This window comes from Triplophysa dalaica, chromosome 2, assembly GCF_015846415.1.
Source record: "Triplophysa dalaica isolate WHDGS20190420 chromosome 2, ASM1584641v1, whole genome shotgun sequence".
Lineage (NCBI taxonomy): Eukaryota > Metazoa > Chordata > Actinopteri > Cypriniformes > Nemacheilidae > Triplophysa > Triplophysa dalaica.
The window spans coordinates 4,642,066-4,760,112 of record NC_079543.1 but is presented as its reverse complement, the minus strand read 5'-3'; the positions used below and the strand labels follow the sequence as shown (position 1 = coordinate 4,760,112).

General features: G+C 38.5%; 8 protein-coding genes across 16 annotated transcripts; 3 read left to right on the top strand and 5 right to left on the bottom strand.

Moving 5' to 3' along the window:
* Window positions 1–1,158: 1,158 nt before the first annotated feature.
* Window positions 1,159–15,252, bottom strand: map2k7 (mitogen-activated protein kinase kinase 7). 2 transcript variants are annotated; one of them, XM_056772053.1, is made up of 12 exons: window positions 15,044–15,252; window positions 11,175–11,222; window positions 9,304–9,448; window positions 9,160–9,226; window positions 8,964–9,077; window positions 8,656–8,775; window positions 7,607–7,714; window positions 7,304–7,483; window positions 7,054–7,134; window positions 6,758–6,900; window positions 6,622–6,667; window positions 1,159–5,837 (listed from the first exon to the last, which is right to left on the bottom strand). In XM_056772053.1, exons 1-12 carry the CDS (start codon window positions 15,162–15,164, stop codon window positions 5,697–5,699), a joined length of 1,314 nt encoding a protein of 437 aa, XP_056628031.1. In that variant the 5' UTR covers window positions 15,165–15,252; the 3' UTR covers window positions 1,159–5,696. The 2 variants fall into 2 exon arrangements, with proteins under 2 accessions (XP_056628031.1, XP_056628036.1); XM_056772058.1 differs by lacking the exon at window positions 11,175–11,222 and having other exon boundaries at window positions 15,044–15,249.
* An 828-nt stretch (window positions 15,253–16,080) lies between these two features.
* pkn1a (protein kinase N1a) lies at window positions 16,081–48,051 on the bottom strand. 3 transcript variants are annotated; one of them, XM_056739653.1, is made up of 22 exons: window positions 47,077–48,051; window positions 28,540–28,840; window positions 27,079–27,227; window positions 26,883–27,003; window positions 24,246–24,391; window positions 23,953–24,166; window positions 23,672–23,866; window positions 23,444–23,553; window positions 23,182–23,325; window positions 22,453–22,528; window positions 22,156–22,285; window positions 21,993–22,080; window positions 21,274–21,356; window positions 21,041–21,116; window positions 20,876–20,967; window positions 20,597–20,773; window positions 20,427–20,489; window positions 20,241–20,317; window positions 20,006–20,148; window positions 19,823–19,930; window positions 19,640–19,720; window positions 16,081–19,518 (listed from the first exon to the last, which is right to left on the bottom strand). In XM_056739653.1, exons 1-22 carry the CDS (start codon window positions 47,095–47,097, stop codon window positions 19,315–19,317), a joined length of 2,799 nt encoding a protein of 932 aa, XP_056595631.1. In that variant the 5' UTR covers window positions 47,098–48,051; the 3' UTR covers window positions 16,081–19,314. The 3 variants fall into 3 exon arrangements, with proteins under 3 accessions (XP_056595631.1, XP_056595613.1, XP_056595622.1); XM_056739635.1 differs by lacking the exon at window positions 47,077–48,051 and adding an exon at window positions 34,012–34,266; XM_056739644.1 differs by lacking the exon at window positions 47,077–48,051 and adding an exon at window positions 34,012–34,266 and having other exon boundaries at window positions 27,079–27,224.
* A 206-nt stretch (window positions 48,052–48,257) lies between these two features.
* On the top strand, window positions 48,258–51,183 carry c2h19orf67 (chromosome 2 C19orf67 homolog). 2 transcript variants are annotated; one of them, XM_056739674.1, is made up of 8 exons: window positions 48,258–48,400; window positions 48,564–48,682; window positions 48,753–48,927; window positions 49,170–49,311; window positions 49,471–49,571; window positions 49,685–49,861; window positions 49,945–50,091; window positions 50,248–51,183. In XM_056739674.1, the coding sequence occupies exons 2-8, from the start codon at window positions 48,595–48,597 to the stop codon at window positions 50,390–50,392; spliced, it is 975 nt and encodes a 324-aa protein (XP_056595652.1). In that variant the 5' UTR covers window positions 48,258–48,400; window positions 48,564–48,594; the 3' UTR covers window positions 50,393–51,183. The 2 variants fall into 2 exon arrangements, with proteins under 2 accessions (XP_056595652.1, XP_056595643.1); XM_056739665.1 differs by having other exon boundaries at window positions 48,750–48,927.
* A 141-nt stretch (window positions 51,184–51,324) lies between these two features.
* Window positions 51,325–74,718, bottom strand: prr36a (proline rich 36a). 2 transcript variants are annotated; one of them, XM_056739613.1, is made up of 6 exons: window positions 74,410–74,718; window positions 63,229–63,925; window positions 62,606–62,678; window positions 59,267–59,418; window positions 56,506–59,163; window positions 51,325–54,257 (listed from the first exon to the last, which is right to left on the bottom strand). In XM_056739613.1, exons 2-6 carry the CDS (start codon window positions 63,812–63,814, stop codon window positions 53,215–53,217), a joined length of 4,512 nt encoding a protein of 1,503 aa, XP_056595591.1. In that variant the 5' UTR covers window positions 63,815–63,925; window positions 74,410–74,718; the 3' UTR covers window positions 51,325–53,214. The 2 variants fall into 2 exon arrangements, with proteins under 2 accessions (XP_056595591.1, XP_056595600.1); XM_056739622.1 differs by lacking the exon at window positions 51,325–54,257 and adding an exon at window positions 55,897–55,983.
* A 1,863-nt stretch (window positions 74,719–76,581) lies between these two features.
* Window positions 76,582–87,006, bottom strand: mcoln1a (mucolipin TRP cation channel 1a). The gene is made up of 15 exons (XM_056737820.1): window positions 86,783–87,006; window positions 84,054–84,295; window positions 83,565–83,729; window positions 83,281–83,437; window positions 82,835–82,913; window positions 82,664–82,760; window positions 82,102–82,201; window positions 81,861–81,967; window positions 81,626–81,775; window positions 81,274–81,375; window positions 80,219–80,341; window positions 79,971–80,087; window positions 79,801–79,890; window positions 79,231–79,361; window positions 76,582–77,971 (listed from the first exon to the last, which is right to left on the bottom strand). The coding sequence occupies exons 1-15, from the start codon at window positions 86,826–86,828 to the stop codon at window positions 77,935–77,937; spliced, it is 1,743 nt and encodes a 580-aa protein (XP_056593798.1). The 5' UTR covers window positions 86,829–87,006; the 3' UTR covers window positions 76,582–77,934.
* Window positions 87,007–93,602: 6,596 nt separating this feature from the next.
* Window positions 93,603–94,912, bottom strand: trappc5 (trafficking protein particle complex subunit 5). Its single transcript, XM_056737512.1, has 3 exons — window positions 94,848–94,912; window positions 94,296–94,626; window positions 93,603–94,214 (listed from the first exon to the last, which is right to left on the bottom strand). The coding sequence occupies exons 2-3, from the start codon at window positions 94,563–94,565 to the stop codon at window positions 93,918–93,920; spliced, it is 567 nt and encodes a 188-aa protein (XP_056593490.1). The 5' UTR covers window positions 94,566–94,626; window positions 94,848–94,912; the 3' UTR covers window positions 93,603–93,917.
* Window positions 94,913–95,041: 129 nt separating this feature from the next.
* Window positions 95,042–102,382, top strand: serhl (serine hydrolase like). Of its 2 annotated transcripts, none has more exons than XM_056737501.1 (13): window positions 95,042–95,175; window positions 95,439–95,524; window positions 95,797–95,934; window positions 96,048–96,161; window positions 96,266–96,307; window positions 96,778–96,797; window positions 96,872–96,946; window positions 97,024–97,133; window positions 100,136–100,215; window positions 100,323–100,357; window positions 100,793–100,869; window positions 100,998–101,073; window positions 101,385–102,382. In XM_056737501.1, the coding sequence occupies exons 2-13, from the start codon at window positions 95,452–95,454 to the stop codon at window positions 101,502–101,504; spliced, it is 960 nt and encodes a 319-aa protein (XP_056593479.1). In that variant the 5' UTR covers window positions 95,042–95,175; window positions 95,439–95,451; the 3' UTR covers window positions 101,505–102,382. The 2 variants fall into 2 exon arrangements, with proteins under 2 accessions (XP_056593479.1, XP_056593471.1); XM_056737493.1 differs by having other exon boundaries at window positions 95,435–95,524.
* A 4,242-nt stretch (window positions 102,383–106,624) lies between these two features.
* Window positions 106,625–116,358, top strand: LOC130410259 (neuronal-specific septin-3). 3 transcript variants are annotated; one of them, XM_056734847.1, is made up of 11 exons: window positions 106,625–107,023; window positions 107,351–108,921; window positions 111,896–112,135; window positions 112,217–112,345; window positions 113,171–113,252; window positions 113,589–113,726; window positions 114,154–114,271; window positions 114,415–114,510; window positions 114,645–114,741; window positions 114,912–114,963; window positions 115,043–116,358. In XM_056734847.1, the coding sequence occupies exons 1-11, from the start codon at window positions 106,635–106,637 to the stop codon at window positions 115,176–115,178; spliced, it is 3,048 nt and encodes a 1,015-aa protein (XP_056590825.1). In that variant the 5' UTR covers window positions 106,625–106,634; the 3' UTR covers window positions 115,179–116,358. The 3 variants fall into 3 exon arrangements, with proteins under 3 accessions (XP_056590825.1, XP_056590841.1, XP_056590833.1); XM_056734863.1 differs by lacking the exons at window positions 106,625–107,023; window positions 107,351–108,921 and adding an exon at window positions 110,571–110,631; XM_056734855.1 differs by lacking the exons at window positions 106,625–107,023; window positions 107,351–108,921 and adding an exon at window positions 111,161–111,342.
* The last annotated feature ends 1,689 nt before the right edge of the window (window positions 116,359–118,047 follow it).

Genomic DNA, 118,047 nt, shown 5'->3' with positions numbered 1-118,047 from the left:
AAAATAAACACACAATAAAATTCAACAAATGGTTTGTGTAGTACAAATATTATACGATAAAATGTTACAATATATAGTTTTTTATGTATAATATTATTAGCCACCAGCCAGACCGATAAACAAAGACCAGGCAAGAACAAAGTTTAAATGAAGTACACTAACTTATGTAGGCTTAGCACCCGTTTAACATTTGGCATTGGTATCTCAGCTTCCCAACACTCCTCTTTTGAGTGTAATTCATTGGCCAAAAATAAAGAAAACACAAAAACCTATTCAAATATCAAATTGACTGATGGAATTATTTAATTATTTACATTCCTTTAGTAATCGCAATACTTCCTTTGGCAATAATAGGTTGTGAAAATATATAATAATAATAATTGACTTTATAAAATTCTTTATAAAAAAGTTTTCAATTTATAGTAGTTGGCCAAAACAGTGTTTCAATATTTTTTCTTAAATGAATTTGTTCAACTTAAACCCTTATTTAACACTACTGGTTAACATTATTTCAATAATTTTATCTTAAATGCAAATACACTGTAAATAATACTTCATAACATTTTTGTAATCACGATGTGAAAGTGTGTAAAAAAACAAAAAAATCTAGTGCAAATATTAACGTAATTGTTTATTCTTATTATTATACTTTATTACTAGATTAAAAAGACAAGTAGACATCCCCTATTTATTTTCATGTAAACGTACATGTATTACTACAGCTATAGTTTATCTGCTTTAAATATTTACTTTATTAAAACATTACTAGATACTGACAAGAACTAGCGATAACACTTTAGTTTAGGGACCAATTCTCACTATTATTTAGCATGCCTATTGTTACCATATTGGCTGTTAATTATTACTTATAAAACACATATTCTGCATGACCACATTATACATCGCTAATCCTACCTAATACCTAAACCAAACAATTACTTTATGAACAATAAATAAGCGTCAAATTTTGAGTTATTGATGCAAAAGTCATAGTTAATGTTTTGTTAATAGCGAGAATTGTACCTAAAAACAAAGTGTGACCGAACTAGCAAAGGAGTTTGTTCTTGAATTGTCCTTAATTGTATTATCTCTGATATCATGAATGTTGATGTTTGAAAGTCAAAGAGCAGATGATAGTGGAAATAAACCACACAAACACATTTTTTTGCATTTTATTTGTTTTAGGTTTTTATGTTTTGAATTTTTCCCAAAAAAATCCTGAGGTATTCACAATATAATGGCATTTATTTTACTTAAAATAGAGAAAAAAATAAGGGGGTAAAACTGTGATGATAAAACTGTGATGGCTGTCTCTCAATACAACAGTTTGGGATACTTTTGTTCCAGGCCAAGAACCCAAAACAGAAAGGTAAATAAAAATAAATAAATAAAAAAAGATCAATATTCACCAAAGACACGTTGTACGTGATTGGCTGCTTGAGGTTAGGTCTTATTTTTTTACATACCACATCAAATATCTTTGTTAAAATCAAATTTCTTCCAGAAAAGAGTGAAAACGTTGCATCATAATATCTGTATTCTATAACGTCCGTATATTCGTATTGTCTGTTGTTGGCACGAAAGCATTTCTATTCAACATTACAATATATTTTCGAGCTGAGTAAAGAGGCCAACAACAACAACAGAGTACAGAAATAGCAGATCTAAACATTTCTAAACCAATCAAACAGATTTTGTGAATTACATGGTTCTAAATTCATCATCACGTCAAATAAAAAAAATACTAAAATAAAACCTCCAGTACAGCAGCAGCTACAAATAGTGAGATTTCCACAAAGACACATTCTAACCATACAGCAAAACAGCTCTGGGCGAAAAAGGGCAAAACTTACTACACAAACAAAAATAAATGTAAAATTCTGAAAAAATAAACATCAAAGCAATAAAGCGATTGCTTGGCTTCGACAGAAAAAGACACACCTTTGTAGCAAACGTCAACCGTCTCGCGATTTGTCCCACTCGTCTCTTTTTAATTTGGTGTAATCTTAACCCTGAAGAGTTATAACATTAAGAAGACAAAACAATAAGCTTTTGGTTTCCTAACAGGTGACGACGTAATATCTTGCTGGCTAAAACCACTCTTTTGTAAGATCAAACACAAATACAGAAAATATCAAAAGCTGACAAACGAATAAACATACAACAAAAATCAAACAAGTAGAATTTCTATAATGCATAAGCAGATCAAAACAAGGAGACCTAAAAAGGCAAAAGTGTGTCTTTTTCTAAAAACCATATTTTGGAAGAAAAAAAAACGTACAGAAAATATATTTTTTTTATACATGTAAAAATCATAAATAAAGATAAACGTTTACACGTCTCCCTCCCCCCAAACGAAGTGTAAAGATCAATGGCAGTTAAGACCATAACATGCAATTGATATACTTACAGCACTGGACAAACTATTCCCCAAACTACCAACCCCATCCCAGTACAATCCTTAAATATGTCAGCTCATTTTAGAAAACAACAAAGAAAACACTATCGATCAGAAATTCCCTCACACATCACAGAGACCAAAGAGACGCTCGGGCTTCTCTCCGTCTCTCCAGTAGTTGCGTGTATTTACAGGAAGTTCAAGGGAAAGGCGACCGGTTTTGTTCTGAGTGACTGCATAGTGAGTATTTGGTTTCCTTACAGGTGGGGCGTCCTTACGAGAATTCGAAAACAACTACAATTTTAATATTTAAAGACTGGATTTACCATCATATGACATGATGGAAGAGCACACTAGAAAAAAAGCAGTGATGCGCAACACACACACACACACACACATATAATAATTCTATGGCAACTACAGCCTTGCTTTACATCTCTGTACATGTTCGTTTGGTGCTGTGAGACAGAGTTTAGGATACATGTGATAAAAACCTCTAGTTATAAAAACACATAAGAGTGATGCTTCAAGTTAAAATAAGGGTTGAAAGCAAAAAAGTGCCAGAAAATGTCCATTAAAACCAAAGGGAGGTATGTGTTTATGTGTGTGTGTTGGCTTAACACAATGATAAGAGTGAAGATAAAGCATTAGATGTCATTTTGAGTTTTGATCAGAAGGGTGTGAGGTCTCACCCATCACAGGCCTGTACATACATTATATTCCCTGCATCCTCAGCACTACAATCCAGCATTTACAAACAACGTCACTGGTTACAATGTTTTATTGATGACACCTTTGATGCTGCAGCGAGATCTACAGAGAGAATGACGGACGGACAGACAGACAGGCAGGTATCACGATATCGGTGGTGAGTTTCAACAAGTTAACAAGAGATCGGAGTCACATTGATGGCAAGCCATGTTGTTACATCTACCCGTATTGCGTGTCTATGTTTAAGCATCTGAGAAAACAACATCATTCATTCTACCTCATGTCGTAAAACGGGAATATTTTTGTTGAGTATTTGGATAAATGTCTAAGTGATTTTGTGTCCATACAATTGATGTCATACAGGTTTTGATATGAGGGTGAGTAAATGATGAAAGATGTTGTGTTTTTAGGTGAACCGTCTCTTTAACACGAGCGGTGTAGTAATATGGTAAATACCTTTTTTTTACAAATCCGCATGTTCATCCTTTTACTTCCTGATCTTAAAAACCCAAATTCATCCACCGCAGGACAAACACAGGAGGACAATTACAACCATATGTGAGCATGCATGAGCTACAGTTAAATGGTGCAATAAAGACTGAACTCTAGCCCAAATATATATATAAATATTTCCAGTCGATGTGTATTTAATAAAAATGACCTGCAGTTGTCGTATTAGTTGTGAGCGGTGCAGCCCGTGACTTGACATTGTGAACTACAGATAGAAATAAATCTTAAGAAAACTTCCTCGCTTTCATTTCCCCATCGTATCGAGCGCTTGACATGTAACTGTTCATGTATTTGGTAACGTGTACACGTTGCAGTGTTTATGCATTTGGTTTAGGAAAAACAAGTCCTTTGGGGAATATAAAACTGACAGCAGCACCTAAAGTAAATAGTAGCAGCAATAAGATCATAAATAAATAATCATAAAAATAATAGCAGATAATACGCAGAAGATAACAAAAACAACTAACTAATTAATCCCTAAATAAAAACACACCATACATTGGTTCGATACCATTGAAAGCTTTTACGCAACATCCAGCTAGCTCGCAAACAGCAACTGATGATAACCTATACCTTACATCACCCGCACCAAAAACAAGTCGATACTTTTCATTTAGAGGACTTAACTGACGTCTTTCTCTCATACTTTCTGTGATCCACCTAGCCTTTCCACAAAACATCCTTACCCACAACCATTTTACACAACACAAAACTTCCCTCCTGAAAAACATACCATTACCCTCAGATTCTCTCTGTCCCACTCTCTCTCTCTCGATTCGGTCTTCTCACACAATCAGTGATTTGGCTTCTTAAAGCAGTGATTCTCAAGCTCTAGAGCTTTGGTTGTGAAAGTTGCCGAAAAACCTTCAGTGTGACCCACGAGCAAGTGCTGAGATACACTGAGAAGAGAGCAGTGCAGTGTCCAAAACAAAGTGTTAAAAAATAAACTTTGGTTTACGGGAACTCAAATGCATATGGAAACAGAATGAAATGTCGAGTAGATCAGATAGTTCTCAAAACAAGCAGTTTATCAATGAGGAAACACCCAAGAACGACTCTCTCTCCTTCTCTTCACGGAAAGCTGCTACGCTTGTCTCTTTCAATAGATAAATAAATGCGACTATGACATCTTTCAGCTTTTCTTCCGATACTCACAGATAAAACTCTTTACTTCTAACACCCAACCACCTAAGGTGTGCATCGTGAACATCTCGACTAATTTTTTTTTCTAGTGACAGACCAATATCTTGCCAAATAGCATGCCGATATTTACGGAGTCAATTTGCATAAGGTGAAAATACATATCGGTCAACCACTAGTTTTATTTTCATATGCAGTTTTCATCATCATTATTCTATACCAAATCTATTATAACAATCGAAACATCAGTTATTAAAAGTTTGACCTCTAAAATCTCTACTTATTAAGATCCTAGTCACTATTACTGAAATATTGGGTGACGCTCGATAGCACAGAAAATAACACTTCTACAAAACATATAACTGAGCCATACATCTTAAATTCTTTCTCTATTTGCATCATTTTGCAGAACGATAGAACCGATAAACCTAACACACCTACACACACACACTCACACCATTGCACAGTGTTGTATGACTACTCTGTTCAGTCCCTGAGTAAGGGGCTATGGAGAACGTGTTGATATTGAACGTGAGGAGAACGGATTTAGCTTAAGCAGATCCTCGGCGCAGACGTATATAAATCGTACTGTGTGCGGTGAGGAATACTTATCAGCAATTAAACAGTGTATAATGGTAAACGTTCATGTGTGTGTGTGCATGTCACAGTGAGAGTGTGTAACTGCGACCTGTAACGTTTCATCCTGTTTCAGGTGGATGAGGACGACAAAAGTAATTCAAATTGACATTGAACCTGCTCAGGATTGTCTGTCGATCGGTCAAACTCCCAAACGAACATTCTCTCTTTACAGCCATTTCGTCTTTTACAATCTGTGTTTCCACTGCTCCTTCCATTCCATAATTTACATTTAAAACCTGTCCGTCCGTCCTCTCCAAACCAAACTCTCCATATCACACGGTTCTCTCTCTCTGTCTGGCTACCTGCTGAAGAGAGAGTGAAGCTGGTGGTGACTGAAGCACTGACTGGTGCGCGGAGACTCTGTGCGGTCCATCACTGCCTGGAACCAGCCCGCCACGTCCACATCTGACACCTCGTAACGTCGAATAAAATTGTGTTCCTACAGAAAAAACAAGGCTATTATGTAGAGATGAACGAATACCGACAGCTGAGTGATATCTGCCGGTACTGATTCTGAAGATTAAATTCATATTTCTTTAATTTCTGATTATTATTAATTCATATAATGACTAGTAATATTGAACATCAAACTTGCGATGTTTCTTAACATTTCTATATAAAGAGCACAAATTCATTGCATTTTCCCTTCCTCTTTTCATTGATAGGGATATATCGACCATGATCATCGTCTGTTTTTAAAGTGTGAAGAATTGCTTATATAATTAAATTGCTTTTTATTTCATACTAAAGATGCACCGATATATCGGTGCACATCTACTATTACTTTTAAAGTACAGATTATACCGATATATCAGCCTGGCAGATTAATGAGCTGTTATTGCCCATTATATCGGCCAAGATTATCTTGTTTTTAAAGTGTGAATATGGTTTTTATAATTAAAATAATTAATATTTAATACTAAAGATGCACTGATATATCGGCCAATAATCAGTATCGCCTGATATATTGGTGCACATCTACTATTACTTTTAAAATACAGATTATGTTGATATATCGGCCTAGCAGATAAATGAGCTGTTATTGCCCATTATCCAAATGTAAATGCATTTAAAATATAAGTCAATATATTCATTTGTAATTATAGGCACTGGCACAGTAAATTGGTTTTCTCAATATCGGCATTAGGCATTACTTGACCTCCAAAGTACTTGACAATTATAAATTAGGGTAAAGTGGAAGTACACGAGATGTCGACACTTACTAGCAGTTTGTGGTATTTTGGCCTTTTTCTGTGATCCTTTGTGAGGCTGCAGAAACACAGAAGACTAGATATGTAAGTACACCATTTTAGTTTTGTATACTCGTTTAGCTTGTAAACTTTGCAAGTGTATGTGTACCAGTCTTTCACAAAGGACTGGAAGTCTAGAGAAAAGCCCATGCCAAGAGGAAGGACTGGTGGGTCCTCTTGAAGGACTTTGGTCAGGACTTCGAAGTCTGTCTTGCAGTTCTTATAAGGAAACTGTCCTGTGGCTAGCTCCACCTACAGGCGAGGAGGAGGAAATATGAGGCAGGTATCCCAAAGTATGTTGTCTTGAAATCCATCTCTTTAATTACATCAAAATTAGTCACATGCACATGAAATAAATATTGCGACCCTGGACGTAGGGTGTCAACAAAATAAAGGAGAACTCACCAGCGAAATGCCGAGACTCCAGACGTCAGCTCTGATGTCATAGTCTGGTTTACTAGGGTCTGGAGGGTCTATTCTCTCAGGCTGAGGAAGAAACAGGAAACAATGATGCAGATTGCCCCAAATTAGCCATGTCATCAAACAGGCACACACTGGGCAACAACTGATTATCCATGATGATTTATGCATAACTTTATTTCCAGAATGTAATAAGACTTTAAATCCTTAATGATCAATGTGCGTGTGTGCTTACCGCCATGTATGCGGCACATCCAGCACTGCGAGTCTTTGCTTTAGAATCCACCAAACGTCCGCTAATGCCGAAATCACACAGCTTGATTTGCCCTTTGTCATCCAACAAGATATTAGATGGCTTAACGTCTCGGTGAATCACACCGTGTTTCTCTTTCAGGTACAGCAGAGCTTTCACGATCTAAACACGAGGAAACACGACCAACATTATTTATGTGAGAATAAATCTGGCCACAAGCAATTGTTAGAAAGCAGATTCCATAATGAAACGGGTTGACACGATCAAGTTTAAAGTGAGTCTTACAGCTACGGTCATGTTTCCCAGAATGGCCTCTGGTATGGGCCCCTGGATCCTCTTCTTCAGCTTCTCTGCACACGTCCCCATTAGTTCCATGGCAATGAACACATCCGTCTACAGAACAAAAAACATCTTTCTTCATCAAATATCAGGCGTCCGATAAAAATTTGTTGCAATAGCCAACAGTATATTGCATGGGTTGAAATTATAGATTTTTCTTTTATGCCTAAACTCATTGGGATATTAAGTGAAGATCATGTTCCATGATGATATTGATATTGTAAATATATCAAAATGTTATTTTTGTGTGCCGATGCAGCAAAATCGCAAACAGAATGGACAAAAACACGCCTACGAACATCGCTGCCTGCTCATAAAATTCTGCGCCACTGATGGACAACTTTGACTGCGATTTTCTCAATATTATTTTTCAATGAAAAGCTTATTTATTCACCTTTCAGAAGGTGAACAAATTTCGAACATTTCGTTTTGTGGTCCTGGGAAACATTATTTAAACACAAACTTGTACAAACCCTACTTAAAGTGTTAGTTCACCCGAAAATTCTGTTATCATTTGCTCACGCACATGTCATTTCATACCTTCATACATTTTTTAGAAGAATTACAGCAATTTTCAATTCTGTGACATCATTGACTGCCATAGTAGGAAAAACTGAACGGTAGTCAAGGTGTGTGTTCCTAAATTCTTCCAAAGAAGGATCTCACTTTGTTTTCAAAACAACAACCAAATATACAATATTTTTGATGATGTCACAGAACTGAAAATTGCTAACATTCTTAAAAATAGCTTTCTTTGCATTTATAAGACATTTAAATAGGTGTGAAGCAACTTGAGGGTGAGTAAATGATGACAGAATATTTTTGGGGTGAACTGTCCCTTTAAAAGTAAAAAAGAGTCATCAGAATCAAATGAAACATAGTTATTAACTTTTTTAAGCTTTATGACAGATGATGCAACTAAACGAATACAATCTGTGATGCATCCTACCAGGAAAGTTGGACAAACCATTACAGTGTGTTTTTGTGAAGCTCACATTGGTGACTATAGCTCCGTAGCACTGAATGATGTATGGACAGTCATGACTCTTCAACACAACGTCCAGATCCATGAGGATCCTCTTATTCTCGTCTTTATTACCCGTCCTTCTCATTTGCTGTAGAGAAACATTACAGTGGAAGAAGAGAGACTTTCACTTACTACACGAACAGCAATGATTTAGATAGTTAACAATAACTACAACACAACTAAACGGCTCTTTTAAAAACAGTTTAACAGTTTCATTCATGAACGCACAGTAAACCCTTTGTCGTATGAATGATCTTTTTGCACGTTTGTACTCACCTTGACAGCGATGACATGAGCCGTCTTCTTAAAGCGAACTTTAAACACCTGTCCACATGTTCCACTGCCGATCTCGCCCTCACTGATCAGATCTGCCACTTCAGCTGGGTAACGCTGGATAACACACACACAGATACACAGGGTTTGACACGTTCCTCACATCTCCAGAATGGACAAAAAGAGGGCGGGGCCTTACCTGTCCGTCAATCTTCAGGTAACCGGTCTGCTTCATTATTTCCTGCAGCTTCTGGTCGATCTCAGCACTGAGGAGAAAAAGACACATTAAAACACACTTTTTCCTCATCGCATCACTCCTGCTGTGTGTGTGTGCGTGTCGTACTTTTCGAGGCTCTTCGGCAGGCAGTAGGGCGGGGTGGGAAGCGTGAGCATTTGCCGGGGTTTGTTTGGGTAAGAGGGGTGTTGGGGCGAGCTTTCCGTGGACGACGAGCGACTTCCTCCGTCGTTCACCAGCGGTAACTGCAGAGCTGTAGAGACAGAGCAAACATTACGGGATGATGGGAGTTACTGTCGGCTGACGGTCGACCGTGTTTTTAAGAGATCTTCCCTATGGTGCTTTCTGATTGGGTGCCGTTTTGGCATACAGATCCGGCATCCTTTTGGGGAAAAGTCGATGTTTGATACAACTGTACACATACTAGTTACGTAATCACATGAATCTTGTGTCCAGACCATCACATGCCAAGAACAGACACACGGAAATCACGAAACCAGCCATCAGAGTTAGTGTTAGCATTCCCAGCATGCACCGGTGCAGAGTCTGATAACAAGCAGAGGGTCACCGTAGGGTGACGTTTGACATTCACTCACCAAACCGTGCAACATTTTTTATATCGGCGCTAACAACAGTCGCTGGAGCACAGAACCAGGCAAGACCGTTTGTATAGAACATCGCTTTCCTTTGAACTATAGAGCCTGTAAATACTTTATCCAATAAAGAGGAGGATAATGGAAAATTAATACCATTCAACTTCGGATTCTTCCTCTGCTAAACCTGTTCATGGGAGAGATTGAGTTAGTTTGAGTTAGTCAGTAAGTTCAGGCCTTGTGTTCACACACACACACATATACAGCGTACGAAAACCTGCTGCGCTGTCGTCCACATCTGTGCAGAAGACAGAAACTAAGCTTTCTCCATCAAACAGACCAGAGAGAAGCAGAAGAGAAGAGGTGGCAGGCAAGTTAAAAAAAAAAACACAGGTACTGAGCGCAGAACATCCCGTTGAGTGTCCCCATAGCTTTGTGTATCGTAGCAATTGTTCGGGCCGTGCGGTTATAGCCACATCATGCACAATGTCTGATCTTCCAGCAAAATGAGTTAATCCTTCATACAGAATTTCACACAAACACAACACACACACACACACACACACACACACTCGATGCTCTGGAGAAGGGTCTGACAATGGTGAAAGTGAGAGAAAGAAAGATTGACTGAAGATGATTTCTTTATAATAAAAAATATATTGTCGTCTAACTGGAGATCAAATTAGAAGGTAACAAAGATTTTGTCTCTGTCTAGCAATGATATGTCCTCACCTGTATGACTTTTTCTTCTGCAGCACACAAACAATGATATTTTGAAGAATGTTGGTAAGCAAATAACACGGACCCCAATTGACTTCCATCATATGGACAAACCAACCACTGAAACATTTCTCAAAGTATCTTCTTTTGTGTTCCAGAGGAGAAAAAGGTCATATATAGGTTTTGAACAAACATGATGAGAGACTTTTCATTTTTTGAATGAATTATACTATTAAATGGCTTTAATGCAACTTAGTTAAACGCGAAGAAATGATGAGTGAGGTAATGAAAGGACGTGGGGTGATATGGGGCAAGGTTATTTTAGTTTACTCAAAGTTAAATCAAATGAAATATTGACCTTAAAATTATTGAAGAAACTTAACTTAACTTGCTAAATTTAAAGCAATAGAATTATAATAATAAATAAATAAAAGTTAAAATAAAAATGTATTAATGATATATTGCAACATTAAAAATAAACTAATAGATTATAATAATGACAAAAGCATATACCAAATTTACTAGAACTTTAACTGAAATTAACACAAAAAATAAAACTATAACAACTCTGATATGGGTGGTAGAATAGTTGACAGCAGAGAGAGAGAGAGAGAGAGAGAGAGAGAGAGAGAGAGAGGGTGCAGCATGATGTAGTGATGATGGTACCTGCGCGCTGGGAGGGGGCTGGAGCTGGACTTAGCTGGATCACGATGACTAGATACAGAGGAGAGAAAATACACACACACTCATTACTAAACCCGCCCAAACACACCTACAGGATTCACCGCTTCTATCCCTTTACCACTCCAACGTCACACACACACACACACAAACAGTCGACCTATACACCATTTAACATCATCATAATCTAGAATACTTCCCACCAGAACTCTGGAATATCCAGCTTGAAAACTGATAAACACAACCAAATTGCTTTCACTTCTTAAGTTTACACATTTAAAGGGCTATTTCAACTTTCAGGGAGGGTGACCTTCATGTCATTTTAAACCTATATGCCTTTGTTTCTACTGCACAACACAAAATTATATTCTTAAGAACGTCAGTAACCAAATAACATTGGCCCAGATTGACTTCCATGTATGGACACAGATCCACGGAGACATTTCTCAAAATATATTAAATTATTCCACGGGAATAAAAATAATAAAACCCATTATGAAAGGTACCCGTAGTTTGTGTAACCACAAATTCACAACTGTCTCACTACAGTAACCAAAATGAAACCGATGATGTTCGTATTAAATGCAAATGGTGCTCCATCCACCAATAAACCCCTTTAACTATAAACTATTCTATTCACTTTACTATAATGATTTGTTCAATAGGACCAAATACCTCTATGTAGAAATTAAAACTCAAACGTCCCGTGTGTTTTTGGGGATCTATTGATATAAATCAGAGCTGTACATAAACATTTTGCACGTAGCACTGGTGCTACAGAGGTTTAAAGTTTTGTAGTACAGGCCCAGGAGTTGGAGCACAAGTATAAAATGTCTCTTAAGATAGAAAAAATACACACATAAAAAATATTTATGTGTAGTTCATTACATAAATAGGCACGTAATGGACGAAGGACATTAAAGGAGCCATGAATTAAAAACACAATTTTAACCCGAGATTTTGTTATATAAGAGAGAATTGTATTCAAGCAAACATCCTGTAAGTGTCAGAACTGAAAACGCCCTTTTTACTGATCTACAACTGTTATTGACAACAGGCCCAGCAAATGGCAGATCTTGGAACGCACATATTGAACACTGCCTGCAAAGAAGAATATCAACAACTACTTCTCTAGCCCCGCCCACTGGTTCGTGCATGACTATTCTGAAGTAACAAAAGTTGAGCGGAACCAGATAGAGTAAACATGCCGTTAAGATCGCAAAATGTTGTGCAATCAGTGCCTGGTTGTGGAAGAACACAGTCAATACATAACCTTCCTTCGGATTCCGACATTAGTAATGTCAAATTTTTAAAGCAGTGCTGTCCTGTCAATATTGAAACCGATAGGAATGGCGCAGCAATCTTATGGGAGTAAAACATTTTTTTACTATGCGTCACTATTGCTTTGTTAGAGATCGCTTGATGTGCCCTGAGCACTATTCACACAAGATTAGTGTTACCTGAAGACCTCTAGACATTAGTATTAATTCCAGAGGTTGTCTGCGATCTTAAGACCGTGCGAATCGCCATCTCTTTCATTTGGTGGGCTCATATATCATTTTTAAAGGTTTTATCCAGTTTGCAAATAATTGGAGGCTGTTTTGAACTGTTTAGGTATTATTTTGTGTGTATTAGTGCTCGGTCATATCCATAAGTTACCGGCAGTCTCCCGTTTGTTTATTTATCATGGAAACTCTTGTAATATTTGAGACCTGCGATCGCAGTGATCTTTTGTCCGGTTTAAGATCACGGGTCGCAAATGCCCATTAAAACAGGCGTTTGTAGAGCCGGCTTCAAAACCCTGGTAGACAATAGCCTATTACTTGTTAATTTTGATGTTTTTTAATGTAAAAAAAATAAGTAGACCATAAGTAGACCTCATACGACAGTATAAAACAATAAAACATGCCCGGTCCATGAGACCTTTAATTAGGGCTGTCACGATAAACGGGTGACTTCACGGACACTACGTCCATATTTTATACAGTCTATGATTGGGACACAGCCAGAGAGTTCCACTAGTTGTTCGAACACAGAAACTGTTATAAGCACGGATGGTTAATATATTATATATATAATATTACTTTCGTAAATATAAATATATTCTAGTATTTATAGTTTATCAATTTACTGCTACAACTACCATTCATTTCTGTAAATATTATAATACAATACAGTGTTTTTAATCTGGATGTTCAAGTTAACCAGACTTTTTTTTTTACGGGTCATCGCAAATAGGGTGTGGTTGACCAAATCTTCTCTCTAACAGTGAAATGCTAATGAAATAAACTCTCAGAGCAGCTCTGGAGATGGAGTTCATGTGGGGAGTTATGTCCTCATACAGCGACGCAGACAAATGCACGAGCGTCACACGTGTGTAGTAATGCATTACACTGTGCTGCTCATTCACATTCACGCAAGATAAGCATATGACATATTTAATAAATCTGGACAGCGCTCCTCTATTCCTACCCAGATTTTACATCGCGGAAATCACAGGTCTCTAAATATGGAATCATTGCAGCAGGTAAACAAGTTTTAGGTGCATTAATTTAACACACAAACAAGCACAAACACACCACACACAAACAAACGGCTCGGTCTAAAACTGTATCGCACGTGTGCAACAATGGTCATTCTTAGCACAGACAGATTTTTAAATGCCCTGAAAATGTTATATACATAACTATGTCTTCAGAGTTCTATAAAGACCTTACATCATGAAGCGTTGTGTTTTAATTACCTTAGAATGAGCAATTTTTATCTCCGTACACTGCGGGTACCCTTACAAGGATGTTGTAACCATTTTGTTTCTACAGAAGCCTTAAACGGATAAAATACCGGACATCGCCCGTTTCATAAATATGTTATCTCCTTCAGCAAAGAAGCGATAACATGACAGCATCTTATTTATGTGTCAGCAACCGTAGTGCTTCAAAAGGGAGAGGTGGAGTGAGCCGTTGGTTGCAATTCGCAATCTCACCACTAGATGCCGCTAAATTTAATAAACCGGAGCTTCAAGTCACACAACAACAAAAACATTTATGATGTGAGAAAAATACAGACAACAGTCGATAAGAAGTAAAACATTCATTACAGAATGTTCATGAATAAAGGTAGTTATTGAAAACACATTCACATTCCTCTGTTCACGGTGTTTACTTTAGACACATTCAAATATGCCCACATACTCGTTATGGCCATATAACACTTTAGTTAAATGAGGGGACGGACCACCTTTAATAGGACCCCCCTTCACACCAATAATAAATCAGCTGCCAAGTCAAGACAATCCCATTACGAGCAAAAACTCCATCAGACCCATTCGAGATCCGAAGAGAAGCCAGAACCAGCATTACTACAATTCTAAAAAAAACTCCCATGACTGTTATGATCTGACAACACAATACAGCAACAACATATAAATGATGACGTTTCAACATAAAGACGAATAACGTGTGAGAAAAGACAGACATGGAAAGACCAAGACGTAGATATGTACACATATACCAAGAAAAAATATAAAACAAATAAATAAACGAAAAACAGACCGAGAGATCTGCGAGTATCGGGGCCTGCTAAACACCGCTAGCGTTAGCCGCCATGCTAACGCTAGAATGCCGACTGCCAGATGTTCCTAATATTTATTTATTTGAAATACCACCACAGTGGATTCAATTTTAACATCATTGGCGACAAAAGCTGGCGAACAGACACCGCTATACGTGTAACAGAGGCCCGCACGAGCAACGTTAAATGCGAGTTTAGTGTCAGGATTTGATCGGTCTGTTTGTTTATATCGTGTAAGCCTGCGATTCATCACCAATCGTCGCTTCAGTCGTGCGCACACTCACTTGGCCTCGGACGCGAGCGCTGCGGGCTCATGTCGATGGTCAGGTCGATCCGTTTGCGGGCTTCTTTATTTTCCTGCTTGAGTTTCTCCTCGATTCGGGAGAGTCTCTGCTCCAGCGACATCTTGAAAACTTCAGCAGCACCATCGAGCGCCGCCACCTACTGCCCTCTGGCGGCCACTGGGGGAGACAGCGACGCTCACTAGCAACACAGACCGGTTTCTTGCTAGTCGGGGACTAGCTGTAGTTTTATCACAAATACAATGGTTAACGGTGTTTAAATTTGTGGTAACTGTGGCTTTTTTTAATAATTAAAACACAAATTAATTTACTATAATATAACAGTTAAGGGCACTGCCCTCTAGCGGTTACTGAGGGGAAAACAGCGACGCTCACTAGCAACACAGACCGGTTACATGCTAGTCGGGGACTAGCTGTAGTTTTATCACAAATACAATGGTTAACGGTGTTTATATTTGTGGTTACTGTGGCTTTTTTAAATAATGAAAACACAAATTAATGTACTATAATATAACAGTTAAGGGCACTGCCCTCTAGCGGCTACTGAGGGGAAAACTGTCCCAAACATCTAAATAACATAGGAATTAATACATTTATTAAACAAGGACACTGGTTATTTTTAAAGGAATCATTTGTGATCATTGCTAGAATACGAAGAGTGAGACAAATTGTCTACTATACAATATATAATGCAGAAAGATCTGACAAGAGCATTTGCAAAAGGATAACACTTTTCTACGTTTTTTATGGCGTACACTTCTCCCCTGAGTTCAACACTATACCTACTTATGGAGACACTTTTTTCTTTATTTTGTTTTTTATTGATTCCTGAGGGAAAATGCTTAAAGTTCCCGTAATTGTAAGTGGCCCTCTAGCGGATATTGAGGGGAAAACAGCGCATCTCACTGCTCTCAGTCATTTGTGTGAAGATTTCTATGTTCATCAACTTAAGAGGTCTTTCAAAAAAACCTGAATACATTTTACCAACCTAGTTTAAAAAAAATGACACGAGTTCCCCATAATTTCATGGTATATTTTTTTCATTTCTAAAGGGTGTAGTCAAATAAACAATTCAGATGGACATACAAAACACAAACATACAGCCATTTCAACATTTTCATAAATACAAATCATGTATAGTTTTGATGTAAAATCTCACAGGACATTAGTCTGCTCTTTTCAGGAAAAGAAGGATAACATTTGGTTTGTTAAAGCTTGAATTTATTCCATTGAAAATGTCGTTTTGTGTGTAAATCAGGGGATGCAATTTTGCTACACAATTATTCACAGTGTAAGTGTGTAGTGTGTGTATTTAGCTTTTTTTTATCAATTTGTATGCGTTAGAAAACAATGTATGAGCTCCCTGAAACAGATACGGTACGACGGTCTGTTTCTGCCCGTGTGCGTCCTCATAATGAGAGGCTGTCCAAAAACAGTCCACTGAACTTCACAAACTAATGTTTTAAAGGCATAAAAAGATCTTTGAGGTAATAAAGGGTGTGAAAACACAAGCAGAGTACACTTCTTTACCGTAACAGTCACAAGTCGGTCATTCACGCTGTAACTACAATACACAACAGAAAGCAAATCTGATAACTAAAATTAAAATGAAATTAAAACATATAAAATAAAAACAACCCACAAACCATCTGCAGTTTGAGTTTTTTTAACAGGAAGTGGTTGTATACCCTTGTAACAAATGTCAAAAGCTTTGATAAAACAAGGGCAGTGAAACAATTCATCACAATTAATCGCATCCGAAATAAAAGTTTGTGTTTACATAATATGCATCTGTGTACTGTGCATATTAATATCAATAAATACATGTATACATATTTAAGAAAAATGTTAAAAATGAATAAACGTTTATATAATTTCAATTATTGCTAAATATAAACAAATATTCAAAATATTTTCTAAATATATACACATGTTAGTGTGTTTATGAATATAAAGTTAATATGCACAGTAAACAGACATATATTATGTAAACACAAACTTAAATTTCAGATGCAATTAGTCGCAATTAATCGTTTGACAGCACTTATAAAACCAAAATAAAACAATGATTGGACTTGGTAAAAACACTCGCGTACACACACCGAACACATTCCTCTTCTTTTGCTGCTCCTCACATTCATAAAACCAAACATTAGAATTTTATACATGAGGTCAGTCTGCATTATTCAAATGGTTATTTTTTTCACACGAGATGCAACAGTGATGCTGACTGACTGTATTGATGCGTTATTAAATTTCATGCTTAGTTCATCTCTTCTGTTGTTTGCCTGACTCACATCAGCAGGTTAAACAGAACAGGGTAGACAGGACCAACATTATTATAAGGCAGTTTAAACCAACCCAAGATAAGGTTCGATTGGTTTTCTTCAATTGTATAAAAGTAACCTCAAAGTGCACTTAACAGGGTGGAGACCAAAACTGGGTACTAGACTGCTCTCCTGAATTTCCCATATGCTAGATTTATATGTTACATGTCAAAGCGTTTAAGTTTGTGTTTTGTTGTAACAAACGCAAGACAAAAAGAGGAAGTCCTCAAACATCGAGCACTTCAAGTACACATTCATTACTGGTCAAGCATAAACCAAAGAGTCTCTTCACAGAGTTCCTTTAGGTCCAGGTCAGGCCAATGGAGGATATTCAGGCAGCAATGTTCCGTATGAGTTGACATTGCGAAGAAAGGACAGGCTGGATGGATCTATAGTTTTTGCCTGTTGGTTTCTAAGTGGTCAAAGATAACAGTGGTGTTAGAAAGAAAAAAAGAATTCAGGTATTTTTCCATGCGATGGAAGGAAATGAGATATTTACTTCTGTTTGCTGTGCCACTTCATTTATAAGATGGCACCTTCAAATCTAAAGGTCGAGTTCATCCCAAATTTGGTCATTATTTGTAATTCAAAGCCTGATGGATTGTCCTTGAGAACGAAATCAGATTATCTAAAGTGTTGTTATGGGTTTTCTGGATTGTGACCGCCTCTATTCAAGCTTCAAAAGGGACACAAAAGTATCAGTGTGACTCATGTTGTATATTTCAAATGTCCTGATGGCATACAAAGCTACAATATAATCCATTATTTGAAAAACTCTTGACATGTGTCTCTTTCTATTCCATTCCTGAACTCACACCGTGTCTAGGCTCTACACGATCGGTGCGACACGACACACGGCTTGTTCTAATGGGATTGTCGCATCACGCCGCATCCAGTGTGGACAAAATGTTCAATTATTATAGGATCTAATGCGTTCTATTGTCTTCTGTCGTGTCGCATCGCGCCGCTTCCGGTGTGGACACGGTGTTATAGACCACCTCGTCTATATTGTCTATACAAGATGTAAACACTGGTCCAGAAGCACTTCCGGTTTTAGGGTTTTTTTGCATTTAAATGTTCTGTCGGTTTCATTTTGTTCAAACGTTTGTATAATGGGGAAAAAGCCAAATACGGAAATTTTTGTAGACCAGCATTGATTACGTCTTCTGAAGTGGTTTACTTTTCAAAAATGTGCAAAGACCAAAACAACAGCGATATCCACAACACGAGAGGAATGAACGGCATTGTTTGTGTACACTTATGTCAAGACATTCTTGAATTAATAGTTGCAAAAAAAAAGAAATGGCATGAGGGGGAATAAATCATGACAAAATGTTCATTCTTTGGTAAATTGTTCCTTTAAACTACACGTCCACCCAACTATCTGCACAGTCGATCATTTTACGGTGCTTTAAAATTGTTGAGTTCTTTCGTGCAAATCCCTAAATTTGTATTCAGACAGCAAAACTGTATGGAAAGTTGATAAGAACAGAATATTTCCTGGCAAAGGCATTAGTCCGACTGGTATTAAGCACTTAACACCCTTTTCAACCCATAATCAAGATGTAAATGCATTGTCCCAATATGCTCTCGTCCCTTTTCAAAATTCACTGAGGTACTCTTTTGGTGACCTTCACATAATTTTTCATGAGACGTGATGTGCTTCTTGCAAAATCGGATGAACTCGAGACTGTGGATCTGTACGACACCTCAAGACGAACCCGTCAATTTACCCAGGGGTGTTCGAAATGCCTTTAAACCACCTGGCAACAAACAAACTTCAAACCTAATCTTACAATCCCCGTCTCGTTCTCTTTTCCACTCATCCATCACAGTGTTCACAGGTCCAGCGCTGAACTCAAACACCCAAAAGCCAAAATTGGCTGCGCGTCTTCATGAGCGTCTCTCAACGGCGCTATCACGTTCTCAGCAGAGGTCAGACACATAGTCGAAGTCGCGGAAGCTGTCCTGATCCTTTCGCGTAAGCACGCGGGGTTCCCGTGGCGGGGTGAGGGACGGCGCTTCTGCCGTGAATTCTTCGTCGAAGTTGCTGACGTCCTCTTTTCCTCTGATGGATGGAAGGAAGGGAGGAGGGAGTTGACGGAGGAGAAGAGCCTCCCAGTCCATGTTCTAAGGGAAAATACACGATCACATGTGAGAAGAATTTCCTTGGTTGTTATTGAGGGCGGAGCTTAATATAGAAAATGTGAAAATAATACAGAAAAACAAATTGAAGGAAGGTCTCTCTCACCCTAAAGAAAGGTTGTTTCTTTACATCCTCTGCGTCTTTCTCGCCAGAGCCCAATCGTCTTTCTGGATTTCTTCTTAGTAACTGTTCAAATACAACCAACGTGTATAAAGGACCACGACACGTCAATCATGCATGCTTTAATTGACACAATTTTGATCTGCTGTTGAGTAAGACATTATTTACCCTTCTCAAGATGCCAATGGCCTCTGACGAAAGGAATCGTGGATATCGAACTTCATCGTTCACTATGCTGTCAAAAACCTCCTCTTCATCATCACCTGGAAACGGTGACTGTAAAAAGATGATTGTTAAAAGAAATGCTAAATTGAATCCCGGTCATCTCAATGAGACCTCAACGTCTCTCACCTCTCCAACCAGCATCTCGTATATGAGCACTCCGAGCCCCCACCAATCCACCGCCCGCGTGTACGACGTATCTGTCAGAACCTCGGGAGCCAAAAACTCAGGGGTCCCACAGAACGTACTGGTCCGATCTCCAAATCCCATGCCTGAAGACCATAAAACATCATGTTTGACATCAGAGAGAGAGAGAGAGAGAGAGAGAGAGAGAGAGAGAAAGGTTGGTTCAAATAGTCATTACCTTCTTTGCACAATCCAAAGTCAGCGATCTTCACATAACCGTCTGTATCAAGCAGCAAATTGTCCAATTTCAGATCTCTGAAGGGGAAACAAGTTATTTTAGACATTTCTAATCAGGAAAAATTCAACGTTTAATCACACGTAATAAATTCGTTACACATATTTAGATCACGTGTACACAACTCACCGGTACACAATCTTGTGGTCGTGTAAAAACTGAAGTCCTAAAACCACACAAGCAGCATAAAACCTGAAATTAACACACGAAAATAAGTTAACGAAAAAAGTTCTTAGTTCTGATTGGTCAATCACTGTGCATGTATGTGAAACTGTCAATAATAAACACAGTTGGCATACACTGCGCGTGGCTCAGTGAAGACTTCTGCGTGTATGTGCATCATCAGATCGCCGCCAGCCGTGTACTCCATGACGAAACACACGTGCTCGGGAGTTTGGAAGCATGCAAACAGGTTGACGAGGAAGGGATGGCGCACGCTGTTCACCGCCTCGAAAATGCGCTTCTCGCACATCAAACTGACGGACACAGAGAAAACCAGTCTCAGTAGAATGACCTAAACAAGACTTATTTCGTTATTCTAATCTAGCTTTTATCTCCGTTAATAAATCATTTATTACCTTTCCACTTCATCTCTGGCCACAATATCTCCCTTCTTCAGGGCTTTGATGGCGTACATGTTCCCTGACTTCTTATTTTCAGCCAACAGCACCTGAAAAACACACGTGAGGTTATAGGATGAGGAAAAAGCAGGAGGGTTTAAAGACGAAGAAGCTCAAGCACACCTTTCCAAAATGACCTCTGCCCAGAACAGCGATTAACCGGAAGTCCTCTAGACTCAGGGGCGTGTTCTTCTGTTTACTGCACAAATACAAACACACAAATACATTAAAATACAATTAAGGTCCAGCTGCTTTTGGGCTGGCTTTTGAATAGGTGTGTTAGTAGCTTAGATGCTCTCTTACTCACGTACGGATCAAAGCATACGCCAAAAGTGTAAATGTAAACGTGTGAGTACCTGTTGAGCGATTGGGTTCTGTTTGGTCGATCAGGTGTGTTGAAGTCAGGAGGAGAGATGGGCTCAGTGACCGGCTGACGTTCCTGTGTCAAACAACAAAGAAAGCGGAGCTAGCTGATTTAGAAGCTAGAGAAACATGGTTGTGGATATAAGAACATGTGAGTCAAGCGGGGAGCGATGCGTCAACATTTCTCGAGGAGCGGAGAGCGCCTTTCTGAAAATTCTGATCAAATCGCTCGCTCCGTTCTCTTAATGATTTGCTTTTTTGCTGCTGGATTATTGTCCCATGTACAGTTCATGAGCATGAATGATAGCACAAAGGCAACGGCATGCGTGTCAACTACAAATCGTTTGCAGAGGTGTGTGTGTGACAAGAGGTTTGATGCAGTTAAAAAAATCAATTTTTATTTCTTTTAAGAAGACATTGTGTCACAATGTAACAGGTACTTTTCTGAAATAAAACCTGAATAAAGCTCAATGTCATATGCAGCCGAGGCCGACAAATGTGATCTACAGAGAACGCATGCAGCTGAGCATGATCTGAGCAGGATGTGGTTTACCGGTGAGCGTGAGCGTAATGTGTGCTGCGCTTTTGCATGGTCCGTTAATGACTGAGATAAGCACACGGTCATTGAGTGAAATATTGATACGCTCACATTCTCTAGTGGAGATACAGTCGAAAAGAAAGGGGTACATGAAGGTAAGAGAGAGTCTCTCACCGGAGTTTGTATATCGGACACGTCTCGTCGGATGTCCACCTTCGCTGGCGAGTCGTTGTCTAAACTCAACTTCTCCACGGATATCTCTCTATAACAGACACACAAACAATGATTTCAATGCTTTTTTTAATCTATGTAGGTATATCAATTGCGTGCGTTTTACCCCGTCTGTATGGCGTGTGCATGAGGGCTGTAGGTTCCCGTGTTGTTGACGGTCGGTATGGCATTCCTCAATAATCTCACCCACGTGCCGATATCAACATTCATCTGTCGAGCTCGCAGGAACGCTTTACCTGCAAAACAAGGTATTATCAAAACTATCCACTAGAGGGCGCTTCATTCATACTATAAAATGATAGACAATGGTCTTTTTTCTTTGGAAAAACAAATGTGTATTAATAATGCAATGGGGTCAGGTTTGATTTAACATTGAAGTTTATCAACACCTTCTGTCTCTTACCCTGTTGCTTGGAGAAGACTTTCTTCTGTCGTTTCAGTCGTGGGACTCTCTCGATCACAGGGTTAAAGAAGGTGACCTGATGTGACCAGACGGACAGCGTGTCACACAAACATTTCCATGATGGCCAGTGCTGACGGAGACCATATCTGGGTGTGTTTTTGTGTGTTTACAAAGCAAACATCTGCAAGCAGATGCCCTTATGTACGTGTGTGTGGATGTGCAGCCGCGGAAACGATTAAGAGACCATTTCAAATGTTCATTTCTAGATGTATTGTGGCTATTCCAGTCCAGTCTGTTGAACTTCAACCAAATCAAACCTCAGGAGTGACAAAGTCATCCAACAGCAATGTGAAAGACTGACAGCATAAAACACATGAAAAATGTGAGAAAAATCGAGGTTATAACAATTTTTTTCTCCTAAATATGTGTAGAAATATGACTGTTGTATTGCTTAAACGTGAATATGAACTTGTTTTCATTGCAGTATTTGAGGTCTGAAAAAATACAGAGCATCTTTTCTGTTATTTTCACATGTTTCCTTTTCTGTGAATAAATGCACATTTTTAATTGAAATTTAGGAGAAATATAGATATTAATTCACAGAATGAAATAAAAATGAGCAATTAACCTAAACACATACCTACAAATAGTAGATTCAAGAAAAACTGAAATAATTTCAAAATGGTCTCTTAATTATTTCGGCGGCTCTATGTGTGTACACGCATGTACCTCGGCCAACAGTAGCCCCTGTGGTTCTAGTTCTAGCTGAACTGTGTGTTTCTGGTTGTCCAGGAAGTCCTCTAGCTTGAGAAACTTCAGCGCGCACAGAGAGCGGTAGTCTCTCCAGTATACCGCCATCTCCATCTCTCTGGACTACACAACAGATACACAAACAACAAGTTTTTATTATATATACACGTTATATTATATTTTTTAACAAGTTTTAGTAAATTTTGTTACAACAATTATGCAGTCACTTTCTTCAACTCACTCTCTCCAGCTCGATGGTGAAGGCTTGATCCCAGCTCTGCTCTCCAACTGTCTTCCAAGCCGTCTGACCCACGACTGAGTTATCCATCTTCAGTACTGCGCTCACCTCCGCTGAGAACACACACACAACTGTTCAAATGCTCTGAATTCATCTGTTTATGAATCATCTGCTTTATTTCACACATCGCTGTTAAAACACATTGTCTGTTACAAACACACACACACTTACAGGAGAGTTCATCTTGTTTAGGCGGTGTTTTTCCACTAACGCTGCCGCTGCGACTGTATAGGCCTTTCCCGCTCCTCATGAAGGACCGCCCCTCTCCCGGACTGTAACAAGGCAACATGACCTGACTGCCGCGGACGCGGCCGGGAACCACCTCCAGCACACCCACGCAGCCCAGCAGGGTCACCTGAAGCGTGCCTGCACACGCAAAACCAGATGTTACATGATCATATCTGACAACCCTCGTTTTATCAAGTGAATCTGTAAATGATACGGTTGCACACCAGTTAGAGGAGAGGGTTTGGAGAGGGTGCTGTACTGGTTGTGCACGTAGGGGGCGCTGTGGCGCGAGCTGAATGCCGGCGAGGAGGCTAAAACCAGTTCCTCTCTAATCACGGAGGCTTTGGGATGATCCTCGGGAAGTTCGGCTAACCGCCGGTCCAGTGAATCTCTCAACAGATCCAACCTCTGGGACGACTCGCTCAAACGACACTGAGCCTGAGGCATTTAAAGAAAACAACTTTAATCGCAGTCTGTATGTGAGTTGAAGTATATAGGATATTGTTTGATCTCTGACCTCTGACATGGCCTTCTTGTCTTGTACTTTGCTGGCCCCCAGCAGTCTGAGGACATTTTTGGCGCCCTCGGCAACAGCGTGCTCCACGCGGTAATGGTGGCGGAGCTCCTCGATCCGTAGCTCCATGCCACAGGGGTCGGGCTTTCCTGAAGAGACAAGTGCAAACACACACAATAAGCTTTCGATTTCAGACGGAGAGTTACACAAGCTGTGACAGCAGCAAGGATTGAGGTCAGGGCTGCAATTAAACAGAATGAATCCTGTTGTTGAGTGAATTGCAGCGCTTCTTCCGAACCTTTCCCCAAGCATTTCTTTCAACGCTTATATTCGTCAGTATCACTGTTTGTTTAAATAGTGACTACGTGAAAATAATCTATGAAGTATTTTACAGAATCACAAACCACTGCATATAAAATAATTAAAGTCCCCATGAACCGGAAGTTGCGATCAGGTTTACTGTCATATTCTGATGCATTTCTGAGTAAAACGGAATTTGGAATTATACAAAATGTGGGCGTGACATGTCTTTCCTTGCGATTTGATTGGATGTATAAAATCAGCCGTTGCATTTTGAATTGGAACTGGGAGCAGACTGACAGTTGAAGGGGAGGAGTTAACAGATGCCCCGCCCAAGCCGTCAAACATACGTCATTTAAGATGGATAGTCATTACAGGACCGAAGTGCATTTCAGATTTTATGATTTTAGATTATGAGGGCACGTAAATTTTAAAAAGAGCATGACCCACATTGATAAGCTATTTACAATAAACACAGCAATATTTCAAGACAAAATAGGAATTGTTATTTTTAATTTCAATGGGACTTTAAAATAGCCACACATAACTTTTGCCACTCGCGACATACAATTGCTGGTCCTTAAACACTAATCTGTACAAGGGCTGAAGTGAAATGACGTCAAACAATTCCAGCAAACTCGTACCCGACAGCTAATAGAGGTAATAGAGTATTTTTACTCAAGTACAATTTCCAAGTATCTCTGACTAGTGTTAAATTTGGACAATTTTTACTTCACAACATAAAGCATATTACCCAACTTTTGATTCTACTACATTTAACACATATTCATAATTTGCTTCATAAACTTACTTTTACTTGAAAACTTAAGTATAAAAAGTATATATATATTTTTTTAATGTAATGTAGTGTAGTAAAGTATAATATTATGCTTTAGAATGTAGTCAAGTAAAATGTTTCCAAAGTAAAATCACTAATAAAGTACAGATAAATGTACTTGAGTAAATTACTACGACTATACCACTCATTTTGTATGTACTTGCCCGATAACTAAATTTTGTTCGTTTTCTAACAAAAAAATTGGATTTGACAGTAAATAGACCAATGTGGTCCACCTGATTGAATTCTAAACAAAAGAAAAACATGAATATTTCTCAACAAACCACAGCAGAAAAGGGATCTGAATCAACACCTAAATTTACAGAATTGTCAAGTTTGGGCCGGACCGTTCCTTTAAAAGGCCAAATCAGGTCATGTGCCTCTATTGGACATTAAAGAAGATGAGAGCTGATGCTGGATCACGCCAGCGGGCATTCATATGATAATTACAAATACTTATGCAAACCGAGGGATAAAAAACAACAACCGAGGTCCTCAGTGCTCCCAGCAACAGTTTTAGAAATAAGAGGATTACTTTGGATTATAAATGAAAGATTAAGATGCTTTTGGTGTTATGGGATTCTGTCAAACCATCAAAAAAATTGACATGCTGTTCCAGGTTTAATTTTTATTTGTTTGGATCAACTGCGCCATCAACAATGGCGCCATCAACGCCAACGCCATGGTTTTGAATTTAATGCACATACTCTTAAAAAATATAGCTTTAATGCACTGCAGGTTGCTTGTGGAGACTTTTGTGTCCTAATACGGTATAGTAGTGAATGCCAGTAACCCCTTGTAACATAATTTAGAGACAGACTCTAGTGTGTGTACGTGCACATCAAAGGTGTATGCCTGAGTGTGTGTTTATATATTGGGTTGTATGAAAGAATGCGTGTTGAATAATGAGCCTGTAATGTTTCTGTGTCATATGAAACCGTCTCTGGTCTACGTCTGAAAGATGATGTCAGTTTTAAAAGCACGCACAGATTAAAAGAGATGTGTGTTTTTGAGATTTGACACCATATCTTGCAACATTTCAAACTGTGTTCTTGAATATTGTTTACTTTTGACAAATTCCTTTTTAACTTGTAACAAATCCCCTTCAAGTAAAAAATGATATGGTGTGGAAGAACTGACTTAGGGAAAAGTGTCCAAAGTGTGTCATCCAGATATTGTTTGTGTTATAAATAACATAAATGCAGAGTTTCCGGGCATTAGACTTATTTGATGTATTGCTTTTCTTGTTAAAAACAGCTATTGAGCCATTTCTTAAGAATTTTGAACAACGTAGTGTTGTTTGTCAACTAATGTGATATGTTCGGGCTCATTGGTTGGTGTTTTTTTGGCTTGGGTGTGTCCCCCTCTACACACCCTGCAAACACACACCATTTGTCCTCTGGGAGCCGGTCGGTTATTGATCTGTTTATCTCTCCGCTTGTCTATGAAACTGGACTCTAAAAGCAATAACGCAGTGGACATGCGAGCACGCTCAGCCTTACCCTGTACATCATCATTGTGTTCGTTGGCCTGCATGGCTTTCCGGATCTGCATGCGGATGATGTCGATCTTGGTCTTGCTGTCTTGTAGCATCTGCTGAGCTGTCTGCATCATCTTCTTATCCTGTTTAATACACCACATCAGTTATTATACAGTAAATAGACAACTTTTGAGAACAGATCCTGTTTGTGGGCACACCTTGGTGGAGCCATTGGCGTAAATGGGGATCATGTTTTCAGCCCCCTGTTTGACTTTGAGCTCGATGTTTAGCTGCCTTTCCAACGCGCCGATTCTGTCCTTATGCGCCGATGACCTGCTCTCTGCGCCCGGAGACTGCGGGGCATCTTCTGGAAGAGGTTAAAGGTTATAATAACATCTCCCTATGGGCAGAAATGCCCCTTTTAGTGCTGACTTGAGATCAGACGTGAGATCAGATCAGAACTATTACCCGTGTAAATATGCGTTAACAATTTTTATATAGGGATTTAAGAATGAGACTTACAAAATGTGAAAACCAAGACATGCATAATTAATATTTCAGTCATCAATAATTTATATCGGAGCCTTTAAACGTAAATGTTCATGTTGGGTTAAAATATTTATGTATATTGGAATAATGGATTTGTATCCGCTATATGGATCCGTAAATCAGAAGTGCTCTAAAATCTTCAGCTCGATCAATAGTTTTGTGCAAGCTTGTTTAAAAGCTATTAAGATCCCATTAATACACTTCAAACCAATGGAAATACTCATGAAACGAAAACAAAATTCCATGTAAATTGCTTGTAAAAGCATTTTTACATGAATTGTAAGAAAGTTGCATTTAATTATATGATTCAAAATAGTTTTGTGCATATTTTGCTCACTTATCAGTTTCTAAAGTACCTGTGAACCGGAAGTTTTAACTTCCGTATTCTATCACATTTCCGAGCGAAATGGAATTTCGAATGAGAACGAATAGTGGGCGTGGCTAGTTTTTTATCTGCGATTTGATTGGATGTATTAAAACAGCCGTTGCATTTTGAAATGGAACTGGGAGCAGACTGACAGTTGAAGGGGATCCGCCCAAACTGTCTTACCTTCAAAATGAAAATGCATTCATCATTTACTTCACCTCTTGTCATTTCAAACCTGTATGACTATCTTTCTTCTTCAGAACACAAAAGGAGATTTTTTGGAAAATGTTGGTAACAGAAGAGCACAGCCCCCCCATCCACTTCTATTGTAACCAATGCAAGTGAATGGGGGGCTGTTAACAACATCCTTCAAACAATCTTCTTTCATGTTCTGTAGAAAATAGAAAGTCAAACAGGTAAGAGATGATAAGAGTGTGAGTAAATGATGACATCATTTTCATTTTGAAAGTGAGCTACTCCTTTAAGATGGATAGTCACGAGGGGGCGGAAGTGCATTTTCAGATGAATGATAGGATTATGAATGAACATGATTTTCAAAAGAGAATGAGCTGTAAGCTATACAATAAAAGCTGCAATATTTCATTAATAAATAGGAATTGTCATTTTTAATTTCACTGGGACTTTAAGACACCCAGTTTATGTGATCACAAAGTGGAATCAACCACTCAAAGGTTCACTTCTTGAATGAAATAAAAAAAGTTTTTACTATGACATCACAAATGCACAGTCTCCACCCCCTCACCGCGTGAATCGTCGGTCCCTTTGACGACGATGTGAGCGTCCAGTTCCTGGAGCTGAGCATGGAGCAAGTCCAGCCGTCGATTGGAGCTCCGTAACTGACTCTCCACCTGCTGAGCATTACGCTTATCCGTATTGGCTCGGCGGAGGTTCTCCGCTCCCTCTTTAATCTTCAGCTCCTTTCGGATTTCGCGACGGATTCGCTCCCTCTGTTCGTCCAAGCGCTGCTGAACGCTTGAGTCGGAGAAATCAGAATTGTGGTCCAAGCCCAGCTGCTCTAGAACAGACAACCCGCCGGGATCACTCTGCAAAAATAAAGATGAAACTGTGATGAAGAAAGTCTCCCGTTTCCATTTGGGCAAATTAACTAAATTCATACTGTAATCATTTTGCCAAATAGCGAGTTATGAAGTGGTGTATAATAAACATTTAACAACTGATATTTCAGAAGCCTAAATATGAAGGAATAATCACATCAAAACCGCAGCTCTCACGTCATTATGTCGCATTTATAGTATACCGTCAATAAAAAAATCACTTAATACAATAACAATAACCAAAGACACCTTATGAACATAATCAGGTGATAAAGATCCAGCCTAGACTCAACCAGACATATAAATGTTGTTAACATAGAAGTCACTTTTTTACAAAACCAAGAGTTGTCAATTTATGAAATGTGAAATGACCAACAGTGTGTCATTTTGGCGTTGGGTGAATTTAAAACCCAAATGATACCACAAATAATAACCCAGAGGTGCAATAAAAACAATAATAACAGGGCATAACAGGAAAATGTGCATAGACTTTGTTCCTGTGAATAAATTATGAATCATTTTCACTGAAAATACATTTGTCCAGCATACTGTTTTTTTACAAAATTCAATGATTCAATATCATTAATAATGTACATATTGCTAATCAAACCTCAACTTTATTTCCAGTTGGATGGAAAAAAATCCTTAGCACCTTGAACCCCCCAAAAAATACTATTTTTGAGTTAAGCGCACATGAACATCACCAAAGAAGTAATTATGAGTTGGGAACTATAAAGTAGTAATTATGTGTTTCTCCAAGAATTTTCAAGTTGGGGGCATTTCTGTGAGAAATATGGGTAAAGCCATATTTGTGACATTTATTTCGTTGATGTTGTGTGACTGCATTCGCACTTTGTCAATATTATCTTGAACCTGATGTCGTAATTAAGAGTTTTCGACTTGAACCTTCACAAAAGAACCTGAATGCACTGGAGTCAAATCTTTGTTTTTATCCGTCAGACAATACGTAAAGTTTACATAAAGAAAAAAAACATCCATTTGCTTTCCCTAAAATTCTGATAGCTTGATAACATGATTCATCCCACAAAAACATTCTGAAAAGTACATCAACGATTTAAATAACTCTCTCGCTCTCACAGAAAGCGTCAGGCTACACATTAACATCGGATTCCAGACATTCGGGGTCACTTTCCCTATTGTTTTCCATCCTGCTGGTCATGACTTCCACATCAGGATACTATTTGCTGCGTCAAAGATCAGTAACAATCACCCGGCCTACCAAAAACAAATTACCACGAAACATTTGCACTTCATTTCAATGCATCGGTTCTGATTAGTTTTGGAACACAAATAAACAACAATGCAGTTGAGATCCAACAGTTCAACGTTTTCACTTAAATGTGTATTGACACATATGTGCCAAAACAAAATAAAGCTTTTTGAAGGTCACAACCTTCAATTAAAACCTACGTGAAGAATTCTGAATGTCGGGATCAGAGAGATTTTCAATGCATGCAACAAGGCGAATACAAAGCGACAGTGTCATACAAAAATATCATATTAAACATGAACCGGACGGAAATCTTACTAGGAACTGACACCGTTTAAAAATACACACAAAAGTGCTTTCAAGAAAAGCTGCAACCTCAAAAAGACTTTAGACTTCAATAAAATTCAAAAGGGCATTTTTACAGGTTACATTTGCTGGCCCACTAAACGCACACTAAACTATTAACAAGATACAAGCCAACAAAGCCACAAATAAACAAAAATACAAATCTGAATGTTTGCCATAACAACATTTCCTCTCATGTATACTACGGGAATGCGACATGGCTACAAGAATCAGTCGACAGTACTCCGGCGAACAACAATCTGGAAAATCCTGGATTGTCACCTGTGTGTCCAGATATTCCCAATGATCCCATTCGCCAGACCAACACATTCTCCTCTCTCCAGCACGATGACACCAATATCCAGCCGCATAGAGAGAGTGGGAGCGAAAGAAAAGAGACAGAGAGAGAGATACGGAGGAAGGGAAAGCTAGGGTTGAGGGTCGCCCTCCCTGTGCAGGATATCCGTCTAAACTTCAGCACAGTCTCTTCCTGTTTTCTGTGAGGCTCGACCATTTACTAGATGACACCGGCGAGGTCGCACATACTTTGTGCTTTCATGTTTTAGTAATAATGCCCATGATTAAATAACGGAGTACGTAAAGTGTGTACTTTGCGAATTTCCAAAAGGTTTGAGAAAAGTGTAGATGTAGTTTCAAAACCATTTCAAACCACTGATTTGCACGTCATAGAAGACAGCAGAGAAACAGTGGGAGGGAAACTTTCAGAAGTTATTTAGATAAGGAGAGAGAGAGAGTGTGAGCGAGAGATAGAGAGATAGAGAGAGAGAGAGAGAGAGAGAGAGCGAAAGAAAGAGGAGAGAGAGAGAGTATATGGCAGAGAGAGGATATACACAGGAGTTATCTGGTTCCAAACTGCAGTTGTTTAAGCTTATTTTAAATTCATTCAAGCATACTTCCCTTCTTTAAAGACACTTTAATCTCCGATATTTCTGCAATCTATGCAGTTTTGTGTTTTACGGTGATGCACAATAAACGTGCACTTAAGAATCTGAAGTGCATTTATAGCTACATGTAAGTACAACTTTATTTTGCTGTAGAATAACAGCAGTACATCTGCACTTCACTGCAGTCAAACTGTCTTCTTCATAATATAATTACAGTTTCACAGATAAAGTAACCTGTGAAATCAAAGACTAAAACTAAAAGACTTAAGATCTTGAGCAATGAGGTCTTCAACCATTTTAAGGACACCTTGACTGATACAGAAAAGAAGCAGGGACCCTCTCTTACATAATTTATACGGATGGTTTAATTTTGATGTCAAACCTTTTCAAAGGACCCCTGCAGTCCCAACACGAACCCCGTATTAAACTTTTTCATTGTTAGGCCACCTTTGTGTAGAGCGCATCGCTTTATGGCCTCCCGAATAAAAACTTGGAATCATAAACTTAGAATTTTAATGAAACCATAAACAAATACTAATATACAATGCTGGGGCATCAATACTTCTGGTTGGTGGTCTTGTTTTTCTAATGTTTAATTGCATAAAATTGATTAAACATTTCCATATTTTATATAATTTCACAAAGTCTGTGGCCCCGTTGGATTTATCTTGGGACTCCCTCAGGAGGCCATGGCCCCCAATTTGAGAACCACCGCCCAAGGGGTCACGGACCCTTGTTGAAAACTCATTGTTGTGATGACCAGCGACAAGTTATGAAAGAAGAAATAGGCTACTGCACATGTTTTATGTTAAACAGATGGCATTTTGGACCATTGAAATGTCCTTGCAGGCGTGGCTACCAAGTATGATGTCATCAAGTCATGACAAGACATCCAGACATTCATTCATTATGAAAGTTTAGGATAAAACTCAAGATATTTGGCTGCTGACAAACATATCTCACATGTGTCCTATAGTGTGACATACAACATTTGAAAACAAACTGTTAATTAGCTATAAAATTTTGTATGATTATATTTATAGAATAAAATAACAAAGACGATAAATCTCTCTTATGCTTATGCACCACAGGACACTTTCACACATTTATTTGTCAACAACCCATATTTCAAATTTCCATTACTGTGAAAATAATCAAACTTTTCCAAACAGAAATATAGGTAAACAAAATAAAGTAGAAAGAAATAATAAGTAAAGAAATACGAGTAAAATAATTACAACTATCACGTACATGCATTAAATACATGCATACAGTACGTCAAATTGGACGAGATGTTCTCTCTTTCACTCACACAACGAAACCTAACAGCCATCTGATCTAAAAACAAACACACACAGAACAGCCCGAGGCTGAGGCTTATAAATGCAAGATATGCAAAACAGGTTTAACACCAGAAGAGATTCAACCGCAGATAAACATGCGCACACGCCGCACAGTGACTAGATGATCACAGTAACATTTAGCGTGCAAAAACGGATGAGTCATACAAGCCGGAGATGCGAGGAGCGTTTTAAAAAAAACGTAGGTTCATGACCAACCTACACCTTTGGTTCAAGGCATTATTTTACAAACCCAACAGTCATGTGCTGTGTGTACACTCATCTGAATCTGCATTTCTGAAAACTCAATTTCGCAAACACAAGTGATGGCTGGAGCAATATTACACTCAAAAATATTGGGTTATTTCAAGCCAGCATTTGCTCAAAAAGAAAAACAGTTGGGTTATAAATTAGCTTATGCCATGTCGTTTTAGTCTTGGCTCAAATATTAACATTTTCTGGGTTGGGTTGTCAATTTTTGATTGTTATTTTGCAACCAGTTATAAAAAGTTATTGCAGGGTATATCTGTTCAACCATTGCATTGTTTTTCCCAAACTTCCCATAACTCCTTAGCCAGAATAAAGTATGATCAGTGTAAAATATAACCACGGCATTATCAACTGAGCTAAAATATAGTAACAATGGCTTGAACTTTGAAAGCAAGACAACACAGGACTATATTTACCAAGTCAGTAGTATTACAAGAATACTATAAAAAAGCTTTTGTGAGACACTGTTTCAGCAATATGTGTTAACAATTTTAAACATTTTACCAATAAAGTAAATGGACCTCTTCAGAAGAGTAAACCACAGCAACAGAAGCCCCAGAGAGTCAGATGCTAAGTATCTGACACAAAGGAAAAGCATAAACAATGAAAGAAAAACACAAATGAGAGGCAGACAAGAGGAAATGACGTGACGCGCTTCGCAAAGATATCAGACGGGGATTTCGTCCACAAAGAAAACCAAAAGTCAACACAGAGGAACAGTTTAACTCCTGAAAAAACACGGAAACAGAGAAATACACTGCGATGACAATGAAAAAAACACAATGTCTATGTTTTCTATTCTTTTTGTGTGTCAATCATCATCATAAAAGCAAAAACAGAGACAAAAAAACGGAAGGAAGTGCAAATTAATGCACATTGTAGCACATTGAAGTGTGTCAAGTATTACAACACTGCATAAAGAACTTGCACAACACACTGCTTCGCTCTCTAACTGTTTCACGAATCTAAATATTATTTATTCCATTAAAATTGTTTTCATTTCAAATTCCACTTTAAAACTTTTTAAAAGTTCACTGTCTCCGCCTCAAGTCTCAACATCAAGCCTACCCCATGTTGTGCAGCCGCAGGCTCGGGGGAAGTGATGTCGTCGTGCTGCTCGTCGAGGGACGTATTTCTTTCCGCCTCGTTGTCCATGTCACACCCTCTATCACACCGCCTCTACCCACCCGGCCGTGATAAATACTCTGCTAATAAAATATCCCTCTGGAGCGGCAGTAAGTCCAACCCCCCTCTGGAACACTCTTTATCAATCCCACCGCAGATGTCTGAGACGGCTTCCCCTTCCACCAACGAAAGGTGAAGAAACGGAAACGATGTGCGGGCAGAGGGCGAAGAAACACAGAAGACAGCTAGAGAAAGTGCGACTAAGCCCCACCCCCTGACTTCCTTAACTTTGACAGTAACTCCAGACAAGAAAGAAAGAAAGAAAGTTAAAGGTAGACCAGGCGCTGTTTTGTTGATAAAAATATAGCCTAAATAAAAAACTTTTTTTCTCTTTTTTTATTCTTTTAATTCAGTGTTGTGCAATTCCATTTTTGGAGATCTAATACTAATTATTTCTTAATGTTTGCCAAACTATATAGATATTTTATAAAAATATAATTGAAGCATTCTCATGCTTGACCACCAGGGGCATTGCTGCGTGATCTCAACTGTTCGACGGCTCTGTTTATTGTCAATGTACAGAAGGAACCTTCTTTGATGTGATTTTCGAAGAATGTAGCTGCTATAATAGCAGATTTACCAAGACAGACTGCAGACGCAAACAGATGACACGTAAAAGGGTCGCTGAATAATGGGGACGTAAAGATTAGAGTAAACAGCGTTTACTGTAACCAATCTGGTTCCACTCCGCTTTACTTCAGATCCAGTCCCAGATGTCACTGCAACGCTTGTCTGAAATTGTCTGGAAGGCCAACTTAATTGCATTTTTGACTGTGCTTAAAAGTCTCAGTGTAATGAAGAATTAATGCCATAATGTTGAAGCCATCTAAAAATAACCTGAAAGTCTGTGTGTGCAAGGCAAGCCGGTCATTTAGGGACACCATCTTTAAGTAAACCTGGATTCAAATCCCAATAAAGGTTCCTAAAACAGGTTAATATTAGAGATACACCGATAATAAATTGCTCCACCGATAACGGCAGCCGATTGTTCAAAGTGATATCTGCAGATAACGATTCTGAAGATTAAATTCATAGTTCTTAACTTTCTGAATGTTATTAATTCATATAATGACTATTATTATTGAACATCAACCTGGTGATGATTCTTAACAATTAATTTTCCTGTCGTCTTTTGATTGACAGGATATATCGGCCATCATTATCAACTATTTTTCAACTATCAGCCGATAGTCGATAATGTAAACAAATAACCGATACCAATTACTGGACAATATATCCGTGTATCTCTAGTCAATATAAATATACTGAATAATACATAATAAATGTACATGTATCCAAAAAACACTCACAGCTGCCAAACTTAACTTTTACATTTCTATCGCCATCTCTGTTTGAAAGATAAGATTGCAGGCTCAGTGAGTTCAAATCAACAAAGATATAAGCTTGTATGGTTTCTGTCTATGGCTAAAAAGCATATGTAATGGGATTGAACGTCAATGTCTGAAATATAACAATATTTAACTACTACTTAATGTTTACTTATATATCATATTTAACTGCATATTTAGACATCAACGTTCAGGTGTCATTTTTTTGGTCAAGTGTCACAAATAAACATTTACGATAATGCGGGGCAGCATAAAACTGTGCACCTTTGAGCGGCACTTGAAGGTCTCCCAGACAACCCTGATGTTAGCTCTCGCTCTATTCAAGCCGAACTACACCACAACATAGCTCAGTCTCAGGTCACGCTTACACATACACAACACACACACGGAGAGAGAGCTCTATTCAACTGAGAATGCCAGCGAATCAGAGATCCGTCAAGCCCCTCAGGCCGAATCACTGTCCTCCATTCTGTCTTCCACTCTCGGGCCAGTCATGAGCTCGCCCTGGACTCATTTCCCCTCGATTTGTCTCAGGGCGCCTGGATACTTCAGACAGAGAGAAATAAAGAAACAGTGTTCGAGACAGAGAAACAGAGGGAAAGGTTAAGACTGTGACAAAGAGATAAAGTATGACTGTGAGGGAAGAGAGCAAAGGGGGAGCAGTTGGGCAACAGTGGGGAAAAAGGAATTGGGTCACAAGGACAGTAATTCTTAAACTGTGTTTTTGTCGTCAGTTTGTTAGCTGTCTGCATGGGAAATGCTCTTAGGAAGTCGCTATGGTAGATATGTACACATAGACCTTTCATGCTATGGGATGCTACATGTAAATTGCCGCCATTTTGCACTTTTCCACTCTTATTATACTTTTACTAATCATTCAGGTTACTCATCGACTAACCATTTGAAAAGATGTAGATTTGCCGTCCCTAAAGGAAACATCAGAAAACCCCCACAAACTTCAGACTAAACATGGCCATGAGATCACAAGAACACTGGAAAAAGGAAGGAAGTAGAAAAAAGTGAACAGAAGCTTGTGGTCGCCCTCTTTGCTACATACACACACACGGACACATATGCAGCATTCCTGACATTCCCGCGTGGTGAACGTCAGTGTTTAATGTCAGATTGATGAATGGACATGAACGCCCACCAACACACAACTATATCTCACACACATATATGGACATTTTGGAGCAATATATTATAGATGGCATTGACCTAGTCTGAATCTTTCCCGATTTATTTGTGTAGTTTAAACATTTGTTGGATATAATGGTTTAAGGGATAGTTCATCCAAAAATGACAAATCTGTCATCATTTATACACCCACAGGTTGTTTCAAACCTGTTTAAATTTCTTTGTTCTAATGAACACAGATAAAGATATTTGGAAGCCATTTTCAGTTAGGGACATCATCCACTACCGTAGTAGGAAAACCAACATCGCTTTTTCTTCGTTTTGTTGAACAAATAATGAGATATTTTGAAGAGTTCTGGGGCACATTTGACTACCATTTTATTCTTCCTACTATCGTAGTCAATGATGTCAAGGAACTGAAAATTACTTACATACTCACATTTCTCTGTGTTCATCGGAACAAAGTAATTTAAACTGGTAAAGAACATGTGAGCGGAGCAAGGAGCGTGCAAAATATAGTCGGAGCGATACCGCTCACACCACGAGTCTAGGGTATGCAAATCCACCTAGAATTAGCAGTCGTGTTTATTTGAAATAAATATGTGTTCTATTTTGACTTAAGTTTGTTGTGAATTCTTTATAGGATATAGGGTGCATGGCGGACGCATGGCGGAGCGGGTTCGCTGCATGTTGATTTTCCTTTCTGTGCCTTTGTTAACAGATTAGAGCAGCAACACTAGATGCGGCCTCTATCAAAAATAAACAAGGCGCTATCTTCAGCGAAGCGGCGCGGATAGCCACTTCTGGGACGCTTTTGAAACGTGCCGCGGCCCGTCTGGTGTAAACACAAGCATAGACTAGAATGACCACGATAAGTTCCGGTAGCCGCGTCGGAGCCGTAATGTGCCGCAGAAGCATGCGGTGTAAACGAGAGGTAAGGCTTCGGTTGAAAACGGTAGGTGGTAGGCATGCAAAGAAATTTGAGCGAGCGTGGAGCGATTTCACGGAAGCGGGATGAAATTGATGGTGAGCGGCGAGCGGAATTAAGTGAAGTGGTGGAGCGGGGGATGCGAACAACCACGTGAGCGGGAAGCGGAAATTCTCATCGCTCAGGTCCGCTCACATGCTCTGTACAGGTATGAAATGACATGAGGATGAGTAAATGATGACAGAATTTTCTTTTTTGGGTCCACTAGTCATTAAAGATTATGTCTTATAAGGCTGCTTGGCCGTGTAGGCAGTGGTCTAGATTTTGAACAGAGCTTGAGTGTGTGAGTCCTTTAGGAGATCATTGTGTATTTCACCATGGGGTTCCAGTGTGTTCATTTTGGGATGGGATGAATGGCGTGTGTGTGTGTGTGTGTGTGAGCGCGCACATAGTTCAGATGAATAGTTTCATTGTAGCGTCATCAGTAGAAAGCCTTCTTAAAATCTTGACTGTGGTCAAAATCTGACTGATGGAAGCTATCATTGTACTGCTGTGCAATACTTTCTGGATAAATGCTTTTTTAACTGCACTTGAATCATTTTAAAGGTTCAATTTGTCATTTTTGGAGGATCTTCAGAGGTCTGTGAAGGCCTTACATAATGAACCCTTATGTTTTTGATACGCTAGAATGAGCTATATCTACAAACAGTGCCTGCATGGAATTCATCATGTTGTTTCTATAGTAGCCCTAAACTGCCCAACTGCTCTACAGAGCGTGTTACGTAGATACTGTACAATGACGTGACAACATCTTTGTTCTGAGTCAGCCTCCACTGTGCTTCGAAAAGGAGGGAGGGGGTGAAGTGAGTCAATGGTTTTCTGTTACCAACATTCTTCAAAATATCTTTTGTGTTCTGCTAAAGAAGTCTTGCACATTTAAAACGACAAAAGGGTGATTACATGATGACAGAATTTTGAACAATTCAATTCTATATCCCGATGTATCACCATGCATTGCATCATCCAAAAAAATACAGCTTTCCTGTAGCTCAGTGGTAAGAGCATGGGTTTAACACCAAGGTCAAGGGTTTGATCCCAGGGGATTGCCCATACTTAGAAACAAATGTATAGGATAATGCAATGTAAGTCGCTTTGGATAAAAGCGTCTGCCAAATGCATAAAAATGTCAAATATTACTGCACAAGAAAGTCTGTGTCCATCACACTTTAACACTCGGTCTACACCACATGTGAGCGTTGCGGCATGAGAGATGTGCAACCGCTGGTCGCGCGGAAACTACAGTTTGAAAGATGTATGTATATGCTTTTTGATAACATAATTGTGACATATTACCAACACTTTCTATTTACAATAAAACAGTAACCACTGGCACTGATGTTTAATTGCTCGTTGTAATAAACGTTTATTTGTTTTTATGCATTGATGCAGTCATTTGTTAACATCTGCATCGCGATGCATCATATAAACGATTATTTTTGACAGTCCTAATAAAATTGAATTGAAATTGGTCAATACACATATTTTGGTATGAGCTCCGCATATGGTATCATTGATCTTTGTCATATACTTTAAGCCTCTCAAATCCCTCAACTCTCTCTTGTGTTCATACAAACTTGAAATATAGAATTTAACTGCCTTCCGTCTGTAGTAAAAATGATCTCAAAGCACTTCAGTATTAAATTCACGGCAAGCATGACCCTAAAGAAAGCTGACTGGAATGGCTGCAAGCTCAGACGTCTTACATGAAGATGTTGAAAATATCATATGGATTCATATTTGGAATAGGAGGCACTCTGCAAAACCTTAAATTTTGAAGGAAACGCTTTCTTACTCAAGACCCTCGAGGGTCTACAGAAGCAGTGAACAGGTGCATCTGTTTTGATCTGTGTTCTCTGTGGCTGTGCTCTTATCATACGCTGAGATGTAGGATGACCCATTCAGGTGGTTTCTCATTGTAATCCTCTATTACAGAGGATACACTTACACAAGACCCTTCTCACTCAAGATACAGACATCTGATGTGTGCGAGGGGATGGATTCAACGTGGTCCGACTCCACATATCAACATAGAAACGACTACCACATAGTTTTGCTCACTAACATGACAGTTTTGAGAAGATATTTAACTGAACAACACAACAACACACACTGAATTCCTGTATTTCATCTGTTCACGACACACTACACTACATATTTTGATTTGAATACTGGGTATATTTACAAGCGATAAAAGGGTACTTTGCATTATTTTAAAGGAAGACTGTATTTTGTCCTAATCGCATGATGTCATTTGCATGTGTATGAAAAACAGTGCGGGTTATTGTGTCACTTGCGGCATCTCTTGATTTTTTTTTGATCAAACTAAATACTCTTTGAAGGTATGACGTATGTAACCTTGATAAGGGGGTCTTCCTATTGCTTGTTGGTTTGGCGTGTGGGCAGGCTATTTCTTTAGCATTGCCAATCGCCTTGTCCAATAAAAGGAATAGGATCCCAGTTATAAAACAAAGATCCAGACTTTAACAAGTTTGAGTGCTTGTGCAGTGCCTAACGCACAAAAATACTATGTCATACATCCAACTCGTTGCTTAACAAGTTGACCATGTTATGCATGAGAAGCCAGCACGTAAAACAGTGTAAAGAACTCAGAATGCATGAAAGAGCATGCTACCTGATCTTTAAGAGCTTTGGTCCCGTTCTACTACCCTCCCGAGACGGTATCCTCTGACATCACTAAACGGTTGCTACGACATCAGTTGTTCTGGATACCTGTGTGTACACACCTGTCTGTGACAACTCCCGATACATGTTTTCGTCATCGGATGTATCATATACAACAAAGTACAACTATCCCAACATTTCATATCTACTACATCTGATTAACGTGGAAACATGCATTGCGTATGATATGTTTGCATAAGTTGAAAAAAGCTTCCTTGTGCAAATCATCTGATCCTGTTGATGGATGGAGAGGCTTGTGTTTCACTGTTACTCAACTTTCACATATCTTTGATCAGCGTTTGTATTTGTGTGGAAAAGGAAATCCGTCTATCTCTTCCTGGAGTGGATCATTTACAGAGCGGCGCTTAAGTTTGTCATTTAATTTGAAAGGTTATCTCAAATTTGATGAATGATCGAGGATTGTTGAGTTGTAACTGCTTTTATGTTGCTGTTTTATCAAACCCTATAACATCCAGACACACCCAGAGTCAGGGGATTGGGCCGAGACATATTGACTTATAGAGGTTCTCTTTCTCAAACACATTTCTACACACGTCCATGCAAATATACACACGTGGTCAAATACACAAGCACAGGAAGGCGTGCACATCCTCCTTTCTAAAGTGACAGATAAGCGTTTTGCTGATCTTTCATTCAAGACTCATATGTTAAATGTTTCTTTTCTATATCTACTTTTACATTGAGCCCAAAGGAAAACCTGTGGTCCTAATTGCTTTATTTATTTTATATATTTAGTTTTTAATGGAAAAATATTTAATAGTTGGAATGCTATTATATAACAAAAAAGCTTGCAGCCAGCTTGAATTCAATTGGATTTAGTGGTATCGCGATAAATGATCTTGCAGCCCTAATTGACAGTATGATATGATCGCCACCTCATTAACACGAGCACCAACCAAAAGAATCAAGAGAACACAACCACAGCTCTTTACTAAAAGCTATGCCTGTTAAGAAAACAAAGCATACATTTTGTGCAATTACTGCCAGTCAATTGAGTTTGTGACAAAACATTTTGCAGTGTTGTTTTAATACTGCATACTATAATTCATTAAAATAGAAGTTTAATGTGTTCTTTAAAGTTGATTTTTTAATGCGTTTCATAAAGTACAAGTTGATTTTGTAGTACCTACATTTTGTGTTAAGATGAATAAAAGATTTTTCCCTATATATTTTATCTATCATTGAAGATTTATTTTAAAACGTCTGAAAATCTCGCCTCGTCACGTTCTCTTGAACCCAGTCTTGTGTCTTGTCTCATGGAATAAGTGTCTCGTCACACCCCTATTCACTGCCAAAGTAAGAAAAATGTCAATTGTAGTCAAAAGTGCTTTTCTACATTCTTCAAAATAAATTATTTTGTGTTCAACAGATCAACGAAATAGTAAGAGAGAATTTTCATATTTGGGGGAAATGTTCCGTAAAGCATATAGCTACTATAAGTGGCTGCATTCAAGACAAATACTCAATCAAGAATGACAGAAGCAACTATACATCATTTACATAATCTACATTCTTACGAACAGTCTATTTTCTAATATTTACTTTAACATGTCGAGTAATCCTTACAATGAGATCGCCATGGCTATTCGATCAGCCAATGTTTGGCCACCATCTGTATCCGCCGATAACTAAGCTGACTTAGACAAAAAGAGTTAACAAAAAGAGTATTTCACTTATGTAATTGTTATTTTTGGGGATTAGCTATCCTTTTTTACCTATCCCATTTTACCCCCGCAAAAAGAAAATTATTGACACAATTTCACTAAATGAATACAATTATTTCTGTAGTTTCAATGTTGAGCTTCTGACAGCAAAAGAGGGGGGAAAATCCGCAAAATCCTAAATGTTCTATAAATGCAAACAGAACAACTGCATCCAAAATTGTTTTTGGAAATTCAAGAGAGCCAGACAAGCGAATGAGAAATAAACAGTCTGATAAAAGCAGAGAGAGACGGGGTAAAACAAAATTGGGAGTGGGGGCTGTAGAGGGAGCAGCAGAGCAGCTGGCTTTTCTGCTTTGAACAAAGAGGATGGGGGAGAGATAGAGAGAGAGAGAGAGAGAGAGAGAGAGAGAGACAGAGAGAGAGACAGAGAGAGATAGAGAGAGAGGAGATTACAGCCGCTACTACACCCTGCGGATCAGTTTACAACACCCAAACTGTTGCAGCTCTCAGACAAAGAGCAACAGGACAGTGTGGATATTTCTTCAGTAGAGTGTGCTGGCTTTGGAATCATTAAAGGTGATTGACTTTAGGATGTATTAACAGGGTGGTTTCAAATAAATGATTTCACAGGACAAGGTGTATAGAAATTACTTATTTTTTCGAGTGCTAACCGAGCAATGTTGTAATCTATCCAAATATTTTTCACAAAATGATTCTTCAAAAAATAAAAATATTTGACACATGTCAATATGTATGACTTTCCTTTCACAGAAGACAAAAGGCGATATTTTGAAGAACGTTGATAACCAAACAACCTTGACCCCCATTGACTTCCATTGTTTGAACACAAAACCACAGAGACATTTCAAAATATCTTCTTTTGTGTTTCACAGTAGGAAGACTCCAACAGACCTATTTCAAAGCATGATTTGTGAAGACCGGAAGTAGGGTAAACGTTTGTCTGGTCAATGCTCTAGCTCCGTACACAACACAGAACAGTTGCGGAGAGCAGAAGAATTTAGGCATGTAGTGCTCCCTTTATGCTGATTTGTCTAACATATATCAGACCTTGATAATAAATAAATCCCTCAAAAAACTATGTTTTTGTAATGCTTGTTTTCCCTATTTTTACATCTCCCGGTAAACCACGAATAAATCGGACAACATTTGCTACTTTTGTTTTTGGTAAATAAAATGAATGCCTGTGATAAAACAAGCTGAACGAATGAATGAATGGCTATGACAGCAGTCCGGCCAGAAAAAGTTTTCCCCTACTTCCGGTCTCTGTCGCCAGTTTGTGAATACATATCGCAATTCACACTATTATACATGTCTAGGTCGATTCTGAAATCGATTGTGTAAATCATTCTTCTTCTGAGTTCTATATCAGAGTTTCTGCTTGAGAGCGCCCTCTGGCTTTCGGGTGCTGTGGCACTTAACCGTAATTCATTGAGGAAACTGACAATAAGAATTGCATGATATATAGCCCAGCCCTACGTCCAATACAGGTTTTAAACTACATAAACAATGACAGAATTGTTATTTTTGGGTGCATTGTAATGTTACCGTCATCTCAAATGGCCGAACGAGTAAACGCACCACAACAGACTATTCGTTTAAACAAGAGAACAAGAGAGGAACGGCTTGTGTTTACAAAGTAAATGAGCACTTTACACCCAGATCAATGTATGGAGGACAAGCCCAAGGCATTGCAATAATGGCAGTGTGGTTTTAGTAATGGGATAGTTATGCAAGCAAAGCTCTTCTAATGCAGAGAACGCTGGATCATGAGCGGGAGTCATCGTGGCAACTGATGTCACGACCAATGTTGTCACAACAGGGAGGAGCAGGAAGGGACCAAGGCTTCGGCAACACATGGGCAGAGTTTGCCTTCATGAGGTCATGAGAAAATGCAGCTGTTTTACACTTGGGGAAACAACGGGGAGGGAGGCGATCAAGTTTCTGAACTCGTCGACGGAGCATTAAAACAGCTGTCGATTGGCTTAGAGACAAATGACATCAGCGTTCTCTTTAAAGATCGATTTGTTACAGAGAACTTAAAGTGATAGTTCACTTTTCATATTTTTTACATGACTCTCTGCTGAACAAAAAAGATATTTAAAAGAATGTTGATCCCCATTGACTGACATTGTAGGGACACAAAACCACTGAGACATTTCTCAAAATATCATCTATTGTGTTTCACAGAAAAAAAGTCATATACACGTTCTTAACAATACAACGGTGAAATTTTATTTTTGGATATACTATCTCTTTTAGAGCCAAAGATAATATGACGGCTCAGACAGTCAACACAAACAGGCACATGCTTCAGCAGCAGTATCAAGGGATATTTATGGAAACCACCAAAGACAAACACAAGTTAGTCCGATCCAGGGCTCACACAATAACATAAACCTGGCCCAGGCGATTAACACAAACATGATGAAGTACATGAGGGTCGGTAAACAGGCTGAGGGTGTGGTGAAGAAGCAGGACATGAAGTTACTGAAGAATATGATATGGAGCTCTGGAAACACAATGGAGTCCATTATGTCCGAGCGGCAGACATGTCCTCCTGATCCCCTCCAAAACTGCACCGTCAGCCAAGAACACCACAGCCAATCACATGTGAGCCATAACATTTCTAGCCGATAGAAATTCAAGCATGCTTGTCGTTCTGAGCTTGTATTCTTTCACAGATCATTTTTTATTAAAGAATCCAAATAGTTTGATACAATAAAATTAAATGAGGAGTGGGGCTCTTAAGTTTCGAAGAACCAAGGAATGATTCCTTTAGTTTGGATCTTTTGAGTTAAGCTTTTCGATGAAGCTCGCCCCAGTTCTCTTTCATTTTCATTAAAGAGTAATAATTCATATTTTGTGTAATAGACTGTAAAGAAAAGTCATGTGTTTTTTAAATGACACGATGAAATAAAAATAAAACTTTAATATAAATAAATAAATATTTTCAGTAGGGCTGCTCAACGATTAATCGCATCCAGAATAAAAGTCTGTACTGTATGTATGAGTACTGTGCATATTTGTTTTGTATTTATAAACACATATATATTAAAGATAAACATAAAAATGTATACATTTTAATATTTGATTTAAATAATGTGTACAAGCAAATATGTCCTAAATATATACTTGTATGTGTACATGTATATGTTTATAAATACAAAATGAATACGCACAGTGTGCAGACATATATTATGTAAACACAAACTTTTATTCTGGATGCGATTAATCGCGATTAATCATTGAACAGCCTGAACTGAAGACTGAACAGTTCTTTTTCTATTATAATGGCTTGTGTCAATTCAACACAAACAACACATCGACGAGAACATCATCGCAATTTAAAAACTCTTTTTAAAAATGAAGCAGAAACAAGCATACATGGCAATTGTCTAACCAACATACGTACAAGGTCATCGGTTTGATGATGGTATTTATCGATTAAAGCAATTCTGTTAAAAGCTGGTGAAGACACCACAGGAAACAGGGCATTCTCTTTCAACCATATTAAGCGGGTTGCGAGCATGGCTAATGCATAGCAGGAACTTACTCAATAAAACACGCCGATGCAAAACACGACGGGTTTTTTGAGTTCATTCGGTCGAGGCTTTACCGAAAATTCAGTAAATTGTGACCTGATGAGCAATTAACTGTTAGATTATTTTGTGGATGAGTCTGAGATGTGTTCGAATACAGAATCTCCAGCTGTGTGAGAGGATCAAGTAATACTATCTGTCGCACCTATGACGTAAAAAATTGAAAAGCATTCAACAACCCAAAAAGGCTCATTATGTGACTCACTTGTTGTCATTGAGTTGCTGATATAATCACAATCCCGTTTAGTCATCTTACGTGTGTTTGTGTAAGCCTTTGACCAAAGACATTGTCAATGCTGTCGGTGTAGGAGACTCTTTACGTAACAGTGAGGATCACTACCACGTTACTGGCTTCATCTGTCTTTGACAGCACATGTCTCTTAAGGTATTCTCTTCCTAATCTCTTTTGACCAGGCCTGTCGTTGGATGGGGGACAACCGGGAAGGCCACTAAATATATCTTTACAGCAGGTGTTCCAACCTTATCATTTTGTCCCAGCCCTCATAAGTTTAAATGACCCTGCTTCTGACAACAATCTTTCAAACTTGCCAACAATCAACATGCATGCCACTGTTAAGTCCAACGGTTCACAACAAAACTGAAGTCTATAAAGTCTAAAAGTGGCTCTCAATTTCGGAGAATAGCAGAGTCGACCCCACAATTATATCAATACAGGGGAACAACATCACTAGGATCACTTTCAAAGCGTTTTTGGCCCATCTGTTCAATGATAAACTTTCAATTTAAAAGGTGTTAAACGTGAAGCTGCATTGTGTAAGCTATGAATAAACAGAACATTATTGTCCGTTGGTCTGAACGCTAAAGTTTTCAATATGTTTTGTTATAGTTCTTAGTCTGTACAGGCATTAAATGTTGAAATAGGGCAAAATACATTATAAATAAATACTAATATTAAATATCATTATTTATATTTATTGACCGGTCGCATGATTGAAACATGAAAGTTGGCTAATAATGTAAATACTTGCGAACAAGTCAATGTGTTGTGTGATGTTTAACTTTTTTTGCATAAGACTCTGAACAGCATTTGTGGTCACATTACACAACGTGTCTGGCTTACGTTTTGTTGACAATACACAGAAAGGTACATCAAATGATAGATAAAATGGAAAGCTTTTTTAATAACAGATATAAAGTATATAACAGAACCCTCTGACAAACCACCATGAGGAGTGAGGGAGAAAACATAAATATTTGTGTTCAACACAGACCAGATCTAAAACAGATGAGCAGGGCTTTTCAGAAGACATGCCATGATGTGGTATACAGCCCAAACATTTTGTCTGTGTTTAGTCACCAAAACGTCCATTTCCACTCTAATGGAAGAGAATGACCCTTTACATCAGGGGTGGAAGAGGACACCATCACTTCGGATGGGTTTGAAGGCATCTCTTTTCTTTCCTCTATTCAACAGGAGTATTTTAAAGCAAGAAAACACTCGTTAAAGAACAAACTCGTCAACTTACTTGGATGGAGTCGTTAGCCATGGTCGTCTCTGAAGGTCGTTTTTTCCTCTTGGTTTATTGCCAATGATCGCCAACAACAAAGGCTTCTGTCAGCTCGCAAAGCGACGCTGTATAATCCGTTTCAGACGTCGATTAAAACTCACCGCTTGAAATAAACGCTTTCGCATTACTGTCAGACCTGATACAGGTCCGTATCACCAGTTCAATGTCTCTTCCAGACTTTCCGCCAATTCAACGCGCAAGGCCAAAATAAAAGAAGTACAATTCATTAAAACACGCGAATTAAAAGCTACGTTTGCGTCGGTCCACTGCAAGCACCTCGGTTCTGAAATCTCACCGTAAAGAGCACATATCGTGTACTTCGTCACGTCTGTACACATGCACACAGCACTCGTTGCTTGCTTGCACCGGGCAGGGCAAACGGACTGAAAAGTGCCGTTTCTGTCATTGCATCACCCGAAAACACCGACGCAAATATTCGTCGCAACCGCCATCAAAGCAGGCCCGAGGTGAACACATTTTCAGCGGGCGAACTATAAAAACCGCTCCTCTCTACGTACAGGACCGTCTCCCCTGTGTGAATGATGATAGCCCGCGCGGGAGGGTCGTCGGTTTAGTATCCACGGGCACGCGCACTGTGGACTCTGCCTGTGCACCGGGGGGTCACGTGACCTCGCCTTGTGTCCACAGGCAAATTAACTTGGTTTCGTCGCGCTCCCGTAGGCAGAGGCTGCATTTCAAACTGTTGATTCACGTTGCGACACATACACGTGCAGTGGTTAGTCAGGATTTGCATTCATACAAAAGGTGTTCGTCATTAAATGTTTAAAGGAAGAGTCACCAATAATACACGGCGGGATATAGCGCGTATAAGCGGAGCCCTGACTGCTTTAATGATAACGCAATCCTGCCTTAATTATATTTCTTTGAGCACGCCCCCTATGGGATAAACTGTGGTACTACTACAACACAAATCATTTGGGTTTCATGGAAGAACAAACCATACAGGGAAATAGATGTTGTTGGTTCCAAAACATGTATTGTTCTTCAACGAAACCAACATGATTTATATTGTAGTGGTATTAAAGAAAGATCAAAATAAATAAATTAATACGTCAAAAAGATCCAAGAAACGACTGCACGTGCTGCGTAATGGGAAGGGATGTGCGAGGACAAATATGGTCGTACGTAACCCGCGACGTAAATTAAATGTGCGTCACTCTGGCTCCATTACTTTTATTGTCCGCAATTATATCAGTCACAGATGGACACGGTCTTATAAAAATGACAACAATTAGTTAGTCAACTTTTCTAAAAACTGCAGGTGTGTGCACTTGTCTTTAGTATTATATAACATTATGATTTTGTCGTCGAGTATGCTTATAATATAAAAGAATGTGCTTACGTGTTTGTAGATGGGTAATTATCGCATGGGCAAGGATCTTCAATCATTTTTTAATGTATTTTAATTGACATATTCGTCACAGAGTATTGAGTGGTTGAAGGCCTGCTGACTTGATGGCTAACGTTAGCTTTGGGGAAGAGTTGTCTCCATCGTGCAAGGAAACAGAGGAGCTGAAAGGAGAGATTGCACAACCTTATGAAGGTATTAAAGAGAAAGAGAATATTAAGATGAGGGGGGAATCAAATATCGTTGATGGTTATCTTGTTAGCAGAGGACGTTGCAGTGGCGCCCTCTTTCGGTGATGGCGGGTGTTTAGTTGAAAGCGCAGCGGATGCTTCATCGTGTCAGGAAAAGAAAATGATGGATGACAAAATCTCTCCCATCGAAGGACAGCTTCAGTATCTGTTAAATAAAGCAGACGAGATTCAAGTCGAGCTGGTGTGGAGGTGTGATAACAGGATTCTCTTTTTTTGTCCTACGTTATTTTCAAGCATACCAAATGACAAGTATTTCATGTCACAATTGCATTGTTGCCTTCATGCATTTGATGGACACTTCCAAAGCGACTAAGTGCATTAAATCCGATGTTTTTCTTAATAAGTGTATGTTTACGTATTGCTTTATAGTCAAGCGTCTTTTGTTATTTGACACAAACTATGTCCGCTTTTGTATATTATGGTTGCTGTAGTTCAGGCTTCCAGAATGACAGGTTGGCTGGTATTATTCCAATGTTCTTGCAAACTTGTGAGCCGTACTTCACTTACCTGGAGACCACAGCCAGAAACAACCATCCCTTCCACCCTCCCCTCTCCATTTACATATGCACACAGGTGAGAGGCTGTTATTCTGTCCGTCACATTGCACTGTAGGCAAACATGAAACTGAAGAAGCCGCATGTAACCATACACACAGAGAAGCATGGCGTCAAATGAAATGAACATGAGAAGCTAGGAACTCTGTAGGAACCCAAATGTTTACTTTGTTTACAGCTTTTGCAGTTCTCGCAGCAGCTGAGCTCTCGTCTGGAGCAACTGGTGTTGATGTACGCTTCGTTCAACGTCATCTCCATAGAGGAAAATGATCCAGCAAGGTATAAACCTATAATAAACTATGGATGATGGTGTGGATCAGTATCCTTTTTGTCACTGTGTAACCAACAGTTTGAAACAATATGTTATATATATTTTTTCTTATTTTTTACAGTATCTCACACTTTTTTATTGGCAAGTGTCGAATAGACAACATGAAGCTGTCAATCTTCCGGTACTGTTGTCCCACCCCCTTTCTCGCCTCGGCCAATACCGGGCTGTACAAGCGCATGCGCTGGAATGTGGAGCGAGAGGATGAAGAGGAATATGAGGGCAATATCAATCCAGATTTGTGAGTGACATGTGTGATAAATGATGTCATGGACAGTGTAAAAGGATAGGTTACAATTTTCCTGTTCACCCATACCTCCACAGTTATTTTCTGTGCTGTGAGGATGTATTTGAGGACGCAGAAGCCAAAGGAGATGATACATCAACAGAGAACCAAAGCCGAATGACAAGACTCTGGTCTATTGGTCAGTGGAACCAGACGTACCCTGACCCAGATGACATCACCAACTGGTAATGAATATCAGCAGTCACACAGGAAAAAGGAGGATTGAAATGATCCTCTTGTCCAAATATTCTATAATCGATTATCTGTTTTTTTAGCATGCGTTATTTAAAGTGTAACGCATTTATACTAGCTGCTAAATTTATTGTGTTTATGTGTTCAAGGGTTTTGTGTTCAGTGCCTTGTGCCCAGTACAAGCAGCTGTTGTGTCTGGGAAATGAAGAGCCTTCATCTTGCACTGCAACAGACTGCCTGTTGGGGGCGCTGTTGTCTGAGGAAACACACGGTACACTTGTCTCCGAGACATGAGGTGGTACATGTATGATGCCACAACTTATTGGGTTAGAAATTGTTGTTTTTTTAGTAGCTTGTTGTTTTTAAGGTTCAGAATGTTCTCTTTTCGAATTAAGTTTCCATTGTCCCCATGTTTGTTTGAGAATGAAAGACAAATTTCATTGTTTCAAGTGGAAATGTTCAAACCAACTTTGCTCATCATTGAAGAACTTATTGGGATAGAAATTGTTTTTTTAGTACCTTGTTATTGTTAAGTTTCAGAATGTTCTTTTTCGAATTTAGTTTCCATCGTCCCCATGTTTGTTTTTAAAATGAAAGACAAATTTCATTGTTGCAAGAGGAAATGTTCAAACTAACTTTATTGTTCATCATTGAAACATTAAAATACATGGGCCGAGTAATCCATTACAAAGCCTGGAAAAAGACTGCTTGCAGTCTGGGCTCAAAACGCATCTCCATAAAACGGTAAATAACACAATCCTTCATTACAAAATAAATTACAAAAATATACATAGAACCAAAAATATACAACATAGAAGCAGGTCTGTGTGTCTTCGCACATTTGTAAAGCAACACAAAAAAACAAACAAACTGGTGAAGAGCAGGTCATTCTTGTATTCCTTTAAGCATTTGTGTGTTTATGAAAGTCAGCCCAGTTCAATTTCTCAGTGCATTGTTTTAGCTGCTGGTTTTTGTTGATGCAGTAGTGCTCCCTGTGCATTATTGTACTTTCACGTTGATATGTCAAGTTTTGCAACAGTAGTTCAGTCAATACAGTAAAATAGGTAGAATCTGCCTGAAACTCCTGTTTTCCCTGATGTGAGTGGTTCTTTTGATGTATTTACTAAAAAGCTCAATTTAAAGCACGTTTAAACACCAGTGGAAGTACTAAACTAATCACTACTTCACAGCACTGGACAAAATGGGTAGTTACAATAATCTTTTCTCATAATACAGTAAACAGACTTCTACTTAACACATCTTCCTTGTAAAATATACGTTGTACCTTCATGTGATAAAACACGTTCTTAAAATGAAGTCAAGCTCACATAAATGAATCGACAAATAACACAGTTCAATCAATGAAATAGGTGCCATATAAAACTCACACAGACACATAAACCTGACACTAATTTTCTAGAACGATATCAGACTATTTTAGTTGCAATTCATGTATAGGTTCAAATATTACGCGCATACTTTCTCCCTATTGATTTAGTTTTCTATAGAGCCATACTTTATAATCAATTACACCTGGCAGAGACATTAGACACGGATCAGTAACATGAAAACATTACACAAAAAGAGAGAATTTCATTTATCCTGAAAAGTCACAGTGTATGAGAATACTTCACCTGTTCAGCACTCTAAAAGCACAAGTCTCAGACACAGCTAATCTGTAAATTGCATCAACTGTTCTGAATCGGTTCCTTCCTGACATACAAAAAGTATAGAAATGTAAGAAATATGGTGGCCAGATCGGCCATATTGCAGCGGAAAGACATCCATAAGAGGACTTCAGATTAAGGAACTACATGCCATGCTTGGTCCGCCCTAAAATGTAAATATAAAATGTGAAGGGCCACTGCACCACTGTATAGCGTCCGTTTAAACATACTCCAATGTTCTGGATCCTAAAAGAACTAACCGCAATAAAAGAACAGTCCCTTTATACATTCATAGTTCAGACAGGCACAGCGTTCAGATGGTTCACAGTACAGAATTGTGTGACGTATCTGCAGTTTTCTTACAGCACCTCTTAAAATCCCTGTAGCACATTATTGTAGCGGTTTTACTTGCAGCTATTTATACAGCAGTTCAGTATATCTCGCAAAATTAAAACATCTATAGAACAGCTTTATAGGTTAGTTTCACCTTAAGTATCACGATTCTTCGATAATAAAGTGAGATAAATATTTGTCTTTAAACGAAATGTTTTAGACATCTTGGGCAACTGTGCTTGTTTTGGACATTTTGGTAATACTGTTCTGTGCAAGTTTACTGAACCCCTGAACATTTAAATTCAGAAGTACTGTTCATATCACCTGTCAATCCAAATGTACTTCAAAAAACCCTTCAATCAGTAGTTCATTATATAAATTATGTAAATCACTTACACAGCAGTTTAAAAATGTTCCAGTGTTGTATAATAACAGCAGTGCAGGAAAGTTCCCATTTCACCCAAATAGGAAACGTGTACTTTTAAATCATGTTACTGTTCATGATACTTGTATAGGTTTCTACAGCTTATCTAAGAGATCATGGTTTTCCTTTAGTCATTAAGCTCTCTACCCACAATGTAGGCAAGATGCCAACTCCATGCCTAGGAGGTCGAATGCAAGTATGCAGTTCAAGCCAGTAAGAGGCCCCATTAAACCTTTAAGAATGGCTTTTTGGCACAGGGCAGGTCAGATATAGATGATGGGTTTGGCAGGGAGCCTGTATCAGTGCATTATACAGCATTGCCCTGTTGCTTTGAGATGGGTAGGGGGTGTTGGAAATGAAAGCTCAATGCACTAACTGCAGGGATGAGGATAAATCAAAGAAGGTGGTTGCAAGAACAGTATTGTGCAGAGCGAGCTTCAAACACTAGCTTAAAAGCCTAAGAACAGAATTGGAAGAAGTATTTAATCCATCATATTATCTTGGAAAGGCTATATTCTGTAATACCTCGACTAGGAAGTTGGAACAGAATTGGAGAACCAGTTAATCCCATCACTTTGTCTTGGAAAGGCTCCATTCTTTAATACCCCAACATGCACGTCCCAACTGGTGCTTCTTAAGTCCACAAGATCATCTTTGGCATCTATCCTTCATCTGGTACTTATCCAGCTTTCTCAATGATGAGTCTCCAGCTCTACGACGGTCCACTCGCCCTGAGCAGAACTGCCTTGAGCTTCGGGTGAAAAGCTGCTCACAGAAGTCACGGTGGCTGAAGTTGGTGTAAGCGGAGGCAACAGGCGGGGCCACAGGCTACTTTCCAAGGGACTGAGTGTTCCACCTGTGCCTCCCGGTAGTAAAAGAAGGGGCGAGCAACTGTCGCCTTTAAGCAATAAAGTCTGGTTGATCAAATGATGGACAATATCCGCCTTTTTGCCCCAGTCAAACTCTAGAGGTACGGGTCGCTCATAAGGAGATTCATAAGGAGACTGTGGAGGACTTGGTAGTTCTGGTGCAACGTCCGTCTCCTTGTGGTCTTCCTGCGGAGACTTGAGTGGAGAAGTTCCACTATGTGAATAAAAATAGTCATTGTGTTTTTCTTCAGAATGTCTTTGCATTTCCTCATCAGGACATGTGTTTTCATCCTCTGGTTTCTCTGTTTTCTTGACCTCTCCTAGTCCCTCCTCTTCAGAGTCACTTGTTTCTACAGTTTCATATATGGTGCAGAGTCCTGATGAAGGAGACAGGAGGACTGGTGTATTCACTTTGTGCTTTTTCTGCTGCTGCTGTTGTTCAAGTTCTTGTTGCCACTGCATGATTTGTTTTCGCTGTTTCAGTTCTTGCTCTTGTTGTTTCAGTTCTTGCTCTTGTTGTCGTAGTTGCAACTCGAGTACATTCCTTCTCTGTTTCTCAAACTCCTCTTCCTTCTCCTCCTCTCGCTCAATGCTCAATTGTGTCTCTCTTGCATCTTCTCCTTTCTCATGTTCTTGATTCCGCTTATCCTGCCGTTGCTGAATTTTGTGAAGGTGCTGTTGGTGCTGCTCTAGACATCGGAGCTGTGCATTTGACCCCGTATTTGATATTCTGGGCGGGAGGTCAGTGGGAAGCCTTGGTGGTTGGGTGCCATGGGCAGAGCGGGGCCGTTGCCGAAGTTTGGATGACATCGTCATTTGGATGTGGAGCAAGTCGGGCGGTTGCGGCGGAAAGTGAGAGTTCTTTCCTGTGAATGAGGCAAAGGGTCCAAAGCATGTGTTAAGAAAAGAGGAATTGGGTAGAATAAAGCTATGTCAAAGACTGCAGTGGTATAGAAAAGCATTGTTGTACAACAATATTGTGAGATTGCAGTATAAGCTGAAACCATTACAGTGAAGAAGAAAAATATCTAGAATCAAGCATTAAAACTAATTCCACACCTTGGTGACAATAGATTTGTGCAATAAAAGCGGCCACACCCTGTATATGCAGTAACTACTAACTATCGTGAAAAGCAAAAAAAAAAAATGCTGATGGAAGTGAATAGTGTTCCTGACATTTAGCTGAACGTGCATGCAAAAGTGAGCGCTCACCATGCATTTTGCAATGTGGAAGAAAGCAAACATGTACCTCTTTTTAACATTGACAAAACATGATCCATGCATATAAAACAATACATGCCTCACACAATAAGCCAACCCAGTTGAACTGTTTGGTGATGTGAGGTGAACATGCAACTTAAACTCAGCATTGTGCAAAGCTAGTCCAGTTTTGGAGTGCGGAACAACTCAACGTGTCCAATTAGTCCAGGTGAATGTGTCAAGCCAGGTCCTTTCAATTAGCATCAGAGTGATTAAAGCAGGTGCACCCCAGTTAGTCCCCAAGTGGAAGGTGTACAAAGTCTGCTCCAGAAGCAACAGTATCAAAACATAAAGATGAAGAACAAAAAAAGGACATAAAGCACCTTGATAGAGGTTGAGATCCTGAAGGTTGATAGGGTCAGATCTTGTTTTGCTCCTCTGGATGGTGGAGAGTTGAGGGGGGTGAGGTCAAAGGGAAGGGGAGGAGAGACATCCTGGTTTCTTTAAATACTTCACTTACAAAATCTAAGTATTTGTGTATGAGTTTGTATGTGCAAGATCACAAAGAGTTAACAATTGGTTAATTACCATTAGCAATTATAATGAAACCACAAACTTGGCACTAGCTAAATTACAGGGATACTCCACCCAAATATGAAAATTCTATCATCATTTATTCACCCTCGGGTTATTTCAAACCTGTATAAATTTCTATGTTCTGTTGAAAACAAAAAGATATTTGGGAAAATGTTAACAACTGACATGTCTGGGATATCATTGACTACCATAAAAAAATGAAAACGTAGTCAAAGGTGCTCAGATTGTTTGCTCCCCTAAATTCTTTAAAATATCTAATTTTGTGTTTAACACAACAACAAAAATGGGAGTCAGTGATGTCCCAGAAATGTCACATGCTATGTGTTCACCAGAACAAAGAATTTATACAGGTTTGGGACAACTTGAGGGTAATTGATGACAGAATTTTCATTTTTGGGTGGAGTATCCCTTTAAAAGATACAGTGATACAGTCTTACAAGTTCCTGAATAAATGCATTAATTTTATATTGTTAATGTATTATATATTATACATTACTTGCCAATAACCATTAAAATTCCAAAGTTATATTTGTTTAAATTAAATATTAAGTGATATTGAAAGTAATGGTATATCTTTGCAGTGAGCTTATTTCATTGTACTTTAAATGTGACTTAACAGTCGATAGTTAGAACCGTATGCAATAAAATAAACTTTGGCAAATACTCTGAAATTCAAACATCAAGAAACATACAGAGAAAAAAGAATCGTCATGTTAAATATCTAACCTTTATTTATCGCTACAACATTAAGTATTCATGATAAACAAGACATAAAAAGTAAGGGGTTGGCAAACCCTAAAGTGCAGAATAAGGAAAAAAGTGAAGACAGAAGATGATGACGATGGAGAAAAGGGACAGATTGGTAATTAGAGTTAAACAATGTCAGAATACAAAAAAGCTATTATTATGCATCAGTAAAAAATAATTGGATAAATACCCACAAAATATGTTGAAAGTCCAATACATAATTTTCCCCCAAGCCTTCTTTTTCGTTGTTTTGAGAAGTAAACATTTCATGCCAGTTCAAACCAACACCCATAGTTAGTAAAACCAAAATGTAACCTTACATGTAAATGGTTGTAGCTATTGCACATACAGGAGTTCTAAGCCATATACCCATGAATGCACTAATTGTATCATAATATAAAGTGTCACCGCTTATCTGAAGAGCTTTCTTCCATTTGTCTTGTTCACTTAATTAAATAAAAGACTTCAGTATCAATAAAGCAACCCCAAGCTAGTCAAAACCTCTGAATAGAGATAACATCAACAGGGGATACCGGAAGATGGATTTTAAAAGTGCACTCTATACATTACCTGCCAAGGGACTATCAGTATTTTCGCATATAGTTGAGTAGTAGGGATGCTGAGTGTCCAGGTCTTGTTCTTCCGCGTGCTGTGGGGAAGAATCCCTCAAGCCCCACTCTACTGTCTGTAGTAAATCAGGCTCAACCTGCTCACTGGACTCTCCACAAAGCATGTAGTGCTGTTCTGAAGGGGACTGGAACTCCACATGTTGGCCTTTAAGACTTTCAATCTTTTCCCCATCTGCAGGAGTAGGTATAAGGGTCAGCTCTTTAAGAAGAGAGGGATCCTTGGCCTCATCAGGAAGCTGGTCTTCATTTTCTAGGGAGAAGATGCCAGGGCTCTTGCTGCAACTTTCAGCAGAAGACTGGGCATTGGAGTAAGAAGTCATGTAGTCAAACCCATAAGAAGCAGCAGATGTGGCAGACTGAGGGGTGTCACTACCACCACCGCCTTCAATCTCTCCACAGATTTCTTCACGCTCCTCTAAAGTGGTCAAATTGTGTGTCACAGGTGCAGTTTCAGTTACAGGTAGCTCAGCTTGAGGATCGCTGATCTGCATTTCACCTTCTGTGTCACTAGCTTCATCCTCAGTAGCTGATGAAGAAGATGATGGTGCAGATGCTGGACCACCCAGCACATCATCAGCTGGAAGAGTCTCTGGTTCTTCCTCCTCATTAGCATGTTCAAGGTGAACGCCTAGATCTTGCATGATGTCAGGCAAGACAGGGTTAAGTGGTTCTGGTTGCTGATCTACTTTAGAAATCTCATTATCTAACCAGCTGTTGTCATCTTTTACGTTCTCTGGTTCGCTAGTGTCTCTGATAATGTCAGAATCCAGCCCAGGGCCAGTGAGGATACCGAACTTGGATTCGCAGGCTTGAGGGGGTGTCATGACATGTTTGGGGCTAACATCTCCCTCTGAAGTGGGTGGCGGGGATTGAGTTGAGCAAGAAGGGGGTTCTAGAAGGTTTGGGTGGTAAGAAGGGCCTCTTTCAGAATTGCCAGCATCCAATGTTGCCTGAGCAGGTGCTTGGGTTGGGGTTTCTAGATCTGGTTGACAATGTTCAGAGGAAGGACTAGAGAGAAGACTAGAGGCGGGTTGTGGAACCTGGGCCCAAGGATCAGCAATACAACTGGACTGATTCCACTGGGCTCCAGGAAGGCCAGACATATCCACAGGAGGAATCTGAATACGATTCAGGTTGTCCAACCGGTAGTCCTCGGTTAAATCATCCTCATCTGCATTCCCATAACTTTCAAGCCCACTCTCAGTGATGCCTTCACTTGCCATTTCTACATCCTCATCTTCATCTTCGTAATCATCATGATCAAAATGCTGTTTGTGAGAGTCCTCTGCTCTTTCCGACCCGACCTCCATATCACACACTCGGTCGTCATCATCTTCATCATCATCCTCCTCCTCTTCATTAGTAAGAATGTCAGGAACCTTCTCAAAGTCAGGAGAACCAACAGACACGCCTTCAGCTCCTTTAAGGCTAGCATCACCCAGATCATCCATGCTTTCAGTGCCCTCCAGGACACCTGGAGCACTGAGCTCCGATGCCCCTTGCTGGCTGCAGCTTACATCTTCAGAGTCAAGTTCCGAGAGCAAGGCCCCTGCTCGCCAAATGGACCCTGCAAGGCCGGCGGAACCAGGCCGAGACTCTTCAGTAGGCTGGGTGCCACTCATTTCTGACAAAGACACTTGCTGACTACCCTCCCGCTCTTCTTCTTCCACATCTTCACAACACTCACTGCTAACTCCCTCAGCTTTTTCAGCCACTTGTGAGCCAACAGAGGGCACTGTTGTAGCAGCAGGGTTATCAAATGGTGAAGCAGTTACAGTTTCTTGCTTAACTGCATCCTGTGCAGCCGGTGTCACAGTAGCATTGAGCTTTTCATCAGCTTTTTCTGAACCTTGTTCTTCAAATTCCTGAGTAACTTCAGAAGTTGTAGGATGAGGATCAGACCCTTCAACTGGACCAGCTTCGACTAGCCCGTCTTGAGGCAGCCGCTCGGTGTCGTCATTGGTGTTAAGGACCAGCACATCAACAGTTTCCTGAACATCTAAGTAAGAGGAGGCTGTAACGTCTACTATCCCATCTTGAGTCAGCAGCTCTGTGTCGTCATTGGTGTTAATGACCGGCACATCAATAGTTTTCTGAACATCTATGGAAGAGGAGGCTGTAACGTCTAGAGAGCTCTCTGGAGCTGGAGTAGCTTCAGGGCCTGGAAGAGATTCTTCTGTGGCTATTGCTGCAGCTGTTGCAACAGAAACTGTAGATACTACAGCTGCTGAAAGCTGAACAGACTCTGCTCCGGGTTCTTTATTAGTAGACTCTCCTTTGACAACGAGAGGCAACACAGACTGTGTCGGTTTGCTTAGTGGCAGTTTTCCAGTGACTGTTGTACTCCGACTAGGGGAGGCTGCAGCTGTCTTGCCTGATGTTAGCCGTGAAGGAGCATTTCGTGGACTAGGTGGCACCTTTCGTGTCGGAACGCTTTTTTTGTCATCTGGTTTCGGTTGAGGTGGTTTGATAATAGGTAGTGGTCGTTTCGCAGCTGCCGCTGGCTTTTGAGAGTTTGAAGGCTTGCTGGCAGCAGGACGGGATGCTATTGCGGCAACTGGTTTCTTTGCTGGGGCGGTAGTGCCTGTTTTGATAGCATCTGTTAACAAAAAATACACATCGAGAAAATTGTAATTATCCATTTTTTAGAATTTATCGTCTTTAATATTAACAAAAATGTTTTGCTTAAAATGGTACTTCACCCTTGCGTGTGGTTGATGCTGTGACCAATGGTTTAACAGGTGGTTGAGTACCAGTTCGGTTTGTTTTACTCGCTATCGTAGTTGTCGTACTGGTGGTCACTCTGCCTGTAGTTGAAGTGGTAGCTGGTCGTGGAGCTGAACTGCCAATTGTCCTGTAAGCGAAGGTGTCTAAAGTCATGAGCAGTTCTAAAAAGTCATAATGCTTGCTTGGTGTTTGTCCTTTTATTATCTATGGAAAGCTTAAGGATCCAATATTGCACAAATTCAGATAGATCATCAGCTGCATTTAAATCACCATGCAGGATATTATTTACCAGCACATGCACAAAATTGGTTCTCATCCAAACCACTGCCTTAGATAATAAATCTGGAGTCAGCACATGTGCATAAAAGCAATTTATTCCGAACCAGAAAACCAATCCACCAGGGCCATTCATCAACTAATGCATCTCTCCCATTTCTTCTAACCAGAGAGAAAATCACTTTGGTAAGAGGAGAGGGAGTTAGTAAGAGGGGAAGAGAAATGGTGTGATAAGAGGAGGGTGTAGGAGTGGGGTTGGGTAAAGTGGAGAATTGGAAGATAATGTACTTCTGTCTAGCCTACACTCGCCTAATGCATTTCAAACTGTAGGTTAAGAGTTATTATAACACACTGCATTTTGTGATGCATCTTTTGGCCTTCTCCAATAAAAAAATATCTTACAGAAAAGTCCAAGCACAAATCGGAGACGGCAAGACTTCAAAATCAGAGAACTGCATGGCAGAGCAAATACTCAAGCATGCTCCTTATAGCAGAGCACAATGGAGAACATGGACAACAGGCTTTGCCCCCACATGCCTAGACTATAACATCTCCCCCACAAATTATTCAAAAACAACGTGCAATTGTAATACAGCGAGAACAAAAGAACCAGAAATTCCCATCAGAGTTCTATGATCTGTATAAAGTTTATTTGTACTAACTAGGACAATGATTAAACCACCTATGGATAAATTAAAGGATTAAATGGAAAACAGGAGAGCATGAGGTTGAAAGGATACGACAAGCACAGCAACTAGGGTAACAATGTAAACAGCTTTGCATCCTGGTCCTCTTTTCTCTAGCAAGAAAGTCTATCAGAAACAACAACTCAATTAAGTGATGCATAGAACAGTCTGAGCAGCTTCCACAGAGATGCTGACCTTGAAGTAATCTGCTTTACATTTGTCAGTGTCAAGTCAAATATTCCAAGGGATGAGGTTTACAGAGGGCATGCAAGAGGGCATCTTGCTTATTTAGGGCTCATTATATTACTGGCCTTATAAAATAAATTGTGAAGGATGTATTTCTCAACAAGGCTTTCAGACATTTGTGTTCAGCAGAAAAAAGTCATACAGGTTTGGAATGACATGAGAGTCACTAAAAGAATCTTCATTTTTGAGCAAATCATCGCTTTAATTTAGTAACAAATTTTAGTACTCAAAAATGAAAATCCTGTCTTCATTTAATCATCATAAAGTTGTTCCAAACCTGCATAAATGTCTTTGTTCTGATGAACACAAAGAAAGATATTTGGAAGAATGTTAGAAACTGACATTTCTGAGGCAACATTGACTATCAGAATAGAAACGAATATTGTGTAATTCTTTTGTTCTGTTGAAAACAACACATTTTGAAGAATTTAGGAAACAGTTCTCCTTTTACTACCGTTTAAATTTTTCCTACTATAGTAGTAAGTGGGGTCTCAGAAATGTCAGTTGCTAACATTTCTCCAAATATCTATGTGTTCAACAGAACAAAGACATTTATACATGTTTGGAACAACTGGGGGGAGTTATATGACCAAATTTTCTTTTTTTTTTCATTTCCTATCCATTTAAAGCCCTCATTGCTTTAAAACATCACTCGAAGTCTTAATTACACAATTCATAGTGGTTGCTTTTTTTTCAACCTCATTAGCATCATTCCAGTGTTTGTTTTTGAATTTATAAGCTCATTAATTTTGTATTCTTTTTCTCGTGGTACAGCGTGATGGAACCCATGTGGTTCTCCAGTATTTCTGCAGCCAAGAAATAAAAAGGAAAACAAACGGAGCAAGATTAACCAGCAGGGATATTGAAATGGTCGATTAAATCAATTTAGCCCGATGCTAAAATCCAATTTCAAAAAGACATTTCCTGTTCTGCAGAACTCCATTTGCATGATCCGTTACATTCTTTACCCAACAGAGGCACATGCGATCTTATTGCTGGCCTTGTGGACTTGTGTGGGGGTGTTAATTAATAAAGGGTCCTAACCTTTAAAATTCTGTGAAAACAAAACTTAATACAGAGCGAGTTGGATGGTGAAAAACATACTTTCTTACATGCAAAAAGAGAATGAAAGTGAAGAGGAGATGCTGTGGTTGAATTATGAGAAGCCTTTTTATGGAGTTTTATTTCCCACAGTGGGGTTGTTATTATGCTCCTATAGTGTAAACATGTTATTTGAAGCTTTAGTAAGCTTATATATTATGCGACGTACATCAAAGAAAAACAAATATACCCAACAGAAAGATCAGTCTTACACAAACAACTCACAACCCATCTCTTTTTTGTCTCAGTTACTGGCGTTTTATTCCAGACTGAACTCAGAGTCAATACAGAAACACATACCACACCCTACACTTCAATATTTTTGATCACACACAGACACGTTTCCAACAAGAGGCATGAATAGCCCTGTAAACTGACAATAAGCCTGGAATTAAGGGCATGAATAAAAGCAGCAAATGTGATTTTGATATTCAAATCCAATGGCATCTGCAATATGAAAAAAGGGAAGAGGCTGCAGACAATTTGGTTGAAACAGAGTTGCTAGGAAATGATGCAACAAATTGGATTAAATCTTAGAATTTTTTTCATTCATCACTATTTTTCAAACCATATGCAGAAATTTTGAGAGAAAGTTCATTCATATCTGCCTATGAACCAAATAACATTAATAATCAAAACTCAACCAAACAAAGCATTAGTCATGAAAGCCCTTTAATCCAGGGGAAGAAACCAGTTATCATTCCCAGAGAGGATGGACAACAAAAAGAGTACTGTTGAGGCTATCCTGTGGTTTATCAAAGTCCGATCTGAGCTTCTTTCTGTGAGTCTGACTCAAAGAGGAACAGAAATACGAGCCAACAATCAGCAGACTCACAAACAGATACAATTCCACTGCAAAACATGCAGTCATCGATATGCCCTCCCTAAATAGTGCATTGTACCCAAGAGAAAAAAACCTATAGGTTATTTTTAGTCACATAAATTATTCACATCTATTAAAATGGCTCAAACTACAATTCAAACAATCTCCACTGGCTGTCTTACCTGTTAGTTTTGGTAGCAGAAGTGGTTTTGGCTGTGGCTGAAGTGCTGGGTTTGGCAGTGGTTTGCCTTAGAGCTGAAAATAGACCAAATTAATTATTTGGAAAGGGATTCGAAGTGAAAATCTAGAGAATTAATACTAAAAACAGCTGTGAAATAAAAACAAAAGCTTGATGACTAGAATTTAATGATTTACTTATTGCCACAGTATGAAATTTTCCTCTTTGTCCCCAATCTTTGTTTAAACTAATTTTGGTGTGTTAAAATAATGTAGAACAATCCAAAATTTAAAAGTCACAGAAATGACTTGAGGCCAATTTGGTTGAACTTATTGAACATATTTTAAGGAACCAGTTTTTTTGAAGTGTTTGTTTAAGTCAAATAATGTCAAGCTGACATTTCCCATAAAACTTATAAATAATACTTGCAGCTGTCAAGTAAATTCTTCTACAAGCAAATTAGCATGCTGGCATGTCTCTACATTATGTACTCCCTGCAATGCATTTGGAAAATATAAGGCTTCTAATGTACCTTACGTTCTGTAAAGCGAACATATTATAGAACATATAAATTTAAACTCAGCAAGGGGTCTAGTAAACATAAACATGACATTTGAAAGCCCTTACCTGTGGTTTTGGGTTTGGTTGCTGCACTAGTGGAGGTTGTGGCGGGTCTTTTACTCAAACTGCTGGCTGTGCTGACAGTTGTTCCTGTCTTTGTACCACTGGTCGCTGTTGTCGTCGCCGTCCTGCTGGTTCCAACAGCCGACACCTTAGGTTGAGCCCTTGAGGTTGCAACCGCAGTTGAAGGGCCTGCAGGTTTCTTACTGGCAGCCCCAACTGCAGTACTGGGTTTCTTCTCTGCTGTCGCATTGGTAGCCGCAGTGGGTTTGTTGGTTGCAGTACATGCTGTGGGTTTTGCTGCTCTGTTAGCTAAGCGGCTTTGAGTTGTTTTGGGTCTCGTGCCTGGTCCAGGACCTGCCGCTGTTGTTTTACTTTTGACTGGGGCTTTAGATTTACTTTTTGGATCTAGTGCCTTCTCCGCAGCATCCTTTCCGGTTGAGGGGGCCTCTGTGGAATTTTGAGGTTCATCGGGTTGGGGAGGTGATGACGTAGTGCCGTTCTGGGAAACCCCCTCATTGACAGTTGGCTCTGCTACTGGTTGCATTCCCTCTGCTTCCATTGGTTCTGTGGCCACCCCATCAGGTTTCATCGCCAATATTAGCCGTTAAACACCTTGCTACTGGATATGCTTACTGGATTCAGTGCAGCTTGTACACTGAACCCAGGGAAAATGGATGTGGTCACCAACTGAATCGCTGACCTGCATGAGGAAAGACAAATAAACTTAGTTCAGGTTTCGACGCGTGTTTAAAATATGCTATCTAAAATTTTAGAGAACTACAACTTGATTGGGTCACTGATATAGATAAATCTAACATCCCAGAGAGAAATGATTGTTAAGGTAAACGTCTTTATGGGTATGGTTCCCTGTTGAGAAAGCTAACTCAAAAGAAAAGGAAATGATGCATTCTGAAAGAATCAAATTGGAACAAAGCTCTACTTCAAAGAAAACTTTAAATGGCTTAAAATGAGTTTTCTGAGCTGGAATACACCTTTCACTCCAACTTAATGCAGCATTAAAATGTCCGGGTTTCCATCCAAAGTTGCAAAATGGGAATATTGTATAAAAGATATAACGAATACACAAAGTTTCCATCCAACATGTCAAAGAGAACAAAATCGTCACTTCGTAATAAACTGGTACTAAATATTAGTAAGAAGGTAAGTGAAGCCACTGAATATAATTTTCATATTTGATGAAACAAAAAAATGTGGTGCTTTCGTGAATGCCTGCTGTTTGGGAATGCAGTCGTGACAGTTCAGAAATACTTCACTGGGGCATTTAAGAATGGCCATAACAACATTTCAGTACTCTGGTTAGTTGGTTACACCGTCCGATAGTCCGTTATGACATAAGTCCTTTCTTTTTGAGGGACTTATTCGGGAAATGTGTTTCCCTTTAAGCAACAAAAAAAAGTAACACCTCAAGCAAGCGGAAAAACCTTTTTGCGAATTAAGGGTTTTTAATTAACGAAAAAAAATATACTGACACAAAACTTCAAAATGTATATAAAACCAGGGTGATTGAAACGTGGCTAATGACTAGATTTTCATAGATCTGTTTCATAAAGAAAACTGGACACAAACTCAGTTGCAACGTAATGACGTCACAAATATGTTAATTAGCATTTGAGTCTGCAGTCATATCTCATTTTTCAACAAATAAGAGGGTAACATCATCCAGCACCACATGTGGAAAACTGTATTGTTTCATTCCTGCTCCAACTCAAAAGAATTGAGCCATGAACTTTAACAGGCTACTTGCTAGTCAGCAGCAGGTGGAATTGGGAAAGGGACATTTTAATTCTAAAAAGCTGTTGATTGGACAAACATTGGTGATGTGCAGAATGAGTCATCAATAACAAGAAAAAAACTGACTTCAGTTCTTGTAAGTACAGCAATCTGTAATACCTACAATACTAACATTAGCAAGTATATGCTAAGTCTAACAGAGCTGGACAGAAAGCCACAAAACTAGTTTGATTTTACGAGGTCTTAAAGAAACGTTTCATTGCACTACAACGACCTATCTTTTCTTTTTCCTATGGGGATGAAGCAAAGGCTTGTCAGCAAAAGTATTGTTGTATGAGGCTCTTAGAAGAAGGATAAAGATGAAGAAAGGGGAGGGGGGTCTATGCACCCATTGACCCCAATCCTTTCTCCAACTTTCTTATTCACAGTGCCCCTCTTGTCCTTCTTCCCCCTTAAACAGTCCTTCTTAACTACACCCCCTCTTTTTCCTCTGTCCTCCTTCCCCTCCTCCTCTCCATCAGGTCTCTTCCCTCTCTGCAGCCACACAGATGGCCACAGCAGCTGAGCTATTGTTCGGCCTCTCCACCCGAGCAAATAATGAGACAAAATGAAAAATCCAAGCTTGAAGTAACAATGACAAGGCAAGCAGAGAAATCAAATTTTCACTTGTCACCATCGAGGAGATAAGTGAGCTCAAGTGCGTGTAACAAGGCCCGGAAGAGGAAAACAAACAGTAAAATTTGGAATTTAAAAGGCAAAGCAAGTCAAGAAACACAAGAGACTTCATTTGTGAGACGCACAACAAAGCCGCTAGGACACGTCACCCGACAGGCCGGGATGATGAATTGTGAGGTCATCGTTCAGCCTGGCTCGGAACAAAAATTACCCAGCAGCCGTGCTGCTGCATCTCCATGGTGATGTGAAGATCAACAAGAGGACATTCAAGACATGTAATCTAGTAAGAAAAAGCACACTTTCAATTAAAACTTCTTCAATAAAAGTGTGATTCGTCATACTAAATTTAACGGAAGAGTCTTTTCACAAGATTGTAGCCTTTCGGAAAATTGGAAGCTATATTTAAACATACAAGTCCAGCTGTGTTACATCAGGGTTTCCCATAAATATCACTCCATTAGTCATCTCTTATTTTCCAGCGAGCAGAAAATGTAGTTGGCAAAGAAAATAGGCCTATTTTGAGAAAACCGAGCGAGAAAGAAACAAAAACAGAGGACGATATATGCTGAACTGTATGCATGTATAACAGCAGATATTATTACAGTTTACAACGTGGTATTATCTTTGGGATAATTGTGAAATCTGACAAACTATAGACCACTTTGTAAACATGTAATTGTAGCCTTTGTTAATGGTAGGTTTCCAGTTACCAAGTAACAACGCAACTTGGATGTAATATAATGTGAAGCTGCTGTGTAAATTTGATTAGACTTTTTATGAAAAACTTGTGTGCATGTGTGTGCGCCCTGTGACCTGGTATGACTTCAGGAAGCACTAGTGAGAGTGTGGAATAAAAACAGAAGCGGTAAAGCCTCCTAATGCGGGGAGTTTAAGAAAAGAAGCACAGAAGACATACGCATTTCTGTAGATCTCAACTTTATAAACTTCTTTCAAATGAAAAAGCAGGGCTGTATTATTGAGATATGGAAACAAAACCAGGTATCTGTGAACCCCATAACCAATCGTTCCAATATACTTTATTAATTTGGCATGAAGGATCTATCGACAGAATTGCAACGTAATCCACATAACTATGTCTTCAGAGGTGTAAGACCTTACATAATGAAGCGTTGCGTTTTTATTACCCTAGAATGTTCTATTTCTATCTACATACACCGCAGGTCCCCTATCATAAATATGTTATCTCCTTCGGGAGAGAATCAAAAACGTGACAACATCTTATTCTGTTTCGAAGGGGTGGGTGGAGTGACCGGTTGGTTCCAGTATGCACCCTTACAGCTAGATGCCACTTTAAATACACACACAGGACCTTTAAGAGAATAGAAAGCTAAAAACTATTTCCTTCCATTTCCATGATAGTTGCTCGGCTGGCGCAGTACATGTGCCATTACTTCCCCAATACCTTAAATAGTAATGTGATGGTTTCACAGTGAGCACTTCCAAAAAAACAATTCATGGTGACACCTAGCGTTACATATACAGACTCAAAACAAATGTTTAGTCTGGTTGTAAACCTGCTTTGATTAGAAATTCCGAATGCATAACAAAAATGTGTTTAAGGAAAAACTATGTGATATAAAACAGGAAAAGATAAGGAATCTTGGCAAACCCAGATTCCCGCACAGGGCCTCCAGTTCCTCAGTGCCGAGCCGTAGCCGGCTGTCATAGGGAAACATGCAGCTGCAGCTGGCCACATCCTGAATTCTTGTAACAGGAGACCGCAATAGGACTCTGGCCTTTGTTTAACAAATATCTGTACCCCTGCTCTTATTGTTTGGATTTAACTGTATGTTCCATTCAAGTCATTAACTGTAATATTGAGCTGGCAGTAAGACAATAACTGCAAAGGTTGGATGAGAAAAAGTGAAATTGCACACCATCAGAGGGATGAGAGAGACACTGAGACCGAGGATACCGACACAAAATGTGCCCATACAAGGCAGTGCTCTCACAACAGCCCTTGGCACGCACACTCCTAGTAGAAAAGCAACTTATACAAACACTACTGCTGTCTTTCAACACGCCCTCCTCTTTATTTAACTGCTTCCACATTAGTCAATTATTCATTTCATTACCACATCGATTCTGTACGGGACGTTTTTAAAGCGTTGCTAAAATGTTGTCAATGCAAATTTGCACAGAGATGTTCATTATGCTATATGCATTGTACATGTTAACCTACAGAATGCATCCCGACATTGTATATGGCTTATTATACTGGGCCCAAACTAAAATTATTAACTGATTGTACAAGCAAACATTTCAGTTACGTCTAGTGCTACAACTCAGTCTGTGTAAAGATCTTTCCATAGTTAGCTATTCCCCGAGTCATTTCTCAACATGTTTATGAGCACACCATATTCCTTAAAGGTGCCAAAGAATGAACTGATTAAAATATCTTAAATTGTTCTCTGATATCTACATAGAAGGTATGTGGCTTTATTAAGTGCCAAAAATATCCAGAAACGGCTTTACATATCTATTTACAACCCTAAGAATTGTCCCTAGAATGAAAAGGTCTGTCAAAACCTCATTTGGAAGGGTCATGAATATTATTGTTGAGCTCTGCTCTGTTTGGCTGTTTCGCAGCAAGGAGCATGCAACGAGGAGAGCCATTGAGATAGAGAGTCTCGTCTTCAACGTTGACTCCAATGGAACAGTTTTTTCACAGTTTCAATAGTTCCCGGAAGTTACTTGTAACGCATGGAACTGCGACTAAACAGACCAACTGTGGTAAACTTTTAACCCATTTAAAGAGGAAGGCCATTTAATGAATAAAAAAATGAAAGAAAGCATTTAAAGAGAAAACATAACTTCCTGGTACTATCTGAAGGCTCCATGAATCGTTTCAGCGTTTTGGACTTCCGTTGGCAGAACTCTCTCTCTCAGTGGTCACAAGCTCACACAAGCTCCTCAGTTATAAACTGCTATGTTGAGATTAGTCTCTTTTTCAGTGCTCTTTTGTTTGCCCCATATTTACATAAGGAGAAAACAATAGTGTTTGAGGCTCCCTGTATGTCACTTCAATAGAGAGACCTCTTATTATTCAATTAAGCCCAAGTAAAAAGAGTTTTCCATTCTATGGCACCTTTAAAATTGACATGAGACAGAAAATCACAACACCAACAACTGTGAAAGTGGAAACCGATGTGTGGAATATGTTCCTCAAAGGAAACGAAAAAATACTTTAATAGACTTGCTTAACCCACTTAGAAAATGTGTTTCCAATGGTGGGGGTGATTTCTCTTTTCTATAACTCACTCTCATGCACACAAAACCACACATTCCATTGCTGTCTGTGAGTCTAAGTTGAGCTCGTATATGGCGAACTAGTGTGTATGATCTGCAACTTCAGGAGATGAGATTTCCGCATGAGATTTTTCTTCAGTTAAGTAAAGGTAAATGCTTCTACATCTTAAAGCCAGAGGGCGCTCTTGTGCAGAAACCTTGAAATAAGCACCACAGAAGACGTACAACACCACACGTACTCCGTTTCTAAATTCCAAGAACACAAAGACCGGACTTGTGTTCTTGTGGAGACCGGTCTTGCGAGGCAGCCTCGGAAGAACCAATTTGGATGGACGCGCCACAGTGACTTCAAGCGGGTTCCGTATGCACCCAAGGCTCCATTTGCTGCATCCTTGATATTGAGAACACATCCGGGTACTTTCATGTTTTCTCTGTTCTTTAGTATTGGAACGGACCTTGAGGGTTTTTGATGACGTTGACCAAGAACACGAGGACACAAGACCACTGAAGAACGCATATTGAGAAATGCCCGTAGTTCCATAAAATGTTTATGGGGATCTTTCTATCACTGTTTTTTAAACCGTCTCAGGTACTTTCATAATTATAAAGTATATTTTTAATGATGATGTATTACAGGTGTTGCTTTTTCAAATTCACATTATAAGTGACTCCAACTCCAAAATTGAGATTAATCGTCCAGCACTAACTTCCTGTTTCTGTTCTTTAACACTACACAAATGTTTGAACAAAAATACACCAACATAACAAAATTAAAATGTTAACCAAATAAAGATTGAACCATACATGACTAGTATCAATGCTAAAACTAGGCTGACAGAAGCTTTTATTGATTGCTTCGGCATAGATGAAGCATTTTTTTTATTAACTGACCAGTAAAGAATTAAAGAATGTAAAGAATTGTCGGTGTACAAGCATAAATGACTTAAATGAAATAATAACAATAATTGTATTAAAATAAAAATATCTATCATGAAAACTATATTCATTTTAGAAAACAAAATTAGAAATCGAAAATATGAGATGATTACTTATCAAAACTCAAACAACTGCAAATATTGTGTTTCTAAACACTGTAAATTCAATAGATGTCAAAAAAAATGTTAAGCGCCTCATGGAAATGCATTCATTTTAAGATAAATCACGGTCACACCACATTTAATTTTAAGTCTATGGCCAATTCATGTCTGTGAGATTCTATAGCATCCTGTTCCCCTCTCTCCCTAGATCCTTACCCTCTCCTCAATTATAATTGGCATATCAATATCCTGTTGCGTTACATTGTCTATACTGAGAGTTGTGTCTAGAAGATGATGTACCCAGATTTGCACTTATTGCTGAACTAAGCAGAATCAGATAACACGTGACTTTCCACAGACCCAAGTGTCTGTGTTTAACACATTACCTTATATCATCATATATATATATATATATATATATATATATATATATATATATAAGGGAGTATCTCTCAATAAAGATTTGACTTTACATGAACGTTCTATACCTCACAATTCAATATCACTTAATTTTAAATGCCTTTGTGTCTACACCAGATTCTTAATGTTTGAATGACTGCAATATAATTTTATTTATTTTTATTTTAAAATTGGCATCTCAAAAATCCTTATACGTCATTGACCCTCACAACCTGTATAAGGTTAAAGCAAGTTTTGGTACTTAGAGTCATCAGTTACTGTTAGCGGTGTGGTGAGCATTGGTGAATGTTGGTTGATGGGTGTAGTCTAGTGTCTAGTGTCGATGGGTCAGTAAAGTATCAAACGGGGCAGGAGTGTGAAATGCCAGTAACGATGCATTAAAAACAGGAAGCCGGAACAGACGACCCTTGTCCCGCTCGTCAACAGGATTAGCTCGAGACGAGCGAATGTGTGTGCCGAGCGAGTATAGGGTGTGAATGGAGTTTAATGACCCAGCGGGGTTTGATTTTGGCATGCGTAATGTAAAGATTAGGAGAGGACGTGTCCTATTGTGTTTTGCGAACCATGCTGACGGGGCAGGGCAGAGCTAGAAAAGATCTGCCAAAACAACATGAGACGCATATTAGGGCCCATTTACACCTGCTGTTGAGATCAATCTTGAGGTGAGCGAATTACAAGTGGCCAGGTGAGATGGTTCTGCGATTACGCTTCATAAAAACTGGTGCCAGTGTTTGGGACATGTACTATTTAAACTTAAGCTGTGAGCTTTACAAGATCTGTCGTAGTATTTGATATCAGCCACAATACACCTATACACTACTTTCCACAATTTTACAATCCACGTTTAGCGTAATGGTTGGTTGATGGGACTCCTTGGATGACATCACATTAGATTTGCATTGATGCCATGAACAGGTGCTTTTACTACCTCTGAACGTGGTTTGAGAGACCAGACCACTTTTGGACCAATTTGCATCTGTATTTAGCATATTATCACACACACCCTAAAACACCTCTTTACAGCAGGTGTAAACAAGGTCGAAAAACAAAGGTCCACAATAAGAAATGCTCAAAGAAAGCAGAACAGATCAAAGAGAACCGATGGCTACACCCGTCTTTCACATTCAAGACAGACATAAACAGATTAATGCCACAAAAGATGTTATGAAGAGTGAGATAGCATGGAGAAGGAGAACAGATGGTGAGTGAGGGCGTTATGGTTTGGGTGTAGTTTGCATACTGGACACAGCAGGACGCCGTGATGGATAGGGACGCTGGCAGAGAGGATTAAAACAAGAGTTGTCGGCTCCATTTAAACACACAAACAAACTATCTGCCAAGATGTCCAGTGCTGGTTTGCTGACAGACGAGAACTCTTATGTCAGTGCCAATCTTTAAACAGATTATAATGTCAGTAAAACCACCAGAAAGCTTGTAATAAAACAATATATCTGTTAAATAACTCCGCTCGGTGATAGATTTTACTTTAATGTATCCGTATGCAATATAGTTTACACTAAATAACATAGGGTTAACCCACTGCAAACCAATCATGCGTATACTTACCCAGCCTGACCCCCCTATATGAGGTCATGTCTGAAAGAGAAACATCACCCAAAAATTTAAATCCTAATGTTTGATGTTCAAACCGGAGTTTCTTTGTTCTGCAAGATGTTTTGAAGAATGTTGATAACCAAACAGCACTGGACCTTATTGACTTCCATTGTATGAACAAGATTCGAGGAATCAGTGGGCCAAAACACATCTCCGCAACGACGAAAACCTGCAATGGCTTCCAGCACAGAAACCCTACAATGACTCAACAAATGATGAAATCTTTAACTCACAGGACGCAATAGAAAGTGCAATCAATCGAAAAAATGGCATCGACTTAAAACTCCATTCTGACTGAACAGAGGCCACACATTTCAACAATGAGAAGCAAGTAATAAGAAATCATTGGGCAGAAATATACAGCCGTATTAAAACAGTGTCTCGGTTCTAACATTTGATCCCCAAACTAGACTTTGTTCTGGATTCTTCATTAAGGTCACTCAGTTTTTTTGGGGAGGAGGAATGAACAACGTCAGGGATTACAATATGACGAACTCCAGGGACACCACAAGCCACTATAAGACATAATGGCCCATTATGGGCTTAACGTAAATGTCATTCACATGAAGCAGTGCACAGTTCTGGCAAGCACCCTTCATATTACAACAAAATAATAATATTTCTTGTAAATTACTTGAACAAACAATAAATAAGACTAGACAAGCACCAGTCCCCATGTGTATAACTTTCCCCTATATTAGGACTTTAAACTATTAACATCCACAACACACTTTTAGGTTTGTAAACCATGTGGCCTGTATTGGAACTGCAGGGGCTTTCTGAAAGTGACAGTGAAGCTAAAGCTAAATCAAAACCCACTGAAGGGTCTCCTTACATTAACTTAAGAGAATACGTCTATTGTTAACTAAACTACGTTAAAGCAACTTATCACTCGACAAAATTGATAAAGTGATAGTTTCATCAGATTCTTTCATCATTTGTTGTCATTTCAAACATGATTGACTTCCTTTCTCCTTTCTCAAAAAAAAGATATTTTGAAGAAAGTTGGCACCTTTAACATCTATTGTATGGACACAAAACCAATCCAAGTTATTGGGTGTCAGCTAATGATATTCTTTTGTGTTCTGCAGAAAAGTCAAACGGGTATGAAATGACTAGAGGGTGAGTAAAACAAAATTTTCATTTCAAGTTGAAATGAAATGACTTGTAAGAACAACTTAAATATCCTTAAATTTAAAGGCAGCAAGATTTGTACATTTTTCTACAAATTGCGGATGGCTCCTCCCTTTTTTAAACAGCCAATAGCATTTAGATTACCTCACAGTCTGGAATTTGATACGAAGTGCTGAATGATGTCATAAAAATCGTTTGAATGCTTAAATCACTTCAAAGTCAAATTTATACTTTATGCGTAGGCCTAACATGTAGGAACGTAAGTTATATATAGTACAAAAATATCATTTAAAATAAATATAATTATTTTAACCGTGTTCTCACGAAGAATCGTCTGACACCCCTGCCCAAGTGGATAAGCGAGTTCCCCGTGGACGCGCAAATATCCGGCCCATAGCAGTAAAGGCATGCGGCGGTAATGAACTTCCCGCGTCAGGTGCGCGTGTGCGTCGCGTTCTAGAACTGGATCCCAGATTATAAACATAGACACGGCGCGCTGTTATCTGCAGACCGCAGGCGCTACGAGGATGATAACAACGCACAACGCGTCACCAACGAGATTAAAACGACAATGTTGAATCAAAACCAACACAAGTGGGTGTAAAAACATTGAAAGGAGACGTGCGCGCGAGTTTAGAGAAGTAACGTGACTACACGCATCCCACATTAAACAAATGCAATCCACTTAACTATTACACTATCGATTTTCTTTTAACGTTAGATTTAGATCTCTCGGGTAAAGACCGGCGACACTAGTCAGAATAACTACTTTAAATACTAAATACGTGCACGATTCTTTTGGCTAAGAAAAACATCCCAACAACATTTAAGGTGACCCCGTATAAAGACATTAAAAAAAATCTAACGCAGTGGTTTCTTGATCATAAAATACAATTACCGCATTTACGGGAAACGTTTTTAAGGCGTAACCACCACGACACTTAAACGTAACATTAAACACGCAAGAAATCTCATAAACAAACCGCGTTTACGCGCAGTGGTTCAATGTCTATTTTATCTTTTAAAAGAAGAACAGGCCGCTGTTGAGTTCACGCCATGTGTAGACAAATCGATGCATCCTTTTAGAAACGCCGCCCGGCCCCGAACATGAATAATCTAAACGACGCCACCCTGAATAAACATAAGGGAAACTATAATGCATCTCGTTCTAAATGAACGTTGGTCCCTCATATAATGCGAGGAAATGCATAAGTTTGAAGCGGACAAACAAAACGCTACAAAATGTTATACGTGTAGAAATTACAACTGGTCATTCGCTTACCTTCAGATGGTTTTAAACGAGCGTTTGGTCTCTGCACCGGTGCAACAATCCTTCCTGACGTGAAAAACGGTCCACGATTACACACCGGCTGCAAGGTGATACTGGAGACGTGGGATTCCTTGAGCAAGCCGCTTTCAATGAGGTTTAAACTGTATGGCACGAGTAACCCCTCTCTATTACCCGCTGCTCTACCGTCTACACAGTCACTAATGCAAAACCGGGGTTGAACTGAATATTCGGAGCAGAAATCGAGCTACCAAAGAGCCCGTCAGACTCGCGGGATTCGTTCAATGAGGTCAACGGCCGAAATTCACTTCAAAGGGCCATGACGTCACTAAACAAACCATCGCCCCGCCCATCCACCGCTTTACCGTCCAGCATCCCACATCATTATAATCATAAAGGGAGATTGAGCTTGAAGAAAGAATGTGCATGGTCATGGGGTTTATTTGAGAGAAATCTTTGATAAAAGTATTTTTTATTTCGGTAAACTATAAAGTAAATAGTTTACAAGAGAATTGGAAAAGCTTCAGCTTTGTAGTCAACAGTTGTTATTGGCTGTTGACAAAAAACACGCTTTAAAGAGTCTGCTGAATAAATCTGAATGTAAAATATAAACATGTAGACTATTTTAAAACAGAGTACCTTTTATCATCTTTGTCCTTAAGAACGTATTGATTTTTATATTTGTATCTTATAAAAGGCACGCTTCAACCTCAAGTTGGTGCTCGGCCAAAAAAGAAAGATATAATATAAAGTATAAAAATGAAAAGTCGGCAAATATATAAAAAATTCATGAAGAGCCTGTCTGCTATTAATGAATACATTTTTAATATTTTTGGAGCTTTGCTTGGCCGACTTCATAAAATTCTTTATCTTTTTGTCTTAAGAAACATTGAAAATGATATGCATTTAATTGTATATGCTAGCTATTTTATTAAAATGTCTATATTTCCTGACTCGCATATGCATTAGAAGAGAAACATGCTGGGACCAAACACATGGGGGGGGGGGGGGGTTGGGGGAGAATTAATCAGCTTTTGGTCTATAAAAAGACGATTCCTTAGAGAAAATAAGACTTTCTCCAAGAAAAGCATCGTTTTGTAAGACCAAGAGTCACGATGTGGGGAAACAACCCAGACTTTTTGACATAAAGGACTGAGGGAGAGAGATATAAAAAGTGTCCGTCTGAAAGAAAGCTTCATGGAAGTAGACACAAAGTGCACTCTCTTTGCTCTCAGTATAAGTGTGGGCAGCATCATATGACTAATGGCTTTTCACAGGCCTGCAGCTGTGTGGACTGTTTTGTACTATATTGCTTTACTTGTCTAAACTCAATGGATGTGGCTCTCATTAAAGATTAGAATAATGAATATAACTCGAAGATACACCCAAATTCCCCACAATGAAATCTTAGATTTTAAAAATGATAGAATACAGCTGAACATCTTGTAGAATCACAAAACATTTGCATAGGAAGCATCAGTTTTCAATGCAAAGAAAATGTCTTGATGTTTTTAACATTATAAAATACTGCCCAATGATTTTGATACTTTGAGATTAAAATGCAATTCAACAGGCACTTGCATCCCCCATGAGACCGTACTTAATCTAAACACAATAAGGTCTGTAATGTGAACATCATTGAATTTTTCCGTCTCTATATCATCACAATGGGCTCATTGAGGTCCTTGAATGAAATCTCTTCCTGTTAACTCATTTGTTTGAACAACAGGGTGTGGCTCACATTCACACAGCCACCGTGCAATATACAACTGCCGTCAGATCAGTTTGTGTATAACAGAGACGTTGTGGTTGTGAAGGGCCACAGGTCTGTGAACAGAATCCAATGGATTTTACAGTTGTTTGCTCTGTTTGGTTTCAGATCTATTGCACCCGCTTAGATCTCATGCACCTGCTTAAACATGACATTCATGCATACCTGCCCGCAAACACACCTCGGGCTAAATCCCTCGAGAAAATGTAAAAAAATTTTAATCCAGCTGTCATGTATTTCTAGAACGATTAAAATAACAGGTGCCACAGACACCAGTTTTAGTTTGAATGGGTTTAGATTTGTGGAATTCTGCTCTCAATATACCACCTGGTGGTCAAATGAGATATAAAAAATATAACATGGGAAGAACATCTGGGCAATAATAAATCATGGAAAAACATACAAAAAATAGTCTTTATATTAATACAGACTTCAGACGAACTCTGCAATAATGCAACCTAACATGAAAATAAACAAACAAACCACAAATATGATCCTGTCAAGAACAATATGCAATGACGTTTAAAATAAAAGAAAATCAAGTTTTAAGACCCATTGAGTAAACAGTCAATTTACGTACATGTTAATGTGTGAAATATTCGTTCATCATCTTGGAGTGTGATGATAACGTGGCATCTTCTCTTAAGTTATATGTTTAAAGTATGTTTAAAAATGTGCATTGTTTCTCGATTGTGCGCTTTAGATTCATTACAAACAGGATGTACAGAACCATCAAAACATAAATAAGAATATTATGTCAGAAGTATACAATTACATAAAACAGCAGGAAGAGGAAAACGTAAATATAACAGGTTTTTTGTTAAAATCAAATGACCGGTCCCGTTTGATCTGTGGTTCTGTAAATGGCCTACAAGAGCGTCAAAATTACATAAATACTCATTCTGTACTAGTAAAGTTTAACGTTGAACATAAAGTTAGGCTTGTTTGTCGTTGTTTATACATAATAAGGTCCCCAAAGGACTCTCTAATGATTTATGAAACATTTCACATATACGTAAAGTCAAGAATTACTGTGTCTAACAATCACAGAAAATGATGTAAGGTTTACTTACGTATAAATAAAACACACGCACGCACACACACACGCCAATAACAACCAGACATCTACAGGTCATTAAGGCATATATTTAAAATGTCCTTTTTTTTGTCGTGTTGTAAAGGCTAATTCATACCGCTAGGGCATTGTTTGTTATGGGTAAAGGCAGATTAATACCACAAAACAAACCTTTAATTCATAGAAGTGTTGTTTTGCTCTAAGTGCAGAATAAGATGAAAGTCAAGATGTTTCAGCTGACTCAAACTACCCACAAACCTTGACTAGCCGAAAGCACTTCCATGTCTTTTGCAGACATTTGATTTATATGTTACACAAGCAGAGGTTAAGTCACCTGACATTCAGCAAACCCTTATTACTCAAGAGAAAGAAAGTGTCACATAGCGCTGTGTTTCAAAGTACGTAAACAAGAACCCGCTGACACAGCACGTGAGACATTCGTCATTTGCACACAGAATTACCGTCTCGTATGTGCGACCTCTGGAATCAAGTAGAAATAAAACGTTTAAAAGTTGAGGTAAAACTATAAATGTCCCAGACTTCAGGCATTTGACTAAAATCTTCAATGTGCTCGTCCATTAATGGTCCAGAGCGTTGTGCTTTCAACGCTGTCGATCAACCGACTGCAGTGATGACCAGCAGCTGGTGGTGTAGTTGAGATTCGGTGACACCGCTAGTTGACTAAGAGGCCGTCCTCGTATGTTGTAGTTCTGTATGGTTTGAGAAACAGGTAAAATTACAGACTATCTTAAATCCCAAATATGTTTAATACACTTTGTATCATTGATTATTGACAGAAATGCAATAAAATCTACATAACTGTCTTCAGAGGTGTATGAAGACCTTACATAATGAAGCTTTATGTTTTTATTACCTCAGAATGAGCTATTTCTATTTACATACACAGCGGGTCCCCTTACACGGAATTCTCCATGTTGTTTCTACAGTGGCCCTAAATGGACAAACTGCTCTATAGAACGCATTTCATAAATATGTAATCTCATTCGGCAAAGAAGCAAAACGACTAGGCTTGGGCGATGTGCACCAAATTGGCTTTGAATGATGGCTACATTAAAACATTGTGATGTACGATGACATCGGGAAGCAGGCTTGGGCTTTCTTCTTAAAAACAATCATGTTTAAGGTAGAATTCATGCCTCCACTCTCTCTCTCTCTCTCTCTCTCTCTCTCTCTCTCTGACTGTACACGTTTACATCCGATCCAAAACACTGCGGTAATCAGAGCATCAGCGACGCCTACTGGTACTCACGCAATATTGTCCATTCATTCTTCACCTTCAATCCGATCACATTAAATTCTCCTATATTTCGTTTGTCCCTCTTCAAGCATTTATTTCTCGGAACAATTGTTAATCAACTTTGTAAGTTGCTTTGAATGAAAGCGTCACGCTATGCTTAAATGTGAGTTGGTGCGCATAACTGGACACAAATCAAAATCAAGTTTGTGGAAACAAACGACAATGTGTTTCATTCAGTTTTAAAACATAAAAAATCAGAAGTCACAAATCATTTATTAAGTTCTTGTTGCTGGGTTCTTATTATAGCATATTTGTAAGTTTTAAGTAGGAGTAACCGATATGATAGCACAAATAAACTCTCTGTGATGGTGTCGTTGACTTTGGAGTTTCGTTGCCAGCCCAAAGTTCCCAAACTTGTGAAGTTACATTCATTTATTTCTTTCATATTTCATTTTCCTGAGCCCGTTTTGAATGGCAGCAAATGGAGTCGAAGTGTCGATTGCATCGACTCCAAAAGTGGGAATTGAGAATCGGAGGCGAATCAAAAAAGCACGTAAAACCGAACACCCTTAGTTGCAATTCACATCCTGACTGCTAGATAGCGCTAAATTTCAAACACTGGACCTTTAACTACTCACTCAAAATTTGAACAATTTATAACGAAGATATTTTTTTATATATATATTTATATTATTTATAATTGTGTCAGACCTGTCACAGCAGCAGAAGAAGGAGCACGGTGAGGTCTCAATGCCGCGGAACTTTCCAGAACAGGGCGTGTCTGTGCATTCAGCGATGAACGCGTGCATGTCCGTGATATGGATGGGCTCCTGTGTTTGATGCTGGATGGAAATGAAACGATATTGTTTATCACATACAAATGTTACATTTTGGTTGTTTTATCAAGGAATAGACATAGCTCATAAAATAACAGATGATATATGTCATTCTTCAGTGTAAACTTGTTTTTTTGTATTACTGTAATATGCAATCATCGGTAGTCATCTTCAACAAAAACTTTTAACCAAAGCGGCAATCCATAATTTTTGACTCTCTATCGCCATCTATGTTTGAAACGTAAAATTGCAGAATACTTTACATACATAACTTTACATTTGTTCATTTATCTGAACGTTTGATTGAAAGCAACTTATAAACGAGATCTATTTCATTAGAGAGCAACATTTACACTGACATTTTCGGTTAAATCTCACACGACAACTTATAAATCATTATTATAAGCTTAACGTTGTGTTTGCAAGCATCTCATCTCACTCTTACCTTGATGGTCTCATACGCTCCAGTGATAAGCGCGATAAAGAGCGACAGCACCATGTAAATGAACAGTGAGATGAACGTGTAAAGGTAAACCTGCACAAGAGAAGAGCATCGTGTTTAATGCACTGAATCCTGTAGCTTCACCTTTGTGTGAGCGTGTGAAATAAACGCACCTGACTGAAGACCCACACTAGAGTACTGCTCTCCTGCATGTCACTGAACGTCACAAACATGTCATCTCCATTGATCAGAGAAAACAGACATTCAGACACCAGCGAGAGAGATCGAAACTGAGGGAACAGAGAAATAAAGAGACAATTATAAATTCCACGTGCCAACATTTCATTTTTATCAGTATACTGGATATGTTTCCAATATTAATATTATTATAGAAAAATAGTGCGTTTGAATATGTTCATACTTTAACATGGTAGGGTCCAAGAACGATCCATCCGCAGAAGCAATATCCGAGGTAGATGACTGCCACACAGCAGCAGAAACGGATCACGTTAGGGAACGCAGCCCGTAAAGTGATGATGAGAATCTAAGAAGCCATGATTTAGAGTAAAGCTCAAACATCCAACTTAAAAATAACACTCACAAATAAAATATATTGCAGTGACTTGATTTGATTGTGGTTTAAATAGTTCACCTAAATTTTTTTATAACATTTTTGTAAAATTCAGTTTCATGTATTTCCTACTTACAGTTAATCTCTCACTTTTAATACCGCTCCAAAAATCAGTGACTAGATGTCATACAATATTTCATCACAAGACAAAAACGCATTAGATTTGAAGTTTTGACATATTTAGGGCTCTGATTTAAAATGAACAAATAGGCAAAAAATATGAATGTTTACTCACAAATGTTTTGTTTCATTTAAGAAGACTAAATTTAGATGTATGTGCTGATTGCAGCTTTAACAAGTTGGGACTTTATATTATATATAATAAAGTGATGCATATTTTTATTAAAAAAAATATTACACATAACATAGGACTGTGTACTGTGCATATTATTTTGTATTTATAAACACGTACATGTATATATTTAAGAAAAATATAAAATATAGAAATTAATAAACATTTATGTAATTTACCTAATTGGTAAATATGAGTAAATCTTTATAAATGTTCCTAAATATGAATACACGTATGTGTTTATATACAGTATACAAAATGATTATGCACAGTACACAGACACATATTATGTAAACACAAACTTTTTTCTGAATGTGATTAACCGTTTGACTGGCCTAAATAAGCATAGTTATGTTCGACTGAAGAAAGTAAGTTATATACATTTAGGATGGCATGAGGTTGAGTAAACTATGATTTTTGTAAGTGTCTTTTAGGAAGAAGTGTATTCAAAGTTTTCCCCCTCATTTTTAGACTTGGAATACAAATACAACAACTGTTATTTACATGAATGTGTTTGTGTGTTTAATGGTTTGTGTGTGGGTGCGTCTCTCACATTGTACTTCTGAAAGAAGGTGAGGTAGCGAATAACTCCGACCCAAACCAATAACGTTGAGGTTCCCAGGAGGATCCCGCACTCATCGTAGGACGAGAGGTTCTATGTTAAAACACACAATGTATAAGATAACACACCTAATACCATTCTGTTTTTTTGTTAACATTCATGTATGGCTGGAAAACAATACAAGACTTTTCAAATCAGAACAGATTTTTTTTAAACTAGACATCATCCACTTTCAGACTTTCAACAACAAGGCCAGACTGAAAATCTGGGCAAAATATGAGCAAAAGTCTTGTAGTGAATTTTAGCCTTTACGTAATGATGCTGTCTTCAGCGCCTGACTTACCTTCAGTTCGATCCCGATCTTGATCATTGAGCCTGTGATGGTGAGCACATCACTGATGATGAGCAGAATATACCAGCCGTTAATAAACTCCATCCGATCGCCCCAACAGACGTCACGTTTCAGAGAGCTCTTAAAATACTTCACAAATTCCTGAAGATACCGGGAACAAGGAAATATTATTTGCGTGCTATAACATAAAATCATTTAATAAAAATGTATGTGTTTGATATTTTACGTTTTGAAGAATGATCCCTCTGATGATGGAGCGACTGCAGAGGACGAGGGAGAGAATGCACACCACAGCGATGATCACGTCAAACCACACACGAGCGTAACTTTCAGCTGCATGAAATAAAAGAGAGAGGAGTGACAACACGCTCAAGGTCGCACAAGCAATGTAGTACTGGATGTAAAACTGCCCAACATATTTAATTAATTTATTAACTACTACAATTGATCTTCTTTGGAGGTCTTACCGTGTCCAGACACACTTGGGTCTCTACATTCTTTTATGGAGGCTTTATTATCAAGACTGATCTTTACTTTACCACTGTGGGCTTTGTTATCCAGTAGAATCTGAAATGAAAATAGAACCTTAAGTATATATGTTTCTTAATAAAATATCACATAAAATAAAGATTTTTTGCTGTCAGACTGAAGCTTCATTTTTTACGATTTTAGTTTATTTATAAATCATTACTAATGTTTATCATTTTTGTTTGTCTGTGGGTTTTGCTCAATATTGTTGGCTTTTATTGCAAACATAAGTATTAAATTGAGCTTTTCAACTGCATTTATCTAATTAATCCAAAAATGTGTTGTGAGTGTTTTTTCTTTACTTTTCTTTGGAGATCCGAGCTTTCAGTCAGACAGCGACAAGATATCTTTTATATAATTTTCTATTATGTTGTGAACTGTGGTGAAGTTTTGTCTGCAAATGTACTCGGTCAAAAACTGATTTGAGCTTTTTTTTACAAAAAAGTTACAGATTGCAGATTTACAGTGACAATTTCTTGGGCGTTTCGTGTGCAAACTCACTGTGATGAAGAAAGTGTAACAGTCTGGAATTTCGTTGTGTATGATTGTCTGAAGGTTTATAGCCTTCAGCTGGAACGTTATCGTGACATTTATGAGCCTTGGGAAGATACATTACCATTAAATTATTATAGGATCTACCGACATTTCAAAATAAAGTCCCATTTAACATACTTGTGAAACTTGAGTGTTATATTCCTGTAATCCCGACCCAGGGCTGTGGGGGTGGACAAAGGGTTCACTCCAATACAGTCTACAGAAAGACAAAAAGAGAAAAAATGTACCCAGCTGAATCTCTGTGGCTTACAATGTTATAAGAAGACAACAATAAAAAAAACTGCATTAGAAAGTGATAGTAAAATCATCTGATGAGGAACTAAGACACAAAAAACTGAATCGAATAATAAATCAAAAAGAAGTTAAGCGCTCTGAAAGAAGTAAGAATAACATTATAAAAACAATTGATCATTACTAACAAACAGTAAACAAACTAAATGTATTTTCAAACTGAAAACATTTTATTTTGTGCACCCATTAAAGAAATGAGCCTCACTTTTTTCTATTTCTCTGGCTAAACATCTGACTAAAACCAACCCTTGAAACAGGAACAGGTGCTTCACCTGTGACCACATGTGGATCAATGCTGAAAGTGTCGTTTGCTGGGTCGATCCGGCCCTTCTTATAATACTGCTGACAGAGAGACAGTGCGCTTCCATTCACGCCGACATCATACACATACGCATATCGACCCACCGTCGTGTCAGTTAAAGTCAGATACTGAGAAAAAAAATGAACAGAATCAACAGGAATGAGTCTAGCTCTAGTTGTCTTAAAGGAACGGGATCATTATGAACCAAACATCATATAAATAATAGTGTTTGTGTTTCCCAAAATGACACATTACCTGTTCTATTGTGTAGAATATATGGTCGTAAACATCACTCTGCCTGTAAACCGCGAGCGTGTTGTCTGAGTCATCATAGTCTTTGAGGAACAGGTGTTTAAATGAGGCTGTGTTTTCCTCCTTAAACGTCACCACCATCTCATTGCTTAGACCAAAAAGCACCAGCTACAGACAGCCAGAAAGAAAACAAGAGGCTTGCGTAATTTTCTTATGTCACGTGACGATAGCACACAATATTGACAAAAAAAGAGTAACATTTTTTGCTGGGAAAATTATTAAAAAATATAGAACACAAAGTTACTGGTTAGTTATTTGATAACATTTTAGGGCCTGCAACATGATTTAAAATGGAACAATGATCATCTAACTATCACTAACAAAGGATGTTTATGAGAACATGAAACAATATTTATTTTTCTGAAAACTTTACTTGTATAACAAAACTTGCATAACAACACAGATCTGATTTTGACTAATGCCTGAAATTACCTGAGCGGTGACTATAATAATCTTCAGTATCTGAAGGACTAATTTATAAGGTTTTCTGCCTTTGGCTTGGTACTTCTGGCAGGGACTCATGAAGAAATATTTTAACTTCCTGCGTAACGCATCCTCTTCCGGGTCAGTGCCCATCCAGCCGTCTGCGCCCGGACTCGATATGGAGTCGCCATATTCACTCCTGCAGTCATTTGATCCGTAGTGTTTCACCGGAAACAGAAGTCTATTCTCTTCTGCAAAAGAAAACGGAGAACTCGTGATGAATCAAATTGTAAATGGGTTTCTAAGCCAAACTGATAATTAGGAAGAATTGCTTTATAAATTTCAGTTCTGTTGAACACAAAAGAAGACATTTTGAAGAGTGTAGGAAAGCAAACAATTCTGAGGCACTTTTGACTACCAGTGTCATTCTTCCTACTATGGTAGTCAATGGTTGCCAAGAACTGTTTGGTTACAAGCATTCATCCAAATATCTTTCTCTGTGTTCAACCAAACAAAGAAATGTATACAGATTTGGAACAACTACAGACTGAGTAAACGATGACAGAATTTTACATTTTGGGTGAATTGTTCCTTTAAAAAGGGCCAAAGCTGAATTTGTCTGAACTTTGAACTCATTCAATGCGTGACATTTCTGTAGCTGACATAAAGTTCAATGCAATCCAGTAACCATCATTGACACATGACATGCAGATTCGAGAACACAAATGTTTCACTTTGAGTCAGACAAAATTCACACGATATGAAAGCTAAAGGATGGTGAAAGCTGTTCGGCTTCAAACAATGCAACATAATCCCCTTCTGTCTTTATTTCTCAAATAACAAAACTATCATTGCCAACAACGCAAATCCCGCATACGTGTTAAAAACTGTCAACCAAGCAATGCTTCGCTTCTACTTATTCCCGCTCTCTTTTAAAAAGTGAAGGGATAAAACTAGATGATGACTTCTTCCATCAAACGCAACCATAACTTCATGAAATAAAAGCTGTGTTTTTTCCTGCAGCTCACATATATGTAATTGTGAGCCTGACTGACCACAAAGACTCAGCTCTGTATTATTACGTTAGAGAAGCTCTACCTCAACATTGATGGATAAAAAGTGGCCTAAAATATAACAGGTAAACATCTCTAGGTGAACTAAAACTAGATCAATCACAGCCGATTTTGGATAACAGTGGAACGCTCACGCTGTTATTCATGCCTCATTAATGCCATAAATCTTAATCTGGAGAGAAAGCACCTGATTTGGATGGCCGTAGAAAGTGAAATACAAAAATGAGGCACTTAAATAAGATTAATGATGACAAAGTCGGCGGGCTGGAAAATCTGATTTCTTTATACTTCATAGACAAGCAGAATAAATGAACCCTACACTCATTATATGTTTCTCATTTTTCCGTTCGACCCACATTGAACTCTATAAAGTGAGACTGAGAAAAGCCAACATGTGCGGTTTTGTCCTTTTATCGCTCTTTAAACAAAATTATCATTGTTTTGATCATATCTGTATGTCAGCCTGTCTTCCGTTTCTAGATGTGTACCTCAAACACAACGAGACAAACACAACTTAAGTTTGTCATCAAACGAAAATGCTTTTGATGCAGTGATAGGAATCGTGACAGAGATAAGAGCGGCGTCTCAAGCTGCTTACGATGTTCGTACTGATACAAAATTGAAAACATTCTGGATGTCTATTTGATCAGGTAATCATATTTTGGCACTGGCCTGCATTGCCTCCTCACACGCTCTTGCAGTCATAAAAATAATCAAAGGTATGAATATCATCATGGTATCACTACATCACCCAATCGTGCATATCATCAGGTGAAGTCAGTCTGCCTTCTATGTCTGCATTGCACAAATCTACACAAACGCACCCTCCTGCTGCAATAAGCCACAAGCCACAGTAAAAGACATACAGTAGAAGCCATGCACATCTCAGACATGTGCATTCTCAATCATTTAAGTCTCTCTACTTCATTGCCACCACGACCAGTATTGATGAGTAATTGATTACATGTCAACACATTAGAACGTCTGTCAGAATAAAGAATTCAACACCGCTGGGGTAGAAATAAACAAAACAAATGTGCTGCATGTACTGCATGAAAGATCCAGTGCATGAAGAGGATTAAACAAAGTTTACAGGTTGTAAAAGAATGCATGAGCTTTGTGAGTACATTCAAACAAAAGCAAGCCTGTGTATGTATTATTGTGTGATTAGATGAATAATGTTCACTCAACCGGATTTAAAAAAGGAAGGAAACTAAGTAATGCAATGTAAGCAGTAAGCGAAAGCCTGTAATAATGTTGAATTCTGGGATATAAAGGCATGATGACTGACGATAACCGAACAGGAAGGCATGGTATTACGATTCAAGTGTATTAAACACGATATTACCATTTGTATAACCAGTCTAACTACACATAACACAGTTAAACTATAGATACTATAGTGATAAGTGTGAAACCATACAATTAAAAATCAATTAAAATGAATAATAAAAGCAACAGATATGGTTACTAAATGAAACAATGGTTATTTTACAACTATTTGTAGAAAAATGTTATTTACTAATATTTTACTTGTAGGTCATTTGCACAACATTAGGAACGCGAATAAAAACTTCATTTACAATGCAAGAGAGCAACGCAACACATTACGATCATCAGTGGAAGAGCTTTGTTTTGATAGCAGTATATCGATCGATCACTCACCGGGGGAATCGCGGTTCGGGACTTTATTCTGGTCCACTGCGGCCATGTCAGCGTATCAAAATCACTAGAAGAAGCGGTCGGCATTAAAAAACTTAGATTCATTCACAGCACAAGAAATATCTGAGTGACTGATGGAGAAGTTTTACTGTGATACACGAACGTGACTCCGGTTACTGCATGTTTACAGAATCAACTCGTGACGTGAGTTTGATTTCCGTATCGTCATGTGACAGAATCACGTGACTCTGAAGCGGCCGGTAAACACATTTAACATGAGAGTCAAGGTAGAGCTTTTTGTGCATTATTGTGGTATTATTCAAACTGGGCAAACGCTTGTACGTCTTTGATGAAATACAAAAGAAAACAGATATTTGCAAGATGCCGTAGAATGAACGAAGGAAATACAACTTGTTCTACTGAGCGTCGTACAGTGTTTGCGCATGCGCAGTACCTCGGTACTTGAACTATTATAATTTAAGTAACAAATGTATAGACAACGAATTAAAAATACCAGTGTAATGTATTTAGTGGATTTTTTTAAACTTTAATGGTATCTGAGGTTCTCTACTGGTAATATGTTGGGGCCAATAAAACAACATTATTCATATCCACCGGAATAAAACCCAAAACACACCACATAAAGGAATTTTTATTTTAATGTTAAGCACCTGATGGTTCAAATATGTATTTGTAATGGAAACCATTTCAGTTTTTATGGTTAGCAGAGTAGGGAGAACTTTATTATGAGTAACGAAACACATTTACAAGAAACCTAATGCGTCATCTTACAGTCACAACCAATTAGATCATACTTACACAATGGTGTATGACTGAGACTAAAATTGCATTTAAGTGTTATTACAGTGTAGTTTAAAACATTCTGCCAAGCACAACAGATACCTGTTTTGTAAATGAAAGTATTTCCACATTGTAGTTTAACATAATAACACATACAGCATCAACGAACAAATGAAACTGCTACAATTGAAAATTTCCACCGACTTTCCTCAACAAACCCAAACATAGAACAACATATGCGCAATAAAAAATCATTTTAATGCTGTAGTAATGCTGGAAACAATCAAGTGACAAGGCTTTTTTCTAATAAAACCTATTCTGTATTACTCTTTTGCATTTAAACCAGTTTTCACTGGACACCGCCACCAGTACAGCATTTTATTTTGTCATAATGTACAATTATTCCAAAGTTTCTACACACATGCTGTGGCGGGCTGTCTAAACGTCTGGATGGGTACCGAAACACAAACTTAAGACAATAAGCTCCGCCCCTCATAGGTTCTGCTTTCGGTCCTCGGGAAAACATCTTCTCAACACATGTTTTTAATTTTCAATAATACCAAGAATTTAGTCTTTGGCGCGTGCATATTCGTTATTCCCAGCAAGTTTGGCCCTCTCCCAAACGGCGCACTTCATGTGGACTTGCGGTCTCGTGAACTTAAATTGCGCGTGCTCGCCAAGTCTACGAGTTCGCAAGGGTGTCCCATTTTTCTTTTAAGCGCCCAGAAGTCCGCTCGCGAGCGCCTCCTTTGTGCCCTCGATGCGGTCTTCGGCGAAACCTTTTTTTTTTTTTCGGTATGGAACGAATTTTTTTTTTTTTTTATTGAAATTATCAAGATTTACAAACAAACATGGCTGCATAACATACGTTACTTCATAATATAATACATAGAAGATATACTTAGAAAAAAATAAAAAAGAGAGAATTACAACATGACATAGGGGGAGAATTCTGTTATTGTTCAGCTATTAACCTCAGTTGGGAAGTATTTTAGGGTATCATATATTTTTTGTGCTTTAGGACGTCTTCTGCGAAACCTGCATTGATGCAGACTCCACTGAAGTCCCCTTCCCAGAAATCCTTGCGAGCGGCATATCACAGAACAGAAGGGAGGAGTCTCATGGATGTCAGACATTTACGTCAACATGACGGATACATTTTTAAATGTACATTTTGATCAAATTCAATATTCATTTATTAATTACTTAGTAATTTACATCGTTTATTCATGTTCTATTAAGCCAGCTATTCAAGAATAAAAACTTTAAATGCAGTGCATTTTCTTACTTAAGGTAATAAGCAATGTTTTGTAAATTTATGTGAAGTTGACTCTGGGCTCTTTAAAGCTGAACAACACAGCTTCTGTATTATAGAGAAATAGTAAATAACCACATATATGCTTATTAAGAAGTGTATACACTACAGAAGAGTAGTGTATACATATACATAAATATACATAAACTGTTGCATTTACGTCATGATACATGAATTCATTACAAACATAAGTATATATTGCGTAATGCTCGGGTTGCATATCACAATAAGAACAATGCGACAACAAGTGTGATCGACTTCACGCGGCACTGCGCAGACTGATCAGCGAATGACAACATAGTACCGCGAGAGTGATTAGAAATCCCTGCTTGCTCTTTCCGGTGTGATGACCTCAAGTCTGTCCCAAAATGCACTTCCATCTACCCTGTTGCCCTGCACTTCCTGACATAACCCAGTGTGGACTCAGAGGAGGTCCACAAGACCGGAGAGCGCCATTTGGGACAGGGCCTTTGTGTCTACACAGCTTTTTATCGGGTTTTCCCATTGACACATGATTGGCTTCAATAGGTTTTGAAAAGCTGGTCTCCAGAACAAGTTGCAGAATATTAACAAACCCTAACGTTTCCAGAAATTTCTCTGTTGTTTTGTGTCTAATGGAAGTCAAAGGGGACCAGTGTTGTTCAGTTACCAACATTCTTCAAAATGTCTTTGGAGTTTTGCAGACGAAAGAAAGTCATACAGGTTAGGCATGACATGAGGAGGTGTAAATCATGGTCAGCTTTCCTGTAGCTAAGAGCGTTAACAGCGCAATGTTGTGGTTTCGATACCAGGGTTTTTTCGTGCACCCTTAATTTCCTTCTCTCCCGGTCAAGGCTGTGGTATCCCATTCCGGATGCGAGGGGGTTACCATGGAGACATCTCTGACGACAGAAAGGGTGACAGCAGAAGTTACATCATTTTAGTTCTGTAACCCGTTTGCGTCAATCCCTTGTTAAATAAATCTGGTCATGTCACATGGGAATGTGAGAGAAATTATTGGATGTTAGAGGGATAGAGAAAATTTTTATGTAATGTTTTGCAATGTGTTTTCTGACATCATTCCTGTATGACTTTCTCCTTGCATGTTGCAATATGTAAGTCAAACAGGTTTGGGACAAGGAAGGTGAGTAAATGACGGAATTTTCATGTCCGGGTAAAGCATTGCTCAAGGATCATAATCCTGAAGTGCTAGTTGAAACTGGGTCTAGAACATAAATATCTGTTATTTTGTTACATAATATTTGACACAAAAATATGACAATATATAATTAATGTAGCATTACAGTGAATAGAAATGAGAAGAATTAGATATTAGTTTGAATGTTGCTGATTTGCATGCATGCCTGCATTTGTGTTATAATTTGGCTTGTTGTTTAGGAGTGAGAGACTGGAGGAAATCAGTGATTACGTGGGTCGCTTTCTCCGGCTTGTTGAGATAAACGTGATGGTCCCCTCGACTTCTACTCAACTCAACTCAACTTTATTTATATAGCGCTTTTTACAATTTTCATTGTTACAAAGCAGCTGTACATGAACACATTGAATACAAGTATGAATTCGAAAGCAGCCCCCCCGGCCAGGCAGATAGTGCAAAACAATATGCAAACGGTGGTGCAAACGGACTTCTACAATGTTGCTCTGAAGGGAATGTATGAAAGAGAGCAGGAATATTATCAAAAATGTATATACATACAATGATTCTTCCTCTGTCTTCGTTCTGAACCTGTGTGACTTTCTTTTGCAGAACACAAAATAAATATTTTAAAGAAAGTTGGTAACCAAACAACACTGACACACATTGACTTGCACTGTATGAACACAAGACATTTCTCAAAATATCTTCTTTTGAATTCCACAATAGAAATAGTCACATACAGGTTTTGATCAACACAAGGACAAAAGAAATATGACAAGAAATATTCCATTCCATTCCATTTTCTACCGCTTATCCGAACTACCTCGGGTCACGGGGAGCCTGCGCCTATCTCAGGAGTCATCGGGCATCCAGGCAGGATACACCCTGGATGGAGTGCCAACCCATCGCAGGGCACACACACTCACTCATTCACTCATGACAAGAAATATTATTTCGCAATTCTAAATTAAACTGGCAGCAGACTGACAGTTGAAGGGGAGGAGTTACCGAATGCTTCGCCCAAGCTGTGCAACATACATCATTTATGATGGATAGTCATTACATGTAGGAAGTGCATTCTCAGATTTTAAGTAAGATTATGAGGGCACACACATTTTAAAAAGAGAATGACACACATACATTGAACTATTTACAATAAATGCAGCAATATTTCATGAAAAAATAGGCAGTGTAATTTTGAGTTTCACTGGGACTTTAAACGACAGGCTGCCAACTAAAAAAAAGAGCCAGAAAGATACAAATTCTTACCTGTATGTGCCTTTTCGTGGATCAGTAAAATGGGTGGTGTCCCGTTGTCCCCAGAGAGGGAAATAGTGGAAGTAGCTAAGAGGTGTCACAATTTCACAATTAAAACAAAATGGTTGGTATCAATGTGTGGATGTGATCTGTGTTACATAATGTAGAAAAAGGACTGGAAATTAGTTGTTTAAACACCGCCCATCTTGAGTCTGACATCACGCATCCGTGTTTTTTGACAAGTTTAACAATCACAGCTAGTTTGGATGGTTAGAGTTAGATTAAGGTGTAGGTTAGGGTAAAGGTTTCGTAAAACTCAAATCACCAAGGATTTAGTCAAAGCCAACAAGCCACGCCCACCGATCTGACTCAAAACACCGAGGATTTAGCAAGAGCCCCAAGAACTCAGAAAACTGACCAAAATCAAGCGAAGAGCCAATGAGAACACATTTTATAGTTTATGATTCTGCCATTGTGATTGAATCTGCCATAACCGGCTATCAAAAGAACACAGAGAACTCCTAATCAGTAGCTCTGTCCACATTCCTTACAGACACACATTACTTCAATGGCGTGCAATAAGTTAGAGACCTTTGATAATTTACTATGAATAAAACGCATCATAAAAGCATCTGCTGCTATGATGGAGGGTGAAACAAATCTCACAGATGTGATTGTGAGTTTTGGGTGTGGCCCGTCAAGGGATAAAGCGTGCTATACTAGACAGTTTAAGTATAATAATTACGGATTTGGCCATAATGAAATGTTCTGTCAAAAAAAAGGGAAATGAAGCAACACCCGATTCTTTGTACACAGGGTGTTTAAATGGCAAAGAAGTGTATTATTATACCGATTCGTAATCCTCTTTTACCTGCAGACTCTAAAAATGTCTTATGGACAGAATTTTGTGTTGATAAAAACACAGGCACCATAATAAATGTTGATATTTTGTCGATGTACTATTTTCAAGAGATAAGATTGTGCTTGCCTTTTTATTTGATCTCAAACAAGCCGCCACCATGAAATAGGATGCACAGTGGCACAGATTTCCTGATGTATGGGCCAAAGACAAATTGGATTGAGGAGTTGCAAAAATTCAGCCACTTAGCATCCCAGAACCCATGCATGTTGCCAAACATAGCTATCCTAAAAAAACTAAAATGTGGTAAAAGTAACATAAACAGGGATTGCCGTTCTATGCTCATCCCTCACCAAATGAACATTAAAGATGTAAATATTGTGATTATTCTTCAATTGTCTTGTGGCCAGAGGAGGACAACCTAAGGCAGGGCTTCATCGCCACTGGGCACCTGCCCAATAAGGGAGGTGTAATCTGTATAAAGAGAGTGGATGTGATGTGTCTTTTGGGCCAAGAGTATCAAATGGGGGAGCTGTAAGAAATTACATACTGCCTCCAAACAGAATCCATTCCAGAAAACAGGACTTGATTGTCATCGAAACATTCTCTCCTCACATTAAGGCAATTTTGGCAAAATGGTCAGCATGGATTACAGATATAAGTGAAAATACATTATATCACCGCATCATTTGGTTAAGAACACCTTGGGACAGTTTAACTTATGTCTTTGTATCATGTTTTGGCACATGCAGGGCTGGATGTTACATGGTGGTGGCCTTAGATAAAAAATTCTTGCTTTGATTTTTTTGAAAAAAGTTGTCTGTCTTGTTGTCCATATTGCATGAAGTTTTTCCAGCACGGGGTGGCCGTTAAGAGCTGACTCAGATCACATGGTACACAATTCACTGGTAGGGCGGTGGAAAATGGAAACTCCACATTTTCATTAAAATTTCTGCCTAGTAAATCAGTAGATTAAAAAAATCGCACATGTTATTAACTGATTTAAAGCGTGTTGCAGTGGGAGAGGTTGTGGTTTTAGCAGCTTTAATAAAGTTATTTGTAGAATGAGATTCAGCCTTTACAAAACAACTCGGATCAGACCCTTCCGAGATAATGATGGGACATGCGTTGCCATATAATTTTTTTTTCAACACAAGTAAGCATCTGGCCCATTGGAAGATGCTCTGCAAAATTATCTTTAAGCACTGGATGATTGCTTAAGAGACACAAGAATTAGAGTCTGTGCAAAACATTCTGAAAAAGATATAAAACAATGGGACACGCTGCTCATGTTAAATAGTTTATGTTCTAGGTCCTTATCAAGTTTTATTAAAACCTAAAACATCTTTTCTCCTGGACAGGGGTGCGCTTGGCGCAATATAAGTGTTTCCACACAAATGCAGTGGCATGCTGTTTCAATGACTACATCTTCACTAATATTGAACGTAACAGACTATTCAATACTGTTTAACTTTATTAGTGTGCAGATGGTACATTCGTTTACAAAAAAAATCAGATATCCAAAAAGTGTGACCTTCATGCAAGTCTTTCATAGCAACTCTTACTTAATAATATCAGTAGAATAATGCCTGTATTTATATGGCTCATCAATCACGTCTGTGCATTTATGTTGTTATTAGAGCAGGGGAGGCAGAACCGAGAAATTTGTTATGAACGCAATAAACATATATGAAAAACACAAACAATTACACTTAAATGTTGTAATATGTAGACTCAAGTTTTTACCATCATAACTTAAGACCAGAATCTACTATCTGCCATCAGGAGCTTTGTCACGAGCAATGACCGCCTCATCAAACTTAATCATAAGTGTGGTGCCCTTATGCCAGTGAACAGTAACTTTGGCCGGGAAGCCGCTGTGGGTCAAAATAGCTTCCACGATGCCTCCGGTAAACGCTGCACAGTTCAAAGTGCTGTTCTCTTTGGGTACCGATATGTAGGCGTTTATGAGTGGTTCCTTTTCAATGATGTAGTAAGTTTTGTCATCGTCGTTTGCTTGTTCCAATTTGTCGGCTTCTTTGCCAAACAATGATTTCCATACATTCACCTATGGAGAAATATATAGAGTAAACACTACAGAATATATGAGCATTGACATGAATAAATGAGAAATATTAGGGGAAAATACCTTAATGAAGAGAAGTATGTTTAACACTTTGGTCTCTCTTTTTCCATTTTTCTCTCTCATCACGAGGACATCCAGGAGACTGGCTCCTACGCCCTGGCCCATGTCAGCGAGGCGGGCCTGGAGCTCGGACACCGAGTACACACGGCTCTGACAGTACTGCACTATTTCGGAGAATAGCAGCGCGAACGCGCTCACGCTCACCTCCGTCTTGGGTCGCGTGAGCGAGCGCTCCAGGATGGCAGATTTGCCTCGCGTAAAGCGAACCTCCATTCTGTGCACACTGAATCCGAATTACACGGGAATCTCGATTTAAATTAAGTTCGCGTGAACCCTGAAAGACAAAGATATGTCTGTTATAAACAGAAGGATACAAGGCTGTATAGTCAAAATGTCATGTTGTTTCCGCAAAATGTATTTTGTGAATTTATACATCGCGATCATTGAAGTATAATTTCATCGCTCAATGTTTATAGCTATACAAAACTAACTGATATTTTAATGACAGACGCACATATTACACGTTTTAGCGTGTATTTCTCCGTTAGCGTTTACCTGATGTTTTGTATTTCAGTTCCGGATAGGTGAAGCCACGATTAGCACGAACGCATACAAGCAAGTGAATCGTGACAGGATTTTTCAAAATAAGAGTAACTGAGGACTTATTAATGGCTTTAATTAAAATGCCGCGTTATCGCGTTTTGAAAGCTATTTGAACTCTATATTTCATTAGTTGTTTTACTAGATTTGAGGAGACGACACACAAATAGTTCACAAATTGTTATTCAGCGTCAAGTACTTTTATTCTAAAAAAGCAACTTGCAACTAAGTTGTGGTTTGCTTAGTGTAAGTTCTAAAACTCGAAACACATAATCTACGTTAGGTATGTATGGAGCACGTTTGTGTTACATTACGAAACCATTACTATATAATTAAAATCTGTTCGCTCTCTCTCTCTCTCTCTCTCTCTCTCTCTCTCTCTCTATATATATATATATATATTTGGTTGAATGCTCAAGGACATTGCCTATGTGCATTACAGGTTCTACATTCATGATGTCACTAAATCAAATTGTACTAGGCGGATCTCTACGAATCGCTATTACGTATTACATTTTACGTAATTTATTGTTTTTTTCTAGACAGATTAATATCTCCAATGCAAGGTGTCAGAATTATTCCTGTGCTGAAAGGTCTCAGATCCTTTGCCACAACAACGATGAGGCAAGCAGGTAAAGCTCTATTTTATTAAAATTGTATATTGACTTTTAGTAACAGAGTTGAAAGTGTGGAATTATGGGGCTAGAAGTTTTACTACAGTAATAGTAGTTGAGTATTTTTAGTAAGATTTAGTTCGACTATGGTAATGGAAATGGTCATCAAACATGGGTGCTACACCCTTACATAGTGAAACCACATTTCATTTTCCTATGGGTTGAGATATGTGTGTTTATGTTCATTGAATAAAATGTGACAAATGACTGACTCAATGAAACAATGTCAGAGTTCAATGTGACTGTCCCGTGGGGAGAGATAAGAGGTCAGGTTTGGGGTCCCGCTCATGGCCGTCCGGTGCTCTGCTTACATGGTTGGGCTGACAACAGTGGGACTTTTAATAGACTCATTCCACTTCTTCCAAATGGTGTAGTATTCCCATATAATTCTTAAACATGATAAATATTCCTATTGATGCATTGGTGCTTGTAGCTAAGGAATGCCTGTGTTTTTTTCTATATTTCTCTTTATCATTCTCAGAGTGGAGATTTGTAGCCATTGATTTCCCGGGTCATGGTCTGTCCTCTCATAGGTCTGCTGGTTGTTTCTATCCCTTCACTTTGTATGTGGCAGACGTTCGGCGAGTTATTGAAGGTTTGCAGAAGCATTCTTATAGATGAACTATGGTAAATATATAAATGCATTGTGAACATTAATGGACGCAAATGCGTTATGTTTTTCTCTCCGTGAATTTGCAGCTCTTCAATGGAAGCGATTCTCAATAATTGGACATAGTATGGGTAAGACAAGTCTTTAAGTGTCACATTAGTTGAGAGATCAAAGGTCTCTTTTTTTATGAGTGAATAATTTATGAGTTATGGTGTAGCTCTCGAACAGTATGTCCTGTTGCCTGGGTCAGTGGGTTTCCTTTTTCAGTCCAATTTTGTTTAAAACGAACAAACATTTATGGTGACCAGGTGACCTTGTTTTTTCAAAGTTTGATATTTTATATGTATTACCTACACTCTGAAATAGTTTTTTTCAACACAGCGTTGGGTCAGAAAGAGCGAACCAGTCCGATAAAATACAAAGAGCTTAATTAAACAATATTTATCATTATATTTTTTATTAACAAAGGGTTATATTATAACAATACATAAATAATTATATAATTTATAATAATGTTAATTATATACATACCACAGTTATGCAAAATCTGTCAGGTTTGTTTTAGTTTTTTGCCACTCACTGTTTGGTGTTTTTTAAACAGGTGGTAATGTGGCAGGAATGGTGAGTAGTGGTCATAATATGATTGATGTTCTGTAGATTATCATTTTGTGGAGTAATATCATTTCTTTTTTCAGTTCAGTGCGTTGTATCCAGAGATGGTCGAAGCTTTAGTTCTTTTGGATTCTTATGGATTCTTCCCAACAAAACTGGTAAAAGCATTATGAGAAATATTAAACACAAGGGAGATCAGCTCGGGCACTGATTCATATTTATCTGCTTTCCTTAGAATTCCATGATGAATTACATAAAACAGGGAATAAATCAACAAGTTGAATATGAAATAGAGTCGAATGAAAGGAAAGAGAAGGTGTACACGTATGACAAAGCCAAACAAAGGTAAAATATTTATTGTGCAGTTGTTTAATACGGATTGGAAGTGTTTTTATTATTTAACATAGATATATTTTTTATTAATATATAATAGAAATTATCTGTAAATAATAATGGCATAATAAAATTAAAATGCAGATTCACAATTCCACGTTCATTATTCTAAATTTGGTACCATCTAGTGGTTCAAATAGGATTTTCAATGACTGTTGCCAATATCTAATAGATACTGTATAATTCTGCATTTAACAATATACTGTAAATGCCAAATAAAATGTCATGACAATAATACAGTATCTCACAGAAGTGAGAACACCACTCACATTTTAGTAAATATTTTATTATAGCTTTCCATGTGACAACACTGTAGAAAATAAAATATGCTACAACGTTAAGTATGGAGTGTACAGCTTGTATAACAGTGTAAATTTGCTGTCCCCTCAAAATTACTCAATACACAGCCATTAATGTCTAAACCGCTGGCAACAAAAGTGAGTACAACCCTAAGTGAAAATGTCCAAATTGGGCTCAAAGTGTCAATATTTTGTTTGGCCACTATTATTTTCCAGCACCGCCTTAACCCCCTCGGGCATTGAGTTCACCAGAGCTTTACAGGGTGCCACTGGAGCCCTCCTCCATGACGATATCACTGAGCTGCTGGATGTTAGACCTTGCTCCTCTACCTTCCGTTTGAGGACACTCCCAACACCATGCTTTACTGTAGGCAAGACACACTTGTCTTTGTGCTCCTCACATGGTTGCCCCCACATACACTTGACACCATCTGAACCAAATAAGTTTATCTTGGTCTCATCAGACCACAGGACATGGTTCCATTAATCCATTTATATTACATTTACATTTAGACATTTAGCAGACGCTTTTATCCAAAGCAACTTACAAAGAGTTTAGGAGCAATAAGCGATAGTTCATACAGGAGCCATAATACATTAGGTGCCAATACAAAGTTACTGGTTTCAACAAAAGACCACTAGACCATTACCTGTTGAGAGAAATAGTTTTTTTGTCAATCCATGTCCTTAGTCTTCTTGTCTTCAGCAAATGGAGTGGGCAATGTATGGTCTGAGCACTGAAAGGCTGATCCCCCACCCCTTCAACCTCTGCAGCAATGCTTGCAGCACTCATACGTCTATTTCCCAAAGAAAACCTCTGGATATGACGCTGAGCATGTGCACTGAACTTCTTTGGTCGACCATGGCGAGTCCTGTTCTCAGTGGAACCTTTCCTGTTAAACCGCTGTATGGCGTGCTGCGGCTCAGTTTCAGGGTTTTGGCAATCTTCTTAAAGCATAGGCCATCTTTATGTAGAGCAACAATTATTTTTTTCAGATCCTCAGAGCGTTCTTTGCCATAAGGGGGCCATGTTTAACTTCCAAAGACCAGTATGAGAGACTGAGAGTTATCAAAACAAATTTAACACACCTGCTCCCCATTCACACCTGAGACCTTGAAAAATCACATGACTCCGGGGAGGGACAATGGCTAATTCGACCCAATTTGAACATTTTCACTAGGGGTGTACTCGCTTTTGTAGCGGTTTTGGCTGCATATTAAAATAATGATGAGCTAAGCTCACCAAAAATGGTTCTACACCAGACCTATCAAGATCATATCCATGAAATGAGTGATTTAAAACATCAATTTCAGCCAAGGAATTAAATATACATATTTTACAGTCTCTGATTAGTATTGTAAAGTATAACAATAATTGTATGCATTCGTCTAGCGTACATCCATATGCACTTGGAGAGATGGAAATGCGATGCAGCAGAAGTCCATTGTTCCTTCTTTCCCCCCAGTGGGGGAAATGGGCAGTCTCCGAAGAGACGCCACAAACCAGTTTCTGATGAGGGCAGGTATAGACCAAAAAGGCCAAGCTGCGTTTTCAGAACAGGCTCGATATTTAACTTCATGAAAGTAGTAGGCGTGCCGACCTGAGTTTGAATCAACCAATCAGAGTTGAGCAGGAAAGAGGTTTCCTTGTCCACAGCTAATTTGAATTTTTATGACCTCCTAGCAACTTTACAAAAACACAGTCCAAATTATTTCATAATGAGTATAGAGTGTTCAATGGCCCCCCTTATAAATATAAACAATGAGGAATTGTAAAGACAAACATTTAGATATCAAACATGCCAGGTTTGAATTGCATCAAGTCATGATTCATCCGGATGAGAGTGAGACGGACAACATATAACCTAGATAATTAGATGTATTTATGGAAAAGGACAGTTTAATCACATAAGTTCCTATAGTTTCTCTGGATAGCCTCAGATTTTAAGTTCCAGGTGAGACAAAACAGAGAGACTTCTCAGCTCTGCTTTGAGGCTTAGGAGTCGTAAATGTCCAGAGAGAAACATAAGGGTTATCAACACTTTCAGGAGAAGAACCAACCTAAATCCACGTCAGTTCGTTCTTGGTATGCGTTGACTATAGGCCACCCACATTTATACGCAAGTAAGGTGGGCGTACCTGTCAGTACAATTGCCTTGGAACCAGATGTTCCAAATATATTTAGAGGCGTTACATTTCTCTCACACGCATGCAGTATTCGACCATTCACTACGCACTGGTTAACTGGCCAATCATACCACACCTTGCTTTTCAGAGCGATGAGCTTTGTTAAAAATCTGTGCGTTTAGAGAGGCGGAGCAAAGAGGAGATACAAACATCCCAGGTATGTGCAAAATACAGTGTTTTTGTACCTTAAATTGTACATACACAATGCATTATGTCTAAAACAAACTATAATATTAGTTTTAGCCTTGTCATACGACCCCTTTAATGGCTGTGTGTTGAGTTATTTTGAAGGAACAGCACATTTACACTGTTAAACAAGCTGTACACTTATATTATAGCACAGTTTCATTTCTACAGTGTTGTCTCTTGAAAAGATATAATACAATATTTACTAAAATGTGAGGGGTGTACCTACTTCTGTGAGATACTGTATTATTTACTCAAAACCTACTATATTGTCTGTTTCAGGTTGATGGTTGCAAACCCTTCTCTTTCTGAAGAGTCTACAGAGATTCTTTTAGAGCGAGCCATTCGGGAGGTTAAGGGAGGTAAGACATATAGCAGTCGTGCATTCAGATTTAAAACAATAACATCAACTGATCTCATGAAATGTTTTCTGGCTTTAATTATTGAAGCAAAATTGCTTGTCTTTAAGGAGTGGTATTCAACAGAGACTTCAGAATAAACTTGGTGAGCACTTTTAATATATTTTTATCCAGTATCAGATGTTCATTTACTTCAATACATTTGTATAATTCAACTCAAATATGCCATTAAAAGGCGGGGTGTCCGATTTCCAAATTACGCTTGTTTAGGCAAATTCGGGACCAGTACCTAAACAACCTTTAAGCCAATCAGCATAAGGTGCACAGTGCACAGGATGGACATTAGTCGAGCCGAGTGCTGACGAAAGCGAAAGATGGGGGCAGGGGTGTGTCTGTTCTGGTGATTTCTACATAAAAAAACGGCTATGAGAAATCGGACATCCTGCCTTTAATTGAAAAATTAAAAGTAAATCTGCCAATAAATCTTTAGTTATTTCTTTTCCACAAGGCCCAGGTTCTGTTTAAAATGGAACTAAGGGCAAAGCTTGGAAATAAGTCATGTTGTTTGTGTTTGTGCCAGAGAAACATTGCGATGGTTACACCGGAACATTGTCTCTATATGCAGTCCCTAATTCAAGCCAGAGTGATGCTGTTATTGTGAGTTATATTTGTGTTTTTGTTGTCCACGCAGTATTATTGCAATAGTCATAAAAGAAAACCATTGTTTTCATGGCCCATTGCCTCTTACATTTAAATCTAAAGATTGATGTGATTTATTTTCTCAGGGCAAGTGAAGGGATGAATAAACAGTTCCCTCCACCTGACGGTGATGCCCTTCAGAAGGGTTGGATAGAGCAGAAAGTGAGGATGAACACACACATTTACTTAAAAGGACTCGTTCAACCATTATTTTGTCCTTGTGTTGATCAAAACCTGTATGTGACTCTTTCTTTTGTGGAATACAAAAGAAGATATTTTGAGAAATGTCTTGTGTTCATACAGGGCAAGTCAATGTGGGTCAGTGTTGTTTGGTTACCAACATTCTTTAAAATATTTATTTTGTGTTCTGCAAAAGAAAGTCACACAGGTTCAGAACGAAGAGAGAGGAAGAATCATTGTATGTATATACATTTTTGATAATATTCCTGCTCTCTTTCATACATTCCCTTCAGAGCACCATTGTAGAAGTCGAAGGGGACCATCACGTTCATCTCAACAAGCCGGAGAAAGCAGCCCACGTAATCACTGATTTCCTCCAGTCCCTCACTCCTAAACAACAAGCCAAACTATAACACAAATGCAGGCATGCACATTAGGAACATTCAAATTACTATCTAATTCTTCTCATTTCTATTCACTGTAATTCTACATTAATTATATATTGTCGTTTTTTTTTTAATATTATGTAACAAATGAACAGACATGCATGTTCTAGATCCAGGTGACGGTGGATCTTAAGCTTCCATTTTAACAAGATGCTCAGTCACTGGTGATAGAAGTGTAGATGGTGTGCACCTGCACGCCTCACAGATCTCTAAGTTTACTCAGTTTTGGTGAAAATCTTATCGTATTATTTTTGGTGTTAACAAAAAACAGTTGTCTTCCATACAGACTATTGTTATGAATGGATATAAATATTTTTGCGGAGATCTTCTTTCGCCAAGCAAGTTTACACTGCTTCAGTTAGCACCAACAGATTTGTGTTGGTTATGTTTTGTTGCTGGTGGTGTTTGTTTGGAAATTTTGAGAGACATTTACGTTTTCTAAAGTTCAAGAGTGTGAAGAACAAGATTACGAAAAAGTGCCTTTTCAGTGAATGTGAAGGGTTATTTTTTTTTTAATATGTATAAATATTAAAAAACACGATTAGCCAAAACTTTCGTTTGTTGATGTATATAAATTGCTTAAAGTGGTGTTGCTAAATACCATAAGCAATAGTTTACACAAGGATAAAACTCTGTAATTTATTCAAAACGTGTGTGACTCTATCTTCTGTAAAACACAAAAGAAGAAATGTCTCGGTGGTCTTCTGTCCATACATTGGAAGTCAATTGGGTCCAATGTTGTTTGGTCGCAAACCTTCTTCAAAATATCTTCTTTCGTGTTTTGCTGAAGAAAGAAAGTCATACAGGTTAGGAATGACATGAGAGTGAATAAATGATGAAATAATTGTCATTGTTGTGTGTTAATTCATTCCAGCATTTCTCACCTTTAGGCAAACAAAGACGTAGATACTGATGTGGCTTCTCTCATCTGTGAGGGGATGAGTGAGTGTGTAAGATTATTTAGGGAGGTGTCAATCATGTTAAGCTATTTTTGGGTGACACAGTTTGAACTAGAGCACTTCAGGATTATGATCCTTGATGAATCCTTTACCTGAACACAAAAATTATATTGTTTAATCACCTTGTCACTTTAAACAGACCAATAGAGTCTTTGCACTACCTCACATCTGCACTGTTTTATATTTCATTGGTTTGCACTCTATCGGTCATTATTTTTCTTCTTTTTGTTTAAAAGTTGTATTATACATGTATATAATAATCTGTATTTATTTGTTCTTTTATATATTTTTATTCTGTGTAAGTGTTATTTGTATGCACCATGGGTCTGTAACGCAATTTTTATCCTCCAAATGTATGTACATTTACATTTAGTCATTAGCAGAAGCTTTTATCCAAAGCGACTTACAAAGAGCTTAAGGAGCAATAAGCGATAGGATTCACAGAAGAGATGGGTTCTAAGTAGTTTTTTGAATGTTGTAAGAGGTGTGGTTGACCAGGCCGAGTTAGGTAGAATGTTCCACCAGGAAGGAGTTGTTAAAGGGAATGAGCGGGAAGGTAATACAAGACACTGCTGGGTTGCTGAACGCTGGGATCTTGATGGAGTGTAGGATGGTGTGAAAGTATGCCGGTGCAGATCCACTGATAGTCCTGTAGGCAAGCATTAGTGGCTTGAATCTGTTATTGGCTTCAACTGGTAGCCGGTGGAGAGAGATGAAAAGGGGTGTCACATGAGGCCTTTTGGAAACCGAGGCTTGCTGCCGCGTTCTGAACCAGCTGAAGTGGTTTGATAGCCTTTGCAGGAAGACCTGTAAGGAGAGCATTGCAGTAGTCCAACCTTGAGATCACAAGGGCCTGAAAAAGGAGTTTGTGCCTCATGCTCTGTCTTTGCATTGTGATCATTGAAGGACAACTGTTCATCAAATATGACTCAGAGGTTCCTGGCTGTTTTGGAAGGAGTGATTGTGGTATTGACAAGTTGGATGGTGATATCGTGTTACAGCGTGGGGTGTGAGGGAAACACGACTACTGTACATATGGCAGATTTGACAATAAAGCAGACTTTAACTTTTGACTTTGTCCCAAACCTGTTTGACTTACATATTTCAACATGCAAGGAGAAAGTCATACAGGAATGAAGTCAGAAAACACATTGCACGACATTACATAAAAATTTCCTTCCTCCCTTCCTCTAATCTCCAATAATCTCTCTCACATTCCCGTTTGACATGACCAGATTTATTTTACTAGGGATTGACGCAAAAGGGTAACAGAACTAACATTATGTAACTTCTGCTGTCACCCTTTCTGTCGTCAGAGATGTCTCTATGGTAACCCCCCTCCCATCCGGAATGGGATGCCACAGCCTTGACCAGGAGAGAAGGAAAGCAAGGGTGCACGAAAAACCCTCATTCCTTCACATCTAATAAAATGCACATTTGTCAGTCCACGTATAGCTTTATTTATTGAGATTATTAAACAGACTACTTCTGTTCACTGTCACTTTAATAAACCCAAAACAACAGTTGCCAATTCATAGACGATCACAGTAGGACAGCAGGTATGTGGGGAGACATGATGCATGCGTGCATGTGGAACTCTTATGAAATGATATTGGAAAATTTCCTCATATCTTTCTTTGCAGGAACAAAGTGGATAGAGTTTAAGTTGCATTTACATCAGATATGGATCATGCAATCCTTTATTCAATATTAGGTGTGTTTTAAAGGGATAGTTTAACCCAAAATGAAAATTCCATCATCATTTACTTATTCTCTAGTTGTTCCAAATTCAATAAAATTTCTTTGTATGGTTGAACACAGAGAAAGATATTTGGATGTATGTTTGTAACCAAACAGTTCTTGGACCCCATTGACTTCCATAGTAGGAAACATATCTTCTTGAACAACTCAAGGGTGAGTAAATGATTATTATTTTTGGGTCAACTATTCCATTAAGAAAGATATAATACTGCCCCATCCATCTGTCTCTTTCTATACTTCCTTTGTTTTCCTATTTCATAGACAACGCAATGTCTTGGATGTTTCTGGATTGGTTTGTCCTCATCTATCTGCTTGTGTCTGTCCTCTTGATGGCCGGTTTCGGAGCCTGTCTGTATTTTCTGGGGCCGGGTCTTCAGGATGCTCACAAATGGAGCTACAAGTCACTGAGATGCCAACAGCTGGGACCCACGAGGCAAACACATGTTGGAGAGGACAACATCAATGCTTTACTGTGACAGGACACGTGTTGATGATCAATGAGACATTTGTGCCAAATCATCATGATGCCATTTCAATTTCAATCCATTCACTGGGTTTTTGATGTGCAAATGAACAAGAATTTCAGCATGTAGTTCATATGTGGAACGCAGTTGTTTGGGACAAAATCATGTGAATTTCCAGGTCATGAAGGTCATGTTTAAAATCACATTTTAGAATATGTCTGAAACATTTTAAAAAGCCACGGACTCCAGCTTACACGAGTCACGACCTTTCCCAAAAATTTCGTCTGCAAAACTCAAAAGTAGAAATTTTGAAGAATGTTGGTAACTGAACAACACTGGTCCATTGGACACAAAACAACTGAGACATTTCTCGAAATATCTTTTTTTGTATTCCACAAATGAGAAAGTCATATACAGGTTCTGAATGACATAAGGGTAAATATATGAGGGACATATTACTTTTGAGTGAACTATCCCTTAAAATACGGTTAATGTCAAATTTATATTAATGTGTATTTTGCAGTTACTGATCTAAAAAACTGCCATATTTCTAAAGTATTGTACATTGAAAACCTGTTCAAGTGAATACCAGTTTCATGTTCATCTTTGTATACTGTTTCAATAGTTTAATTAGCAGGCTAGCAGTCATTCAAGACCCTTGAAAGTGTGATGCCAATACTTTTGTGTGTAATTAAATTCTTTTTAGACTGTTGCATACTATATTTAGACTGAAATGAATTTAATGCACTAAGTACAATGTCTCTTTAAAGGTCTAGTGTGTTATTTTTTGGGGGATCTATTTACAAAAATGCTATATAATATGTGTTCAAATGGGTATCAAAAGACCTAACATAATGATGCTTTATGTTTTTTTATCCTTTTAATGTGCTTTTCTTTCTTCATACAGTGCGGATCCCTTACTTGAAATTCACCATGTTGTTTATGCAGTAGCCCTAAATGGAGGAACGTCTCTACAGAGCGTGTTTTGTTATACATTATCTTCTTTGGCAAAGAAGCAAAAACGTGACGACATCTCAGTTCTGTGTCAGTCGCAGTTGTGCTTTGAAAGGGAGGGGTGGAGTGAGCCGTTGGATGCAATTCGCAACCTCACCCTAGAAGTCGCTAGACTGGAGCTTTACAATGTAGCAATTAGAACTGATACAATTGCATCCCGATCGTAGAGGAATTATGGCTGCTATTTTGTATGAATTTTAGGATGGGAATCATACAAGAATTGATGCTCATATTGAAGCCCCATCCCTAAACCATCATTGGCACAAAAGAAGATGAATTTAAATAAAACAAATCACAAATTGGGTTTGTTGTCACATGCCGTTAAACCTGATTGGCTGAATATACTTTTACTTTGGACAATCATAGTCATCACTTTCATTTAAATGGTAAACTATTGTAAAAATGCACAACTTTATCATCAATAATAGCATGTCTATTGTTCCACGGGCAAATGGATCAAGGCTGTAAACAAATGTAATAAATTTGCAGTGCTTATGTGGTGATAATTCTTTATTTATGTTGTCACTCCGTGTTAGAGTTTCAGAAACTCTGTCATTTAGCAGAGAGAATTGAAGAGAGTGGGTGAATGAGACAGTGGAGCTTCAGATGAGAAGAATGGAGAGAATGTAAGTCGATTTCCCACCACTTCCTGACGCACTTTTCCGTCTTCATTCCAGCCCCGGCTCTCTTCTTCTGTAAACAGGCTCACAGGTCAGTAAATATACAGAAATATCATTACAGATTATCTATTGAATTGTAAATGCTAATACATTTGTACATTAACCTCACTAATTTAATATTTATAGATGAATTAAAATTATACTTTTTTCTCGATCTCTACCATATCAATGAACACTTACACTTTTTTCTTCATCTCACAGTCTGTGTCTTATGCTGCAATGAACCCAAAGGAGTCAGATCCTTCTGAACACGTTTCACCTGCAGGATCCGCCACTCCAACAAGACTTTCCTTCGACACACCTTCTCTTTCCTCAACAGGATCATTGCCAAGTCTTAGCCCTTCTTCTCCACCTCGTATTTTACTGGTTCCTATATCCACCTCGCCGTCTCGCCTCAGTCCAACCTCTCATTTCGTTTCATCTTATTCTCCCCTTCGCTTGTCTCCTTGTCCAACACCTGACCTACCTCCATCACCCAATCGTCTGTCACCCTGTCATCAGCCTCTTTCTTCATCTGTCGTCTTTAAAAAGCCCATCCAGATTCCTTCTTTCAGTCAAACTGGGAAAACCCTGGAACACCAGAAGGAGATTCAAACTTCTCCACCTTGGTATGTTTTCAGTGTACTTGCAATATCTGTAATCTTGAAATAATATAATAATAATATGTAATATTATCAGTTATTTTTATTTATATATTAATATATTTATGAATTTTGCAGTATCCTATTCTTTTTTATTATTATTTTGGGTTTTTTTGTGTGTGTTCCCTGAGGTTAAAACCCATGACCATTATGTGGCTGATGCTATTAATATATTTTTTATGCATTTATTTTATATTTAAAATGTTTATTATTATTTTATTTTATTAACAGTTATATTGTTGAAGTTCTTTGTTAGCATTTCATTCTTTTCCGCTTACTTCTCTGGGTCATTAGCATCATCAATACTGTGGACACGTCTCTGAATGTTCCACATCCGAATTCAGACAAAATCATTTCTCACATGGAGCCAACCAAAAACGAAAGTTCAACTGCATCAGTTTACAAAAACGAACCGTTGCATTCCCTTGATATGCATGATAAACAATGGTCCGAAAGTAAAATATCTCAATTCAAACCCATTTCGTCCCCTGAGAGAAGTGCCAGATCAATCCCCATAACCAACACGAGAAATCACAACAAGCAAACTGGCCAAAAACCAGATCAACTGTTCAGACATCAACACCAGGACGCACTTAATAACCTGAATCCAAACATCACTGGAGGTACCAAGTCTACAAAGTTTGAAAGCTCAATCCCTCAAATGTTAAAACATGTTGAAAAAAGAAGACCACAGACCTCAGAGAGCTTCCAAAAGAAGCGTCCGGACCCCACTCTCGTTCGGATCCGGCTCGGCTTGATTAAAACAGGGAGAATTGTAAACACGAGCGCCCAGATCTCTCATCTTGAGAAGAAGACAAGCAGGGAAGAGAACAAACCAAAAATTCAACGTCCATCTACAGTGGAGAGGCTCCCACTCCCTGTTTATTCAAAGATGAGATCCAACTTGATGTGTCAGAGTGGCGTAAGACATCAACTCCACAAGAAAAAACTACTGCAAGCTTCGATGGATGCAAAGAGTCAACCCTCAAAACAACTGAAACCTACAAATTCATCCCCAAACCAAGATTCTCTAGTGATTCCTTCCATTTCACCAATGAGACAAAACTCTTGTCAATCAAGCAGTATTGACAACCTAACGTCCAAGTCTAAACTCACAGGATTACATTCAGACACTTCCATCACTTCATCAAGTTTTACATCAGGTCAGTGCGGCCGGATAAGCTGCTTCCAGTTCCCTTTGAAGAGCCACAGATCATCCATCGAATGCGATCAAATGAGCCGAATCTGTAGACCTGTGATCAAAAGAACATCTGAGGCGTCTTACAGTAGACCATCATACCTTAAATCTCCTCAAGCATGGAGAAAAGTTTCATCTGCCGCCAACCAAACCGTAGGGGGTAATGAAAGGGAGCTGAGCAACTCATCCCAAAATAGATGCAACCTTACAGATTCAGATTCTTCCAAATCTTCTTCGAGCGAGGCAACCTTGCAAGACAATTATAGATGCTCACGAATACACAGAGGTTCACGCTTACACAAAAAGCGTTTTGCTGGTTGTCGGATTAAATATGTTGGGGAAGAAAAACGGCAGCCAGCTGTTCAGCTGGACTCCCATGAACTGCTAGGTACATCTACAGAGGTCCCAAACACACACTCCGACTCTGAAATGAATGAATGGATTTCCCAGAATCCAAAATCCTTATGTAACACAGACAACATCAAGAGTAAAGTATCTGAACAGACGCTTCAACAGCACAACGCTGCAGATTGTGAGAGATTTCCAGGAATACACTCTGTGCGGGTAAGAGAGCAAGAAGACCACCTGTCATTACCGCCATCTGTAGTCGTAGAAATGAGGAGAGGATCTGAGGCGGAATCCGGTCCTGGAGGTTGTGTGTCTGCAGGTGAGAGCAAAAACAAATGACTTTCATTACAGGACAAAAGCTGACATTCCAAATGTCAGGTGTTATTTAGAGTATGCTATTTAAAAGACAAATGTTGTAGTTTGCGTATGTAGTATGTATGTTTACAACATAATCATGTCAAATGTAATGTATCAGGAAGGTGTGCTATTATTAATATTAAACAAAGAAAGAATCGCAGACTTTCAATGAGGGTGAAGAACACAGTTAAACGCTTTGATGCAATGGTTGAGCTTTATTGGGAGGGCAAAACTGATCTATAAAAACACATTTTATTCTGAATAAAAGGCACAAAAACATTTACAATTCTCATCCGATTTCAATGGTTTATGATCTGAGTGGAGTACAGAAACATTCTGTCTCTAGTTACTTTTTGTTTGTTAAGATTTTTTATAGGAAATGCAAATGTTATTGTGGGTTTTCATACTGAAAAGTGCAGATCACTGTTTTTTTTTGCTGTGTTTCGTGCCCTTTTCAATGTGGTGGTGATGTTGATGTATGATTTAATGGTCAATGCATTGTCCAGCTTGGAACATCTTAAGCATTTTGATTAGCTTTGAGTAGCTTAACATTATAATAATTTAAAGTTGTATATAATAAAAATTTTACATATAACTTAATGTAATTATATATATAATGTAACATAAATACTTATATTCAAAATAATAAATAAAAAAAACCTGTAAAGAAAATATAAAATAAAATAATAGAATTAAAAATATTATTTTTCTATATGAAATAGAAACATGTTTCAAAGCCTTCTTATTTCTTATGAAAACGTTTGCAATAAATTATTCGCGAAATATTGTTTTTTATGTTTTGCGACGGAATGAAGCATCTCTTGTTTTCAAATATATTTTTCCTCCGTATTTTTTAAGTTTTTGCACCACCATGTCCCTTCTGCAACTCAATAGTATAAAAGATTAATATGAAGAGTATTATTTTTACTTTCAATAAGAAAATTAGAGGTTATTATACACTCTAAGAAATGGTACTATATAAAACTAAAAGTGGTTCTTGGCTCATAATCATATGAGCTTTTAGTGCTTTATAGCACCATATTTTGTTGCTTCGGTGGGTCTTTGGTATGACTGAGGTGTTATATAGAACCACTGAAGAACCATACAGGGGCTTAAGAGGTTCTTTATATATAGGTTCTTTATAAATGCTATATAGAACCTCGGTCACCCCAAAGAACCTCTGAAGAACCACTGAAACGCCAAGATATGGTTCTATATAGCACTAATAGTGGTTCCCCTATGATTATGAGCAAAGAACAACTTTAAGTGCTATAGCATTACTTCTAAATGTTTAATAACCCCAAATTTTATTTTTGAAAGTAAAAAATTGAACAAATGCACTGTCAAGACAAGCTGCTTCTGAAAGAGCATGTTGTACTTCAGTGCTACTCCATATAACCTATAACAAGTTAGACATGCACCCCTGAAATCCAAAAATTTGTAATTATGCAAGGATTTGTTTAACATACACACAATAAACACGACAAATGAAAAACTGAGCAGAAAGAGAGTGGGAAACCCGCAGTATGTCTTATCATCCAGCACAGCCCCGTCTGAACAACGAGATAAACAGTCATAAGTCACACGGACACTCGACAGCGCTTCAGGCGATTCAAATGCTGCAAACACTCCACATTACACAGACAGGCGAGGGTCTCCAAAGCCGTCAAATGTGAGTACGTTGTGATCATAAAATGTGAAGTGCAAAATAACCGTTTGTTAACTAATACGGGTTAATTTTGCACTACCAAGTTGCGTTCTCAACTACGTTAGGTAGGCCTAATATCTTGTTTTGATTGAAATTTGATGTGCAGCAAAAATATTTATTGTCTGGAGAGTCTCTACAACAGGTGGCTGGAGTTTGAGATTAAAATGAATAAAAAAACGAGTAAAATTAAAAAATATAGTTACTTTACATTAAGATGCACTGTTGTACGATGGCAAACACTATTAAGGCCTACACACATTTTGCGCTAGTTAAAAATAAAATAGTTTAATTAAAATATAAAAAAATTCATCATTTAAATATCTCCAGAGATTTGGTTACACAAAATGCCTCTACATTTTTAAAGTGACAATCTGGCTCGACTGTCAAAAACTACCCTGCGACCTAAATCCCCAAATTTAGCCTGCCCTCGCACTGCGCATGCGCGCTGCATCAGCCAGTCTCCTCGTTAGTTTCCGTGGTAACGGCAGAAAGGGTGGAGGAAAGAATGAGGGGCATCGAGCTGCGAACAGAAAGGCTAGAGACGGAGTGAAAGAAAGCAGAGACATTATCATTCCCCAACGCTAGCATACTTATTCTTTGATACGTTGCGAAACGGCGTGAAAGAAAAAGGAATAAAACATCCAGCGATCTATAGGCATAGAACAACAAAAATAGGTAGGTGGGAAGATTTTCTTTCATTGCTGCTTGTCGGAAGCCTGGGATGTAAATAAATAGGACAAAGGAGCATGTGTGTATGTACATGCATCATTCGCAATTTGTGTTTCATTTGGAGAAATAGTGTTCGTATGGTGCGATGTCGCCATGGGATGCGTTTAAAAAGAGCGTCTTGGCGCGTGGGAAAGGTCGATCCCCCGGGTGATAAATCGGATAAAGAGATTTGTTGAGTGGCTTCTGCTAATTCATTGTTTGTTTGTTGTTTTTATCTGGGTTGCATATGGTGTTATTATTGGCCGATAAGTTGAGCTACATTGGGAAAACTGAGGGCTATTTTTGGAACACATGAAATGGAACATTAGTGCACACATGCAGTATGCGTGCATGTATTTGTACACATAATATCAAATTATGCATAACAATCTTTGTATTTATTTCTTTAATTTATTAAGTTGTTTTTGAACATGCAGTTATTTACATAGAAAACTGAGCATTCGTACATTTATTTAGTATATCAATATATTAAATGGTTACCATGTGTTTTTTCATGCAGACATGTCAGAAATCGTTCCCCCTGAAGTGAGACCCAAGCCTGCCGTCCCAGCGAAGCCACCTCATGTGGCCCCACCTTCCGGCGTTCCCTTTCTGCCTTCACCCCAAGGAACGGGGTGTGAGGGTCAAGGGTCAGGTCGAGGTTCCGCGTTGCTCGGATACATCGGTATAGACACCATCATTGAGCAGATGCGCAAGAAAACAATGAAGACGGGCTTCGACTTCAACATCATGGTGGTTGGTGGGTGAAGGAGCCATCAAGTTTCTGTTGACTTTATTTCATTTATTTGACTTTTTGTTGCTCTCTTTCTCTCTCTATCAGGTCAGAGCGGTCTAGGTAAATCCACTCTAGTGAACACTCTGTTTAAGTCACAAGTTAGCAGGAGGAGCTCGAGCTGGAGTCGTGATGAGAAGATTCCAAAGACTGTTGAGATAAAGTGTGTGTCTCACGGTAAGGCATACAGATCACGTGACATTAGGCGGCGGAATATGTTAACGTTTGCTGTTATAATCAATACACCAGAGCCTGACACTGTGCTCCAGCATTTGTTCCGAAACATAAAGTTGATTGGGATCCCGTATACAGAGAATCAAAATGCCATGCCTTTTACAGTCAATTAATCTTTAGTGAAAAAAGGTCTTAATGTGTTTCATGAATTTATAACAGAACTTTAGGTGTTAGGGTGTAAGACAAGATACAGTCCAGTGACTGGCGTGTGTTGTGCCAAGGGCATATGAAGAGGCAGCGTGGAAAATCTCAAATGATGACTTCATGTATGAGAACAGCTAAATAGTATGTGATGTAAATGGTGGTTAGAAATGTTGCTAGTCACGTGAAAGATTATTTAAAATCATAATCACATTGTGTATTAATCTGACTTGAAGGGACAGTTCGCACAAAATTGAAAATTCTGTCATCCCTTCGCTTACTCACCCTTCTGTCACAGTAAATTTGTATGACTTTGTTTTTTTCTAACGAATAAGATGTTAGGCAGAATATCTAGGTGTCTTCTTTTATACAACATGAAGTGGAGGATTTATACTAGTAGGCACCAAAAAGGAACAAAAAGTATCCTAAAAATAGTCTGTCTAGTAGTTGAAAAAATTGAAATATAGTGCTTTGTTTAAGAACCAAACTAGTGATATAAAACCTAACTGGTATACATATTTAATATTGTACAGGATGTGTCTTTATTCTCCTTTTATTATTTTTATACCTTAAAAAATCACTGCTATCTTTGCGATTTGTCATTGTGATGTATGTTGATTTTTGTAGTGATTGAGGAAGGTGGAGTGAAGATGAAGTTAACTGTTGTTGACACGCCAGGTTTTGGGGACCAGATCAACAATGATAACTGGTGAGTATATGTGATATATGTGTAAAAGTTTAAATAGGAAGGGAACCATCGGCTATTTTACGTAATTTGCCATCTGAAAATGTTCCAAAATCCTACTGCGTCACAGTTCACTGGTTTGCTTACAGCCGTCTTGCATTTTATTGCCACATAACTCTATCATATTGCCCACCATCAGTTATTAGAGCCGAATATGCTTTTTGATTCATTCAATTTCTTTTGACACCACTCCTCACAGTTTTTAATTGGTCTCTGTTTGAATGATATTTTGTAACTTTATCATATGAAAACATAATTAAATAATCTGTCAACATGCTACAATATTTTTTGTATCTCTAGCTGGGAGCCCATATCCAAATACATCAATGAACAATACGAGAAGTTTTTGAAGGAAGAAGTCAACATTGCTCGCAAAAAACGCATCCCAGACACCAGAGTTCACTGCTGCCTGTACTTCATATCTGCAACTGGACACTCGTAAGTTATTTTTGTTTAGTTTTTTTGTATTATTGTAGTTTATTCTACATTCTTAGTCTTTTATTTTATCATCTATCTATTTCTCTATATCTATCTCTCTCTCTCTCTCTCTCTCTCTCTATATATATATATATATATATATATATATTATTCATAATTTAATTTTTAGTTTAATTTCCAGTAAAAAAAATTGTGCTTCACCATGTTCAGTTAATTGTTAAGGCAACATTTCTAAACTTCGTTTATCTGATGTTTTTCAAATATTATTTAAAGGGATAGTTCCCCTTCCCTTTAAGCCTGCATTTTATTCTTAATGTTTGACTAAATTGTAAGAGTCATGAGACCATAAGCACATCCTATTTCCACGTAATAAAATCTTCTGCTATGCGTCTATTAATCACATCACTTCTTCCCTTACTTTTCACAGGCTTCGCCAGCTGGATATTGAGTTCATGAAAAATCTGAGTCGTGTGGTCAACCTCATTCCTGTCATCGCAAAATCAGACACGCTTACTCCTGAAGAGAAGACTGAATTCAAACAGAGGGTGAGAAAAAAAGCAAATGAACAACAAACTCCATTGATCATAATATATCAGTCACTGTCAAAGATGCCAAAGCATGTTTGACCATTGCAATTCAATTCAGATTTTCTCATACAGATTCACCACATTTCCACGATTTCTTACAGGTGAGGAAAGAACTGGAGGTCTGTGGGATCGAGTGTTATCCACAGAAAGAGTTTGATGAAGACATGGAAGATAAGAGTGATAATGATAAGATCAGGGTAAGAGATCTGTTTATCCTTTCTCAGTCTTATACTCTCTCACTTTTCATATCTTTCATGTTATTCTTTATCTTTCCGTCTCTCTCATCTCATCTTTCACATTATTTATGTCCCATTAAACCTGTGTGTTACAGGAGGCCATGCCCTTTGCCGTGGTGGGAAGTGACAAAGAATACCAGTTCAACGGGAAACGGGTTTTGGGGAGGAAGACGGCGTGGGGAATGGTGGAGGGTGAGTGAGTCTTGATTTTTTTAAAGATATTTCTGTGTTTTCTTCCACTCTGTCATGTCTAATTTGATTATCATTCATTTCTGATGTAGTGTTAAATGATCCAAATGACATTTTAACATGTTAAAAGACACACCGTGCGAAAAAATGTGCTGCTATTTTTGTCCCTCTAGTTGAAAACCCAAACCACTGCGAATTCTCCTTACTTCGTGATTTCATGATCAGGTGATGTAAAAACCTTTTTCATTACCGTAAACCCTTTCTCATTTATGAAGTTTCTAAAACAACATCATCGTGTGCTCAGGTCTCACCTCCAGGACCTAAAGGAAGTCACTCATAACATCCACTACGAGACGTACCGAGCCAAGAGGCTAAACGATAACGGAGGTCTGCATCCCATCTCCTCTTCCGGCAACGACACGCAAGAGAGCAACCTGTGAGGAGAAAGCAAGAAATAGAAGTTTCACCTTGTAATAATTCAGCTGTGCATGCTATGAAGATTTCATTGCTGTGGAGGTTTTGTCCTCATACTCCTTTTAACTCCCTGTGGAATCTATCCGCACCTGTGGTTGCACAACCCTGGAAATTTAGAAAAAGCCTTCCCCAGTTGTTCAGCTCAGTTAGTGAGCGAGATTGCTCGTGATAATCTTTGCGCAGGTCTCACGTGTAGATGAACGGTCCTGCCTATTTTCACAACTCTTTTCTAAAATGTGTTGGTCAGGACCTCTGTCACACGCTTTGCTCAGTTTAGACGTAGTTTTGTGGGTCAGCACGTGGAGGATCGCACTGCCACTGCAGTCTGCAGCTTACTCTATGGGCCTTATTTATTAAAACATTTAGCACATTGCAGGAAAGCACACATCTTCTCAAGTGTTAAAATAAGTGTTAAACGTTTTCATATCTTTGGCCCTGTGAGGGTACAGCAGCGTTTCTTTACATATTCTAGATTCTCTATTTTCTTTACTCTTGCTGCGTAAATCTGCCAAAGCAAGTCTCAGAGGACTCTGAAATGACCGATAAAGGACAGCGTATTCCTACGGATCATTCAAAACAGGTACAACAGTGCGTGCCACGATTGACAGCGGCTAATGTGATTTCATAGCTTCACGTAAGTGGCCAAATAAAATTCAGGACGAAACTGAAAGCACACCGATTAAAATGATCTGTGCCTTTCGAATATTTGTGGCTTTGAGGTTTCCGGCACATTCTGTACGGAAACCCCGTGTATATGTGTATGTATGCGTGAATGAGTACAAAAGTTGCATTCGTTCCTCAGTCTGCCTGTTGTTTTTTTCTAACCCCCTTAACTTAGCATCACCAGTGTGTTTTTCACGCGTGCCAATATTTCCACCTGTGTGTATTTACTTCTACGTTCCATAGCATCTCCTACGTGATCTCTGCACATATTGATACATTATCAATGTAGAAACTTACATCTGCACATACATGTTAACAGTGACCTTAAATCAGTTCGCCACTCATCTTTGCCATATCAAGTTTTATTAATGATGGTGTGAAATAACAAACCATCTATGAACAAAAGAATAACGAAACCTTATTTATATTGTATTTATGTTTTATTTATTGCAATACTTGTTTTAATTTAATAAACCTGTTTACCATAAATGCCCTTACTGTCATATCTGATTTGTGCAAAATAAGCCTATTATTATACATTATATAATACATTTGAGTTTTATTTCTAATTTTTTCAGGTTGAGTGTGCAAATGATGACAGAACTTTTAGTTTTGGTTTAACCATCTCTTTAAGAAAGAAAGGAGAAAATATAAATAAAAGTTATTTTCACACATTTTGCCCGAGGAGGGCGCTATATAACAATGTAATGCATGACTTTATTATATAAAAGCTCCACAGCGTGGCGCGATGTGACTCTGAACACCAGATCAGTCCTCTCCGTTCACACACCGTTTTAGCTTCGAATTCCCCGACGTCTTCTCAAAACACGTTGCAACTGGGTGTCACGTGATAGGGAAAACCTAAAAACAACTTTAAAATCACGGTTACACACACGTTACGGTTATGCTGATGCATTGCGTGGTGTTGCGCTCATTTATGACGTATGTACGTTTTACTCCCTGCAGTGTGGTGTTGGGTGTTAAAGCGCGTCACTCGCTGCATTTGCCGTTGTTACCTGACGTGTCTGATACTGAATCGTCATTTTTAGCGTTTTTTTTAGATTATACTGAAATATCGTCGTCTTTGTTTCTGACTGATTTCAGGTGCTTGTAGCTGGCTTGGAAAAAGAGGAGGGGCTTCTGCTCTGTGCCAAAGACAAGTGATTCCTTTGCTTACACCGTGTGTTGGTTTAGATTAGTCTACTTTCCGAGTTTTTGTCTCTCTTAATGAATGCAAGTGTGACTCTCAGTCCAGTAGAACAATTTTGACTCACTGGTTTTCCAAACTGGACTGAAAAGCAATTTAATGGTCAATTTAATTGCTTTACTGTAAGACATTTGTAAACCCGAATTAAACTCATTCTCACAAATATATTTTATATTAGAGAAAGTGAAATTTGGATAAATCGTGTCTCGTATTTGAGCGCTCCCCCAACCGTTTGCTGGTGGTACTGCAGACAGACATTTCAAAGAGAGAAGCAGTTTGCCTTACAAAGCGACATGCAATGAGAACAAAATGGCTGATCTTTGTGCTTAATGAAAAATGCATTCACTACACACAATCCTTACTGATTCCGCTTGATTTACTTAATGACAATTAATAAACCAAGTGAAAATGATGATTTACAGAAGTGTTTCTAAACTGATGTGTGTAAAACAGCATAAGAAACAACGTGTTGTGTACATAATACGCAAAAAAACGTATGCCTTTAGTTATTTTAATAACCTCTTTTGTCGTATATGTTCCATGTGCGATTTGGATGATATTTTTACAAGCCCGAGTGGGCGCAAACTCCTCCCACGGGTCACAGCTCCCATCCCCCCTCAGATTTAATCTCCTTCTCTGTCACCCTAGACATGTGATTTAGTACTAAGGTGGTTAAATTAAACATTTTAACGGACTGTACAATTACACTTCATGTATCTGACATTGACATATTTGCACATTTTTTTCATGTATTTGCAAGGTGGGGGTACGGTTACGTTATAAGAGTCCTTTTATGTTTAAGATGTTTAAATAGACTCTAGTGTGAGACTGGACAATAGAACCAGTCTTAAGGGTACATTTTTAGAAATTGAGATTTTTACATCCTATGAAAGCTGAAGAAATAATCTCTCTATTGATGTATGGTTTGTTAGGATATGACACTATGTGGCGGAACAACAAATGTT

Bases quoted from the DNA above. Each gene is read 5' to 3' on its own strand.
- map2k7 (XM_056772053.1), bottom strand. From the start codon at position 15,164: ATGTCGCTGGAGCAGAGACTCTCCCGAATCGAGGAGAAACTCAAGCAG. The intron at 9,227-9,303 runs GTACGACACGCA...TTTTCTCCTCAG, and splicing joins CTGCCGAAGAGCCTCGAAAA to TGCTGAGATCGACCAGAAGC. The intron at 8,776-8,963 runs GTGAGTACAAAC...GTTTCTCTACAG, and splicing joins CTCATGTCATCGCTGTCAAG to CAAATGAGAAGGACGGGTAA.
- pkn1a (XM_056739635.1), bottom strand. From the start codon at position 34,098: ATGGACAACGAGGCGGAAAGAAATACGTCCCTCGACGAGCAGCACGAC. The intron at 24,392-26,882 runs GTAAGGCTGAGC...TTGTCTCTTCAG, and splicing joins ACACAATGATGATGTACAGG to GAAAGCCCGACCCCTGTGGC. The intron at 24,167-24,245 runs GTCAGAGATCAA...TAAATGCCTCAG, and splicing joins ACAAGAAGGCCATGTCAGAG to GCTCAGTGTCGTTTGAGCGA.
- c2h19orf67 (XM_056739665.1), top strand. From the start codon at position 48,595: ATGGCTAACGTTAGCTTTGGGGAAGAGTTGTCTCCATCGTGCAAGGAA. The intron at 48,928-49,169 runs GTGTGATAACAG...TGGTTGCTGTAG, and splicing joins CAAGTCGAGCTGGTGTGGAG to TTCAGGCTTCCAGAATGACA. The intron at 49,312-49,470 runs GTGAGAGGCTGT...CTTTGTTTACAG, and splicing joins CCATTTACATATGCACACAG to CTTTTGCAGTTCTCGCAGCA.
- prr36a (XM_056739613.1), bottom strand. From the start codon at position 63,814: ATGAAACCTGATGGGGTGGCCACAGAACCAATGGAAGCAGAGGGAATG. The intron at 59,419-62,605 runs GTAAGACAGCCA...CTTCGCTTACAG, and splicing joins TCTGCTACCAAAACTAACAG to GACAATTGGCAGTTCAGCTC. The intron at 54,258-56,505 runs GTAATGTATAGA...CCTCATTCACAG, and splicing joins TACTGATAGTCCCTTGGCAG to GAAAGAACTCTCACTTTCCG.
- mcoln1a (XM_056737820.1), bottom strand. From the start codon at position 86,828: ATGGCCGCAGTGGACCAGAATAAAGTCCCGAACCGCGATTCCCCCG. The intron at 81,376-81,625 runs GTAAGTCAGGCG...GTTTTAACATAG, and splicing joins AGATCGGGATCGAACTGAAG to AACCTCTCGTCCTACGATGA. The intron at 79,891-79,970 runs GTGCGTTTATTT...TCTCTTGTGCAG, and splicing joins TAGTGTGGGTCTTCAGTCAG to GTTTACCTTTACACGTTCAT.
- trappc5 (XM_056737512.1), bottom strand. From the start codon at position 94,565: ATGGAGGTTCGCTTTACGCGAGGCAAATCTGCCATCCTGGAGCGCTCG. The intron at 94,215-94,295 runs GTATTTTCCCCT...ATTTCTCCATAG, and splicing joins ACATACTTCTCTTCATTAAG to GTGAATGTATGGAAATCATT.
- serhl (XM_056737501.1), top strand. From the start codon at position 95,452: ATGCAAGGTGTCAGAATTATTCCTGTGCTGAAAGGTCTCAGATCCTTT. The intron at 95,525-95,796 runs GTAAAGCTCTAT...AAACAATGTCAG, and splicing joins AACAACGATGAGGCAAGCAG to AGTTCAATGTGACTGTCCCG. The intron at 96,162-96,265 runs GTTTGCAGAAGC...GTGAATTTGCAG, and splicing joins CGTTCGGCGAGTTATTGAAG to CTCTTCAATGGAAGCGATTC.
- LOC130410259 (XM_056734847.1), top strand. From the start codon at position 106,635: ATGAACCCAAAGGAGTCAGATCCTTCTGAACACGTTTCACCTGCAGGA. The intron at 107,024-107,350 runs GTATGTTTTCAG...CTGGGTCATTAG, and splicing joins ATTCAAACTTCTCCACCTTG to CATCATCAATACTGTGGACA. The intron at 112,346-113,170 runs GTAAGGCATACA...TGATTTTTGTAG, and splicing joins GATAAAGTGTGTGTCTCACG to TGATTGAGGAAGGTGGAGTG.